We start from the raw sequence: 140,474 nt of genomic DNA on the forward strand, positions 1-140,474 counted from the left end.
AGGGGGGCTTCTGGAACCAGGTGGCCTTTGCCAAGCCCATCTGCACCGCCTGTCCAGGCTCCCAGGCAGCATCAGGGCCTGTCTGGCCCGAGGGGAGGTGGAGTGCCCAGGACCTCCATACATGGGCAGGTGAGGGCTGAAATGTGTGGACTACAAGCCAGGCCCATCTTTCTGGGGAGAGCAGAGAGAGTGGCCCTGCACCCACCTGGGTGGTGGCCCGTCTGCACAAGCCGTGTCAGAAGAGGCATGGCTCCACCCCCAGCCTCTGCGATTAAGAACCCAGATGAACTAAGCTGTGCAGCGTCAGGCACCCCTCAGCGGCTCAGGAACCTCAGGTCTGTCCAGCGTGCATTTTGTTCTTAATAAAATACGGTGGTTTTTAACCCCTTTGAGCCAGAGCTCGTCTGCTCGGGTGAGGTCCCACAGAACATTCTGTCTCCCGACTCCCCCATCAGGTGTTCGCCCTGAGGACCCCTGTCTATCCCAGGATCTCATGGAGGAGAATCCTGGGTTTAGAGTCTGTTGTTCAGATGAAGAAAATGACTCCAGATCATGAGGCCCAGCTGAGCAGCCATGAGCAGGTGGGTGGGCACAGAGCCACCGCCTGGTCTTCGCCCAGTTTGTCCTGAGGAGATCGTTTCCGGGGTGAGTGCAGAGTGGACAGCCCACCCTCTGCTCTTAGAGAAACAGCGGGGAGGAGAAGGCCACAGTCCAACCTCCATCCCCATTTCCTGAGTGTCAGCCAGCACGATGGACTCTGCGGTCATTTCCAGAAGAGCTTGTGCAAGCAGGAAGCAGCTGGACAGTGGTGGCCTCAGAAAACCCATCTCCATCTCCATTCTTTGGACTTGGTGGATAGAGAGTGTCAGAGTTGAGCCAACCCTGCCTCTCGCCCGCCTCTCTCAAGTTGCCCAGTGTGGTGGAGATAGGGGGTCTGGAGGGACTGGTGACACCGGTTCAGCAGGGCCAGCGGGTTGTCCCCTCATGGCGCTTGGTCCCAAAGGCTGAACTGTGTCTGCGAATTGCAGAGATCCTTACACAGCGAGAAGCTTTTATAAATGGGGGGTGCCTGCAGACCTGGCGACAGAGTGAGACTCTGTCTCAAAAAAAAAAGAAAAAAAAATCTAAAGCAACTGAACTTTTGCCAGGCGTAGTGGCTCACGCCTGTAATCCAAGCACTTTGGAGGCCAAGGCGGGCAGATCACCTGAGGCTGGGAGTTCAAGACCAGCCTGACCAACATGGTGAAACCCCGTCTTTAAAATAAAATTAAAAAAGAATACTTAAAAAAATTTTTTTTACTATGTAGAGATGTTAAGCTTCTGTAAATCAAAAAGCAGAGCCAGGCAGGATGGTTCGCGCCTGTGATCCCAGCACATTGGGAAGCCAACGTGGGCGGATCATCTGAGGTCAGGAGTTTGAGACCAGCCTGGCCAACATGGCGAAATCCTGTCTCTACTCAACACACAAAAATTAGCTGAGCACGGTGGCATGCGCCTGTAGTCCCAGCTGCTTAGGAGGCTGAAAGAGGAGAATTGCTTGAACTCAGGAGGCAGAGGTTGCAGCGAACCAAGACTGCGCCACCGCACTCCAGCCTGCACGACAGAGTGAGACTCTATCTCAAAAAAAAAAAAAATCAAAAAACAAATAAATGTAATAGCAAACTGGGTGAATGTTTGCAGCAAAATTGCAGAGAAAACACATCCCTCACAGAGGAAAAGCTCTTACCAATCAAGAAAACAGCACCATCATAAAGAGAAATGTAACCACAGGCGTTCAACATAGACACCAACCTCGTCCACGGCCGAAGAAAAACGCTGAAGCCATCATGAGACTTCATTTTTCAGTCTCCTGCAGTTTGGAAAGGCAACGAGTTTGCCCCTGTGTGGCTGGCGGGCACGTGAGCTGGCACCAGCTTTCTGGCACCTGCCCCTCTAAGAACAAAAGCAGCTCCATCCCTCTGTCCGGGAAGCTCGGCGATCAGTTAGAAATGTGCACAGGAACGTTACCTGCAATGGCAAACCCCAAACAGTGGGGAGGAAGTGGTGACACCCACGCGCCTACATTTGGACCCTGGAGCACCAGGCAAAAGTGTAAATTGCACTTTTAAAGAATATTTGAACATTGAGAAATAAGAATACAGTCCCAAGACCTCCAACTGACTAAACGAACCCCTCCTTGGCGAAGGGGACTCCAGAGAAAGCTTAAACACAGGGTTCCCAGCCACGACGGGGAGGGATGCCGGACAGGCCTCACGATGCCCCTCCCTCCCCAACCGCTGCCATTTTCTCTCCTCAGCATAAACAGAAAACAGCCCTTCTGAGAGATTTGCCAGACGCCCCGCCCCTCCTGCAGTTTTGACACGACCACAGACCCCAGCTGCGGGCTGGCTCTGGCTGGTCTAGAGGCTGCATACAGGAGTCTCTGCGCCCTTCATTCCACCTTTTGCCGTACCAACGCACTGAAAAGTTAAGTCACCGCCCCGAAGTGAACACGGGACACATGCAGCACACACGTGAGCTCACCATGCACGCGTGCCCCTCAGCCTCGCCGAGTGCTCACAGCGCCTCCTGCCGCCTCTCAGCCACCCTTCCCACCCCAAAAGGGCCTGCTCCTGACTTAGGGCGGAGGCCACGCCTCCCAGCCCGTGGACGGCTGCTTGCAGGCTGCGACCCTGCGAAGGAACAAACCTCTCCCTGCCACGTGTGTGAATCCCACGGATCTTCAGTTGACAACATGTAAGGAAATGAGCATGTCGTGACTTTCAGTAAAAGAAGTAGGAAACAAAACTGCAGATAATTAGGTGATTATCGTGGGAGACGGGAATCTGTAGGTGGGGGAGGGAATTTTTATTTTGCTCTTCGTATTTTTCCACATTTTCAAATTTGTTTTACAATGATCATACAGTACTTTCATAACAAGGAAAAAGAATAAACGTTTTATTTTACAAAACCACAATCTGGAAAGAGTAATTGTGATAAATGTGTATGAGTGAATTTTCCGCAGCAGTGAGAACGGATGAGGCGTCCACACAGCAGGTCTTCAGAACACCAGGCGCGGCTGCTGGTATCGGGCGGCTTTGGCTCCTCTCCCACTGGGCAGGGGTGGGAGAGGCATCAGACCCGGGAAGGGGCGCAGTCCATGGGCCCCACTGGATCGAGGCAGTGCCCTCCACTACATCGGGCCTGCTGGAGACGGCCGCACTGGCCCAGCTCTGCCCAAGCAAACGCACCCCAGTGTTGCCTCCAAGGCATCCGCCAGGTCCTCACCTCACCCCCTGCCCCAGTTACTTCTGGTCTTCTTATCAGAGAAACATTCAATATGGCCATATTTTTCAATAGCTGCTTGAGTCAGGCTCACTTGATTGTGATAGCTCAGAAGATGGGTGATCAGAGAGAGAGAAGAGGAAGTGGGGAGGGGAGAGGGAGCGAGGGGAGGGGGCTGTGGGAGGGCGTTTCCTGGCCCGGTTCCTGCTGGTTCAGACTCAGTCCGAGTTTCCTGAACCCATGTTCTGGAATGTCTGGTGCTGCCACAGGGTAAGGAGGCGGCTCCCAGCCACGTGGGTGAGGACATGAGTGCACTCTCTTCCTGGCTGAGCCGAGTTCCCACCAGGCCCAGGACTTGTTCACAGAAGCAGCTTCTCAGGCAAACCACACGGCACTCCCAACCCCTGCAGAAGTGCCTCCTCTCCAGCTCGACCACAGAGCCAGAGCTGTGGCGGCACCGGTGCTGTGGGAAGTGCCTTCAGTAGCTGCGGCCCTTCACCCATCCCTGTACCTGCCTGTGGCTTGGCAGGGAGTTTGCTGCTTGCATTTTGTGACCCTCGGGAACCAACTGTGCCTTCTAAACACACGGTGGAATCTGACACCAATGATGCATGGGAATGCTTTTTCCCCTGGAGACAGACTTTCCAAGTATCCTACATTGGTTCAGTGGGGCCTTCCAGCAGCTATCCCAACTCAGAGCCAGACCTGCAGGCCCAGGGGCCAAGACAGAGCCCTTCCCCAGCAGCCTTGAAGATGGATGGAGAGCACCATCCCTGTGTTTGCTGTGAGTGTGCAGGATGACGACGGATGTGTGGGCAGAGCCAGGACCGTACTGCCCAGGGAGGCGTCGACGCTTTACGGCATCCAGACAGTTTGCGAGGCCCGACAGGCTGCTCCCGTGGTGGGACAACCACCTCGTGCTGCAAATCCTCTGACAAATCACTAAGCCTTGAAGCGAGGAGTCTCTCTGGAGCGTGAGCCCATTCCCCCAGATGCTGACTCGGATAGCTGAGGACCCAGTCCTGCCTCAGCCATAGGCAGCCTCTTCCTTGGAATCCAAGCACATTGCTGCCACCTGTGCAGATGGTGGCAGAGACCTCAGGCCGCCTTGCAGGAATGCCTGGCCCCACTGCCCACGGTGGGGAGCTGGACGTCCAGGGCAGGGAGGTCTGGCTCTCACATTCTGCAGAAAAGACTCTGTGTCCACCTGGGGCCCTGTGTGGGCAGTGGGGTCAGGGACACCTCGCTGCAATTCATTGTTCTGGCAGTGGGGTGGGAAGAGCCTCTTTTAGTAACTCCCAAAACTGCCACTGGAGAGGGGATGCTGGACGTGGCCAGCAAAGAAACGATAATACAAGGACTGCTCAGGTGCCCTGCAAGCAACAGGCTTGGCCCAGCAGGCGCCATTCAGACACGCGAGCAGGCCCCATTGGAGAATCCCAGAGAGAGGGGTCCCTCCGGCGCCCAGCTATACCAGCTCCACTCCACAGCTCGCCCAAGATGGACATGGGGACTTCAAATCGTGGTGTCCAGTTTTAACTAAACGAACTCCCCAGAAACTGGACCCATGACTTTATAAGGCTTTTGCTCAGGAGCCCTGGGCTGCAAGGAACATTTACGGGGTAGGTGGGCCCAGGCAAGGAGGCAGATGGAGGCAGCCCCTTGTGGTCTGGGTCTGCGCTGGGAAATGGCCAGCAGGATTCTTCTTAGAGGCAAGCTGGAGGTTTTTATGTCCTGGCTTGGAGGGAGGACTATACAATCCCCCTCAGAGACCTGGGGATGGAGGGACTGGACCCTTCCAGCCACCTGTGCTGAGCCCATCTGATGCCTTGTAAGGGGCTCCTAAGGGGCAAGAGGTGGAAGTCTCCTGGGCCATGCCCTGAACAGACACCACCCTTTCTGCTCCTTTGCAAAGATGACTCTCAGGATCAAGGAGCTGGTGGCCTGGTCCCTGCAGGAGGGAAGGGAGGGCCAGCTTCCTTCCCTGAGAGCTGTGGGAAGATGTCCCCCAGCCCTGGCCTTGGGAGAAATTCCCTAATCCTCATGGTGAGTGCCGTGCCTGGTCCCCTCATCTCTCTGGGGAAGAGGTGATAAATGCTGCTGAATTTCCCTGACTCAGGCACAGTCACTTACACATCCTTGTCACAACCTGGGCTGCAAATGCTGCACCACGCGTTCTCAGCGTGAGTGAGCGCTGTCTGTCTGGGGGAGCCTGCCGCCTGTGGACGCCCGTCAGGATAGAACTCGCAATCTGCCCTCCACTGCCTACCATGTGGTCCTCAATGGCCCCAGGCCTCCTCCTGCCAAGTACCCGCGGGCTTCTGTGCCCACTGCAATCTCATCGTAGTAACATTCATGATGTGGTGAAGACTTGAAGAAAAAGATGTTAAATGAGGGGATCTTTCCTCAAAGGAGAAAGCCCCTTTTGTGGGCTGAGAATTGGAGACTGAGGACTGGCTTGTTCCCTGAGTCCACGCCCACTGCTGCAAGGAAGATCCGCATGTGTTCCCAACCCAATCTGCCTGGTATCTGCGCCTGGGCACTGGGCAGGGGAAGAAGTGGGTCCTTGTTGCCGGGACCCTAGGGAGTCAGGCCACAGAAAGGGCCTCCCCCACCACAAGAGCTGCACGACCTGTTAAAAGGGCCGAGGCCCTGACTTGGAGGTAATGACAAAAGAAAAGAAAAAAAAAACATAAAAAAAACGTGGAGGCCGAGGTCTCCATCTTAAAGATAACTGGCTTTAGGCCAGGCTCAGTGGCTCACGCCTGTAATCCCAGCACTTTGGGAGGCTGAGGCTGGCGGATCACTTGACGTCAGGAGTTCAAGACCAGCCTGGCCAACATGGTGAAACCCTGTCTCTACTAAAAAAAAAAATTGCCGGGTGTGGTGTTGCACACCTGTAATCCAAGCTATTCTAGTGGCTGAGGCAGGAGAATCGCAAAAACCCAGGAGGCAGAGGTTGCAGTGAGCCGAGAGCGCACCACTGCACTCCAGCCTGGGCGATAGAGTGCTCCAGCCGCCTGGGCAACAGAGAGAGACTCCATCTCAAAAAAAAAAAAAAAAAAAAAAAAAAGGTAAGTGAGATAAGCAGCTTTGTGAGCCCAGGGCTGGGGACTGTCCTGGGTGGCTATGACGCGGTAGGACCAGCTTACCTGCTGTCCCTGGAAACTTGGGACTCGGGCAGGTAACAGTAGCCGTGTCTCAGCACTGCCCCAGGAACTCGGGACCCTAGGTGGGGAGTGGACAAGGGCACCTTCCTTCCTTCTCGGGGCTGATGGGCACAATGAAGTGCCTTCTGCATGCACCCAGGGTGGGAGGCAGGGCACTCAGGGGCGGCAGCAGGTGTCCCAGCAGGAGGGAGGACGCACCGTGGTGAGAACCATCAGGAGAAAGTCTGGCATTGCATGACCAGGCTGGAGAGGGGGAAGCCCCGGGGCCAGGCCACAGAGAGGCATCTCGAGGCCCACCAGGTGGCGGGGACATCCCTCAGGGAGCATTCACTGCACACCCACTGACAACACACACAAAGACATGCGGATTCTTCTAGAAGCAGCTCAGAACCACACAGGGAAGATGGCAGTGCAGTGGAGAAGCAGGACCCAAGGCTGACCACACTGAGCTGAGGGGAGGACGAGACTGAGCCCCTTCACCTGGAAGTGAGAGCAGCAACTCACTGCTGATTCACTCTCATTTCCAACCGGGAGAGGCTTTCCTCCAAGCCAGAGCTGATAAGATACAAAGACTAAGACGAAAACCCCAGGTCGGCATAAGATAAATATCACTAAATTACAGCGAGTGTTTAGGTGGAGAGGACCTCAATGATCACAATTGACTCCCACACACGTTTCTCCGCAGCTGGGCTTCCTTCACTACTCACTCAGATTCCAGGGTTATTTTAAAAATCATGGCCAGGTGCAGTGGCTCACACCTGTAATCCCAGCACTTTGGGAGGCCGGGACAGGACGATCACTGGAGGTCAGGAGTTCGAGACTGGCCTGGCCAACACGGTGAAACCCATCTCTACTAAAAATACAAAAACTAGCCTGGCGTGGTGGTGCACACCTGTAATCCCAGCTACCCGGGAGGCTGAGGCAGGAGAATCACTTGAACCCGGGAAGCGGAGGCTGCAGTGAGTCAAGATCACACCACTGCACTCCGGCCTGGGTGACAGAGTGAGACTTTGTCTCAAAACAACAAGCAAATCGCACACACGGGACTCCAGGAAGGCGGCCTCTCACATCACTGCCATCTGCCCGGCTACAAGTGATGGCCGTGTTTCGCCTGTGCACGGGTGTGTACGCCCAGGTGAGCTTCTCTCCTGCCCATGAATTGTGCCTTCCACCTGCCCCCGCTGCCCGGCCTGCAAGGCCCTTTTACAGACCTTACTTTACTTCGACTGATAAAAACCAGAAAAACCCCAAAACAAATGCCTACAAAACTGGGTGGGTTTTTTTCCTTCTGGGTCTCTAATCACAAATTTGCATGAAAGATTTGCACAAATATTTACCTGAAACTGAAAGAGGTGTTTCCTCAACCGTAAATCGTGGCCAGTGTGGGTCTCTTTGAAGCAATTTCCCTTGAGAAGCGCGTGGTTATTAAATTTAATAGTCGATGCAGATGATTCATCTTTCGGACACAGTCAGAATGATGGCTGAAGATAAATACACAATTATCCTTCTAAGTATCCAGTGGTCTGGCAACCTTCCAGGTGTGCCAGGAAACAGGTGTGCCTGCTTCAGATTCACCTCCCTTTTAATAGTTTTAACAGCCAATGTACCAGAGGTGATATCACAACGACCCTGTGATTCAGAATTAGTGTCATGGCAACACCTGGGGAGTGCGGGCAGCAGCTGAAATGCCAGGCACTCGCGTGTGGCCGCCACATGAACTTCTTGTTCACGTCTTGGAAGGAAGTCCATAAATGCCAAAGCCTGTGAGTCTGCAGGGAAACCCGGTGCCCGTGGGAGGCGCAGCCAACGCCTCAGGGGTCAGCACTGCTGGGCGGAGGCAGCACAGCCAAAGAGAGCTGGACGCGAACCACGCGGTCGGTGTGCAGGTGACACCGAGTGCATCCTGTGCACTTAAAAACACAGTGATCTATCCGCAAGTTAAGAGCAGGCACAGACGCACACAAAGGGGAGCACACGTCAACCCGGGTGCCATCCTCCTGCGTGGGGCCGATCTGCCAGGGCCAACGCAGCATGGGCAGGGCTGGGAAACAACCCCGTCAAGCGCTGTGAGACTGCGCCACAGTAGCGTTCTGTCCCATGTCAGGCACGCAGAGACCAGCCCGAGTGTGAATGTCAGTCTTGCCGGCCACCTCAGGTCCCGAGGCTCACAGCTTTTCTCGCAAGATAGGGACAAAGCTGGGCAGCAAAGAGGTGTGCGGGCTCCTCATGTGCGCCCATTTCAGCTCCAGCCGCAGCCTCCGGCCAAGACAGCGTCTTCCAAAAAGCTCCCCATGCCAGGGCACAAGGGGGCCATGTGGGTAACCCCCCAGATAGGCACCGAGGAATGAGAGCTAAGCAGACCCTGGCACAGTTAGGGCTTGAGGAACATCTCACTTTATAGTGTTACTACTCAGCTATCTCCTTTTATATAATCCTTTACATAATCATGTATTAGTTTATAGAACTAGGGCTTGACGAATCCCTTTGTATAATCCTCTACATATAATCATATAACAGTTGATAGTATGAGTGCCTAAAGAATATTTCCCTACATATATACCTATAATTATACCTTAGTTCATAATCGGAGGAATGCCTAGAGCAGACACAGTGCAGAGCATGATTTAAGGGAAAACAGTTACACCAGGACAAGAACCCATGGCCCAGGTGGCAGCGTTCAGTATCGTAAAGACACCCGCTGTATGGCAGGCTTGGGGCGAGAGCCACTCCTCCCGATAAAGGAGTTGTAGGACCTTGCTCCAGTTCTTGTGGAAGGCTGCCCTCAGACCGGCAATCCACCTTGGTGACTGTGAACTTTATCAGCTCTTGCTACTGTGCTGCTTGAAAAGCATCTTCCCATAGAAGCCACTGGAAGCTGCCAGAAGGTGGCGGTAACCCTGACAGCTCTGTCACTGCTGTGTGACTTAAAGCATCCTCCTATAAATCTTCTTAGAAGTAGTTTCCCATAGACAGAAGTATTGCACACTGCACCCTCTTCACTGCGCACGGCCCACCTTCAAGCCTCGGTGACCTAATGGGGGTGGACCCCTTACTGCACACGGCCCTTGCCTTCATGGGAACCCACCCCTTGCTGTGCACTGTCCACCTCCTGGCCTAGGTGACCCAATGGGGGTGGACCCCATGTTTTATTGCTCACGACCCTATCACTATCGTTAAAGATGACTTCACTCACTGCCCTGCCCCCAACCTATACACAATAAATACTCACGTTTCTGGACATTCGGGGCCTCGCCTGACTCCGTTCATAGGTGGCGTGGCCCCCCCAAGCCCAGCTGCGTTTTCCTTGTACTTCTGTGTCCTGTCTCTTTATTTCTCGGATCCTGCGCCTCAGCGTAGCATAAGGCTCACCCCACAACCCTGTGGGGCCCTCAGCCTTACAGGTCACGCCAGGCCTTCCAGACATGCTGCACCGTGACATCACGCCATGGACACCCAGCAACAGAGGACACCCCTCACTCCACGGACACACCTCACACAGGGACGCCCCTCACTCTATGGACGCCCCTCACACAGGGACGCCCCTCACACAGGGACGCCCCTCACACAGGGACGCCCCTCACACAGGGACGCCCCTCACTCCACGGACACCCCTCACACAGGGACACCCCTCACACAGGGACGCCCCTCACACAGGGACACCCCTCACTCCACGGACACCCCTCACTCCACGGATGCCCCTCACACAGGGACACCCCTCAGGGACACCCCTCACTCCACGGACACCCCTCACTCCACGGACGCCCCTCACACAGGGACACCCCTCTCTCCACGGACGCCCCTCACACAGGGACACCCCTCACACAGGGACGCCCCCCACACAGGGACGCCCACAAAACCGGACGAACCCGGCTCTCAGGACGGTGGCGTCGCGGTGGGAGCGGGTGAGGCCGGTGAGACTCCCGAGTCCGTCCCACCCCGAGAGCGCGCGCCTGTTCGGAGCCCGGGGTCCCGGGATGCTCCCGGTGGGGACCCGGCGGCGCCCGCGGAGGACGAGGAGGAGGGGCCGCAGCGCCCGCGTCTCCACCACGCGCTCCTGAGCTGCGGGCCGGGGCAGGGCGGACTCCGGGCGGTTCTTGTGGGTCCCGCGGCTCCGCCTCCGCCCGGAGACCCGGCCCTGGGTGAGATGGAGAGGCCGCCGGGGAAAGCTCCTCTCCGGGCCGGCTTCGCCCCGCGCGGCCGGTTGGACGTGCTGGGAACGGATTGTATCAGCGGCGACACTGTCCTCGGGGCTCCGCGGCCCAGATCGGCGGGGCGGGGACGGCTGTGGCCCTGGTGGCCACCTGCACGCTCAGATCGGAGCCCCCACACTGGGCGGCGCGGGCCCCGGGGGTCCAGGCTGCTCCTGGAGCCCAAGCCGCGCGGCAGCCGCTGGGCAGCCCCGGGGGCCCCGTGTCCCTTGCTCCGGCGGCCGTGGGCGCCCGTGGGCTGTCCCCGCGTGCACTGGCCTGCCCCAGCAGCGGCGGCTCCCACCGGAGGGTCCCAGCCATCTCGGGCGCACGCAGAAAGAAAGGCGAGGCGGGCGGCCGTGGAACCCGGGGACCGGGCGAAGTCCCTGCAGGGCTTCTCGGCAGAGTCCCCATCCCCCGGAGGAGGCGGCAGGTGTCTGCCCCGCAGACGCCCCGGGAGAGGACACTCAAGCTGGCGTCCGCACTGGCCCCAAGGCCTCCAGGGAAAGTAGACGGGTGCTCACGGCAGCCACCACTGAGGCAGCACCAGGAAGGTGTGGGGGGTCCCCAGCGGGCCCGCAGAGGGCAAAGGCGTGGGCACGCCAGAAAGGAAGGCCAAGGGGAGCAGAGGGAAGCCCCTCTTCGTGGAATGGCGGAGGCGACCAGGCTGCCCAGTGACGCAGACATCTTAAGGGGCTAGGTGATTGTGAACTGGCCTGGGGGTGGGGTCTCCGGGCCTGGAGCTGGTGACCCCGGCTCTGGAGCGACCCCAGGCGGGCTGTGCCCCCCTCCCCAGAGATGGTACGGCATGGGGGGCGGGGAAGAGTACAGTGGGCGTTAGGGGCATAGGGGCCACTTAGGGTTGCCGTTTGAGCTGAAAGTGGGGTCCAGATTCAGCTCTGCAGTGCCCCCCAACCCCCACTGTGGGGTCCAGCAGGCGGGAACACCCTGAGGACACTCAGGAGGTGAGGGTCAGGTGTGTCCTGCCAGGTGGGAGCTCCGGACCGTCTGGGAAGGAATGGGTGAATCGGCTGCTCTTACTCCCCAGCTCCTGCCCAGAGGAGCCCTGGGGGATCCCATCCCTCCGCCTCAGACGACTCAGAGGACTCTCAAGACACCAAGCCCACGTAGAAGGAGGGCACACAGCCCTGATCTGCCAGCAAGGGGGCTGAGGGTCAAGCTGTGGGCCTCGTGTGCTGGCAGCGTCCTGGGTCAGACACGTGGAGACACTCTGTACTTTAATGGGTGAATTGTATCTCAGTGAAGCTGTTAAAGAGAAAATGTAAAATCTTTGCCTGGTAACCCGAGTTCACTGGAATGCACAGGAGCTTCTGCTGTTTGGACTCTGCCTGTGCCTGGTTCCAGCTGCCAAGGTGGGTGCGAGGGCACGGCCGTCAGTGCAGGCCCAGCCTCACGGGCTCCTCCAGCCCGGGTGCTCCGTGGCGTGTGGTGTTGGTGCCACGGGTGCCCCCGCTCCATCTGCCCTCTCAGGACACTTCCTCCCCAGTCCCCTTGACATCCGCATTTAACAAGGACTGGAGCTCAGGCAGCAGAGGAGTGAGGCACAATGGCCCTTCCCCGCCTGGCTGGGGCACCTCAGCCAGCCTCCCACAGTGGGGCCTCCCCAGGGTCTTGGGAGGAGGGCCCATGCGTGTGTGAGGCAAGGCTCCCAGCCACACAGGGGTCACGAGCCCACCAGCAGATCTTCACCCAGGGTGGCTCACCAGTCCTCAGGTCGGGGCGGGACCTAGACGGGTGGAAAGAGCCGCGATCCGCAGGCCGTGCTACTTGGCCTAACGTGTAGTTAACAGCACCGTCATTGCCACACACTCATAGGACCCTGAGACCACAGGAGATGATGGCGTTACTTTCTAAGTTGGGAGTTAAAGACCACATGGGGTAGTGCGAGGGACAGAGGGGAGAGAGGAGGGGCTGGCAGAGCCTGGGAGGGAGGCCCCAGCCCTGAAGCTGGACGCCCGGATGCTACACCCAAGGGCACTCCCAGCCCAGCCCAGGCAGGGCCTGGCCGGATGCAGCCTTCTTCCAAGGGCCAGAGCCGTCCGCCTGCAGGAAGCGGCCCCTCCACTGGGGCTCCTCAGGCAGGACCACTCCCAGCAGGGTCTGTGCACCCTTGTTCACGCGCTCACCTGCAGCTCAGGTCCCGCGGACAGCTGACACGGGGCTCTGCCAGGCTCGGGGCAGGCTTCTGCTTCAGCCACCTGAGCAGCCTAGGCCTCTGTAAAATGGAGTGATGGCGGCATCTGCCCCAAGAATGGGAGGCAGTGATTAGGGTGAAAGGGCTCGGCTGGAAGTCAGCTCCAGACGGGCAGGTCGGCACCGGGCGGCTGCGGGGCCGCACTGCTCAGTTGAGAGACCGGGTTCCAGCCAGGGGAGTAAGAACAGAGATACCGGGTGGGACCTGCGCCAGCTCAGCGTAGGCCTGGCAGGGCGGGATCTGGGCAGGTGAGAGGTCCCCCACCACCAGCCGCGGAGCTCCACCTCCAGGTTCAGGACCTGCCCTGGCATTAGGTGGGGTCACTCACTGAGGTTGGAGACGTGTTGTGGGGGGCGGGGATGCTGAGCTTGCTCTTGGAAGGCTGGGGAGAGAATGTATCAACGCGACAGGGCTTGGCAGGGAGGAGGTTCGGGGGAGGGAAGCCAGAAAAGTCCCAGAAACAGGAGCAAGCTGGGGTTCCAGGAGGAGGGGAGGGAAGTTGGTTCCTCTGAAGGTCAATAGGGAAGAGAGCCCTGGGTGCCTAGCCAGGGTAGGAGGCGGGGAGGGGGTCCACGGCAGGGTCCTAGGGGAGGGGTCTCCAGAGCCACCTGGAGGAGCTTGAGATGAGGCCAGGGTGGGAGCTCAGGCCACTGAGTTGGACACGTGGAGAAGGCAGCGCAGGTGGCCTGGCCGGAGGCTCCCACACCCTCAGGGCCCAGGTTGGCGGAGATCCTGCCCAAACCAAGGGCGAAGCAAGCGGGTGCAGGGCCCCTCCAGCTGCGGAGGAGCAACGATCGTTCTTCATCCATGTGGGGCGCCACGGGAGGGCGGGGATCTGGTCCTGCACGTAGACCCCGCCCTGGGCTGCCCACACCCCCACCCCCTCCCCCGCAGCCAAGGGAGGCGGGTCCTCCCCTTTAACGGGAGGGGCCCTCAGGCTCCTCTGGAACTGGGGATCCCTGACCCAGGACGGCCTGGGGAGGGGTCGGAGCTGACTCCCGCCAGGCTCCGCTGCAGCCCCTGACCGCCCTCACGGGTGGCTGGGCCGGGTCCTCGCCGCTCTGGGGACTCTGGGCCGGGGGCCGGGGGCGGGGCCGCTGCGCTGCGGGAAGCGGCCGCCGGGGGCGCTGCGGGAGCCGCGGTTAAAGCCCCGGAGCGGGCGCGCGCGCTCAGAGCGAGTCGGGCCGCCGCCCCCCGCGCCCCGCGCCCCGCGCCCCCAGCCTCCGCCCCGCGGCTGCACCTGGCGCGCCCCGGCCCCCGCGCGGCGCAGAGCCACATTCGCTCACCGCCGCCCGAACCCCAGCTTGCTCGCCGTGCACGCGGCCCCGGCTCCGGAACTCAGCGCTGCACCTGAGCGCGGGCCCGGCGGGGCGCGGGGGCCATGGGGAAGCTGCAGTCCAAGCACGGTGAGCCGCGGGCCGGGGGGCGGGGCGGGGGCGCGGGGCCGCCTCTCACCGTCGCTTCCTCTCCCCGCGCCGCAGCCGCCGCCGCCCGCAAGCGGAGGGAGAGCCCGGAAGGTGAGCGGGCGGGCGGGGGGCGGGGGCCGCGACCCGGGCCGGGACCCTCGGAGCCCGGAGTCCGCGCGCGTCCTGCCTGGAGCCCGCGGGGCTCACGGCGCGTCTCCTTCCCTCCTCCGTGCGGGTTTCCCGTGCGTCCGCCCCCGGCCCGCAGGGGACAGCTTCGTGGCGTCCGCGTCCGCGAGCGGCCGCAAAGGCGCGGAGGAAGCGGAGCGACGCGCGCGGGACAAGCAGGTAGGCGGCGGGGCGGCGGCTGGGGTCGCGCTGCGCACCTGCCCGGGGCAGAGAGTGATGTCGGAGCTGTTCCTCGAGTCACACGGGGACAGACGGGGCGTGGGCCGCCATGGCCGCACGAGTGACTTAGGGGCCAGGAGAGCTTGTCCCTCCCCGGCCTCCAGGACGTCTGGGGGTCCCATGGGGCGAGGCCTTGTGGGTGTCCCGTGCTGGGTGGTGGGTGGGGGAATAGGAATTCCTGGTCCTAGGCTGGAGGCGGGGTGGGGACTCCATGTTTCGGGCTGGAGGAGCTGGGGAAGCGCAAGGGGCTGGACCTAGACGTCCTGTATTGAGGGTCCTGGGGAGCACGACTGCAGCACCCCAGCGGGAGGAGCTGGGGGACGGGCATCGCTGGCCATCGCCTCCGTGCTCGCTCAGCAAACATGGCCAGAGTCCGAGGCGTGGTGCCTCCCATCTCTGGGAGGGGTGACCACAGGCGTGCCAGAGTCTCAGGAGACAGGGACATCTGCACAGCTGGCGCCACCTAGACTGCAGGGCTGGCTCAGGACCCAGGTGGCCCTGAGGGTGGGTGAGGAAAGCGCTATGTCTAGGAGCGGAGAATCGTCCAGGCCTGGGGCCCTGGAGGGACCTGGGGTGAGTGTTTGCTGAGGTGAGAAAGCTGACCTGAGACGTCATCGATGTCAATATGAACTGGATCTGTGTAGACAGCCCCACCAGGTGGCCAGGCCCCCACCTGCCCCCTGCTTCCTCTCCGCTGTCCCCAGAGGTCCCCAGACACAGAGCACGCCGGGTACGCAGTCAGCTTCCTTTCTGGAAGGTCATTGTTCTGTCAATTGGTCAAAAAAAGCGTTGTGTGTTCAGAGACATTTTCTCTAGCTCTGTCTAGAGAAGGGGCTTAGGTTTGCTTGGAAATTAACATGCGGTAGAGTTAGGATTGGTGCTTCCTGAGAGTGACCGTCTAACACCGGTGATGGTGGGATGCATGCTCTAAGGTACAGAGACTTGGCTGGTCCTGTGAGCCTTTGTCTGGGATTGGGAGACCAGGGTGAGGCCATCCAGGGAGCTGCCCTGCCCGTGGGTGATGAGGTCTGTGAAGCTCTGGAGAGCAGCCTGTGAGGGATCCGGAGTCCCTGGGGTCACGCGTGGTGAGGATGAGTGGTGCCATGGCCCCTGCGCACTTGTGTGGCTGTTTTTAAAGTGTTAGTGACTGTGGGGAGGATGGCTCCAGTCCTGAGCACAGGCTGCCGCGCACCCTCGCCCTCACCGCCTGGTCTGCGGGACCAGCTTTAATTTTCCTGGTGCTCCCTGAGGCTGACAGAAAACGGTTCTGAAGACGAGAGTCACTGTTAATTGGAATGTTGCTGTGAACAGAGCACGGACTTCCATTAAGCAGCCCCGAGGAGGATGCACAGAGGCTAACCCCAGAGGCAGCCTTGAAGCGGACACTCCTCACAGACCCACCTGTGCATCAGGGAGGCTGTGGCCCTGGAGGGCTCTTGCCCACGTCTGCAGGAGGCAGCGGGCACAGCTCTGATTGGCCCATCTATGGCAGGTCCGAGCTTCCAGGATGCACTCACAGGTCCCGCCCCCGTGCCACAACCGTTCTGAGTGTGCCCACATGGCGCCTGTCTCCCAGAAGGAGGCAGCCTCACAGGGAGCCGGGATGGCTGCAGCCGTAAGACCTGCTGGCTCGGGCCAGGGCCCAGGCCTTCACCTGCCCTGGCTTCCGGCAAACTCCCTGCCCTCAGCACGGCCTCGCTCACAGGAACCGGGAGCTCAGCCCCATCATGTGGCTTGGTGTCTTCTGACTGGAGCCAGCCACAGTGCCCCAGACGCTCACACGCCAGCAGCTGGCCCTCCCCCAGAGGCAGGGGTGGGGCTGCCCCTTCCCGGTCGCTGGGCACCCAGGAGCCACCGCCCACCTGTCCTCTGTGGGGCCAGAGGGCTGGATGTGCCAGTGGGAAGCCCAGGTCTCAGTCAATGGGAGCCGCTTCTTGTAGAAGATCCTGGGAAATTCTTTATGGCTTCATGGGCAGTGTGCACACCATGGCATCAACACAGAAGCGGGGTGGGGGCAAGATACACATTTGCAGGAGGGACTCGGGCCGGCGCACGTGGCACGTGGGACGAGAGACGAGGCAGCGTGGACCACACTCTGCTCGGTGCTCCACCACGTGCCACGCAGAAAGAGAGGCTGTCGGTGCCCCAGCCCAGCCAGCTCTGCATTTGGGGGTGCAAGCCACCCCAACATGTCCAGGAGAACGGCAGCCTCCAAAGGGAGCAGGGGCGCCTGGGGACGCCTCGGGCACAGACTCCGAGGGCCGACCTTCTGTCTTCTGTGACCCGCGTTCCAGGACCCTGTGGGCTCGTGGGGCTGAGGCCCACGTGGGGCCTTGTCAGAGCCGACGGCAGCTGCGGGGCATTGTACCCACCCTTTGCTTTCTCTTTGGTGCCCTCTGTGTGCCCGGCCCTTGGATACAGGCATTCGTGTTCCTACCCTGGTATGTGGCCGGGCTGTGCGGCGATGCTGGCACAGACATCCACAGAGGGTCCTGCACAGAGGAAGCGGAAGGACATTGCCAGGCTACCTGCCATCCGCCCCCCTGTTGTGGAAGGCGTCGAGGTCACCTCTGGGCACGCAGCCGATGGCACCTGATGCCCAGCACCTGAGAGTCATGGGATGGGCCAGACACCATGTGTGTAGTCTCGCCCCAGCCTGGCTTGGGGCCACCGAGGGCCATGTGTGCACCTGAGTTGTCCTTCACCAAGTACGGGCATTCTCCATCCCATAGCTAGGGCTCCGGGGTGGTGAGTGAAGAGGCTGCTGCCCATGCCCGGCCGTGAGGCTGGGGCAGTGGATCCGTGCTGGCCATGGTGGAGGCTGGAGGCTGGCCAGTGGCATGGTGCTGCCCGCTGGGTCACTGTGCCTGGAAGCGCAGGCGTGTGTTCTCACAGGCAGCCGCTTGGCTTCACGTTGGCCCCTGTGTCCTCGAAGTACGCTATGAGTGCATCCTGAGAAGCTCGCGTGTGGGCAAGGCAGGTGTCTGGATGGAGGCCCTGGAGCACAGAGCATCCCTGCCACGGGGCCTCGGGCTGGAGCTGGGGGTTTCACAGACGAAGTCAAAGAAAGAGCCCCCAAGACCACGAGTAGCTGTCACCTGGGGACTTCCAAAACAGCGTCCTCAGGCTAAACTGCCCATTTTGCTGCAGGATGAGCTGAAGTTTGAGATTTCCGGGGGTGAAAGGAGACGCGTGGCTGCGCCTTGCCCTCCTCACCGGCTGAGCCACCTCGGGACGCCTGTGCCACCCTCTCCTCCTTCCTTCCTACTGTGGCCGAGTCATTTGAATTCCTTGGAGGTTTTCATCTTGTTTTGGCTGAAGAGCTTACATCTTTCTGTTTCTTGAAAAACCCAGGCTGGTTTGCAATCCTCAGAAACCAGCCATCAGCCCTGCAGCTTCGGGCCGCCCTGCGCCTGCTTTAGGCGGGTGTGGGTCCATCAGACGCGTGGCATGTGCGACTCCTGAGAGCCGCGGGAGCTGCGGCTGGTGAGGGCTGAGGCGGTCGTGCCAGGAAGGGCAGGACTGTCTCGAGTGCCGTCCGCGAGTGCGCTTGTGCGCGTGTGTGCACTGGGCCCGCCTCACGCCTCCTGTGCGAGCAGCCAGGTGCTGGCGAGACTGGAAGTGAAGCTTCGTCTGCCTCATACGAGCGCCTGGCTCTCCTTTCCCCCCCGGGTGGCCACCGCTTGTTCAGAACCGGCTGGAGCAGGCAGCAAGTCCATGGCCGCCTCAGGTCCAGGCCCCGACGAGGTTGGGGGGAACGTGCACCGTGCCACTGTCCTCCTGCCTAGGCTGCGGTCGGGGGTTCGGCTGTTTCTGTTACTCAGGAAGCCAGGAGTCTGGGCCAAGGGCTCCTGCCCTCTACGCCTGCTGCGAGGCCAAGGGACACCCACCTGGTTGGCCTTGACCGAGGCAGTGAAGGAAGTCCTGGTCAAAGACCACAGTTGGGAGCCACCATGTGGCCGTTTTACATGTGACCCCCTCGCCAGCAGCAGGTCTCTGTCATCCCATCGTAAGCAGAGGCAGCTTGTGGGGTGGCTCCGCAGCCTCTGGACCCGGTGCCGCCACTCACAGCATGGCCACGGCCCTCATGTCTGGGCCTCCCCTTCTCCTGGAGGCACATGGGCTGCCTGCTTCCCCTTGTCCTTCGAAGAAAGACAAAAGGGACAGAAGGACCTGGGACGGTAGCTGGCACAGGACTGCTCCATGCTGCACAAGCCGGGCAGCAAGGGCCACCTGGAGAGCAGTCCCCTGCAGCCGGGCCCCTTACTGTGCCTTCCTGGGCTTTTGCCACACGTGCCGGGGTGCTCCAAGCCAGAGGGGTGCATCAGGCCGTGAGTTCGCACCAAGATGCCATGGGCCCGCCCCGTCCTACGCACCGGTCGGAGCTGTCGACGAGCTCTCACGGGTTGGCAGGGCCTGCAGCCTCCCGGTGTGGCTGGGTGTGGTGGGAGCAGAGGTCAGTGGGTGGGAGTGGGGTCACGCTCTCCTTGTAGAGAAGAAGCCTCTGGCCTCCCAGCTGCTGGTCTTGAGTTGGCAAAGGCACACTTTATGGAAGCAACAGTTCTCGGGGCCAGGCACACCTGGATTTGGAGGTGTCCAGCCTACCCCAGAATCTGGAAAGCTACCCGCCGAGTCACTGGGTCCCCGGAGTTCTGAAGGCTGAGCCCCGTAGCCTTCCTGCCAGGCTCTCAGACAGATGCCTGCATCAGAAAGTCCCTGGGTTATGACGAGAGGCCTGTGACACCCCAGGGTGTTGTTGGGGAGCCTGGGAGGCCCACAGCAGCCCCTGCGTGGGTGAGGTCAGCTATTTGGGGCGGCCCTGCCCGCTCATGCCGCTACAGGCACTTCAGGGTGGGCTGCTCCCAGCAGGACTGGTTCAGCCTGGAACCCGAAGGGCCTGTGTTTCGTCCTGGGGCACGCGTGCCCGGAGGGTTCCTGTGGCTCCGTCCTCTCATGGGTCTTACCAGCCGTGGCCCCTCTCCTGTTAGACTTGCCTTCCTGAACATGGGAAGGGGTCCCGAGCCCAGGATCCCTAATCGGTTCCCTGCCACCTCCTGAGCCATCGTCTGTCACAGATCATGAATGTCAGTCGTCCCTGCAGGTTCAGGAGGAGCCCTTCCCACGGGGCTGCTGGGTTAACGCTGGAACCGTGGGGAGCAGATGAGTGATGTGTGGGAGAGGTCGCCCAGGTAGCAGGATCCCCCACACGCCGGACACTCCCCAGTGTGCCGTGGCCTGCTGGGGCGGAGCTGGTGGAGCTGGTGGTGCTGGCCATGAGGGACACACAGCGCTGGCCTGGGTCAGCACCACGGCTCTGGCCACCGCCTCAAGGCTGCGAAGCCTGGACCTGCTGGGACCCTGATCCGCTCTCACGGTAAGCTGCACCCATGGAACGTTCATCAGCTTTCATCTTGGCAAATACTTGGCAGGGCACTGTCTGGCAGCCTTTCATGCCAGAGTTAAACAAATTGGATCTATTCGATCCCGTCCTCGCAGAGCTGATGGCCAGGCCTCGGCAGCTGGAGGGGGAGGATTTGGTTTCCTTTTGTTCTGCAGAGTCTTCCAAGGAAATTGTAAATAGTTTTGTGGTCTGAAATCAGAGAAGCTAAAAAGCATGAAGTACCGTAATAGAAAAATTCAAGGCGGAGATTATTGTAATGATAAGTGTCTTGCTGGATTCGGACTGAGAGCCTGGCCAGGGGCTGATGGGAATGGGGTCCCCGCCTTCTGTCTTCAGTGAGGTTCCAGAGCACTCACGTCGGTGGATGGCAGGACCCTCCATGGCTCCCACCTGCCCTTAAGACCATGGTTCTGCGTGGACGTACCTCCAGGATGAGGCCCCGCATCCGCTAAGGGGGAGGTGACAAGAGCTACAGCTGCTTTTGGATAACGGAGCCCACCCCATCCTCATTCCCACACAGGATAGCAGAGCCCACCCCATCCTCATTCCCACACAGGACGGCGGAGCCCACCCCATTCTCATTCCCACACAGGATAGGGGAGCGCACCCCATCCTCCTTCCCACACAGGATAGCAGAGCCCACCCCATCCTCCTTCCCACACAGGACGGCGGAGCCCACCCCATTCTCATTCCCACACAGGATAGGGGAGCCCACCCCATCCTCCTTCCCACACAGGATAGCAGAGCCCACCCCATCCTCCTTCCCACACAGGACGGCGGAGCCCACCCCATCCTCCTTCCCACACAGGATAGCAGAGCCCACCCCATCCTCCTTCGCACACAGGATACCGGAGCCCACCCCATCCTCATTCCCACACAGGATAATGGAGCCCACCCCATCCTCCTTCCCACACAGGATAGCAGAGCCCACCCCATCCTCCTTCCCACACAGGACGGCGGAGCCCACCCCATCCTCATTCCCACACAGGATAGCAGAGCCCACCCCATCCTCATTCCCACACAGGATGGCAGAGCCCACCCCATCCTCCTTCCCACACAGGATAATGGAGCCCACCCCATCCTCCTTCCCACACAGGACGGCGGAGCCCACCCCATCCTCATTCCCACACAGGATAGCAGAGCCCACCCCATCCTCATTCCCACACAGGATGGCAGAGCCCACCCCATCCTCATTCCCACACAGGATAATGGAGCCCACCCCATCCTCATTCCCACACAGGATAGGGGAGCCCACCCCATCCTCATTCCCACACAGGATAGGGGAGCCCACCCCATCCTCATTCCCACACAGGATAGCAGAGCCCACCCCATCCTCATTCCCACACAGGATAGGGGAGCCCACCCCATCCTCATTCCCACACAGGATAATGGAGCCCACCCCATCCTCCTTCCCACACAGGATAGCAGAGCCCACCCCATCCTCCTTCCCACACAGGACGGCGGATCCCACCCCATCCTCATTCCCACACAGGATAGCAGAGCCCACCCCATCCTTATTCCCACACAGGATAGCAGAGCCCACCCCATCCTCATTCCCACACAGGATAATGGAGCCCACCCCATCCTCATTCCCACACAGGATAGCAGAGCCCACCCCATCCTCATTCCCACACAGGATAATGGAGCCCACCCCATCCTCATTCCCACACAGGATAGGGGAGACCACCCCATCCTCATTCCCACACAGGATAGCAGAGCCCACCCCATCCTCATTCCCACACAGGATAGGGGAGCCCACCCCATCCTCATTCCCACACAGGATAGCAGAGCCCACCCCATCCTCATTCCCACACAGGATAGGGGAGCCCACCCCATCCTCATTCCCACACAGGATAGCAGAGCCCACCCCATCCTCATTCCCACACAGGATGGCAGAGCCCACGCCATCCTCATTCCCACACAGGATAATGGAGCCCACCCCATCCTCATTCCCACACAGGATAGGGGAGCCCACCCCATCCTCATTCCCACACAGGATAGGGGAGCCCACCCCATCCTCATTCCCACACAGGATAGCAGAGCCCACCCCATCCTCATTCCCACACAGGATAGGGGAGCCCACCCCATCCTCATTCCCACACAGGATAATGGAGCCCACCCCATCCTCCTTCCCACACAGGATAGCAGAGCCCACCCCATCCTCCTTCCCACACAGGACGGCGGATCCCACCCCATCCTCATTCCCACACAGGATAGCAGAGCCCACCCCATCCTCATTCCCACACAGGATAGCAGAGCCCACCCCATCCTCATTCCCACACAGGATAATGGAGCCCACCCCATCCTCATTCCCACACAGGATAGCAGAGCCCACCCCATCCTCATTCCCACACAGGATAATGGAGCCCACCCCATCCTCATTCCCACACAGGATAATGGAGCCCACCCCATCCTCATTCCCACACAGGATAGCAGAGCCCACCCCATCCTCATTCCCACACAGGATAATGGAGCCCACCCCATCCTCATTCCCACACAGGATAGGGGAGCCCACCCCATCCTCATTCCCACACAGGATAATGGAGCCCACCCCATCCTCATTCCCACACAGGATAATGGAGCCCACCCCATCCTCATTCCCACACAGGATAGGGGAGCCCACCCCATCCTCATTCCCACACAGGATAATGGAGCCCACCCCATCCTCATTCCCACACAGGATAATGGAGCCCACCCCATCCTCATTCCCACACAGGATAGCAGAGCCCACCCCATCCTCCTTCCCACACAGGACGGCGGATCCCACCCCATCCTCATTCCCACACAGGATAGCAGAGCCCACCCCATCCTCATTCCCACACAGGATAGCAGAGCCCACCCCATCCTCATTCCCACACAGGATAATGGAGCCCACCCCATCCTCATTCCCACACAGGATAGCAGAGCCCACCCCATCCTCATTCCCACACAGGATAATGGAGCCCACCCCATCCTCATTCCCACACAGGATAATGGAGCCCACCCCATCCTCATTCCCACACAGGATAGCAGAGCCCACCCCATCCTCATTCCCACACAGGATAGGGGAGCCCACCCCATCCTCATTCCCACACAGGATAACAGAGCCCACCCCATCCTCATTCCCACACAGGATAGGTGAGCCCACCCCATCCTCATTCCCACACAGGATAGCAGAGCCCACCCCATCCTCATTCCCACACAGGATAGGGGAGCCCACCCCATCCTCCTTCCCACACAGGATAGGGGAGCCCACCCCATCCTCATTCCCACACAGGATAGCAGAGCCCACCCCATCCTCATTCCCACACAGGATAGGGGAGCCCACCCCATCCTCATTCCCACACAGGATAGCAGAGCCCACCCCATCCTCATTCCCACACAGGATAGGGGAGCCCACCCCATCCTCATTCCCACACAGGATAACAGAGCCCACCCCATCCTCATTCCCACACAGGATAGGGGAGCCCACCCCATCCTCATTCCCACACAGGATAGGGGAGCCCACCCCATCCTCATTCCCACACAGGATAGCAGAGCCCACCCCATCCTCATTCCCACACAGGATAGGGGAGCCCACCCCATCCTCATTCCCACACAGGATAACAGAGCCCACCCCATCCTCATTCCCACACAGGATAGGGGAGCCCACCCCATCCTCATTCCCACACAGGATAGGGGAGCCCACCCCATCCTCATTCCCACACAGGATAGCGGAGCCCACCCCATCCTCATTCCCACACAGGATAGGGGAGCCCACCCCATCCTCATTCCCACACAGGATAGCAGAGCCCACCCCATCCTCATTCCCACACAGGATAGGGGAGCCCACCCCATCCTCATTCCCACACAGGATAGCAGAGCCCACCCCATCCTCATTCCCACACAGGATAGCAGAGCCCACCCCATCCTCATTCCCACACAGGATAATGGAGCCCACCCCATCCTCATTCCCACACAGGATAGGGGAGCCCACCCCATCCTCATTCCCACACAGGATAGGGGAGCCCACCCCATCCTCATTCCCACACAGGATAGCAGAGCCCACCCCATCCTCATTCCCACACAGGATAGGGGAGCCCACCCCATCCTCATTCCCACACAGGATAATGGAGCCCACCCCATCCTCCTTCCCACACAGGATAGGGGAGCCCACCCCATCCTCATTCCCACACAGGATAGGGGAGCCCACCCCATCCTCATTCCCACACAGGATAGCAGAGCCCACCCCATCCTCATTCCCACACAGGATAACGGAGCCCACCCCATCCTCATTCCCACACAGGATAGGTGAGCCCACCCCATCCTCATTCCCACACAGGATAGCAGAGCCCACCCCATCCTCATTCCCACACAGGATAACAGAGCCCACCCCATCCTCATTCCCACACAGGATAGGGGAGCCCACCCCATCCTCATTCCCACACAGGATAGCAGAGCCCACCCCATCCTCATTCCCACACAGGATAGGGGAGCCCACCCCATCCTCATTCCCACACAGGATAACAGAGCCCACCCCATCCTCATTCCCACACAGGATAGGTGAGCCCACCCCATCCTCATTCCCACACAGGATAGCAGAGCCCACCCCATCCTCATTCCCACACAGGATAGGGGAGCCCACCCCATCCTCATTCCCACACAGGATAGGGGAGCCCACCCCATCCTCATTCCCACACAGGATAGCAGAGCCCACCCCATCCTCATTCCCACACAGGATAGGGGAGCCCACCCCATCCTCATTCCCACACAGGATAACAGAGCCCACCCCATCCTCATTCCCACACAGGATAGGTGAGCCCACCCCATCCTCCTTCCCACACAGGATAGCAGAGCCCACCCCATCCTCATTCCCACACAGGATAATGGAGCCCACCCCATCCTCATTCCCACACAGGATAATGGAGCCCACCCCATCCTCCTTCCCACACAGGATAGCAGAGCCCACCCCATCCTCATTCCCACACAGGATAATGGAGCCCACCCCATCCTCATTCCCACACAGGATAGCAGAGCCCACCCCATCCTCATTCCCACACAGGATAACAGAGCCCACCCCATCCTCATTCCCACACAGGATAATGGAGCCCACCCCATCCTCCTTCCCACACAGGATAGCAGAGCCCACCCCATCCTCATTCCCACACAGGATAATGGAGCCCACCCCATCCTCATTCCCACACAGGATAGCAGAGCCCACCCCATCCTCATTCCCACACAGGATAGCAGAGCCCACCCCATCCTCATTCCCACACAGGATAGGGGAGCCCACCCCATCCTCCTTCCCACACAGGATAGCAGAGCCCACCCCATCCTCATTCCCACACAGGATAGCAGAGCCCACCCCATCCTCATTCCCACACAGGATAATGGAGCCCACCCCATCCTCATTCCCACACAGGATAGCAGAGCCCACCCCATCTTCCTTCCCACACAGGATAGCAGAGCCCACCCCATCCTCATTCCCACACAGGATAGGGGAGCCCACCCCATCCTCATTCCCACACAGGATAGGGGAGCCCACCCCATCCTCATTCCCACACAGGATAGCAGAGCCCACCCCATCCTCATTCCCACACAGGATAGGGGAGCCCACCCCATCCTCATTCCCACACAGGATAGCAGAGCCCACCCCATCCTCATTCCCACACAGGATAGGGGAGCCCACCCCATCCTCATTCCCACACAGGATAGGGGAGCCCACCCCATCCTCATTCCCACACAGGATAGGGGAGCCCACCCCATCCTCATTCCCACACAGGATAGCAGAGCCCACCCCATCCTCATTCCCACACAGGATAACAGAGCCCACCCCATCCTCATTCCCACACAGGATAGGGGAGCCCACCCCATCCTCATTCCCACACAGGATAGGGGAGCCCACCCCATCCTCATTCCCACACAGGATAGCAGAGCCCACCCCATCCTCATTCCCACACAGGATAGGGGAGCCCACCCCATCCTCATTCCCACACAGGATAATGGAGCCCACCCCATCCTCCTTCCCACACAGGATAGCAGAGCCCACCCCATCCTCCTTCCCACACAGGACGGCGGATCCCACCCCATCCTCATTCCCACACAGGATAGCAGAGCCCACCCCATCCTCCTTCCCACACAGGATAGCAGAGCCCACCCCATCCTCATTCCCACACAGGATAATGGAGCCCACCCCATCCTCCTTCCCACACAGGATAGCAGAGCCCACCCCATCCTCATTCCCACACAGGATAATGGAGCCCACCCCATCCTCATTCCCACACAGGATAGCGGAGCCCACCCCATCCTCATTCCCACACAGGATAGGGGAGCCCACCCCATCCTCATTCCCACACAGGATAATGGAGCCCACCCCATCCTCCTTCCCACACAGGATAATGGAGCCCACCCCATCCTCATTCCCACACAGGATAGCAGAGCCCACCCCATCCTCATTCCCACACAGGATAATGGAGCCCACCCCATCCTCATTCCCACACAGGATAGGGGAGCCCACCCCATCCTCATTCCCACACAGGATAACAGAGCCCACCCCATCCTCATTCCCACACAGGATAGGTGAGCCCACCCCATCCTCATTCCCACACAGGATAGCAGAGCCCACCCCATCCTCATTCCCACACAGGATAGCAGAGCCCACCCATCCTCATTCCCACACAGGATAATGGAGCCCACCCCATCCTCATTCCCACACAGGATAGCAGAGCCCACCCCATCCTCATTCCCACACAGGATAGCAGAGCCCACCCCATCCTCATTCCCACACAGGATAATGGAGCCCACCCCATCCTCCTTCCCACACAGGATAGCAGAGCCCACCCCATCCTCATTCCCACACAGGATAATGGAGCCCACCCCATCCTCATTCCCACACAGGATAGCAGAGCCCACCCCATCCTCCTTCCCACACAGGATAGCGGAGCCCACCCCATCCTCATTCCCACACAGGATAATGGAGCCCACCCCATCCTCATTCCCACACAGGATAGGGGAGCCCACCCCATCCTCCTTCCCACACAGGATAGCAGAGCCCACCCCATCCTCATTCCCACACAGGATAATGGAGCCCACCCCATCCTCATTCCCACACAGGATAGCAGAGCCCACCCCATCCTCATTCCCACACAGGATAGGGAGCCCACCCCATCCTCATTCCCACACAGGATAATGGAGCCCACCCCATCCTCATTCCCACACAGGATAGCAGAGCCCACCCCATCCTCATTCCCACACAGGATAATGGAGCCCACCCCATCCTCATTCCCACACAGGATAGGGGAGCCCACCCCATCCTCCTTCCCACACAGGATAGCAGAGCCCACCCCATCCTCCTTCCCACACAGGACGGCGGATCCCACCCCATCCTCATTCCCACACAGGATAGCAGAGCCCACCCCATCCTCATTCCCACACAGGATAGCAGAGCCCACCCCATCCTCATTCCCACACAGGATAATGGAGCCCACCCCATCCTCATTCCCACACAGGATAGCAGAGCCCACCCCATCCTCCTTCCCACACAGGACGGCGGATCCCACCCCATCCTCATTCCCACACAGGATAATGGAGCCCACCCCATCCTCATTCCCACACAGGATAGGGGAGCCCACCCCATCCTCCTTCCCACACAGGATAGCAGAGCCCACCCCATCCTCATTCCCACACAGGATAGGGGAGCCCACCCCATCCTCATTCCCACACAGGATAGCAGAGCCCACCCCATCCTCCTTCCCACACAGGACGGCGGATCCCACCCCATCCTCATTCCCACACAGGATAGCAGAGCCCACCCCATCCTCATTCCCACACAGGATAGCAGAGCCCACCCCATCCTCATTCCCACACAGGATAATGGAGCCCACCCCATCCTCATTCCCACACAGGATAGCAGAGCCCACCCCATCCTCCTTCCCACACAGGACGGCGGATCCCACCCCATCCTCATTCCCACACAGGATAATGGAGCCCACCCCATCCTCATTCCCACACAGGATAGGGGAGCCCACCCCATCCTCATTCCCACACAGGATAATGGAGCCCACCCCATCCTCATTCCCACACAGGATAGCAGAGCCCACCCCATCCTCATTCCCACACAGGATAGGGGAGCCCACCCCATCCTCCTTCCCACACAGGATAGCAGAGCCCACCCCATCCTCATTCCCACACAGGATAGCAGAGCCCACCCCATCCTCATTCCCACACAGGATAGGGGAGCCCACCCCATCCTCCTTCCCACACAGGATAGCAGAGCCCACCCCATCCTCCTTCCCACACAGGACGGCGGATCCCACCCCATCCTCATTCCCACACAGGATAGCAGAGCCCACCCCATCCTCCTTCCCACACAGGACGGCGGATCCCACCCCATCCTCATTCCCACACAGGATAATGGAGCCCACCCCATCCTCATTCCCACACAGGATAGCAGAGCCCACCCCATCCTCATTCCCACACAGGATAGCAGAGCCCACCCCATCCTCATTCCCACACAGGATAGTGGAGCCCACCCCATCCTCATTCCCACACAGGATAGCAGAGCCCACCCCATCCTCCTTCCCACACAGGACGGCGGATCCCACCCCATCCTCATTCCCACACAGGATAATGGAGCCCACCCCATCCTCATTCCCACACAGGATAGCAGAGCCCACCCCATCCTCCTTCCCACACAGGATAGGGGAGCCCACCCCATCCTCCTTCCCACACAGGATAGCAGAGCCCACCCCATCCTCCTTCCCACACAGGACGGCGGATCCCACCCCATCCTCATTCCCACACAGGATAGCAGAGCCCACCCCATCCTCATTCCCACACAGGATAGCAGAGCCCACCCCATCCTCATTCCCACACAGGACGGCGGATCCCACCCCATCCTCATTCCCACACAGGATAATGGAGCCCACCCCATCCTCATTCCCACACAGGATAGCAGAGCCCACCCCATCCTCCTTCCCACACAGGATAGGGGAGCCCACCCCATCCTCCTTCCCACACAGGATAGCAGAGCCCACCCCATCCTCCTTCCCACACAGGACGGCGGATCCCACCCCATCCTCATTCCCACACAGGATAGCAGAGCCCACCCCATCCTCATTCCCACACAGGATAGCAGAGCCCACCCCATCCTCATTCCCACACAGGATAATGGAGCCCACCCCATCCTCATTCCCACACAGGATAGCAGAGCCCACCCCATCCTCCTTCCCACACAGGACGGCGGATCCCACCCCATCCTCATTCCCACACAGGATAATGGAGCCCACCCCATCCTCATTCCCACACAGGATAGGGGAGCCCACCCCATCCTCATTCCCACACAGGATAATGGAGCCCACCCCATCCTCATTCCCACACAGGATAGCAGAGCCCACCCCATCCTCATTCCCACACAGGATAGGGGAGCCCACCCCATCCTCCTTCCCACACAGGATAGCAGAGCCCACCCCATCCTCATTCCCACACAGGATAGGGGAGCCCACCCCATCCTCATTCCCACACAGGATAGCAGAGCCCACCCCATCCTCATTCCCACACAGGATAATGGAGCCCACCCCATCCTCCTTCCCACACAGGATAGCAGAGCCCACCCCATCCTCATTCCCACACAGGATAATGGAGCCCACCCCATCCTCATTCCCACACAGGATAGCAGAGCCCACCCCATCCTCATTCCCACACAGGATAGGGGAGCCCACCCCATCCTCATTCCCACACAGGATAATGGAGCCCACCCCATCCTCCTTCCCACACAGGATAATGGAGCCCACCCCATCCTCATTCCCACACAGGATAGGGGAGCCCACCCCATCCTCATTCCCACACAGGATAGCAGAGCCCACCCCATCCTCATTCCCACACAGGATAGCAGAGCCCACCCCATCCTCATTCCCACACAGGATAGGGGAGCCCACCCCATCCTCATTCCCACACAGGATAACAGAGCCCACCCCATCCTCCTTCCCACACAGGATAGCAGAGCCCACCCCATCCTCATTCCCACACAGGATAGGGGAGCCCACCCCATCCTCATTCCCACACAGGATAGCGGATCCCACCCCATCCTCATTCCCACACAGGATAGGTGAGCCCACCCCATCCTCATTCCCACACAGGATAGCGGATCCCACCCCATCCTCATTCCCACACAGGATAGCAGAGCCCACCCCATCCTCCTTCCCACACAGGATAGCAGAGCCCACCCCATCCTCATTCCCACACAGGATAGCGGATCCCACCCCATCCTCATTCCCACACAGGATAGCAGAGCCCACCCCATCCTCATTCCCACACAGGATAGCGGATCCCACCCCATCCTCATTCCCACACAGGATAGCAGAGCCCACCCATCCTCATTCCCACACAGGATAGCAGAGCCCACCCCATCCTCATTCCCACACAGGATAGCAGAGCCCACCCCATCCTCATTCCCACACAGGATAGGTGAGCCCACCCCATCCTCATTCCCACACAGGATAGCAGAGCCCACCCCATCCTCATTCCCACACAGGATAATGGAGCCCACCCCATCCTCATTCCCACACAGGATAATGGAGTCGACCCTTTCCTGTTTCCCACACAGGACAAGGAAGCTGATTCTATCCTAGTTGTCACAAGGATCTACCTGGACTTGGTGCAAAACTGCCGCTCTTGGTGGCCTTCCTGCTGTCCTGGGGACCTGGGCGGCCTGGCACTGTGGCTGGCGTCTGGGCCTCAGCATGGCCCACGTCTCTCTACCCGTCATCACCGCCTACTCTCTGGGCTACTGGGTGAGCCCAGCTCAGCCGTCCCGATGACCGCACCAGGCTGATGACCAGGTCCATGTGCTCCACACCCTTCAGGGCAACCACTCACGCCTGAGACCAGCCAACCCCAGGCAGGACTGGAAGGGCCGTTTCAATGGCTCTGATTTCGCTCCTGAGGGCTGTGGTGTGGAAAGGACACTGCCCGTTTGGCTTCCGGCCATGGGAGTCCGGGGCTGACCTGGCCTTGTGCTGGTGGATGGAGCAGGATCTACCCCTCTGCTTGTCACAGACTGGTCCTGGGCACTGCCTCAAGAGGAGGAAACAAAGACACAGCAGGGCTGAGTCCCGGAGCCAGGACCCAACCCAGAAACCCCTCAGAGCCTGCACCCCCAACACCAGGCTGCCTTGCTGTCCCTCAGGCTGCTAGGAGAGCTGGACAGGGGACGTTGGAAGGAAGGCCTGCAGGGCCCGGGGTGCTGCGGTGCGGGAGAGGCCGGGCGGGGGTGCAGGGCCCGGGGTGCTGGGGTGCGTGAGAGGCCGGGCGGGGGTGCAGGACCCGGGGTGCTGGGGTTCGGGAGAGGCCGGGCGGGGGTGCAGGGCCCGGGGTGCTGGGGTGCGTGAGAGGCCGGGCGGGGGTGCAGGACCCGGGGTGCTGGGGTGCGGGAGAGGCCGGGCGGGGGTGCAGGGCCCGGGGTGCTGGGGTGCGGGAGAGGCCGGGCGGGGGTGCAGGGCCCGGGGTGCTGGGGTGCGGGAGAGGCCGGGCGGGGGTTCAGGGCTCGGGGTTCTGGGGTGCGGGAGAGGCTGGGTGGGGGTGCAGGTCCCGGGGTTCTGGGGTGCAGGAGAGGCTGGGCAGGGGTTGGCGCTGCTGCCCAGAGTGGGCGTCAGGGCAGTGCGTGGTGAGGACAGATAGAGGAAGCATGGCAACCCAGAGTCTTCCAGGCGTGGAGGTCAGTGCAAAGTCCCTGAGGCAGGAGTAGGCTGGAGGACGGGATGGTAGCGGGCAGGGCCTTCGGGAAACATGAGAGAGGAGGAAGAATGGCAGCCCGTACCCATCTCCCTCTGCCTAAAAGAAGCCATGGTCACAGCCTGCAGGTGTGCGCCAGCCTCTGTACTCTGGGAGGCCAGACCTGGTGTCTGTGAGGAGCCCTGCACCTGCGGACCTGCCAGACGGCCCTCGGGTGATGCTTCGGGGTGGAGAACCCCCACCCACCCCCGAGACCCATGGTCCCCAGGCTCCGAGGCCCATCCTCCCGGCGGTGGAGCAGTGTGGCCCTTCCTGTCCTCCCAGTCATTTGCTGAAAGCGATTTAGGTTTTCTGTGAAACAAAGGTGACATGGGCCTGTGAATGCACTTTTGGGCATTTTCTGGGCTTTCCCAGGCCTGAGACACATTTTAGGCGGCAGCTGGCTAATGTGTGTTGGGAGAGACTGGTCACAGTCTCAGCGACTCTGGGACTTGTGCTCAGATGGTGATGCCCTGCGCCTGGTCCCCAGGGCGGCAGGGGGAGGTGGCAAATTGGCAGCTGCCCCACAGGCTGAGCAGCGCCCAGCAGAAAGGCCCGAGGCTGGAGCACAGAGGCAGCCCGGATGCCGCTGGCCGGTGGTCAGGGCCCTGCTGGGCCTTGCTTGGAGGTGTCATGTCAGGTTCACCACCTCCTGGGAGAGGAGCCCCGTCCATGCCAACCACCTGGCTGTGCCCAGGGGAAGCCGTCCGGGAGGCCCATTCTTGGGGTCTGTGTGCCTGTTGTGGGGAGAGCATGGCACAAGCTGGGCCCACGGGAGGAAGGCCTTTGGCCTTCTAAGGGGCAGGGGGCACCATCCCTGCTTTGGGCCGTCTCGGGTAGCAGCAGGCAGTCTGGGAGCCTCAGAGCCCTGTGGGTGAGTCCTGGGTCAAAGGGCACAGTGACCAGGCCAGAGCCCACCTTCCGCTGTCCCCGTGGCAGGCGGCGATTGCCTCCAGCTCTAGCGACCGGGGAGGTGTCCCTGGCTGCCTGCACCTCCCATGCCAATCATGCCTCCCATCCCCGCCCCCTGTGCTGGCTCCTCCTCTTCCGAGTTTGGAGTGACCCCAAGATACTGCAAGGGTGGCTTTTTGTGCAGCTCAGAGCTCATCCCGTGCACCCTGCAGCCTCCAGGCCTTGGACCCGGCGCCCTTCCTGAAACAAGATCGTGTGTCTTGTAACAAAGGCGTCCGTGAGCCCTTCTCTCCCACGCGTGGGGTCTCACCGCACTCCTCTGAGAGTGGGCGGTGGCTCGTGGCTATGGCTCCCTCTGCGGCCTCATCCCATAGCAAAGCCACGGGTGGGCGGCGGCCTCCTTTCATCTCACAGAGGCCCTCGCCAGCCACAGCAGCGCGCCCGTGGAGGTGACGATGAGATTGCCGTGTGTGGGGCATGCAGCGTAGGTGCTTAAGAGGAAGAAAGGGCCTTTATTACTTTTTTGAGTAGCTCAGGCCTCAGGGTCTGGAGCTGTGATCAGATATCCCCTCAGCGAGCATGTCCTGCTCTTCTGTTTCGGGGAAGGACGTCGGCGCTGCACGTTCACATACGGTGTCTTCCAAATTAGAAAGAAGGAGACCCTAGAACGCAGCGGGTTCTTTCCAGCTTTGGAACTAGTTCCTTTGAAATTGGAAACATGAGGCTTTAATGTGAACGAAAACAAAAATGTCCGGTGGGTTTTTCCCGGGGAAGAATTCGGCGGATCCGGGCCTGCTCTCAAGGCCCGTGGAATTCAGCCTCTGAGTGGGGCGGTCGAGGATGCGGCAGTTCGGGGGTTCAGGCCTGAGTCGCGGTTTGGTTTTTTGTGTGCTCTGTGGCCTGGTGGTGAGCTGAGTGTGGAAGATCTGTCACCCTGGGCTTTCCTTTTTCTGTGACATTAGGGCTCATTAGCTCTGAAGACAAAAACAGTGGCCAGGTGGGATTAGGAGAAGAAAAATCGGTCTGCAGAGCAGCTGAGTCCAACATTTAGTGTCAGAATTTCAGGATGCTGGGAGCTGAAACCAGGGAATAAAGTCTCAGCAGAGTTTATGATCACGCCTCTATTTCTGGGCAAAAGCACACGCATATATGTGTGCGCACGTATGGTATGTTCACGTATGTATGTGTGGTGTGTTCACATATGAGTACACACGTGTATTCACACGTGCACACAGGTTACACACGTGTACATAGGTCTATATTTAATACCTGAGCTGAAAACATTTCAAGGCATCCGCTCTCCACCCCCAGCCCCCGGTCATCCTGCTCAGCCTCAGCCACACCTGGCTGAGGGGGAGACTCCGGCAGGGCTGTGGATTCCCACCCTTGAGCTGAGGTATGGGCTCAGCGGCACTCACGGCTTCCGCGTCCTGTCCCCGCCGGTGAATGTGGGTAAAGTGCCCTCGAGTCCCTCTCTCCACACGTGGCAGGGAGAGGGAAGCCCGGCCGCCTGGTTTTAAAGCTAGGTCTTGCTGACCACGTGTTGCTTGTCATGTTTTTTTCTGCATGGTTTTACGTTGGGGTTAATTTCATGGACAGGGCAGCCCTGGGCCTGTCCCTGTCACTCATCTGTTCACTTTCACTTGTAAGGATGCCCCATGGGCTGACGCTGGGCCTGGTGCCCCTTGACCCCTCGGCGTGGTCCATCGTCCCCTCAGGCTGAGCGTCCACCCTACTGGCAGCGGTGGGCCCTGCAGGGACCCTTCCTGAGCTCAGGGCGTTTATTGGGTAAGGGGACGGATGTCAACACAGAAGCCTGGTAGGCCAGGGGCGTGGGGAGTGTGGTGTCTCCATCTAAATGATGGAGACGATGAAGAGCTGCTGTGAGAGGCAGATGAAGAGGGAGATGGAAACATTTCTATTTTCTGGTCTTACAGGAAGTTAAGTCACAGCAGAACCCCGGCTTAGGAGGACATCTGAGTATTTTAGGAAACCTTTTGACCCCAAAGGTACTGCTTTTCTAGACATAAACTTCACATGCGGTTATTAAAAGCTTTCTCAAAACAGTCCTAACCCGGAAGAACCGATGGGCAAAATCCGCAGACGCCGCCCAGGTCTCGAGGTTGTGTGTGAACGTACCTGGGCTGCAGGGGAAGCCCGGCCCCACCGCCCCCCGCAGGGCCTTGGTCTCATCGTCCTTAAACCTTTCACGTCAGAACCGGAAGTTCAGAACAGCGAGAACAGCCTGCAGGAACCGGCCTGTGGTGTTGCCGTAACCTCTGTGGGTCCCAGCTGCACACGGGGCGGAATTATTAAGCCCGCAGAGCTACGTCGTCACAGCTGAAACTGTTTAGCCATTGAAACCAAAACTTCGACTTCAAAGCCGGCTGCGGCGTTTCCAGACAGGCGGCTGGTGGATCACCTTGAAGTCAAATTCCATCCCGTGGCGGCCGGCAGAAGTGGGCCCCCAGCACCTCCTTGTAAGAAAACAGTCCCTTCCGCAGACACCGGTGGCAGGCTCCCATCCCATAGTGACTTTCTGGAGAGGCCTCTTCGCATCTGAGCTCCCAGCAGGGAGGAAGCGGGTGGAGTGGGGGGGGGGTGTTCTTTGCATTTAAAGAGCCTCGGAAAAGACTGCCCACCCCCCTCAGGCCCCAAGCCCTCTCTCTGCTGCTCCGGCCCCTCCCCCAGGGCTGCCTGCAGCCCGCCGTGACCCAGCCCGCCTCCTTCCCCATTTCCTGCCGGCCTCTCCTTCCACCTGGTCTCATAAGGTGCCCCCACTGCCACCAGCCTAAACAGCAAGGCCCTGTCCCTCAGCCCCGGAGCCTGCACCCTTGACCTTGCTGGCCCCTCTTCACCTGTCACCAGTGACGCTGCCCCCGCTCTTCCACCCCCTGTGGGGTGTCCCAGCCCTTGGGGTTCCTTGGGATCCTGGCATCACCCTCTGCCTTTTCCCCAGAGGCCCCGTTCCGGCCTGTGTGCCATGTCCTGAGGCTCCCCTCTGTGAGTCCCCCGCTGGGCACCCACTTCAGCCCACCACGCCCGGCGTCCTTGCAGCCCCTGAGGCAGGAGGTCACTGCTGGTCTGGATGTGGCCTTGGTCCTGACACTCCGGATGCCTCCTGACTCCCCTGAGGTGGCCGTGGGTGCATCAGGAGCCTGACAAGCGCCCACCTCGCTCCTCACAACAGCTCTGTAATTCTGGCAGCCTCGGGCCTTTGCCGCCCAGCAAAAGGCAGCCCACAGTTTGCTGGATTAGCCCCGAGGAGCAGGGTGGCCAGGGGGTGGCAGCAGTGACCCCGCGACACGGGCCAGGTTGTCACCTCGCCCTTCCTCTCAGCTCCTGGAGGCCCGCTGGGCACAGCTCCAGAGCCACCGCTTGACCCACCGAGGGCGGGGAGATGCACTGAGGCCATTTCCCTGACGGTCAGAACTTCCAGCCAGGGGCTATGCCTGACAGGGGGGCCTGACCACAGTGGGGGGCGGCTGGGGTGCGGGGTGCAGCCGGGAAGGGTCTGTGGACCCCGGTGCATCGGGTGCTGCTGGCAGCGATGGAAGCTGTAGGAGACAGGCCTGTCCTGCGCAGGAGCGGCGCCTTCTGGACAACGCCCCAGACGTGGGGCTCCACACCAACTGCAGAGGGACCTGGGAGCCCCAAGTTTGGGAAAATGCTGCCCAACATACCCACGTGGTTCTCCGAAGCCCTTTCTAGGGCTCCCTGCCCCATGCTGTCTTCCTCTGCGTGAGGGCGTGGCTGCCCGCCTCTGTCCCTCACATCTCTCTCCTCCTCACTCCCTCTCCTCTGCCTGGGCTCCTGCCACCTGCACCCTCCCGACTCCTGCAGAGATGTTGGGCTCTGGGGGAGGCGCCCAGCCCGGCCTCCTGGACACGCCATGCTTTTGCCTGTTTATCAGGGCCGGTATTTCCAGAACCCTACAGTAGGGCTTAGTTTGTGACCCGGGAGCCATGTCTTCTCTGTGGGTCACCAAGTGCTTCCCACCGGGGGCTCCACCAGGGTGGGGACCAACACCTGCCCTCATGAGGCCCAGGAGGGGACAGTGCCTCCCTGCGTTTTCGAGATATTGGGAAAGGTGCCTGGCTGTGCTCACCTGCCCACTGGGAACAGGACAGGGCCAGCAGGATGACACCTGGGATTGGGCTGCCTGGCGCCCTGCAGGGGTTCCAGCAGACGGGTTGACTCTGGGGGGCAGTGGTGCTCCAGCTGCTGGGCACTGCCAAGTGCTGGCACGAGTGGGAACGTGCTCCTTTTGACTTTTCCAAGAAAGTCAGGAGTTGAGGTTTTGCAAGTCTCTCGGTGCCTGGCCGCCTGTGGAGGCTGTGGCTTACATCGCCCTCTCTGGGCTGGGGCTGGGAGGGGGGCTGGGTGCCTGTGGCAGGAGGCAGGTGTCCTCACCGTCGTGGCGGGACGTGGACAGTGGCCTCCCTGAGCGCCCCTGCAGGTGTGAGGTACTGCCACGGGGCTGTGGGACCTGAAGCAGAGGTGGCCTGCTGTTGATGCCGTGTGACAGACGCCTGCTGCTAGCTCTGGTCCTGGAGGCCTCTGTGGGGCTGGGGTCAGACCCTCCTCCCGAATCTGAGGTGACGCTGAGTGAGGGAGTGGGGCGGAGCTGCTCGGGCAGATGTGGCTGTTTTCCTTGCGGGACGAGGCCCCTCGGGTCAGGCCCGTGTTGCAGCTGTCTTCCCAGGGCCCGGGAGAGTGCCCAGCATCGCAGGAGGATGCTGTGGGCAGCAGGGCACAGCCGTGGCAGGAGGGGACAGTGGGCACAGGAAGGCCTGGAGGCCAGCCGTGGGGTCCCTGTGACATGGAGGGGTCTGGGGGGTGCAGGGCAGTGGGACAGGCTAGAGGAGGCACCCAGGCACCCCAAGCTGGAAGTACAGCCAGGACAGGAAGGGAGGATGGGGGCACAGGCTGGGGGGGGGGGTCACAGGAGGTGCTCACTGGGGCAGGGCCAGAGGGACTGATGGGGAGGGTGGGTCCTCGGGAGGGTGAGGTCAGGTGGGGACTGCATCTCAGGGAGGGGTGCCCACCATAGGAAGCTGAGGCTGGTGGGTGCCGGGGCGCGTTGGGCCAGGCCTCTGGGGCCCCGCGTGCGGACTGGGCAAATCAGGAAGTCTCCCCAGTGGGGAGGGGCTGCACATCTGGCCAGCGGCCCGGGGGCAGGTTTTATAAGTTGCAATTAAAGCTCTTGGCCTTCTAGTTAACCCAGCAGCATAGATTAAAGGGCAGTTTGATGTGACCAGGATGGATTTGACTGAAATCACCAGCCGCAGGGACCAGGGTGGCTTTGGCTACAGACGCTCGTTTTTTCCCGTTTGATCTCCGCATCTCAGAGGTAGTTGTGACTTGGCCCTTAGAAAACGCGCTGTACGTCGTAGGGCTGAGGTGCACGTGGGTATTTCTTTTTTTAACGGGCTTTTCGTCTGCGTTGGGAACTCAGTCCTGAGCGGCCGGCGCGGCCCTGGCTGGTCGGGGCAGCAGGCTAAGTGCCGCGCTTTGCTTGGTCATTACAGCTTCGGTGGTTTATCGTGGCTTGGCGGGTTGGAGTGCTGGAAGCATTTCCGGAAACCGAGCACGGGTCTGTGCGGATTCTTTCTGTCTGGGACGGCCGCGCCCCTTCTGCCACCCGTGCGTTTAGACTCCTGTCTGTGACCAGTGACGTCCCCCACGAGTGCTCTCAGAAGGTTTTACAAACACGCAGGGACAGCGCTTGCGTTTTCACTGTGGTGACTTCCTGCCTGGAGTGCGTGACGAGCATGGTTTCTCACTTCACATTTTCAGCAAATCATGGGGAACACTTAAAAATCCCTTAAAAAACACCCCACCCCGCCTGCCGCGCTGCCGGCTGCCTGTCCTCAGGAGCCGCTGCACCTCCGGCCCCTCTGGGTTCTGGCACGTTCCAGGAAGCTGCTGCTGCTGCTGTCATCTGGGTAGCGTTGTGGCCTCCATGAGACTTCGGTGAGGGCTCTTTAGCAAGGGGTGCTGTGCACGCCAGGCTCCAGGCCCCCGGGAACATCACTGCGGCTTGTGAGGAGGCTCGGAGCACCCCGCACTGTGCAGGAGGCCCCAGCTCTGCCCGCTGCCCTGACAGGAGGTGAACTGGGCGCCCGGGTCGGGGGGACCAAGAACCCTACCAGGCAGGTTCCCTGCACCCTCCCCAGATCCCAGGGGTCTGGGCTGGGGCTTCCAAGGGTGGACACGGAGGCCTTGGGCTGCCTGCCTCCCTCCCAGCCCCCACACGGACAGCGCCTGCATCCCTCAGCCTGGCGTCCGTGGCCTCGGCTGCCCTTATGACACCATTTCGGTCGGCAGCCAGCTCCTTGCACCTGGACGAGCCCCCCTGAGGCCCTTGAGCTTCCAGCACCCAGTCCTTCCCTCGAGGACGCTGTGTCCATGGGGGCGCACCTCTGGGGCTCTGGGTAGGGCTCACTGCTCCACAGAAGCTGGGACTGCAGCCTCAGCAATTATTCTGATTTTGAAAATAATAATAACAACCCCAGCCTGGTTTTTAGAGAGGATTTGGTTTTATGCTGGCGTCCACCTGGATAGAGCTGGCCCCTCCCAGCGGTGCCCCCCTGCTGCGTGGATTGTCAAGGGCCTCGCCAGGCCGTAGCGGTCAGTCCCGGAATGTCGGGACCGCAGCCTCCAGGAGACAGGCCTACTTTCTAATCATCAGCTGTTTTGTTTCTTATTAAAATGAGGGCAAGTCCTCCTGCCTCCCACTGGGCACCGCCCACCCTGCCTTGGCGCCTCCCCGGGCGGCTGGCAGGAGACCTCAGCTCCGGGAGGCGGGGGGTCCTCGGCTCAGCCACCAGGAGGGCGGGGTCCTGGGTCTGACTCAATGATAGCCTTGGCGGCAGCACCTCTGAACCCATGTGTGGATGGAGTCTGGCCCGGTCCCTCTCCCTGCCTGAGGCCTGGGGTGGCAGCCCGCCAGCCTGGGACCTTCCACCATACCCTGCTCTGACCGTGGCCAATGATCACGGTGGCAGGAGGTGCTTGGGGGGTCCAGGTGCCCTCTAGGGAGACCCTGCTCAGCCTCCTGCCTGGGCCAGGCTCCAGGGACCCCATGGGAGGTCAGAAGAGATGAAGGGCATATGACTCCCCTATCAGGAGCAAGGGATGAAGCCATGGGACCATGAGGGCCGTCCCAGCTGGGCAGCCCTGAGGTCCTGCGTCCACTCACAGAGACCAGCTCAGCCCCAAAGTCACCTCCAGGTTCAGGCCCTGGCTGCCCCAGTGGACAGGACTCAGCTCTGCGCTGTGTCTCCTCGAGGGCTCTCCACAGCTTTGCAGGTACCTGGAGTCAGAAACACAAACAGTTGCCCATCCCTCCAGCCCGCCCGCTTGGGAGCTGCCTGCTCTCAGGAGATGCTCCGGGGCCAGGGGTGCTGGGCTGAGGCTCTGCACCTCCCCCACTGCAAAGGGCCTCTGCCCCGACCACGGTCTGTCCCCTTTCTCCGTGTCCTATGGCTATAGATTATTCGTGAGGACCCACGTAAGTGTCCGCTCAGCTAACGCCACCGGGATGTTTGAGGGTTTTCCCCATCTTCCGTGACTGGTCTCCACCGGCAGCCCTAGGAGGGGCTCTGGGGTCCTGGGCAGCCGCAGGGGCAGTGGCTGCAGTCCTGTCATCAGGCTCCGGTGGACAGTGCTGGGAGCAGGCGCTGGAGCAAAGGGGCAAGCATGTCTCCTCTGGCATTTAGTGTGATCCAGCGGGGCCCCGGCCAGGGCGGTCCCCAGGACTGACTTTGAACGGATTGTTCAGGCAGCTGCGTCTTCCACCTGAAAAGGCTTTCGGGACCCGACAACATGGGAATGTCTGTGTGTTTTGCTTCCTAAAAATCTGAGGCTGAGTGGGGCGTGAAGGGTTGGTGTTTCTGGACCCAGAGACTGAGATGCCCCAGGAGGCCTGAGGCGAGTGTCCGGCTCTAGTCTGGCCGCCCAGGGCTCCTGCCCGCCTCCCCGACCTGCCCACTGAGTTGTACAGCCACTGACTGCCCCGTTCTTCCTGCAGGAGCTGCCCAACGGGGACCCCAAGGAGGGGCCTTTCCGGGAGGACCAGTGTCCGCTGGAGGGTAAGTGCAGCCTCCGCAGCCCTCCCTTCCCAAACCGTGAAGACTCCACCGTGTACCAAGACAATGCCAGCAAGCCACCCTTCAAACACCCGTGCGTGCGGAGTCAGAGGCCCTTCCCAGGCTTAGGCACACTTTATTCTTAACAAGTGCCTAGTAGCTCGACTCAGGGGCCCTCGCTGGACTGGCAGCTGGGATCTGGCAGTGGAGATGCAAAAGGCCCACCCGTGGCCAGAGCCCTAAGCGTGAGCTCTGTGAGCCTGTGTTCGCGGATGGGGTGACTCTGTACAAAGGTGACCTATGCATTCTCAAGTCAGTCCTGGGTCAGAGGCTATGTGAGATGCTGGCCTGGCCTGAGTCACTGCCATGCCTGTGTGCCTCAGTGGTGCCAGTCCCACTTGTGGCATGTGGCAGGTTGGCACTGGGCTTACCAGTGGGTCTGTGGGAGGCTGCTGGGAGGCCGGGCAGCAGGGCTGCCTTCAGACAGATCCTGAGACCGAGAGAGGCACCCAGACCCCCTTGGTGGGAAGGCAGGCCCAGAGCATCGTCCCAGCTCAGGCTTGGACCCAGAGCATCGTCCCAGCTCAGACTCCGAGGCTCACCTGTCTGCAGGTGCTGAGCCGGGACAGGCCCATGCTCCTATCCTGGGGACATGGGTTACAAGCACCAGAGAATGATGGAGTCACTGCGCCCCAGAAATGAGAGTGCTGCTCATCCATCCTGCCCAGAGGCTGGGGGGAGGGGCCGCTGTTGACACACTCAGTGCAAGGTGGCCTGCACGGCCTGTGGGCTCGGTGCCAGGGTTCTGGAGTGGAGACCGTGGGGACTGTCTCTGTGGGGAGGAAGGGAGGCCCCGGCCGTCTTCCCCCATCCCTGAGGCGGTCATCAGGGTCTGGAGCCACTGCAGCCTGGGGAGAAGAGAGCACACGTGGCTGTGACTGGCTGGGGTGGGACCTCCCTCCCCTCTGCAGGGGTCCCAAGATCGGGCTCTCAGCTCAGGCGTGTCTGGATGGGATCATGGTGCGGTGAGGGGAGGGCAGCGACGGCCGCCAGCGGGCCACGTCCTCCACGTCCCCTCTACTGGCCCCTTCACCGTCTCTTGTCCCCCTAGTGGCACTGCCCCCTGAGAAAGCTGAGGGCCGAGAGCTCATGGGGCAACTCCTCAGCGCGGATGACGGGGAGAGGGCAGCAAACCGAGAGGGCGCTCGAGGACCAGGCGGGCAGCGCCTCAACATTGACGTAGGTCTCTCTCCCGCCTTACTTGCGGGGACACGTCCCTGAGGTTGGGGGCACAGGGACAGATGTGTGCTGCCCTAAAATGGGCATCTGTGGACACTTGTAGTTCACTCAGTTTTTCCCCATGATTTACCCAGTTTAAGGCAAAACTTCAATATGCAGCCAAAGTCAGCAGGAGACAGCGGGTGCGGGAGCCGGAGGGCGCGGGAGCCGGGGGGCGGGGGGCGCGGGAGCGGGAGGGCGCGGGAGCCGGAGGGCGCGGGAGCCAGGAGGGCGCAGGAGCGGGGAGGGCGCGGGAGCCGGGGGGCGCGGGAGCCAGGAGGGCGCAGGAGCGGGGAGGGCGCGGGAGCCGGAGGGCGCGGGAGCCAGGAGGGCGCGGGAGCCGGAGGGGGCGCAGGAGCCGGAGGGTGCAGGATGTTGCTGTGAATTTGTCCAAAGCCCACTGATCTAGCTAGCATGGGATAACTTGAGCAGCGTTCCCAGCCTTGGTGCCCTTGGCACCACAGGAGTAATGCCAAGGCTCACTTTATGGACAGCCCGATTTCCCGCCTGCTGGAGGCAGAGCACGGGGGCTTCCGTGTCCCTGGGAGGGCTCAGGGAGGAATGGGGTCTCCGTGTTCAGTCAAGATTTCTGGAATTGACAACACTTGACTGTCAGCATGTCCTCTCCTGAGTAATGTGGGGTGCTTGCATGAGCTGAGACAGGTGTCACTGTGGGGAAACCGAGTCACGGGGCAGAAAGCTGGGTCCCCCCGAGGAGGGCTGGAGCTGGGCAAGAAAGGGTCTGCTGGTTCCAGGGCTTCGTCTCCAGCCACGCTGCCCTCTACTCCCCCTTTCCCAGCTGGCACGAGGGACCCCTGGGAAAGGCCCCAGAAGACCTGCCCCCTATAGAGTTGGGGGTCACTGGCATGTTGGTGTGGCTAGGAGGCGAGGTCCCAGCCCCCTGTGCCCCTGCAGGCACTGCAGTGCGATGTCTCGGTGGAGGAGGACGACCGCCAAGAGTGGACATTCACACTCTACGACTTTGACAACAGTGGGAAGGTCACCAGGGAGGTAGTGAGCTTCTATTTGCATCAGGTCTGCAGGAAGAGCGTTCGGGCCAGTAGTAGACAGCCGGGGGCGGGGGGACAGACGGACCGTGCCGGCCTTGAGGTATCTCGGGACAGGAGGGGACCGCCGGCCGAGAGGTCCTCAGGCCAGCTGGGCTGGCATCTCCCCGGGGCCCGGGGCTCGTGCATTGCCGGGCTGAGCCTCACCACCCATTTCTGCAGCCGTAGCTCCCATGCTGCGGGGTCACCCTCAGGGCACTGGAGGCACTTGCAGGGCACCCGGCCACGACCGAGGCTGCTCAGAGAAGATGCCTGTGTCAGTCCCAGAGGTTTGTTGGCAGCTGCGAGGATGGTGCAGGAAGGGGCAGGGCTGGGTGTGTCTTCTGGCGGAGAGGTGGGTGGCATCCCCTGCGGTCTGCTCTGTCAGTGACATCGATGCCCGGCCCCAGGACATGTCCAGCCTCATGCACACCATCTATGAGGTCGTGGGTGCCTCAGTCAACCACTCCTCGGGCAGCAGCAAGACCCTCCGTGTGAAGCTGACCGTCAGCCCGGAGCCCTCCAGCAAGAGGAAGGAGGGTCCTCCCGTTGGCCAGGGTGAGCAAGGCCTGGGCACACACAGAGGGACCTACTCCACACGGGCAGGGGCCTAAGCTGTGTGCTGGGGACAGGGAGGGACGAGTGAGTGGATGGAGGAGTGAGCAGGGGAATGAATGAGTGGACAAATGAGTGAGTGAGTGAGCGTGTGAGTGAATGAATGGATGAGTGAGTGAATTGAGTGGGTGACTGACGAGTGAGTGAATGGGTGAGTGAATGAATAAGCAGGTGAGTTAACGAATGAATGAGTGAGTGAATGAGGTAAGTGGGTGGGTAAGTGAGTGAGTGAGTGGATGAGTGAGTGAACTAATGAATGAGTGAGTGAGTGGGTGAGTGAGTGAGTGAGTGGATGAGTGAGTGATAAGTGTGTGAGTGAGGAGTGAATGGGTGAGTGAATGAATAAGCAGGTGAGTGAGTTAACGAGTGAATGAGTGAGTGAATGGATGGGTAAGTGGGTGGGTGAGTGAGTGAGTGAGTGGATGAGTGAGTGAACTAATGAATGAGTGAGTGAGTGGGTGAGTGAGTAAGTGAGTGGATGAGTGAGTGATAAGTGTGTGAGTGAGGAGTGAATGGGTGAGTGAATGAATAAGCAGATGAGTGAGTTAACGAGTGAATGAGTGAATGGATGGGTAACTGGGTGGGTGAGTGAATTGAGTGGGTGAGTGAGGAGTCAGTGAGTGAGTGAATAAGCAGGTGAGTTAATGAATGAGTGAGTGAATGGATGGGTAAGTGGTGGTGAGTGAGTGAATGAGTGAATGAGTAAGCAGATGAGTAAGTGAATTAATGAGTGAGTGAGTGAATGGGTGGGTGAGTGAATTGAGTGGGTGAGTGAGTGAATAAATGTGTAAGTGAGGAGTGAATGGGTGAGTGAAAAAGTAGATGAGTGAGTTCACGAATGAGTGGATGGGTGAGTGAATTGAGTGGGTGAGTGAATGTGAGTGAGGAGTGAGTGAATGGGTGAGTGAGTGAATAAGTGTGAGGAGTGAGTGTGTGAATGGGTGAGTGAATGAATAAGCAGACGAGTGAGTTAATGAATGAATGAGTGAATGGGAGGGTGAGTGAATGAGTGGGTGAGGAGTGAGTGAATGGGTGAGTGAATAAGTGTGAAGAGTGAGTGTGTGAATGGGTGAGTGAGTGAATAAGTGTGAGGAGTGAGTGTGTGAATGGGTGAGTGAATGAATAAGCAGACGAGTGAGTTAATGAATGAGTGAATGGAGGGTGAGTGTGAGTTGGTGAGGAGTGAGTGAATGGGTGAGTGAATAAGTGTGAAGAGTGAGTGTGTGAATGGGTGAGTGAGTGAATAAGTGTGAGGAGTGAGTGTGTGAATGGGTGAGTGAATGAATAAGCAGACAAATGAGTTAATGAATGAGTGAATGGGAGGGTGAGTGTGAGTTGGTGAGGAGTGAGTGAATGGGTGAGTGAATAAGTGTGAAGAGTGAGTGTGTGAATGGGTGAGTGAGTGAATAAGTGTGAGGAGTGAGTGTGTGAATGGGTGAGTGAATGAATAAGCAGACGAGTGAGTTAATGAATGAGTGAATGGGAGGGTGAGTGAATGAGTTGGTGAGGAGTGAGTGAATGGGTGAGTGAATAAGTGTGAAGAGTGAGTGTGTGAATGGGTGAGTGAATAAGTGTGAAGAGTGAGTGTGTGAATGGGTGAGTGAATGAATAAGCAGACGAGTGAGTTAATGAATGAGTGAATGGGAGGGTGAATGAATGAATTGGTGAGGAGTGTGTGAATGGGTGAGTGAATGAATAAGCAGGTGAGTGAGAATGAATGAATGCGTGAACGGGTGAGTGAATAAGTGTGTGTGTGTGAATGGGTGAGTGAATAAGCAGGTGAGTTAATGAATGAATGAGTGAATAAGTGTGAGGAGTGTGTGAATGGGTAAGTGAATAAGCAGGTGAGTGAGAATGAATGAGTGGGTGAGTGAATAAGTGTGAGGAGTGTGAATGGATGAGTGAATAAGCAGATGAGTTAACAAATGAGTGAATGGGTGAGTGAATAAGTGTGAGTGTGTGAATGGGTGAGTGAATAAGTGTGAGTGTGTGAATGGGTGAGTGAATAAGCAGGTGAGTGAATGTATGAATGAATGAGAGAATGAGTGAGTGCACGAATGAAGGAGGAAGTGAGTGGCAGCAGGACCCCCCTCTTTCAGACCAGATGCCCACCCACAGCAGGATGGAGGGCGAGCTGGTAGAGGAGCCAAGGGCGGCCGACAGAAGGTTGTCTGCACACATCAGGTGAGGGCTGGGGCACCAGGGTGGGGCTGTGCCTTAGGCAGGAGCACCCTGGCCACACCTCTGCTTCCCACACACCACAGGCCATGCACCATCCTCTAGGTCAGACCTGCTGGGGGCACCTGGGCTGGCAACTCTGTGGGGCACGGTCCCTTCCAGCATCCAGCACCCTGGCTGAGCTCGGCCTCCGAGTCTGTCGAAGCAGATGGCTTTGAGGGGCAGAGCCACGGCAGCCTCGACACCCTCAGTCTGGACTTGCCATGGCTCCCTGTGGCTCCACTCAATAGCTTTGGGTGCAACAGGGCTAGGGGTGGCTGGGACAGTGGCTGAGGGTGGCTGGGGCGGTTGCTGAGGGTGGCTGGGGCAGTGGCTGAGGGGGGCTGGGGTGGTGCCTGAGGGTGGCTGAAGGTAGCTGGGGCAGTGGCTGAGGGTGGTTGGGGTGGTGCCTGAGGGTGGCTGGGGCGGTGGCTTAGGGTGGCTGAAGGTGGTTGTGGCAGTGGCTGAGGGTGGTTGGGGTGGTGCCTGAGCGTGGCTGGGGTGGTGGCTTAGGGTGGCTGAAGGTGGTTGTGGCAGTGGCTGAGGGTGGTTGGGGTGGTGCCTGAGGGTGGCTGGGGCGGTGGCTCAGGGTGGCTGAAGGTGGTTGTGGCAGTGGCTGAGGGGGTCTGGGGAGGTGCCTGAGGGGGGCTGGGGTGGTGGCTGAGGGTGGCCGAAGGTAGCTGGGGCAGTAGCTGGGTCGGTGACTGATGGTGGCTGGGGCAGTGGCTGGGACAGTGGCTTAGGTGGCTGAGTGTGGCTGGGGCAGTGGCTGGGGGTGGCTTGGGCAGTAGCTGAGGTAATGACTGGGGGTGGCTGGGGCAGTGGCTGGCACAGTGGCTACAATGGTCCCAGTGTGGTCACCAGGGGCCACTACAGCGTGAGCAGCTCCCTAGAGCGCCTGCGGCTCTGGGGTATGCGACCTGGAACAGAGATTGCAGGGTTCTGGGGGGCGGTGTGACCTTCTCTGGATGGCACGTGGCTGTGTCTGTGCCGAGTCATCCACTCTCTTCTTCCTGCTCCTCGAGGATGCGGGTGCTGGTCAGGTGCACCCCGAACCCCTGCCGCCTGCTGCAGGCACCCCGTCATCGGGGGGTGCACCGCCCAGCCTGTGCGGGGGTCAGGCCCTTCTCTGTTCTCCACACAGGAGGCCCAGCGCCGACCCCAAGCCCTGCTCAGAGCAGGGACCCTACCGCGTGGACGAGAACACGGAGCGCAGGAACCACTACCTGGACCTCGCTGGGATCGAGAACTACACTTCCAGATTCGGCCCTGGTAGGTCCTGGAGGCCACTCTGGGTGCGAAGCCCAGGATGTGGGTGCCCTTGAAGGTCCTGGATTCCTGCAGCCCTGAGTTGGGGGGGCACCGTACCTGGCAGCTAGGTCCTTCCACAGCTACCTGTTGGTGCCGCCCAAAAGCCAGGCGGGTGCCCCTTCTAGGTGTGTGTGTGGCAGGGGGTACCTGGTACAAAGTGAGACGGAAGACGTCAGGTTTGCATTCAGGAAAATCCCCCCTTGGGGTGAGAAGTTGGTATTTTAGGGTAGAATCAGCGGCTCACTCAATAGAGGAGATCGTCTAGTAGTGTGGATGGCAGGCAGTGTGGACAGCAGGCAGGCAGTGTGGATGTCAGGCAGGCAGTGTAGACAACAGGTAGTGTAGACAGCAGGCAGACAATGTGGACAGCAGGCAGTGTGAATGGCAGGCAGGCACTGTGGACAACACATGGTGTGGACAGCAGGCAGTGTGGACAGCAGGCAGGCAGTGTGGACAACAGTCAATGTGGACAGCAGGCAGGCAGTGTGGATGTCAGGCAGGCAGTGTGGACAACACGTGGTGTGGACAACAGGCAGTGTAGATGGCAGGCAGGCAGTGTCGACGGCAGGCAGGCAGTGTGGACGGCAGGCAGGCAGTGTGGACAACAGGTGGTGTGGACAGCAGGCAGGCAGTGTGGACAACAGGCAGGCAGTGTGGACGTCAGGCAGGCAGTGTGGACAGCAGGCAGGCAGTGTGGACAGCAGGCGGTGTGGATGTCAGGCAGACAGTGTGGGTGACAGGCGGTGTGGATGGCAGGCAGGCAGTGTGGACAGCAGGCGGTGTGGACAACAGTCAATGTGGACAGCAGGCAGGCAGTGTGGACAACAGGTGGTGTGGACAGCAGGCGGTGTGGACAGCAGGTGACGTGGACAACAGTCAATGTGGACAGCAGGCAGGCAGTGTGGATGGCAGGCAGTGTGGACAACAGGTGGTGTGGACAGCAGGCGGTGTGGACAGCAGGTGGCATGGACAACAGTCAATGTAGACAGCAGGCAGGCAGTGTGGACGGCAGGCAGGCAGTGTAGACAACAGGCAGTGTAGACAGCAGGCAGGCAGTGTGGACGGCAGGCAGTGTGAATGGCAGGAAGGCAGCGTGGACAATAGGCGGTGTGGACAGCAGGCAGGCAGTGTGGACGACAGGCAGTGTGGACAGCAGGCAGTGTGGACAGCAGATGGTGTGGACAGCAGGCAGTGTGGACAGTGTGGACGACAGGCTGTGTGGATGACAGGCGGTGTGGACAGCAGGCAGGCAGTGTGGACAACAGGTGGTGTAGATGGCAGGCAGGCAGTGTGGATGGCAGGTAGGCAGTGTGGATGGCAGGCAGGCAGTGTAGACGGCAGGCAGGCAGTGTGGATGGCAGGCACTGTGGAGGAAAGCAGACAGTGTAGATGGCAGGCAGGCAGTGTGGACGGCAGGCAGCGTAGACGGTAGCAGCCTGCCCAGCACGTGCTCATTCCCGACCAGCAGCACCCCCGTGTGGCCTGCAGGAAGATTCCTGGACCAAAGCCCGGGCCACTCCCCAAGGGTTGGGGCCAAGTCCTTCTCATAACACCCACTCTAGGTGTCCACAGGGGCAGGAGGGGTGGCGCTGGATCTTGGGGTACCCAGGCCACTCCGAAGGGCTGGGGCCAAGTCCCTCTCATAATCCACACTTTAGGGGTCCACGTGGCAGGAGGGGCGGTGTCCCTCTCGTAACTCCCACCTTAGCAGTCAACAGGGCAGGAGGGGTGGCGCTGGATCGGGGCCACAGGTGCTCAGTGTGCCGTGTGCAGCCCCCGGACTCCTTGGCCGTGCTCTGCACAGGAGCTGCACACAGGGCTTATGCCACGCTCATGAAGGTGGCAGTCCGGGGTCCTTGTGGCATCTGTTGTGTGATGAGGGTTTAGGGGATGTGAATCCTGAGGTGGCCTCCCTGACGGGGGCTCAGCTGTATGAGGAGAGCAGCTTTGCTCCCAGAACACGCAGTGGGGGCGGGGTGGAGGAGTTGGCCTTCACAGGGAGCTGCAGAGCCAGGCAGCAGGTCACCCCTGGTGGCCAGCCCTTCCTCTCAGGACCCGTGGCCATCTGACTGCAGACCGGCTCACAGGCTGGCCTCAGATGGGACCCCCTGGCGCAGCTCTTCCAGCGGGCCCTGGGCAGTCGGCCGTCTCGGAGGAGATGGGAACCCAGCTATGTGCCCTGGCCTGTACTCCCAGTGCCTCACCCTCTGACCTGTGTCCACAGGGTCCCCTCCTGTGCAGGCCAAGCAGGAGCCCCAGGCCAGGGCCTCACACCTCCAGGGCCGGTCCCGCTCCCAGGAGCCGGACACACACACCGCGTACCATCGCAGGTCACAGGTGCTGGTGGAACCCGCCGTGCCAGCCTCGGAGCCTGCTGCCCGGGCCCTGGACGTGCAGCCCCGGCTGAAGGGGCCGGAGAAGCAGTTCCTCAAGTCCCCCAAGGGCTCTGGGAAGCCAGCCGGGGTGCCAGGCGGCAGCAAGTCCGGGAAAGCCTTTGGCTACTACCTGCCAGCTGTTCTGCCCCCCCCGGCCCCTCAGGACGGCCACCACCTCCCGCAGCCTCCCCCGCAGCCCCCACCGCAGCCCTGTGGCCACAAGCGGTCCCGGCAAAAGGGCAGGGAGGGCCACTCGCCACTCAAGACCCCACACGCCCAGCCCGCCGCGGTGGAGCACGAGGTGGTGCGAGACCTGCCGCCCATGCCAGCGGGAGAGGGCTTCGTGGTGCCAGTGATCCAGTGGCACGAGCACCACCACCACCACGAGCACCACCACCACCACCACTTCCACCCATCCTAGCGCCGCCGCTGGCACTCCTCACTCCCAGCGCAGCACGGCCCACACGCCCTTGGCGGGGAAGCAGAGCAGGTGCCCGCTGTGTGCCCGTGGGGAGCCTGGTACCCCCCACCTCTAACAGCAAACAGCATCCGACTGCAGGTGCCCACGTGGTGGAGGTGGCACAGCTTGGACACAGCCCAGGTGCCCTGTGCTCTCTTGCCCTCAATGCCGCATGGTGGCGAAAATGTCTGAGGCCACTGTGTTTCCCAGCTCTAAAGCTCATCTGTGTAACCCATAAAACCTGTACGTGAGCGTGGAAGACACACTCGTATTTACTTTCCTTTATGATTCCAAAGCGAGGCCCTGCAGGGCACGGGGCGTGCCGTGTTCCTCCCAGGCCTTGATGCTGTGGGTGCTGTTGGCGCTGTAGGCCATCCCAGTGCGAGGCCGGGAGCCACTGGGAAAGCCGAGGCTTTGCGTGGCTCACGTGTCATGAAGCCAGAGGGGCCAGGGTGGGGGGAAGCAGCTTGTGCATAGCAGGCAGCGTCCACAGCTCCCGCGGGAGGCCAAGCAGCAGGCGCGGCAAAGGCGGCAGCGCCGGAATGAGACGTGCTGGGCTGGGGCGGGGGAGCCCAGACCAGGGAGGACGGGCGCCTAGGGCGGCTCCCGGGGGCGGACGCAGCCCTGGTCCCAGAGCCGCGGCAGCTCAGGTGGACACCGGCAGCAGGACACGGGTCAGGGAGGGGCGAAGGCTCAGCGGAACACGGGGACCGGAACGTTCACGGTCCCGACACTCACGGGGTAGCTTCCGTGACACGTCAGCTTTGGAGAAAGGTGTGTCCCCCCGCAAGGGTCAGGAAAGGGCTGCAGGCCAGCAGGACGTGCCGGTGACGTTCCTGAGTCGCAGCCTGTGGGGACCCACATAGTCGCCCCCAACAGGAGCCGTGTGGTGCTTTCTGGGACCTGGGGGCCTGCCCGGCAGTTCTGCGTTCACCTTCCTTGTGTCGTTTTTAAGGATAAAGCAAACTGATGGCCAACCTGTGACAGGTGTTCCTCAGGTCTGGTAGGAATATCTGCGTTTTGTACAATGCCACACCCTGTATTAAAATAAGCTTTTCAAAGAGAGGTGGTCCGTACTGTTGTCGGCCAGTCCCCTCTGCCAGCCGGTGGCCAAAGGCGCGGAGAGCAGGCTGCCTGCGCGGGGCTGTGGGAGGCAGCGCGCCCGTCCTTGGCTCAGAGGGTGATGAAGGCGAACACGCCCCGTAACCACAGGTAGCCTTTTTTGTTTTTCCCATGTTACCGCTCTAAGAAAATCCCAAAATAAACCAAACCCAAAATTTGGTTCACGATAACAGGAACACGAGGCACCTCTGTCTTGCCTGCGTGACCCCAGCTTTATGGAGAGAAGCTGGGCTCTTTGTGAAGAGGAATCTGTGGAGAAGTCGCGTGGCGTTTGCTTATTTTCTGCCTCTCTGCTCCTGGGTGTTTAAAAACCCCTCGGGCCTTCCCAGTGGCGTCTCTCCTGTGACCACTGGAGAACGCTGTGTTCTCGGGGCTCCGGAGGCCAGGGCGCTCCACACTCCAGGCTCCTCCTGGAGGCACAGCCTTACCTTGAGGTGACTGCATTTCACTCGCATGACACCTGCTCTGGAAGCGACACACTAGGAAGGTTCATCTGGGGATGCAGTGATGTCACTCCCGGCCTCATGTTGAGAGGACCTCGTTTAGTCCCAGAGGACCTATCAGACCCCAAGTGACGTTGCCAACCAGAGACCCCGGCACACCCTCTGGGCCGGGCTCAGCCAACCGCCTGGCGAGGAGGGAGCTCTGCGGCCTTGGGCCTCCACCTGCTTGCCGCTAGGCCTCGGTGTTAAAAACGAAAACTAAGTGCGGGTGAGAGTCCAGCAAACACGAGGCAGGGGTGGAGGTACAGTGCTGAATGAGCCCCGGAAACAGAGGCGCTGCCACCGCTGCCCACCTCCAGCCAGGGCCTGCCTCGCACAGAGGGGCCCTTGATGCCCTGGGGTGACACACTTAAGCCTGAACGAGGCAAGGGGCGCGAACAGGGTTTGGAAGTTTGTCCCCTCCAAGTCTCGTGTGGAGATGTGAGCCACAGTGCTGGGTGGGGCCCGTGGGAGGGGTTTAAGCCATGGGGGGTGGACCCCTGGTGAATGGCTTCAAGCCCTCACTGTGGTGATGGGTGAGCTCTCATTCTGAGTTCTCGGGAGATCTGGTTATTTAGAGCAAGGGCCCTCAACCCCCAGGCTGTGGACTGGTCCCGGTCTGTGGCCTGTTGGGAACCGGGCCCACAGCAGGAGGTGAGCGAGCGTGACCCCTGAGCCCCACCGTTACATCCTCACAGGGGCTGGAGCCCTGCTGTGCACTGCACGTTTGAGGGTCTAGGCTGCACACTCATGAGAATCTAATGCCTGATGATCTGAGGTGGAACCACTTCATCCTGAAACCACCCGCCACCCACTTGTCTTCCATGAAACCAGTACCTAGTGCCATAAAGGTTGTGGGGCTGCTGCTTTAAAGCAGCTGGCACCGTTCCGTCTCCCCTGCTCTGACCATGTGACACGCCTGCCCCTCCTTCACCTTCTGCCTTGAGTGGAAGCTTCCTGAGGCCTCACCAGAAGCTGAGCAGATGCAGACACTGTGCTTCTACAGCCTGCAGAATGGAGAGCCCAATAACCCTCTTTTCTTTACAAACACCCCAGTGCCAGGTATTCCTTTACAGCAACAGAAAACAGAACTAACGCAAGAGTCCCGCTCCCCCGGCCAAAAAGAAACCCCACAAAAACCCCATGCATGAAAAGTGAGCCAGTGCTGACATGGTCTCATTCATCAAACACCCACAGGTAAAGACCGCTGTTTGGCCCGGGGCCAGGGCGAACTGTGTGTGTGAAGCTGCTGGGCACCATCTCCAGCAGCCCTGGCACTTGGCGGATGGGAAGGGACACAGCACAGGTTGGTGTCAGGTGCTGCTCTGGCTCTCGGGCCACACCTGTCAGGGGGACGTGGGTACCACCAGAAGGAAGGCCGTGCAGTGCTGCAGGTGAGATGGAGGCGGAAGCTCCTCGGAGGACCCTGGCAGGGGCACACAGCCTGCTCCTGGGGCAGCTCTGCCTGCCGTTTGGCCCGGTCATCCTGCCGTGCTGGTGCCAGGAAAGATTCACCGCACGAGACTGGGTGGTGAGGGGCACGCAAGGACAGAGGCCTGTGTCACAGAAACCAAAAGGCTTGGGCTTCCTGTGAGTGTAGACTGACCGCCAGATGATCTTGGAGCTGGACCAGCCTGTATCTGAATGAATGCGTGAGTGATTTGGTGTGAATTAGTGAGTGAATGGGTGGGTTAGTGTGGGAATGAGCAGGTGAGTGGGCGAGGGAACAGGTGAATAAATGAATGGATCAGTGAATGAATGAGAGCAACGAGTGAGGGGCTGAGTGGGTAAGTAGGTGAATGAATGAATGGGTGACTGAGGGGGTGAGCTGTGAATGAATGGTGCTTAGGAGAGAATGAACAGGCGAGTCCAGGAACAAGAGGATGATTAGGTAAGGGGAGTGGTGTGCAAATGACTGTGAACGAGCGCATCAGTGGGCCAGTGCGTGAATGGGTGAATGTGAGATGAGTAAGCAGATTGGTGTGCAAATGAGTGCGTGAACGAGTGCATCAGTGGGTCAGTGTGTGAATGGGTGAATGTGAGATGAGCAAGTGAATTGATGTGCAAATGAGTGCGTGAATGAGTGCATCAGTGGGTCAGTGTGTGAATGTGAGATGAGTAAGTGAATTAGTGTGCAAATGAGTGCATGAACGAGTGCATCAGTGGGTCAGTGTGTGAATGGGTGAATGTGAGATGAGCAAGTGAATTGATGTGCAAATGAGTGCGTGAATGAGTGCATCAGTGGGTCAGTGTGTGAATGTGAGATGAGTAAGTGAATTAGTGTGCAAATGAGTGCATGAACGAGTGCATCAGTGGGTCAGTGTGTGAATGGGTGAATGTGAGATGAGTAAGCGAATTGGTGTGCAAATGAAGGAATGTTAGTGTGTGAATGAAGGAATGAGTGGCTGAAGGACTGTCAGTGTGTGACTGAATGTCAGTGTGCAAATGAAGGAATGTCAGTGTGCGAATGAAGGAATGTTAGTGTGTGAATGAAGGAATGTCAGTGTGCGAATGAAGGAATGTTAGTGTGCGAATGAAGGAATGAATGAAGGAATGAGTGGGTGAATGAAGGAATGTCAGTGTGCGAATGAAGGAATGTCAGTGTGCGAATGAAGGAATGTTAGCGTGCGAATGAAGGAATGTTAGTGTGAAGGAATGAGTGGGTGAATGAAGGAATGTTACTGTGTGAATGAAGGAATGTCAGTGTGTGAAGAATGTCAGTGTGCGAATGAAGGAATGTCAGTGTGCGAATGAAGGAATGTTACTGTGTGAATGAAGGAATGTCAGTGTGCGAATGAAGGAATGTCAGCGTGCGAATGAAGGAATGTCAGTGTGCGAATGAAGCAATGTCTGTGTGAATGAAGGAATGTCAGTGTGTGAAGGAATGTCAGTGTGCGAATGAAGGAATGTCAGTGTGCAAATGAAGGAATGTCAGTGTGCGAATGAAGGAATGTTAGTGTCTGAATGAAGGAATGTCAGTGTGCGAATGAAGGAATGTCAGTGTGCGAATGAAGGAATGTTAGTGTCTGAATGAATGAGTGGGTGAATGAAGGAATGTCAGTGTGCGAATGAAGGAATGTCAGTGTGCGAATGAAGGAATGTTAGTGTGTGAATGAAGGAATGAGTGGGCGAATGAAGGAATGTCAGTGTGCGAATGAAGGAATGTTAGTGTGCAAATGAAGGAATGTTAGTGTCTGAATGAATGAGTGGGTGAATGAAGGAATGTCTGAATGAAGCAATGAGTGGGTGAATGAAGGAATGTCAGTGTGCGAATGGGTGAATGAGTAGGTGATGGCTCCATCCAAGTTCTTGCTCCTTGGGAAGCACCCACTAAGGCTAGGAGGAAGCCTGTTTTTTGAGGTCCCAGGGAAGGGGACACCCAGGGGTCTCTGGCTGGGCCCTGGTCCCAGATGTGTGGGTGTCAGCGGGTCCCCAAACCTCCCTGCTGGAACTGGTGAGCACATGGCCCTCCCTCAGGACACCAGGCGCCCCCAGCCAGCCACGGACGCCTGCATGCAGCCAACACTCACCCATCAGGTCCGAGGATGAGGCTGCCCTCAGGATCACTCTCCTGTGGCCCAAGAGCCAGCACAGGCCCTGACGCCCTCCTGTGCTGTCCCTTCCCATCTGCCATGCGCCAGGGTCGCTGGAGACGGCGCCCAGCAGCATCACATACAACTTCATCGTGCACGACGCCGTGTTCCAGCACGTAAGCTTTGCCACAACCATTTCAGAATGTTTTCACCCCGGAAAGAAACTCATGCCCCTCAGGCCGTCTCCCTCCACTCCGCCTGGCCCACCCTAGCACCCACCAGTGCACTCCTGGCCTCTGGGCCCGGCCCATTCTGGCATTTCGAGTAAGTGGCGTCCCACAGCGTGAGACCCCAGTGTCCGGCTTCCTCCCTTGAGCGTGAGGCTTCCAAGCCTGGCTCCTGGCTCTAGCTGGGTGAGGCCCCACAGCAGGCACGGCCATGTGGACTCGTCAGATTCTCAGACTGCGCCCACTCTGGCAGCCGTGAACCTGCGTGCACCCGTTCCTGATGCCGTGACACACACTGGGAGCGGACCTGCTGGGGAAGGGGCGGCTCTGTGTCTCACACTTTCGGGAACCACAGCCCCTCCCGCGCAGCTGCAACCCCGCAGGAGGGCTCCGATTGCACGTCGTCACCGCGATCTCCCCCCCACCATTCGGGCGGTGGCCATCGCAGGCGTCAGGTGGCATCTCATCGCGTGTCAGAGCATGCCAGCTCCGCTCATGGTGGACTCTGGTGCCTCCACCCTAATTATAGATAGAATGGCCGGGCACGGTGGCTCACGCCCATAATCACAGCACTTTAGAAGGCTGAGGTGGGCAAATGACTTGAGGCCACAAGTTCAAGACCAGCCTGGCCAACACGGTGGAACCCCACCTCTACTAAACTACAAAAATAAGCCAGGCGTGGTGCTGCATACCTGTGATCCCAGCTACTCAGGAGGCTGAGGCAGGAGAATCGCTTGAACCCGGAAGGTGGAAGTTGCACTGAGCTGAGATGGCACCATTGCACTCCAGCCTGGGCAACAGAGACTGTCGCAAAAATAAATTACAGATTGGGGCACGTCAACACACAGCACCAGGAAGTTTGATGTAAGGTCAGTTCCATGCTGGTGACGTGATTTGGAAGCTCTCTTGTCCAATTCACAGGGTCACTCTTCAGCCACCCGAGCTGGCTATGGCTCGTTGGCCCTGACGCTCCTGCTAAAGGGGCGGCCGGTACATTTTCTCCAGTCGTCTAATTTTTATGCTGAACGAGACTCCAGATTCTTCAACAGACTCAGATTTCATAGGATTTTATTTTTCTACTAACAAAATTGTACAAAGGAACCTACAAAAGGGACGTGGAATCAACTTTCAACGGCCGCAGTTACCAGTGACACGAGCTGACGGGACAGGCTGCCTGGCGTTGCCGCGCACAGAAGCTGCAGCCCAGGGCAGAGGCAGAGTGGAGCCCTCACGAGGCGTTTCGTGGGGAGGACCCAGTGGCCCTCAGAAGCGTCCCGCACGCAGGGTTTTCCAGCCACCAACCGAGGTTCAGAGGCCGCTGCGCCTCCCGCCCGCTCTCCTCCAGGTGCAGGGGACGCAGGACCTGCTGGCCCCACCCAGAGGCGGAGGGAACGCTGCGCCCTGCGGTGACGTCTGGGACACGCTCTGGGCAGCCGTGACTCTACAGCAATGCCAGCCCCAGCGCAGCGCCTCAGAAACGCCTGGAAGCACACGCGCAGCCTCTGCCCTGCTTTGAACCTCGGCGATGGGGCCGATTCCCTCGGGAGACCGGGCAAGCCGGACACAGCCCAGGGCCTGACCACCTGGGGCCTCTAGTATAGAAACAGCCTCTTGATGGACGGCCTCGTGACCACGAACTCCCTGGGTGTTTAAATAAATAAATAAGCCACACAGAAAGGGAGGCCCCAGCCAGTGCCACCGCCACAGCCTGCAGATGCAGCCACCACCTACAAAGCAGAAACTCACAGCGAAGTGAAAAGTGTGCTGGGACCTTGAAAGGGATCTCTTCTCAGTGCCACTGCCACCTCCACGAAAGGTACAGGCCACGGCAGGGGATGCCCGGGAGTCAGCCGGACGGACCTGACACCAGGCACCACTGCTGCCCAGGGACCTCCCACGCAGAGGCCGTGTCCCCCTTCTCTGGAGCGCCGGGGTGGGGATGCCACGTGTGAGCCAGCTCAGAGGCTGAACCGTGCGCCGTGCTCATGGGGTGGAGTCCCGGCTGTCGTGGGCTGCGGGGGGACTCGGCGTTCACTCCGCGTCACACCTGCGCCCCAGGTTTCAGTGCATTCGCCTGCACGAGGCTCTAACGGCACCAGTGCTGTGAGCTGGGCCCTATCAGTGCTCATGAATGAAGTGGCTGGTTTTCTAAAGGCGGATGGAGACTCAGATGGCAGCAGACACAGCCTGGCGTGGCAGAGACACAGCTGGGACTCCTTCCTGGAGCGTAAGCCCCGAGGGACACACCGTGTTCACCACACACCCGACAGGTGGTCCAGCGCATTCCAGAAAAACCGAGTTCCCTTTCCAGATGGCCCCGGCCACGCCGGCTGGTGAAGCGTGGACCTGCCGAGCCCAGAGGCTCCCACACGAGGGTGATGCAGGCGTGGACGGCGTCCTCCAGCTTTGCTGCCTTGAGGTGCAGAAATGCAAAAACAGTCAAGGAACAGAGTGACTCAGAGGCGATCAAGGCCCTGCAGGGAGCCGTGGCCGGGGCTGACATTTCACTTTTATCACCAGGGACAGCTTCAGCCCCGGTGCTCTTCCGAGAATGTTCTGGGTAGGGGAGAGATGCAACCTAACCACTGGGTAAGTCCAGCCAAGGAAAAGGACTTCCGGAAACCAAGTGTGGGCTCGCTGGCCCCTCGTGACCCGCGAGAAGATCCGGCCGCGTCCAGGTCCCTCCTGCGGTGGCATCTGCCCTCGGACTCAAGAAAACCCTCCGGTCGTGCCCTCGCTGGCCCAGCCTGGGGTTTAAGCCCTAGGTGGCGGTCCTAGAGACCTCAGAAGGAAGCCCCACGGCAGGCCAGGCGGCATCACTGGGGACAGGTGTGTCTGCCGTCTGTTTCCCTGGGCCGAGCCTGGGCGCAGGCTGCCCACGCCATCCTCCGTGCCCGCCCCAGCGTGCCGCGATGCTGCTGAGCATTAGGAGTAGATGGTGATCACCTCCCGGCCGCCGCCCCTGACCAAGAGGACTCTGTTCAGCCCCTCGGTCAAGACCTCAAGAAACTCCATGTCTGTGGTTAGCAGAGTTAAGGCCAGAGCTGATCTCACCTGGGCGTGTAGAGCTGGAACTGCGATGGGAGTGAGGTTTCACCCTCTTCCGGGTTAGCTAAGATTTGGTTTGAGAATGCCAGAGCCAAGGTGAGAAGTGGGTGGGGAGAAGGGAGGAAGGGGAGGAAGGGGCAGGGCAGGGGAGAGAGGGGCCCATGCTCAGGAAAGAGAGGGAGCTCCGTGGCCATAGAGAGGACCAGCAGAGACAGAGACGGAGCCCAGGGTGCAGACCCCACCTGACAGGGATCCCCAGCCAGGTGACTGGGTCCTGGCTGGCCTACAGGTGACCTGGGCCACAGCTTCTGACCAGGACACACGGAGGACACGCCCCCACTGACCCCGCACTCTGGGTGCCGCCCTGGCAGGGATGTGCCAGACGTTGCCCTGTCTGTGCCAATACACCCAGATACACCACGGAGTCCATTTTCCCAATAAAGCACAAATTCCCAAAGCTCTGGCCAACCGGGGCCTTAAAGCCGAGAGCTGGGCTCCCTGCCTCCCGCATGGCCTTCGGGGAACGGTGGGGCTGAGCCCCAGGGAAGGTCCCAGGATGCACAGTCGCTGTGGGGGTACATGACGGGGCGGGTCTCCCAGCCCCAGGGCAGCTCTGAACACCCGGGGATGGTGGGGGGGCTGGCACTGCAGGCGGGCCCTCCCTCCCCACACCAACGCCACCACTGGCCCCAGAGCCCCTCTGCATCCCGGTCGCAGCTCCCAGGGCCTGGGGCTGAAGGAAAGGCGTGAAGCCAGCCTGGCTCACAGCACCCACAACCCCAGGTCTTGGCGAGAAGCTGCCGGGGACGCCCACATGCCCGCAGGCACACCAGGGGAAAGGATACAGTTCTCGTCCCCCTGCCGGTTTTTTGGGGGGCCCGGCATGTTGAGAAGGACCAGCTGGGCGTCCTGGGACTTGCTGAGGACGACGCCGTTGAGCTTCACGGCCGTGTGCATCCGCCTGACGTTGGACTGGTCCCTGGAGGGGGTGGGGGTGGGCACGGTCAGCAGGAGGTGGGCACGCCCCACGCTCCAGACACGAGGCCGGGCCGAGCCCTGATGAGCCTGCGTTCACGTGTGAGTCAGGATCGGGCGGACTCTCCAACCCTGAAGGACGCAGAGGCGGCAGCTCCCAGCGAGAGGCGCTGATGGCAGCCAGGCGGTGCTCAGCAGCGGGAAGCTTTGGCCTCCGGGCCCCTGGAACTCAGCACACTGGGGCTGCCAAGCTTCTAAGGGCCGCGGAGTCACATGACACCAATTGCAAGTGCTTCCTGAACTACATCTACGTCTGCGAAGCTGGCGGAACGCAGTGGAAGCGACCTGGGTGTCCCGAGTGCCTGGCGCCTTTCAAGGCTGACACACTTCTCTTGACATCCATGGTGTTCCTCAAGCCCCACATTAGACGCTGCCAAGCACAAACCCATCAGGCTGAGCACACATGGTCTCCTCTCTGAGGGTCACACAGCTGGGTCCAAGGGGCCAGAAGCTCAGGGAGGAAAGGCCCACAGCTGCCCCCGGCCTGTGCAGCCATCGCTGCTGAAGCTCCCAGGCCTGTGACGGGCAAGGACTGCTGAGAACTCAGCTGGAGGCACAGGCGCTCACAGCGGCCACTACTGGGGTCTTCTCCCACGGCCCACCTTGCCCCTGCCTGGCCGAGGGCCAAAGGGAAAGCACTTGCACCACGTGGCCGTCCAGACCCCACCTTCCGTCCTCACTTCCACCGCGTGGCTGTCCAGACCCCGCCTTCCATCCTCACTTCCACCACGTGGCCGTCCAGACCCCGCCTTCCGTCCTCACTTCCACTGAGTGGCCGTCCAGACCCCGCCTTCCGTCCTCACTTCCACTGAGTGGCCGTCCAGACCCCGCCTTCCATCCTCACTTCCACCGCGTGGCCGTCCAGACCCCGCCTTCCGTCCTCACTTCCACTGAGTGGCCGTCCAGACCCCGCCTTCCATCCTCACTTCCACCGCGTGGCCGTCCAGACCCCACCTTCCGTCCTCACTTCCATGGTGTGACCCAGACCCTGCCTGCCATCCTCACTTCCATTGTGTGGCCATCTAGACCCCGCCTTCCAGCCTCACTTCCACCGCGTGGCCATCTAGACCCTGCCTTCTGTCTTCACTTCCACTGCGTGGCCGTCCAGACACTGCCTTCTGTCCTCACTTCCATGGTGTGGCCCAGACCCTGCCTGCCATGCTCACTTCCACCACGTGGCCATCTAGACCCCGCCTTCCTTCCTCACTTCCATTGTGTGGCCATCTAGACCCCGCCTTCCTTCCTCACTTCCATTGTGTGGCCATCTAGACCCGGCATTGCATCCTCACTTCCACCGCGTGGCCATCTAGACCCTGCCTTCCATCCTCACTTCCACCGCGTGGCCATCTAGACACTGCCTTCTGTCCTCACTTCCACAGTGTGGCCCAGACCCCACCTGCCATCCTCACTTCCACCGCATGGCCCACGGTGTGGCCCAGACCCCACTTTCCGTCCTCACTTCCACCACGTGGCCATCCAGACCCCACGTTCCGTCCTCACTTCCACCACGTGGCCCAGACCCCGCCTTCTGTCCTCATGACAACGGGGCCCTGCTCTGAAGTTGCCATGGGAGTCTACATCTCAAAGCGTCCCTGGTGGCCTGGGCCCGGCCACAGTCCCCTAGGAGGGTCCCCAGCCAAGGAGGTTTGGGGACACTGCAGACTCCCGCTGTGCAGGTGCTCAGGCCCTGCGGGACAGGGCTCATCTCCCTCCTCTATCCCACGGTCCCTCTGAGGCAGGCCCCTAAATGGCAGCAGAACTGGCATTCCAGGAAGCCCCCTCGGGAAATCCGGCAGAGACCAGCCCTGAGAACACTCGTGTTTCTGGTGGAAAAACCTGGCCCGTGGGTGGACCTGCAGGTCCCAGTGGGTCTCAGGCCAACTGTGGTCAGCACAGCCCTACACAGTCTTGACTGTGGCCCCCTGGGGAGGTCACCAGTGCCCCGGACACAGAGGGTGGGGCAGACAGACAGAGGCCGCCCATGCAGGGTCACAGAGAGGCCCCGAGGACGCCGTCGACGTGTCCAGGCTCACGCCCTTTGATCCACTTGACTCTTAAGCCAAATAAACCTGATCATAACCACCAATTTTCAGGAGGAACACAGGGAGACCTTTCATCTTCTCTCCAGCTTGATTTAATTACAGATGGGGTCTCTGTCCACCACACAGTCAAGGGGCTTTTCATACAGGAACTTGGAACTTTGGACTCAACTTCTGGGTAGACCACAATGACCAGTGTGTTTGTGGACAAAGAGCAACTCCAGGAAGTGAGGCCAGGCCAGGCCAGGAGCGTGGGGCGGGGCAGGGCAGGGTGGGCGGGGGGTGGGTGGCGGGGTGAGCGGCATGACCACGGCAGTGAGTGCTGGGGGGACAAGGGGGCCTTACCCCTGACTGCTGGGATGGTGTGCTGGCCACCATAGCGAGGAGGACCAGTGGAGACACATCTGTATATGCTGATGTGTATACGCACACATGCAGTCACACTAACGTGCACACAAGTTGTACAGACACACGTCAGACATGCACATGTGCACACGTACAGACACGTACACCCACGTGTGAGGACAGGTGTGTGTCCACCAGCAGGTGCACTGACAGGTACACACGAGCGAACACACAGACATCCCTAAGTGTGCTCCCGGGGATGCCACGGTGAGGCCTGCACACCTCATGCCTGCACTGCCCAGGAAAAGGTCAGGGCTTGACCTCCAGACATTCTGGGGGCTTCTCCCAGCCCAACCCCGAGGAGTTGCTGGACCAGGAGAGTCGGTCTTGTCCCAAACACACACCCCACGTTGACACAAAGCCCACACGTCATCCATTCCGGCCCACCTTCTCCTGACCCTACAGGCCGGTGCGGACCTGCCCCTGCCCCGGGCCTAGGTGGACGCACAGGGCCACTGCAGCTGCTTGAGTGTGCTCACATGTGTGGGGGCGTGGTCAAACCCTGCCCCGGGCCTAGATCGTCCTGCAGCTTTAATGAACACACTATTCTGAAGGCACGTTTAGATTTACAGGACACAGCAGGAAGTACTGGGGCTCCCTGCCCGCCTCCCACACAGGTGCACGGTTTCTGGTGTCTGATTAATTCAGGTTTCAGGGTTAAAGATAAAAAAGGAGGTGTGGCCACTCAGCTGGCGCGTTCCTCACTCAGGCCCCAGGCACCGCCTGCCCATGATGAAAACACGGCCCAGGCAGCTGATCGTGGGGGCAGGCAGGGGACAGAGCCGAGGACTCCCAGGGACCGAGCTTGGGGGTCCATCCAGGGCTCTCCCTCCCACCTGCCCCAGAGCTCAGACACAGGCAGCTCCCACCCCAGGGCCTGACCACACAGAGAACTGCTCCACACCCCTCTCCACCTGGAGACGGAAGGGTAACGCCCAGGGTGGACGGCGTTAACGTGGAAACCATTCTGGGTGGGGACGCAACTCAGCCAGTGCCCGACCCAGAAGGACGTGGACAGACTCACTGACGGGTCCTGCCAGCACACACCTCCCCTCCATGCAGGAGTGGCTCAGCCACCTCCCAGGTCTCAGTTTCTGGGCCTCGCTGAGGAAGAGGCTTCGGGTGTGTGCCGGAGCCACCGTGAAGAGAGGCGAGCAAAGGCAACAGGAAACGGACGTGGGAGCCGAGGCAGCACTGGGTAAGCTCCAGCTGCACACGGATGCACGCGGGTGACGCCACGCAGGCATGCAGGGAAACCGAGGCCTAGAACACGCACACACTGGCATGCAGGGCCACCGGGAGGCCCGGAACACACACGCGGGCCACACCACACAGGCCACGCCACGCAGGCATGCAGGGCCACCGGGAGGCCCGGAACACACACGCGGGCCACGCCACACAGGCCACGCCACGCAGGCATGCAGGGCCACCGGGAGGCCCGGAACACACACGCGGGCCACACCACACAGGCCACGCCACGCAGGCATGCAGGGCCACCAGGAGGCGACCTGGTTGCAGCGAGTGGACTTACAGGTTTCCCCATTCTCTATGCAGGAGAGAAAAACAAGAGCGTGTTATTGACCTCAGGAGTGAGCACTGGGCCGTTCCAGGCATCACAGCTGCCCGAGAGAATGCTGCCTCGGCCCACCCCACAGGGCCCGGGAGCCCCCAGGCCTTCCTGAGAACCGGGCTTGAGGCTCTGCCTTCGACCCCAGGTGAGAGGTGTCTCTGGCGCTCTCACCCTGGGACTCCGGCTGCGTCTGCAGAACCAGACCCATGCCCCTGAGGACCTCAGCCAGCCCTGGCGGGCAGCTCTCTGTTCTCTAACGGGCCCGCTGGCCTTTGGGGTTTCCGTGAAGCTCTTCAGTGGTCAGGGAAGAGACTCCATCCTCACCACCAGATCTGCCACCCCACCCCGGCCAGCCGCAGGCGCGGACACTCACGGCTTCATGCTGAAGAGGTCTCTGAACCCGGACAGGCTGGCGTCTTTGTGCCTGTGCTTCTCGGCGATCAGCTTCTCCCTGGTCCAGGTCATCTGCACCTTGTCTGGCGTGGGCGGCGCCTGGGTCCTGGCCACCGCTGTGGTGTGGGATGCGGTGTTCCTGTCGTGGATCAGCTGGGCCTGGCAGGCCCGGGACTCGGTGAGACCAGATGGTCTCAAAACTCCCCTGGGCAAGAATGACCCGGGACACCAGGCCAGAGGCAAGGCCGGCTCACACCACAGAACCAAAAGGGCCATGCGCGCCTGACCCTGGACCAGTCTGGCCTCCTACAAGGTCCCGAGCCCCACCCCCGAGGCTGCCTCCCTCCTCCAGGCTTCCAGACCAAACGTTCACTTCCTCTCCCCATCTCCGCCCCTCACCTTCCCACCCTGGCCCTGAACTGGAGAAAGAGGCCCCACGACCCGTGCTGACGTGAGCGGACGTGTGCTGAGAGAGTCTCCTTGCTTGACGGGGCTCTGTGCACGCTGTGTTCACCCCAGACCACCCACTCACCCACATGACCAGCACGCAGGTGTGCCTGCCTCACGGAGGCTCGGGGCAGGTGGGGGCCGTGCTGGGATCCAAGCCCTATCCCTGGGAAGCAGGCTGTGTCTGATCAGCCAGGGACACTCAGGGCCCGGCCAGGCTGACAGGGGGTCTGTGGGGTACCGCTGGGGCACTGTTGGGGCAACGATGGGGCCAATAGGGCTGGTCCCCTGTGGGTCACTTCTGACAACATGAGGAAAATGAAAGCATCGTCTGGCAGCACTGTCCACACCCCTTAGCTGTGGGTGCCAAAGGGCAAGTGGGCAGTCACCTGATGTCGCAGCCACTGCTGGTTCACGACCTTTCCTCCCTGTCACCGCCAGGTCGCAAGAACAGTGCAGCCCTGCTGGTTATAGACCCTCCCCGCGGCCTCCTCCCTCCCCGCGGCCTCCTCCCTCCCCGCAGCCTTCACACCCTCTGTGCTGCTGTGCCCAGCCTGAAGGGTAGGGCCGATGGGAGCTTGCAGATATGGGTGCCACCTTGGAAGTGATATTTACGCGGGGCCTAAATGGCCGCCTCTCCCACTGTGGCTGGAGCCCTACCCGAGCTGGACGCAGCCCAGCAAGCCGCTCATCCCAGGGGCATCAGGAGTCTGGGAGCCCCGGGATGATTTAAAAAAGCCGAAGGCCCACGGTGATTTCACCAGACCAGGATCTTCCTCCCCCAGATGAAAATGTTTAAAGTGGGTGTCGGCCCTTCCCAAAAGGGAGACTGGCAGGGGTGGGGGAGGGGCTGGGGCTGCCTCCGTCTCGGGACGCGGACAGTGGCCCCGGGCCTCTACTCACCGTGGCTGGCCCTGCAGTCGCCTCACAGCCTGGCCTGGCCTAAATTTCCCATGGCCGCGAATGAAAACCCAGAGCCAAGGGGCCACCTGCTCTCCGCAGACCCAGCGCTGCCCACCTGCCCTGAGGGCCACCGTGTGAGGCACTGGAGGGGCCCACCCGGCACCTGCACAGCAGCTCGGCCAAACCCCGCCCTGGCCCAGGAGGGGCCCTTCACATCAGGGCTGCCGTCCCGCTCCCAGGCCCGCCCCAGTCCGCAGTTCCAGACTCTCCACACTGAACTTCCCATCAAGCCGGGGGTGGATTCCTGCTCCTGGCTGGACCCAGGCTGAACCCGTGCTAAGCCAAGGCGACCTTGCCGGCCCTCAGGGACTCGGCCTGGACAGAAACAGAGTACGTGGGTCCTCCCAGACACTCCTGTGGAAGGGGTGTGGAAGGAGTGTCCGGGCCCCTGTGGAAGGAATCTGTCTGCAGACACGCTGATAATCCCCCTGGGTCCTGCGTCTGTGCCCGCCCTGACCTGCCCGGGGTCTGAGAGCTGGCAGGGCTGGGGCTCCACGAGCCTTTCTCTGTTGGGGGCAGGCGGTGGTCGCCACTTAGTGATTCTGGCTGTCAGCGCACGTGGCCCCACACGCAGACCTGTGTACCGCAGGTTCTGGGTGAGGCCGAGGCCCCAGGGCAGGTGAATGCTCCGTCCCTGCTGCCGCCACTGTCACTGTAGTCTCAGAAAACCATCACCTCACCTGGTCTGCAGTCACAGACCTGTGTGTGCCGCCAGCCTGGTGGGACCCACGAGAGCCCATGAGGTCGTGACCTCACAGAGCTGAGAGTCCTGCCACAGGCGACCCGCACCTTCCTCGGCCATGAAGTGACCACAAAAGCACCCGCCCTCGGGTCTCAGGGTGGCTGAGGGGCCCAGGCCGGTGTAACTCAGGTGGATACGCCTGTACATCCTCAGCAACGGACAGTTACCCACGGAGCCACAGCTGCCGCAGCTGGGCGGGCAGCTTCCACGGGCGGAGGTTACGTGGGACTGCGTGGGGGGCCGGAGGCACCTCCCCTCCAGCTCGCTTCCCTCCCTCCCAGCGTTCACTCTCCGCTCCCACTGGGTTTTGGACAGCACAGAATTTGCGTGCTGCGGGGCTCACGGGTTTCAGGCTGTGAGACAAAGCAGCCATGGTAAGAAACCTTGGCTCAGGAGTTGCGGACCCCGCCAAGGGGCACCGCCCTGGGGAGAAGCCTGGGGAGTGCCCGGCCCCCTCCCGTCTCCCGCCTGTATCGCTGCACGTTTGGAAAAGCTACATTCAAAGGTCCCAGCCTCGTCACTTCCTGCACGTGAGCGTGCATCTGCCAGGCTGCCATTCCGCTAACTGGGCACCTGCACGCCCAGGCTCCCACGAGCTCTGGCTCTGACGCCACTCCCGTCCTCCTGCACGGCCTCTGCCACCCACACTCAGGCCGGGGCTGAGTCCACGACGCAGCATGCTCTCCGGAGGACCCTCCCGGCTGCAGCCTAGGAAAGGCTCGACGAGGCCAGCCGTGCGTCTCTGAAGGCCTCATCTCGGCCACGGCGCCCACGCACCTCTCGCTCCTGCTCGTTCTTGGACAGCTGCATCTGCTTCAGCATCTGCGACCTCTGCTCCATCATCAGCGTCCTCTCGTAGGTGAAGGCAGAAATGTCGTTTTCAACCTAGAAAGTTCCCGAGTAGGCAGTAAGCCTGGCGTGCACAGAATCGTGGGTCGCCTTCACCACCGCCCCGGCTTTCAGAGGCTGAGCCGCCCCGAGCAGCGGGAGAGGCCAGGCATCCCGGGCCCTGCAGGCCCCCGTGGGTCTCAGGGCCCCGCCCCGTGGCTGGGAAGGTGTGAGCTCACGATGGGCAGTGACACCACACAGATGCTCCGCTCACATCTCTCCCCGGGACCCTCCAGCCGGGCACAGGGGCAGGGTAGAGGACAAGACCACAGCCACAAACCAACCCAGTGCACGCGACTCTGGGTAAGGGACTGCCCCGTGGGACCGCAGGGTCCACGCTCACAGGTGTCACTATCTGTGCTCAGTAGGGCTTGTCACCACAGGAAACCCGCCCAGGACACACAGAAAAGCCACGGCACAACCTCAGCGCCTGCCGTGCGGGACCCCCAGGTCTCACCCACTGCACCCAGCTCATGGAAATTTGGAGCCACTGTGCCTGTTAAGCACAAGCGTTTAAAATGGCACAGCAGATCCAGTGCAGCGGCTCACGCCTGTCATCTCGACACTTTGGGAGGCCAAGGCGGGCGAACCACTTGAGGTCAGAAGTTTGAGACCAGCCTGGCCATCATGGTGAAACCCCGTCTCTACTAAAAATACAAAAAAAAAAAGAAAAAAAAATTAGCCCACATGGTGACACGCACCTGTAGTCTCTCAGCTACTTGGGAGGCTGAGGCAGGAGAATTGCCTGAACCCAGGAGGTGGAGGTTGCAGTGAGCTGAGATGGCACCACTGCACTTCAGCCTGGGGGACAGAGTGAGACTCCGTCTCAAAAATTAAAAAAAAAAATAAAACAGCATGCCAGACTGCCCATGGGCCCCTCTCCAGCCAGGTGACACTTGTCCCTGGTGGCAGGGCCATGGAGAGCCCCAACCCTGCCAGGAGACATGGCCAGGAGCGTCGGGGCACTGGGAGCTCCAGGAGCATGGAGGCACTGGGTCAGTGCTAGTGACCCCTGCTCAGCAGCTGGCGAGCTACTTCTGGCACCACGGGGGTGCTGGGGGTGCTGGAGCCACAGGCTCACTTTGCCCACTTCCTCTGGCCCCCATGGCCGCCCACCTGTCCTCCGGGCAGGGCTGTTCTCCCAGGCAGCATTTTATTACTATTTCACTAGCAGTGTCATGACTTGGAAATAACATTATTCATACAACTATTAGAACCAATAATAACTCTACAGCCTTGAAACCACAAAGCCTCGTCCAAAGAAGAGAAGCTGCAGCCATCGTCCCCGAAGACATGGCCGTGTGGAAACAAAGGCCAGCGTAGAAAACCAGGGAGAAAAAGACCCAGCGCAATGCATGCCTGCGCCCTCGGCCTAGGAAAGGTCCCACAGGGCGAGAGGAAGAGCAGCCCACAGGACAACCGCGCTCCACGGGAGCTGACGCAGAAACACAGATGCAGCCGCACCGGGCCTCACTCACGGCCAGATACAAACCAGGAGCAGGTGCTCGGGGCCTCCGCCACGCCCAGGGCTGAGGGGCCAGGGAGCCTGCACTGCCCAGGCTGCTGCAGGGGCACGGGTAGCTTCCTGGGGGACAGCGTGACCGTCTCTGTCCAGCTTTATTCTTCCCAGCACCCCACCTCCACGAGTCCAGGCCACCGAGGGCCAGCAAAACTGTGCGCCGGGGTCACAGGAGCCATGAGAAACCGGGACTTGGCAGAATCTGACCTCATGGCCAGTGCTGTCGGTGTGACCCACGAGGTCAGAACCCACAAAGTCCCGGGACCACCGGCAGGACTGGAGCGGAAGGCACAGCCGCGGATTGGGGTGGGCTGGCAGGGAGCACGTACGGTTCTACCCAGCACGAGCGGTCAACCTGACCCCCAGGTTCCAGAGCCCCAGGCTTGGGGGCTGGGAGCCAGCGCTCCGACCGTCAACCCCGTCCTCCCCAGGTGTGAAGGATGGGACAAGTCTCTGTCCAGGCCCTGCCTGCAGCTGACCGAAGGCCTGTCCATCCCACACGATGGCCGCACCCCGGCCTCACTCCGACCAGTGCCCTTCTCCCCCGGTCCCAACTGCTGACGTGTGATTTCCAGCTGTGGGACCACGAGCCTATCTGGGGAGAGCACCCAAGACGGGAGGTGCTCCGACGTGCACCCACCATGGTGAACGCCACCGAGACGTGAGGTCAGGTACAGAACCCGGTCCTGGATGGGGACCCAGGCCAAGGAGGACATGGAGAGGCGGACGCCGGTTCCAGGGCAGCACCCACACCCAGGCTACTCGAGATGTCACCAAGGGACGTGCAGGGCTCTGTGCTTCCTGCTACAGCCTCGAATTCCCAAGACCAAGCCTCCTCCACCACTACAAGGCCTGGCAGCCCGTGCCACAGTCGCCACCACCTTCTCCTCCCCCACCTCCCCCCCCTCCACCTCACGAACCCCAGAGCCCTCCCCACCTCCCCCTCCCCCTCCTCCTCCACCTCTCGAGGCCCACGGCCCTCCCCACCTCCCCCCTTCCCCCACCTCACGAGTCCCATGGCCCTCCCTACCTCCCCCTCCCCCCACCTCACGAGGCCCACGGCCCTCCCCACCTCCCCCCTCCCCCCAGCTCCCCCTCCATCTCCTGCTCTCAAGCCCTCAGGCCTCACCATCTCCACCACCTCCACCTCGGCGCTGATGCGCAGGTGGTACAGGAACATCTGCAGGTCCTTCTTCATCTGGATGCTGTTGTCGTCCACCTGGGCCACCGTGAAGATGCGCATCCGGCACTTCCTCCACACCTGGAGACGGAGCGGGCATGGCTGCGGGGCCCGGGAGGAGCCCCTGCCCGCCCCGGCCCACGGCGCGTCCCCGTCCCCGCGCCCGCGGCGCGCCCCACCTTGTGCTGGCGCAGCAGGAAGGGCAGCAGCATGAGCATGCCGCCGTCGTGCACGATCCACCACACGTCGATGTGGCCCCCGCCGAAGCGCTCCTGGTTGTGCGGGAATGCGTCGATGTTCTTGGCCACCAGCAAAGCCTGGTGCGCGGCGGTGGTGTCGCGGACAGTGTCTGCGGAGAGAGGCGGCCGCCGGCAGCTCATCCGAGGCCAGGGCAAGGGAGAGGCCTCGGGGGAACCGTGCGGCCTCCCCCTTGACTCCCAGCTGGCGCTGACGCCCTCGTGGCGAGGTGGGCGGGGTCCCCACAGAGCCCCACCCTCCCTCCATCAGCTCCTCCGAAGCCCAGGCATAGACCACCGCCCAGGACACCCCAGCCCCAGTAGGGCTCCAGGAGAAGGGGAGGGAGGGCCTGGACACCTTCAGATAGCGGCTCCCAGGGCTAAGAGCACACACCCTCAGGCTCATCAGGACCCGACAGCACACAGGCCTGGGGCCGCCGGCCACACCTACCCACGAAGTTCTTCCAGGAGAAGGGGCTGTCCTCCCGCTTCCAGGACGCAGGCCAGGCCATGAGCACCGTGTTGTGCTTGAGACCGCCCAGGCCGGCTGACTGGATGAGGTGGGACATGCCGTCCCGCAGGCTGAGCGAGACCACCAGCTGGCAGAAGCCCTTGGTCTTCTCAGTGCTCATCAGGGACCGGATGTTCTGCGGGACACAGGACAGGTCAGTGCCAGGGCCTCCAAGAAGCAGCAACAGGGCGCGTGGACCCACACCCACCGTGGGCCCAGCAGGAGGGAGGGCCCGAAGGCTCCACGGTGCGCCACAGTGCTCTGGGCTGCTGCACACGTGTGCGTGTGTCCACACACCACAGAAAAAGAGCAGGTGTGCTTCACGCCACATGCAGGTGATGCAGAGACTGCTCTGGGCACATAGCAGCAGGCAGCTCTTTGGGGGACCCATGGCATGCCAGCCACACCTGCTACTTTACTTGGACGCTCTGGGCCACGTTTATACCCCTGGTGAGTCAGAAACACCCGAGAATGGATCAAATTAGCAACTCTTCAAAGGGAGACCGCGGGGTTCAGGATGAAGCGCTGTACGAGCAGCACGGGGCCAGGGGTCACTGGCACGTGCAGTCTCCTCCCAGGGGCGTCTGACGAGGCCACAGCATGGAGCGGCTGGACTCCATGGGGCCTGTGAGGACTAAAGCCAAGCGCATGTGGACACAGGCCTCCCGCCCCCGACCTTCGGGTGACCTCAGGCCCGGGAACCGCAGCCCGGCCTGGTGGGTCTCAGCCTTGTGAGGTACCGGAGGCCCTTCCTGCCTGATTCTCCCTCTCAGAGCGAACGTGCCTCTCCCGGCGGTCCTCCGCTGCGTTTTGGGATAAGCGGTTCCTCACTTGCACACATGTACAGACAGGGCACCTTTGTCCACGACGGACCAGACCCCACGTTGTGCTGCCTTCTGGTTGGATGCTTAGAGGATGATTTGGGAGCTCCGAGCGGCGAGATTTATGTGAGACTTGGGACTCACTCGGAGTGAGTCTGTGCAGGGCTGAGACTCCAGGGGACGCTGCGCTGGGGTGCACATGCTGTACCCAAGCGGCAGGTAGGAATTTCTCGGCCCAGAGCACAATCTCAGTGGGGCGCATGGTGGCCCCCAAAAAAAGGACACCCACATCCCGGCCCCGGGAACCTCAGAATGTGACCTTATTTGGGAAAACTCTCTGTGGATGTATTTTAGAATCTTGTAATGAAGCTATGATCTTGAGAGAGCATCCTGGGTCACAGTGGGCCTGACGCCCATCACAAGCGGCCTCACAGTATGAAGGCAGAAGGAGCCTTGAACGGAGGAGAGGAGGCTGCGTGGAGGCAGGGGCAGAGCGACTGACGCCCAGGGTCACCTGGGGCCCCAGGGGCTGGAGGAGGTGGGAGAATCCTCCCGGGAGATACGGAGGCAGCACGGCCTGCCGTCTCCAGCTCGGACTCATGGGCTCCAGAACTGGAGAGCAGATGCTCTTTGCTGTGAGCTGTGAGGTCTGCATCCCGTCACAGCAGCCCAGACCACTCAGGGAGCAGAGCCACGGCCCTGCCTCCTTTGCCGAGATTCCAGCGGCCCCTACGTCAGCCTGGCTGGTGTCCTCACCCTGTACCCCAGCTCACCCTGGGGCTCCCCTAGCCCTTCACACACAAAAGAAAACAACGCCTGATGTTCTCCCACAGCCCCGCTCCTCCTCGGGCACCCCCACCCTCACCCCTCTCTCTGGACACCTCCACCTTCTGCCCAGCCACCTGGGGCCAGATGGGACAGGGTGCAGGGCTGGCAGATATGCTACTTTTAAGACTTCTGCTCAGGTCAGAAAAGGCGTGAATATGCTACCCCCAAAGGGGCACCAGCCAGCGAGCAGAGGCGGGGGCCACAGAGAGGCAGAGACCCCAGACAGGCGGGGGCCCCAGAGAGGCAGAGACCCCAGAGAGGCGGGGGCCCCAGAGAGGCAAAGACCCCAGAAAGGCGGGGGCCACAGAGAGGCAGAGACCCCAGAGGCGGGGGCCACAGAGAGGCAGAGACCCCAGAGAGGCAAAGACCCCAGAGAGGCAGGGGCCACAGAGAGGCAGAGACCCCAGAGGCGGGGGCCCCAGAGAGGCAGAGACCCCAGAGAGGCAAAGACCCCAGAGAGGCAGGGGCCACAGAGCGGCAAAGACCCCAGAAAGGCGGGGGCCACAGAGAGGCAGAGACCCCAGAGGCGGGGGCCCCAGAGAGGCAGAGACCCCAGAGAGGCGGGGGCCACAGAGAGGCAGAGACCCCAGAGGCGCGGGCCCCAGAGAGGCAAAGACCCCAGAGAGGCGGGGGCCACAGAGAGGCAGAGATCAGCTGGAAGCAGAGGCTTGGGGTGGACACAGCAAGCCTGGGCAGGAAGGAGCAGGGAAGCGCCCGTGTCAGGGGTCACATGGGAAGAAGGCAGGAAGCGCGGTTGTCTCAGCAAAGGCCACACAGCGGCCCCTTTACGTGGCTGCTTCTCATCCCCGTGAGACCCTCTGCAGGGCAATCCCAGCTTTCTGTTCCTATGCCCCCAACTGGCCGGAGACCAGGGCCCAGGGAAATGGCTGTTGAGGATCAGCGGAGTTTGGACGCACCCACTCGAGGGGCCCTGAGGGTCTCAAGGTGCTAGTGACACGTCATGGGGGCCACTTCCCACATGGCCGGTTGCTGCGCTCCCCCTACATGCTGGCTCCAAGGAGTCAGAGCTGGGGAACTCTCCTATCCTCGGGCCTCTTCCCTGGGAAAACCACCTTGCAGGATTGCAGGGCTTCAGGAGGACGCGGCACTGCCCTGGCAGGAACTCAGTGCTGTGCTGGGAGACCCTGTGACCATGCTTAGTCCCCACATGAGCCAGGCACAGAAGCCAGAGGGCTTCCACGCAGACAGATCTCAGCCTGGAGGACAATGGGCCCTTTACGAGACGGGGAGGCAAGGCTGTCAGTGGCTTTGGACCCCTTTCCACACCCCTCAGTGCCACACAGAACAGAGCAGGGAGGGCATGTGCGCCTCCCTGGCAACTGGATGAGTCACGAAGCTGTGTGCTTTTAGAGAAATTTCTACGCTTTAAAAAGCCTTGCCCGGGCCGGGCGCAGTGACTCACTGACCAGTAATCCTAGCACTTTGGGAGACCGAAACAGACGGATCACTTGAGCTCAGGAGTTCAAAACCAGCCTGACCAATGTGGCGAAACCCTGTCTCTATTAAAAGTACAAAAATTAGCCGGATGTGGTGGCAGGCACCTGTAGTCCCAGCTACTCAGGAGGCTGAGGCAGGAGAATCGCTTGAACCCAGTAAGCCAAGGTTGCGGTGAGCCGAGATCATGCCACTGCACTCCGGCCTGAGCAACAGAGCAAGACTCCATTTCAAAACATAAATAAAAATTTTAAAAATTAAAAATAAATTAATAAAAAAAGACTTGCCCAGATTTCTCTAATTTTACACTAACCTAGCCAGGATGGACATGAGCACAGCTCCCCAGGGCAGCGCAGCCCCAGACGTAGCCCAGGGAAGGCGGAGCCTGCGGCTGCCTCCAGCCCTCAACAATGCAGCTGAGTCACAGCCAAAGGCTCCCTGAGAGCAGCGGGGGCAGCGGGGGCAGCAAGGGCTCAGTCTCCCATCCTCGAGAGCGGGCTCCTGACTGAGGCTGCCCCAGGACACCCAGCTGAAGGGCTCTGGGACGGAGATGACCTGGCTGTGAGCTGCGTTAGGAGTGGAGAGTGAGGGTGGCCTTTCCCATGGCAGAGGGTCCCGCCGTCCCCCCAGCTACCACAGTCAGTGCCTGCCCTGCCCCTCATATGCACAAACACGCCCTCACATGCTGCCAAGGAGACCAGATGGTGCCAGGACTCTTAGAACCCACACCTACTCCGGGATTCCTCCTAAGGGGACCCCAGCATGGGATAAGATACACAGAAAGGGACATATGAGTGCCAGGACTGCGAACATCCTCCTGAAAACCAAGATGCCTAAATCTACGGGTTCACAGTCAGTAGCAGCCAATGCCTGAACCCGTGGTGAGGCAGGATGCCGCCGTCAGGGAAAGAAGAGGCCCAGTGGATCTCCGCTCTTCCCTGGAGAAGCTAACCTGTGGAGCAGCCCAGAGAGAGCTTGGCCGTCCACGTGGCCCAGGCTGCGGGAGGCAGGGGCAGGCCGCCATTTCCCACCTCTGTGGGATCCTGGCCCCAGGCCACTGCCATCTGACGCTGCTACCATCCCACATGCCCACAGCCCCTCAAGTGGCACTCCCACCCCCACAGCTGAGCGGCCCGGATCTGAAGGACCTGAGTGTGGCTGTGGCTGTGCAAAGAAACAGACAGTAGGGCCGGCCAGAGCTACCTGGATGCACCCACAGGCCCCAAGGGCAGAGGGCACCCGCGCGGGAGGTACCTCGACCCCCACACACGAGGGGGAAGAGCGGCACTCCCCCGTCCCTCCCCACAGAGTTCTGAGTGGGCAGAAATTCGGCGGCACACGGGCGTCAGGGTCACGCGGCCCCCAGCGAGCTTCAGCAGTGGAACCATCCACCATTCCTGCGGCTCTGGACCGGACTGGGCTCGCCCGTGCGGGGAGCAGGCAGTTCCAGGGTTCACGCCTGGAAAGCTAACGACACTCAGCGCCCCCTCCCAAGCTTTCCGCGCCGCGGCTGGCGCTCCTAGGCTTCAGTGCACTGCCCGCCCTCACTCCTCAGGTCTGCACGCCTGCTCACTGTGAGCTCAAGGCCACCGCCATGGCTGAGACAAGGGCTCAGCCCCCAGTCTCCGCCCCGCCCACCTCCTCCCACCCTCAGCCCGCCCCACCCTCAGCCCGCCCCACCGCGGCCACGCCCACGCCCACCCTCAGCCCGCCCCACCGCGGCCACGCCCACGCCCACCCTCAGCCCGCCCCACCGCGGCCACGCCCACCTTAGCCCGCCCAGCCCCGGCCACGCCCACTCCTTCAGCCTGCCCCCCTACGGCCCCGCCCACCTCCTTCAGCCCGCCCCGCCGCGGCCACGCCCACGCCCACTCAGCCCGCCCAGCCCCGGCCACGCCCACTCCTTCAGCTTGCCCCGCCACGGCCCCGCCCACCCCAGCCCACCCCGCAGCCCGCCCAGTCGCGGCCACGCCCACCCCCTCAGCCCGCCCTCCGTGGCCCCGCCCACCCCGTCAGCCCGCCCCGCCCCACCGCGGTCCCTCCCACCTCCTCCGCCTGCTCAGCCTCCAAGTGCTTGTCCAGGTATGTCCCCTCCAGCACCGAGCCCACAATGGTCAGGCCCTTGCCAGCCTTCAGCTGTGACGTGAAGGACAGGAGGCGAGGGTGCTTCACAGCCTGCTCAGCGTCCAGGTTCAGCATCACCAGCACTTGGGGCCTGCAGCGGGGGTGGGGCAGCTGTTACCACGGAGACGCTCACTGGCGCATGGCCCATCGACAGGCGGGGCAAGACAGGTAACACAGGCAGGACGGGTGACACAGGACAGGTGACCGAGGCAGGACGGGGGAAACAGGCGACAGGTGGGACAGGTGACAGGACAGGTGACAGGTGGGATAGGTGACACAGGACAGGTGACCGAGGCAGGACAGGGGGAAACAGGAGAGACAGGTGGGATGGGGGAAACGGCAGGTGAGACAGGCGGGGTGAGTGACAGCTGAGACAGGCGGGACGGGTGACAGGACAGGTGAGACAGGCAGGGCGGGTGACACGACGTGAGAGGTGACAGAAGGGACATGTGACAGGACGGGTGACAGAACAGGTGAGACAGGCTGGATGGGAGAGAGATGTGACACAGGATAAGCTGAACAGGTGAGACAGGCAGGGCAGATGGGGCAGGTGGCACCAGCCAGGCAGGACAGGTGAACAGGTAGGTTAGGCAGGTGGGACAGGAGACATGCTAGGCAGGTCAGACAATGGCCACGGGCACTGTGGAGACCCTCAGAGACTGCCTCCCTGAGGGGCAGAGCCTGGCAGACACTTCCCACAGATGGCCCCGATTCCACAGCAGCCTCTCCTCCCACCCCAAGCCCCAGGGCTGTGCCAGCAGACGGGCTGGCTCCCCATGCCCCTACCCACAGCAGGAACACCCCCACCCTACAGCAGGACACCCCCGCTGCTCCAAGGCCCCCAGCTGTGCAATTTGCTCTGCACTGGGCAGTGTTCACACTCCAGACCTTGACCGAGCAAAGGCGAGGCTGGAGACTCAAAGGTCCCCACTCAAAGGCCGACCTCAGAAACGGCTCTCCTGTGCCTGTGAGGGACACGGGCCAAGGGTGGTGCTCACCTCCAGTTCTTGGTGTGGGGGGGACCATGCTCCACGCGCAGTAGCGCGTAGCGGGCAGCATTCAGGGACAGGCCGCGGATGCCATCACCCCACTCCTTCTCAGCCCTGTGGGGAAGAAGTGGGGGCTTGTCCAGCCACATGCCTGGGAATGAGGGGACTTCTGAGGGCAGAGGAGTCAGGGGCAAATAGCACCCCCAGAAAAAGCCCCTGGATGAGGACTGAGGCCTCCGTGCCCACCCCTGCCCTCAAGCAAGCCCATCCCAGGAGCCACCGGGTCAAAGAGGGCACCATGGCTTTGGAGGGAAGGTCTACTGCAGACCAGCGTGTGTGAGGTGTCTTCCTTGCAGGGTGGGGGGCAGGAGGCCCGTGACAGGGAAGTGGCTGGACCCCGGGAATGAGGCTGGTGCAGGTGGAGACAGGGCGGGCGCCAGGGCACAAGGAAGGGTGCCCATGGCTGCCGAGTGGGTACAGACACAACCTGGGGACACTATGAGAGACCCGTGGCGGGAACAGTCAGCCGTGGGCTCACCGCCTGCTGAGGACGGCACGAGGCAGAGCTCCAAGCCGGAGACCCCGTCCACGAGTGCAGGCGCCTCGGCCTGGCTGGAGGCAGGAGGGAGACCTGGGCTTTCACGGCACAGCCCACCTGGATATGCCCCCGGCTGTCCCCGGGAGGGCACATGACGCTCAGACCCCAGGGAGTACCCTCCATGGAACTGCCCCGGGAGTAGTGTGAGGGTCAGTGAGGGGCTGGCGGCACTTACCCACGGCACGGCCCACCTGGATATGACCCTGGCTGTGCCGGCGTAGTGAGGGCGGGTGGGGGCTGGGGCTGCCCCGGCGTAGTGAGGGCGGGTGGGGGCTGGGACTGCCCGGCGTAGTGAGGGCGGGTGGGGGCTGGGACTGCCCGGCGTAGTGAGGGTGGGTGGGGGCTGGGGCTGCCCCGGCGTAGTGAGGGTGGGTGAGGACAACTTACCCACGGTACTCGATGTACTTGTAGATGCAGCTGGCGACGAGCATGGCAGAGAGCGCGTAGTACCAGGAACAGATGAACATCAGCGCCAGGCACAGGCTCATGCCCAGGAAGGACAGGGTCCTGGGGGGCAGGCGGTTCAGGGGAGCCTGACGCCACTCGGCGCCCACTCCCCAGCCACCACCACACAGACTCTGCCCCTCCCTCAGTGAAAAGCTCTTTCCGTCAGCGCAAGGAAAACGGTCGCTGACGCCTGACGACCCGGCCTGCACCCAACCACCTCGGAGGGGTGGCTCGGCTCTCTGGGCCCCTGCAGGAGCTGCCGCTGCAGGACGTGGTGGACGCTGCTCCCGCTCCCAGCGTGCACGCAGCACCTGGGCTGTGCAGGCAACGCCATGGCTCCAGTCATCCAGCGCCTGGTTCCCGGGGAGGGGATTAAGGAGCCCCACGGCCCTGACGGGCTACACCCTGCGCCTGGGACGACCAGGCTGACCAAGGCCGGTACAAGGCGCACACGGACACCTGGGCATCCACGTGATCAAAGGCCTTTGTCAGGTGCAGAGGCAGACAGACCGCAGTCCCGTCGGCTGCACAGGGGTTCGCCCCGCAATGGAACAGTCAAGGACCCGCCTGGGGTCTTCAGGCCCAGGGCAGCTGGCCTTGCAGAGGCGCCAAATGTCCCGGCCTGCGGGGTCCCCGATACCCATGGCTGAGCAGCCTCACCAGTGGTAGTACTTGAAGCGGGGACGCCAGTTGGGGGTGCGCAGCAGCGTCTGCACGGCGCAGGCCAGGTTCACGAACAGGTAGCACATGAGGAAGAACCTGCGGGGGCGGCTGGCTGCTGACACAGGCCGCTGGGCCGCCCAAGCCCCGTCACGGCCGCCTGGGAGACCATCCTTGTCGCCATGGTCCCTCCCATCTGCACCCAGCCTGGCCCCTGTGGCTGTCTGTGCACATGAGCCAATTCCGACACGAATCCCACATAGCTCTATCCAGCGACCCCGTCGCCAGCTAACCCAGCAGGTGCCCGCCTGGAGGTGTGCACCTGTCTTCCCTGGCCTTGAACTCCTTTCCCGGCTGGAAGCGGACTGCCCACGGCCGGCCCTGCCTGTTCACTGCTTGTCCTGAGCAGGGCCTCCTGGCCACACTGCACCCCGCTCCAGGCCCGTACACCCATCCCCAGGTCCCTGTCCTGTGGGGACTCACATGGAGAGGATCGGGGCCACGCTGTCCAGGGAGGCGATGAGGATGCCAGTCTCGCAGATGAGGACCGTCAGCAGCAGCGCCCACGTGGGCTCCCCGTTGGCCTTCCCGTGGCCAAACACCTGCCGGGAGAAGGGCAGGAAGATGGGGTGGATGGGGCAGGAAACGCCACCCTTTTAGGAGAAAAGCTGCAGGCTGGTCGGGTCGAGCCCACGTGAGTCTTAAAGACACACCAGCAGAAACACCTTTCACAAGAGGTCCTGGGACATCACCCAGCCGGCCTGAGAAGAAGCCCTAACAAAGGCTGTGTCTACACCTGGCTGTGCTTGCAACCTGTGTGGCCCAGGCTGCCCCCACCTGCCTCAGTTTCCCCAACCACCAAGCCCTAGGCCCAGCTGGGACTGACAAGATGCAACCACACAAAAATGTTCTAGCACTTTCCAAACAGCTGACACCCTGCAGAGGTCACAGGCCAGCAACAAGTGGCGATGGCTCTGCAATCCATAACTTTTCCTACGGTGGGGACAGCTCTGCCATCCACAACCTTCCCTGAGGAGGTCACAGGCCAGCGACGGGCGGGGATGGCTCTGCCATCCACAACCTTCCCTGAGGAGGTCACAGGCCAGCGACGGGCGGGGATGGCTCTGCCATCCACAACCTTCCCTGAGGAGGTCACAGGCCAGCGACGGGCGGGGATGGCTCTGCCATCCACAACCTTCCCTGAGGCCCGGCTCTGCCACCCACAACCTTCCCTGAGGAGGTCACAGGCCAGCGACGGGCGGGGATGGCTCTGCCATCCACAACCTTCCCTGAGGAGGTCACAGGCCAGCGACGGGCGGGGATGGCTCTGCCACCTACAACCTTCCCTGAGGAGGTCACAGGCCAGCGACGGGCGGGGACGGCTCTGCCATCCACAACCTTCCCTGAGGCCCGGCTCTGCCACCCACAACCTTCCCTGAGGAGGTCACAGGCCAGCGACGGGCGGGGATGGCTCTGCCATCCACAACCTTCCCTGAGGCCCGGCTCTGCCACCCACAACCTTCCCTGAGGAGGTCACAGGCCAGCGACGGGCGGGGATGGCTCTGCCATCCACAACCTTCCCTGAGGAGGTCACAGGCCAGCGACGGGCGGGGATGGCTCTGCCACCTACAACCTTCCCTGAGGAGGTCACAGGCCAGCGACGGGCGGGGACGGCTCTGCCATCCACAACCTTCCCTGAGGCCCGGCTCTGCCACCCACAACCTTCCCTGAGGAGGTCACAGGCCAGTGACGGGCGGGGACGGCTCTGCCATCCACAACCTTCCCTGAGGCCCGGCTCTGCCACCCACAACCTTCCCTGAGGAGGTCACAGGCCAGCGACGGGCGGGGATGGCTCTGCCATCCACAACCTTCCCTGAGGAGGTCACAGGCCAGCGACGGGCGGGGATGGCTCTGCCACCTACAACCTTCCCTGAGGAGGTCACAGGCCAGCGACGGGCGGGGACGGCTCTGCCATCCACAACCTTCCCTGAGGCCCGGCTCTGCCATCCACAACCTTCCCTGAGGAGGTCACAGGCCAGCGACGGGCGGGGACGGCTCTGCCATCCACAACCTTCCCTGAGGAGGTCACAGGCCAGTGACGGGCGGGGACGGCTCTACCATCCACAACCTTCCCTGAGGAGGTCACAGGCCAGCGACGGGCGGGGATGGCTCTGCCACCTACAACCTTCCCTGAGGAGGTCACAGGCCAGTGACGGGCGGGGACGGCTCTGCCATCCACAACCTTCCCTGAGGCCCGGCTCTGCCATCCACAACCTTCCCTGAGGAGGTCACAGGCCAGCGACGGGCGGGGATGGCTCTGCCATCCACAACCTTCCCTGAGGAGGTCACAGGCCAGTGATGGATGGGGACGATGGCTTTGCCATCCACAATCTTCCCACAGTTGTCCTGGGCCCGAGTGGCAGGAGGAGCCACAGTCAGCAGCTCTGGACACACAGACAGGAGCCACGCAGGCGTCCCTGCAATCCTCAGAACAGCCACACACTGGGCCGCAGGCTGGTGACCCTGCCTCCCAGGAGCTGAAGAGCTCAGCCACACAGAGAAACGGGGAGGCAGGAACAGGCCTCTGGCCAGATAGCAGACCAGGCACCTCCAGACTCCAGGCTGTGATGCCTCATAGCCACTCCCGACACCCCTGGGGCTGCACTCAGAGGGAGCTGCAGGTAGGAGGGCTGGAGGTGCCTCTGCCCACTGCCCACATACGCCACCCACCGCCCACACCCGCCGCCCACTGCATGCCACTCGCCACCCACCGCCCACCACCCACACCCACCGCCCACTGCATGCCACTCGCCACCCACCACCCACACCCGCCACCCACACCCACCGCCCATACCCACCGCCCACTGCATGCCACTCGCCACCCGCCACCCACCGCCCACACCCGCCGTCCACTGCATGCCACTCGCCACCCACCACCCACACCCGCCACCCACTCCCACCGCCCACACCCACCGCCCACTGCATGCCACTCGCCACCCGCCACCCACCACCCACACCCGCCGCCCACTGCATGCCACTCGCCACCCCGCCACCCACCGCCACACCCGCCGCCCACCACCCGCCCCACTGCCCACCACCTGCTGCTTGCTGCTCACTGCTCGCCACTCACCACCCACTGGCCACCACCCACCACCCACCGCCTGCCCCTCACCACCTGCGCCCGCCGCCCACCACCCACATGCTCAGCACAGCAGCCAAGGGAAAAACAAGCGCCATGAGCTCCAAGCTGCAGGCGCGTCCCACACACGGTACTGTGAGCAGCCCGCAGGGGAGCAGAGCCCCTGATCTTCCGGGCTTGCGTCCCCCGGGGCACGGGGCTCACCTGCAGGAAGGGGATGATGCCATCTCGGGCAATGGCTTGCAGCAGGCGTGGTGCCCCCGTGAGGCTCTGCAAGCCGGCCCCGCAGGTGGAGAAGAAGGAGCCAATGACGATGACCCAGGGCGAGGGCCAGGCCAGCATGCCGATGACCAGGTTCCCCTGCAGGGCCTCCCCGAACCTGCGGGTGGGCGGGTGGGTGGCTTTCAGAAATGAGCCCAAGTCAGACAAAAATGTCTTCCCCACTCAGAGCACGAGGCCCAGCATGGGGGTGGTGACTCCTTGGAAAGCTGAGGCCCGGCCTCCAACCCCATTGGCCGACACCCCAACCAGGCTCTGCCCGGCATGGCCAGAATGCCCTGGAGAGTCTTCAGCAGCGGAGGGTCCAGCTCCCCTCGGGGTTGATCTCGGGAGCAGGGAAGACCCAGGGCTGCCAGACAGCACACCCCACAAGGATGCAGGCTTAGCGAGGACCTGCCTGGGGACCCCACTACTTCTCCACTTGGCAGCCAGGCTGGGGGGTCTCCCAGGGCCAAGCCTCACCCGTCCACACCCGTGGCCCCAGGAAGGGCCTGCACCCCCAGCTGCATCAGGCGTAGAGTTTGCTCTAAGGGTTCCCCAGTCCGTGGCTCCAGTGGAAGAAACGACACGTTAGCGCCTCAGACAGACCGAGGGGAGCCCGACCCTGGGACCAGGATGGCTTCAGGTCTGTACATGGGTGTGAATTCCCAGGGCGATGTGATTTCAAAGCCAAAATCATCCTTGGGAAAACCCATGAAGACTGCAGACTCTGCAGGGACACCGCAGAGGGAAACGTACTTATCTCGTAGGACCACGCCTTCGATGCAGGCCCCAAAGAGCACGATGCAGGAGAGATCTATGGCTCTCGTCAAGGAAGGAAGGGTCCGTGGTGCGGGGTCCTTGGGTATGGGAAGCAGCCAGCCGGGAGCCTCAGTAGGGCACGGAGGTGGGGAGACGTGCTGGCCGGCGGGCCCCAGGCTCCAGGTGCGGGGGACCACCCTGCACCCTGTCCCGTCCCATCCTGGGCACAGCCTGTCCCCACGTCCTCAGCGCACCCTCCCCGGGCTCTGTCCAATGTCACAGAACGGGGCCCTGGGGTGCTGCAGACACATGTGGCCTGTGCTTGACTGTCAGGGATGGGCAGGGGACCTTGCTGAGGGAACAAAGCTTGATTGGAAAGAGGCGGCCTCGGGATTGAGAAGCCAGAGCCCAGATCGGGCCCAGCCTGCTGGCAGCACACACCATACCACGGCTGGGCATCACTGTGGCACACGCAGCAGGGTGACTACTTCTGTTTTATCTACGATCACATCCCACGGTGGCGAAGAAGCTGGGGTGCTGACGGCAGCCCCAGTCCCATTTCTCAGGAAGGATGACGTCAGAGCCCAGCCTAATGCGGGCAGTCACACGCCGGTGGCTAAGGGCACAGTGCTGAGCCCGGAGGGCATGGGGGCCTCTCCCCAGGCAGAGGCTAGAACCCATGCCTCCCTCACCTGCACCCCTCCAAGGATACAGATGAAAGACGTGGTCACTATGGCCAGGATGGTCCCCGTGGGGATGGACTTCTGCGCATCCTTGAGGTCCCCGGACCGGTTGGAACCCGCCATGATACCTGCGGACATGGAAAACGCTGCCAGGACCCATCTGAGGAGTCGGCAGTACGTGACGGCGGCCCCGGCCCAGCGAGCCAGACAGGCGGTCTCTGGGGAGACCTCGAGGGTGAGCCGTGCCCAGGACTGCAGTCCAAGCCCCGCCAGCCCCTGCTGAAGGACTGCGGCTGGGGGACGCAGGCCAAGGCACGCAGACGAGCCCCACGTTTACTGCTGCACCTGCACGGAGTCTCGGGTAAACCAGATGATTCCTCGATCCCAAGACAAGGCCCAGCCCCGACACTGACCCCCATGGCCCCCACGCCCAGGGATCCTCTGGGGCCTGCGTCGATCCCACTGCCAAGGGTCAGCCCAGGATGGTGCTGAGCAATGACTCGCAGGCCCTCCGGGACCCAAGACTTTCCGAACGCAACCCTAGGACGGCTCAGAGCCGGGCCAGCCGGGCCGACGGACGCCTCAGAGCCGGGCCAGCCGGGCCGACGGACGCTTCAGAGCCGGGCCAGCCAGGCCGACGGACGTCGTGGCCCCTCCTGCTACAGCTCTGCGTGGACATCACCTCGCTCTAGGGAGCCCCGGTCGGGTGTGGTTCCGTACAGTCGGCTCCCGCAGAGCTCAGGGAAGCCGGGTCAGAGGGGGCCGTTGACACCTGGCTCAGTCCCATCTAAGGTGCGACCTGAAGCACCTGTGCTCGGGGTGGCCCTGGAGGCGCAGAGCACACAGCCCCAGTGCCCCAGACCACAGACCACAGACCCGGAGCCACACAGAGGCCCTGCCCCCCGTCCCTCCACCCACGGTGCTCAGCACAAGCAGACGGACAGGGGAGGCTGGAGCGGAGGCACGAGGAAAGGACCCCGGACCGATCGCCCCCTCCCTAGCAAGATGGGCCCACCTTCAGGGGAGGTGAGGGAAAGGAGATGCCAGCCATGGCCAGGCCCTGCGGCTCACCCTGGGCTCCAGGGCTTTGGGATGCGCTGAGATAAAGTCCAGGAGCAGACGTGGGAGGGACCGGAAGGGCAGCTGCAGGCCACATGGGCAGCCAGCAGGGTCAGGGGAGTCCCGATAGGAAGGCCAAGTGCAGGGGGCGTGTGTGTGCGCGTGTGCGTGTGCGTGTGCGCCTGGGAGTGCAAGGGCCTGGCATGAACCAAGGGCCCCACCCCCCTCGGGAACAGGACCGCTGTTTGATGAGGACACGGGGGACCGAGGTCCCCGGCCTCTGACCTCACTGAGGCCACTCCTGGGCATCTCCTAACAGTGCGCCAGGTATTCTTAGCCACCCTAGAACAGCTTCTCGCAACACAGGCCTGCCCGGGACACAGCGGACAGGATTCTCACAAATCAACCAGAACACAGGGCAGAGACCTCAGCCGCTCCCCTGAGCCAAAGAGGTAAGAAAAGCAGAGGCAGGAAGGCGCTGGAGAAAGGAGAGAGAAATGGGGGGGAGGGGGGAGAGAGGAGAGAAATGGGGGGGAGGGGGGAGGGAGGAGAGAGAAATGGGGGGGAGGGGGGAGAGAGTAGAGAGAAATGGGGGGGAGAGAGGAGAGAAATGGGGGGAGGGGGGAGGGAGGAGAGAGAAATGGGGGGGAGAGGAGAGAAATTGGGGGGGAGAGAGGAGAGAAATGGGGGAGGGGGAGAGAGGAGAGAAATGGGGGGAGGGGGGAGGGAGGAGAGAGAAATGGGGGGGAGGGGGGAGGGAGGAGAGAGAAATGGGGGGGAGAGAGGAGAGAAATTGGGGGGGAGAGAGGAGAGAAATGGGGGAGGGGGAGAGAGGAGAGAAATGGGGGGAGAGGAGAGAGGAGAGAAATGGGGGGAGGGGGGAGAGAGAAATGGGGGGGAGGGGGGAGGGAGGAGAGAGAAATGGGGGGGAGGGGGGAGAGAGGAGAGAAATGGGGGGGAGGGGGGAGGGAGGAGAGAGAAATGGGGGGAGGGGGGAGAGAGGAGAGAGAAATGGGGGGAGGGGGAGAGAGGAGAGAGAAATGGGGGGAGGGGGGAGAGAGGAGAGAGAAATGGGGGAGAGAGGAGAGAGAAATGGGGGGAGGGGGAGGGAGGAGACAGAAATAGCGGGGAGGTGGGGAGAGACAGAGTGCAGGGGGAGAGAATGACAGAGACAGAGAGATGGACAGAGAGTCAGAGGAAGAGAAAGACGGAGAGAGGCCGGGCCAGGTGGCTCAAGACACCTGTAATCCCAGGACTTTGAGAGGCTAAGGATCGCTTGAGCTCAGGAGTGAGACCAGCCAGAGCACGCAGGGAGACCCCCCAACCAAAAATACGGACATTAGCCGGGCATGGTGTCATGCGCCTGGAGTCCCAGCTGCTTGGGAGACTCAGGTGGGAGGGTTGTTTGTGTCTAGGAGGTCAAGGCTGCAGTGAGCCGTGGTCCAGCCTGGGTGACAGAACGAGATCTTGTCTCAAAAACAGAGAGAGAGGAGACGGAGTGTGCGGCGGGCTCACCGGTCACGGAGGGGAAGTAGATGCCGACCAGCAGGGTGAAGGAGGCCGCGATGTCCGTGAGCACGTAGGGCAGGGCGCCAGCGCGGCTCTCCTCTGCCACGGGCACCGAGGGCACGCCTTCCTTCTCCACAAACGCCCCTGCCTGCGCGTACGCACTCCACAGGTTCTCTGCCGGGCAAGGAAGATCCGTGGGTGTCTGGCACCTTCCATCAGGGCCGCCACCTTAGGGCCACCCACTCGCTGGCAGGTGCCACAGGTGGCTGGAGGGAAGGCTCAGAACTTGCACCCTCCAAGCAGGCTCCGAGTCAAACAAGGACCCCAGTGTCTGAGACGCTGCCTCTGGGAAAGCTACCTGAGTCTATGCTGGGAACGTCAGCACTAAAGAGAAGCCTCACGTGCAGAACACCGTATTCCCGGAAAGCCCAGGCTTCCTGTCTCGGGTTCCGGAGCAGGTCCCGTGGACCCTGCCAGAGGTCCTTTTCCCCAAACCCCTGGGGCAGGTCCAAGGCAGCCTCCTCATCAGGGAAGACGCAGAGGGGACGTTACCACCCATCACCACTCCCTTATTAACAAGGCAAGCTCCCCACACGCTGCCAGGAGGCCATGAAAACAACCCACGGCTTTAAGAGCAGCGTGCTGGCCATGACGGAGGCCGCCTCCCCGACACACCATGTTTGACTTCTGTGGCCTGCAAGGGGTGTACACGGGACCCCCAGGCTCATCAGCAGCAGCTGAGCGGGGGCTTGGCTAGGAGGAGGAACTGGGGCCCTGGGAGTGACCCTAAGGCAACAGTGCCCACCACAGCCAGTGCCCACCGCCCCCGCCGCCCCCCCAGCCCCCAATCCCCCCAGCCCCCACTGCCGCCCTGTGGGCCTCACCCAGGAAGACGCCGCTGGCCGCACCGGGGATGCCCTGGATTTCGGTGACATTGTTCTGGGCGAAGTACTCGTCACAAGTGGCGCTGGGCTGGGAGCCGTTGCAGAAGAGGCCCCAGAGTGCAGAGGTGGCCGAGCTGTTCTGGACGACGCGGGCCTTGATGCAGTCGTCGAAGCTGCGTCGTGACAGCGTGCGGTTCCCCAGGAGGCAGACCCTGGGGCGGACAGTGAGGCACGGACGGTGCTGCTGCCAAGGTGGCTTGTACTGCCTCACCCAGTCCCCCCAACGGGCGTCCACGGCATCGCCCGTGAGCGGCTCCTGGCACCCTGCACCTCCCAAGACAGCAACGGCCGCAGGTCACGCCGGGGACCGGGGCCGGGGCCAGGCTGCAGCAGGAATGCCGCACGGTGCAGCCGTCCCCTGCATCCAGGGTTCGGCCAGCCACAGGGTCCAAACGTGCTAAATGAAACGTTCTAGACACAAGCAATTCACACGGTTTCCACCGTGCGGGTCTCAGTAGTCAGGTGGAACCGGGAGAAACCACCCCCGCCCTCCACGCTGCCATCGCTCCCCATCTGATGCTCTCGGCAGTGTCCTGGCCCACTGGCCAAGCTCACTGCTTGTGTTCAAGCCACCTCGTACCCCTTCCCTACGGCCCAGAGCACAGGAGCATCGCACCCGACGTGTAAACCAGTCCTGCATGTAGAAAACAGTCTACACAGGGCCGGTGCGGCCGTGGGTTCAGGCATCGGCAGGGGGTCAGGAGAGGCTCAGAATGGGTCCCCGAGAAGAAGGGCAGCTCCACGTCCCTGAACAGGCTCGTGCGGTTGAGGCTGTTCTGCCTCCCTCTGTTTTGAGGTCTCTGTGAGGTCGTTCCCACAGGGGCTCCCTCCACGCAGAGATGGCAAAACCCAGGATCCTCGAGGGGCCTGGCTGCCCAGACCCTTCTGGACCTGCTCCCTGGGGGTTCTGGTGGCCAATCCCACGTTCCAGGACCCTGGGCCACCTCCCAGCCCCCCAGCTCCTCTTCCAAGAGGACAAGAAAAGAGCCCCTCCAGCGCCTCTGGGAGGGAGAAGGGAGCCGGGCCCAGGCAGTGACTGGGGTCACCCCCATGACGCTCAGGGCCGCCTGACCGTGCTCAGGGCCGCCGGCCACCCCTGAAACCTGCCAGGCCCCTCACTCACCCGCCTACCACTTAGGAGAGTCTTCGAGCTCAGACCCAGCCACAAGGGTGCCTCAGCTCGACACACGGTTGGGTTTCCCATAATCCCCAGAACGAGCCCACGGGGGTTCCTGCCACGCTCACGCCCAGTCCCGCTCCTCTCGGGGAGCTCGGCATCAGGGAAGATGGACGAGAGGCGGGCAGAGCCCACGGGACCTGGCCCGAGCCCCACACATCACCCACGGCTCAGAGGGCCCCAGACTCACGGGATGTCCGGGGGATCGAAGGCGGACTTGATGACGCCAGCATAGATGGCCAGGATGGACAGCACCACGCAGGCCAGGAAGACCAGCGCCAGCTTGTTGACATACTTGACGCCCACGAAGACCACCAGGGCCATGAGCACCAGCGTGCACGTGCCATACACCCGCATGTTGTGCAGCATGGCGGCCGCCTCGCCACCCACGGCCTCCGCCTGGAAGATGGTCGCGCCCGGAGAGATGTATGTCTGCAGGGACAAGGCGGGTCGGGAGGCCGTCCCCGGCCACAGCATCCCAACACACCTCCCTCCTGCAAGCCCCCAGCACCACACAGGGGCCTCCTCCCAACAGGCGCTGGGGCCGTCGGGACGCATCCCTGCCAGACGGAGCCCACGGGGGTCGGCGCATGGGCAATGGACGGCCAGGGCCTGTATGATTCCCAGGAGCCACCCAGGTGCCTTCCAGTAAAGCAGCTTCAGGACCCGGGGCGTCCGAATGTCCACACTCCGAAGAAACAACTTCTGCTGAGAGGAACGTGACTGTCGCCCAGGGAGGGTGGCCAGCCCGGCTGGACGTCCTGGACAAACACGGGGTCTGACCACCCCGGCTGTGGGCAGCCTGTGTCCTGCCTGGACTCAAGGCATGGAGATGTGGGACAGTACTGCTCAGCTCCCACCAGACCAGGACAGGACTGGGGTGCAGCAGGCGTGAGGGACATGGCACCCAGCCCCACCAGAGGGGATCCTGAGAGTGCAGCAGCAATGGTGTCTTGGCAGCCATGGCTCCCGGGGCAGGCGGAAAGACTGAGGGACAGGGCCAGGGGACTCGGGTGGGAAGGGTGTGGACGCGACCCCACTGAAAGGTTTCAGAACCTTCTCGGGCCACGTGGCTGCCTCCATGAGCCCAGGAGGCTGGGAACCAGGTTTGGCAGGGGAGGGGGTAGGTAGAAAGACTGGGGACGGCGGCTCAGGTGGGCGTCCTGAGGCCCTGCAGGCATGGCGGGTTTCAGAACCTCAGCAGGAAGGACAGCGCCTGTCACAGCGGGCCGAGAACGGCGGGTCCCTGTCCCCACGAGGACCAAGGAACTCGTGCCACAGCCTGCGCTGTGCTCAGGCACTTTGAGCCTGTTGTGGAAAGCAATGACATCCCCAGGTTGCACGTTGCTGGGCTCCGTGACCCTTGGCCAGGTGCCAAAATCAATCCGGCAGGGAAGAGGCTGGGATCCTGGTGAGGGGTTCTTCTAAGCTGAGTCCCAGCCCTGCCCCTAAAACGGCTCAGACTCGCACCCACACCGGGCTCGGATCTACAGCCCAGACGTCTGGCCAGCTCATGCCAGGCACCCATCACGGAGGGCAGCAATGGTGGCCGAGGGGGAAGCACACGACGGCTTCCCCGTGGCCAGAGCTCAAGAGAGTCCGCAGGGCGCCCAGGGCAGCAGGGTCAGGATGGCTCAGGGTGCTGTGTGCGCCACCGCAAGACAAGTCGGGGGGGCCCTTGGCATCCTGCCGCAGACTGTCGGGGGATCCCTTCCAAAGCAGCACACCTACCAGAAAAATCTCGATGGTCCCCAGAATATACATGGCCCCCGCGAACGTGGTGCCCAGGTAGAAGCAGAGGCCGACGGCGCCTCCGAACTCGGGTCCCAGCGAGCGTGATATCATGTAGTAGGAGCCGCCAGCTGCAGAGACAAGGTGGCGGCCGTGGGGCGGGGTGCGGTCCACGCTGCCCATGGCTGAGAGAGCCTGTCTCTGCCAAGGCAACGCGTGGGCCCTCGCTGCCCACAAAGCAGCACACGAAGACGTGTGGCCTCCATGGTAAACTCTCCCCACATGAGGCTCAGCACATGCTCCATGCCCACCACGCTCTTGTGGACATGAGGACCACGCTGAGGACCATGCGAGGTCAGGGCTAAGGCTCGCTGGGGAGGAGGCGGCCCCAGCAGCTCCTGGGAAAAGGCCTGCGTACGTCAGTGTCAGCCCAGCCCCCACCTCCACTAAGTGCTGTTCATAGGAGAGGCAGGAGGGAGACCAGGACACTCAGGAGTTGTCTGGTGTACCGTGACTCATGCACGCCATCACTGATGGAAAAGCCGGGCGCGACCCCAGGGCTGCCTGGTGAACGCGGCTCTCCCTGCTCTGAGCAGCGGGTGCGGACATGTGGAAGGGGCGCTAATGGATGCAGTCATCGTGAGGCAGAGACCGGTCCCCTGGCTGCTGAGGGAGACCCCCGTGATGGCCCTCGTGCTCTCCTGGGGCCGGCGAAGGCCACCGTGTACCGTGCATGCCCCGTGGGGATGGGGCGGCTGTGTGAGGACCTGGTGCTGAGCAAGCCTGGTCCTTAACATGCACGGGACACGTGGACTCGGGAGCAGACGCGGCATCATCTCAGTTCACTAATGATTACATATTGTAACTGATCTATCATTAACAAGGTCAGCGAGAGCGTTTTGTCTTCACCTTCCCTTGTGAGACAAAGGTTCCAGGAACTCGGCCTGTGGCACACACCAGGATCCCAGCGCCGCTGGACTCCCCCATGCCTCCCCTTCCCCAGCCTACTGCCCCGTGGGCACTGCCTACCCTGTCAAGAGATGGTCACCACAAAGCAAAATGGGGAAGAAAACCAAAGAGCCATGAACTCATGGCTCAAACGGCAGAGAAGCCGGTGGAGAACACGCAGAAGGCCCGGCCGAGACCCCAGGCAGCCCCAGCCAGGCCTTGGCGAGCGGCCTCCTCCTAGGTACCGTGCGGTAGAACAGACTCCTCTAACAGGACGCCCCTTACCTGGGACCACACCGTTGGTGGCGATCGCACTCATGGAAATGGCTGTCAGCATTGTCTGCAAAACAACAGGCGGCCATCTGAGGTTTCCCAAGAGCCTGCCGGCATCGAGACGCTCCCGAGGGAGGGTCCATGCCCTGGCTCCTGGCGAAAGCCAGTCTCCCACCCCAGGGCTCTCGATCTCAAGAGAATGGCTGGGAAACCAGGAATCCGAGGCTCCTGGGTGCTAGCGTGCCGTGTCCTGGTTCCCACCCCTTTCCCTGGACCTCTGAAAGTGCCCAAAGTCCTTCCAAACTGGAAGTGACCTTAAAACACAGGACGTCCTTCCCCTGGAAGCCTCAGCCCCCAATGCTGCCACGGGACACCCACCACCGGCCAAGAGGCCTTTCCGCAGACTCGGAAATGAGGTGCCAGTGCGCTGCTCAACATGGCAGCGCCAACCCGGCCGGTGCGGCATCTCGTCCCCGCAGCTGCCCCGGCTCTTGCGGAGGAGACGGGAAATCTACCCGGGCGGCTAGGGAGAACTCTACTGTCCGGCTGCCACCACCCCCGGCTGGAGGACACTCACGCAGGTGCAGCACATGGCCACGATGAGGAAGGACTCCAGGACGCCGGCCACCCCCACGATCCACGTCAGGCGCAGGAAGAGGATGACGCCCAGGATGTTCTGCAGGCACGGCAGGTAGACGCCGATGAAGGTGCCCATACGTGGAGCCTGCAGTGGAGCACAGCGTGTCCCAGGGGCTCCACCCCCACCGAAGGGAGCCCCCTCCCCGGCTGCACTCAGGCCCTGGGCAGGCAAAGCAACGTAGGGGCAGGAGGGAGGGGCAGTGGAGGACAGGAGGGGCCAGGAGCCTGTCCCAGAACAGATGGAGGCTCAGAGAGAGGCCCCGGGCGGGACCCCAACCATCCCGGGGCAGGGGCTCAGGGGAGGGGAGCAGAACCCAGATGCAGCTGCTCCGCTGTGCCTCCCACAGAGGGAGCCTGTTACGCTGGAAAAGTTATGGGAAAAACAAGGAGAGCAAGAGGGCCCCGGCTCCATTCCCTGGATGGCTCAGGGCCTCAGACTTGACACGGGAGAGCCTGAGGCTTCAGGCACAGAAGCGGAGCCGGAGAGGGATGAGGCGGCTGCTGCCCATAAAGCTAACAAGAAGCCACAGCTCAGCGTCCACCCTGGGCAGAAACTGACGACCTAGCACAGAGGTCACCGTGAGATGACAGCGGAGGTTCAGACACCTGCCCAGTGGGCCTCCCCGCCCACCCCCCACCCAGCACAGAGCGGGCAGCCCGCCTGACTTCAGACACCTGTGCCAGAGACAGAGCCACACCTCGTGGCCCAGAAGAAACCCGCGAGGGCGGCAGGTCAGCGGCACGGCCAGGAGCAGGCCAGTGCCTGCCGGGCGGTCCCCCACCCCGGCTCGGGACGGACCAGGCTGGGGCAGAAGTTTCAGCTCCGTCCCCACCGCCCGCTCAGCCCCACTCCGGCCATGAGCAGAGGCACGGGGTGTGGACCCGGAGGGCGGCTGGCACCAGCACAAGGTGACGTTTTAACAGGAAAACGTCTCAAGGTTAGGTCAATACGGAAAAGGGGGAAGGTTTTCTTTGAAGACATTTCCTGTGAGCAACGGTCACAGCGCAGATCAGAACAGGCCCCGTGCAGAGGCTGAGGACAGGGTTCGATCCTGGGGTTTGCATGGCCCAGCCCTGGGAAGGGGGCCAGCCACTGGAGGGAGGCTGGATGGGGTCAGGGGACTGGGCGAAGGGCAGCTCCCAGGGAGAACACACTCAGTGCCACACCACAAAAGCAAACAGGGTGGCTTCCGGGGTCACTGTGCAGGAACACCTGCCACAGACAGGCCGCAGCCAAGGCCAGGCAGGAATCTGGGGCTCCACTGGCTCTAGGACCCGGGGGAAAATCATTTCTTAGAGAGCAGCCGCGAAACAGCGTGAGAAGCCGCGCATCTGAGAGGCTGGCAGATTCACTGGGTTCCCTGAGCCCTGGGGGGAGCAACAGGGCAGCGACGGGGTCTGGGGAGGGGTCAAGAGGGTGATGGGGCCGGGGTCGCTGCTGGGCCCTCCCCCACTCACTAAATCTGCACCTTGTTCTTGGTGCAAACAAGAGAGAAATGGCAAGAGAGGGGCAGGAAGGTGGTGGAGAAGCGGCTTTGGGACATTTTCGTTGGATAAAACTGAGAGCTGAGGGCAGGGGTGACGGCGAGGCTTGGGGGACGCACACTGGCGTGACTTCATGACCAGGCTTCAGCCAACACACGAGACGATGCGCAGAGATCCAGGCAGAGCCGGGTACACACAGCGGCCTTGCCCACAGGGCTCAGCCTCAGATCCCACAGCCCCGTGACCGGCAAGTCAGAAGCTGGTTCTCTGCCAAAGGCCAGGGTCCTGGGTCCCCAAGAAAGGGCATGGCCAGCCTTGGTCTCTCAGTTTGCGCCTAAAAGGCAACTTTTAGGGCTCAACCCGACCCAGTTTCAGGTGCAGAAGGCTGGAGATGCCTGGGCCCTTGAAAAGGCTACTTCATAGGAGCAGGTCTGCTGGGGACGAGCCTCTGAGTCTGGCCAAAGAGGACAGCGAGGTCCCGCCTCAGGCTGAACAACAGTCCCTCAGGGAGGCAGTGTATTCACTGCAACCGAAACCTGCCACCGCCACACTGCAGGCCTGCTGGGGTCACAGACCCTGCTCCCACCACAACTGAAACGCAGGCTGCATCAGCCTGGGGCGCCCGAGGGACAGAGGCCTGAGAGCCACCGGCCTGGGGTGGGGTTGCGGGGAGGGCCGGGAGAACCTTGCAGGTGGGAACCTCCTGGGCTTTGGTCCATGGCGTGCCGGGAACAAACGCACCTGCCTGGACGTTTTGTGCACACCTCAGTGGCAAGTAGGGTGAGAGAAGCTGGGTGTGCTCTCTATGGACGTCTCCAAGACGGGCATGGCAGGCTGGGCTGTGCCAGGCTGAGGGGTCGGGGCTGGGTGGCCAGGCCGGTGGTGCTGGGGCCCAGCCGAGCCGGAGCGGAAGATGGTTCCCGGAGCCCTCGGACCGGGCCTGTGGGAAGGCCCCTGCTACCTGGAGAATGCTGACATCTCCCTGGGACACAAACTCCAGCACAGAAACGGAAGGCCTGGGCTCTGAGCTTCGGTGCCAGGGCACGAGCCGGAGCCCGTGAGGCCTCGAGGCTGCACCCAGCACATGAAACCCCAGATAGGTGCTGAGCGCTGAGCCTGGCACAGCAACACCTGATTCTGCAGCGTCCACGTGTGGCAACGATGACCCCGCCCCGAAGGCTGGCCGTGCTATGGACAGGTGGGGCGGCCACAGGCTCCCCTAGCCAGGAAGGGCCCCTCGGGGACTCGGAAAGAGGTCCAGAGACAGCTTCTGAAGAGGCCGCTGCCCTGTCCTGGGACGACAGCCAGGGCCGAGGGACCTCGTCAGGCCGGGCCCCACCCTGAGGTGGCTACGTGGACACATCCTTCACTCGTCTCTGGTTACTTCAACCACAAAGTGACGCGTCTCAAAAACAAAACCAAGCGTCTTCAAGTATTCTGGAAATGCAGTATTAATTCCACCGTGTTCACGGTAGAAGGAAGGAGAGACCTGGTGGGGAGCCTGACTTCCCGAGCGCTGTGTCTCAAAAACAAAACCAAGCGTCTTCAAGTATTCTGGAAATGCAGTATTAATTCCACCGTGTTCACGGTAGAAGGAAGGAGAGACCTGGTGGGGAGCCTGACTTCCCGAGCGCTGTGTGGGACTCAGGTCAGCCGGACACTGGACGCCGGCAGGAGGCACTCGGGGTGGCCCCGACGCAAAGCACTGGGCCCCAGGCCAGGTGGATGCAGCGGGGCAGGGGGCTGGCTGAGAGACTCCTGCTTGGTGGCAGTCACACACAGCGGGACCACCCTGATGACAGTCCAGCTTTAGCAGCAGGACTGGGGGGGAGGCCACCGTGAGAACCTCCCGGCTTCAGCGGCGGGACTGGGGGGAGGCCGCCCTGAGAACCTCCCGGCTTCAGCGGCGGGACTGGGGGGAGGCCGCCCTGAGAACCTCCCGGCTTCAGCGGCGGGACTGGGGGGAGGCCACCGTGAGAACCCACCGGCTTCAGCGGCGGGACTGGGGGGAGGCCGCCCTGAGAACCTCCCGGCTTCAGCGGCGGGACTGGGGGGAGGCCGCCCTGAGAACCTCCTGGCTTCAGCAGCGGGACTGTGCGGAGGCCGCCCTGAGAACCTCCCAGCTTCAGCGGCGGGGCCTACACAGCACGGTTTCCTTCGGTGCACGTTTTTATTCATTCGTATCTTAGGATTCTGAAACACTGCACACGTATTTGGAAGCCTCGGAAAGCAGAGAAAGTTGAGAAGAAACGAAGCCACCTGTGTGCCCCACGGTGAGGACAGCGCTTGCTTCACCTGCCCAGGGATTCTCTCCCCACACGGGCTGGGGTCCTTCTCGCCTGTGAGCATCATCTCGGGGCGTCAGGCCTCAGGGTGGCTCCCAGGTGAGTGGTCTGCACACGACGGCAGAACGCTCCCGGGGATGCCTGAGGGGTCTCCAGAGCTCGTCGCCTACAGAAACTGCCCACGGGAAATCTTTCCATGGAATCCCCACTGCACACCCCCTCATTTCCTAGAGTGGATTCCTGGAAACAAACCCTCGAGGAATAAACCTACAGGGAAAATGCCACCAGGCTAAGTGTCCTGGACAGAAAGGAAAAGGAGGGTGGCCCGAGGGAGTTCCAAGGCCACAGCACCCCGGGAGGGGCCCCGTCCCGGCCTCTTTACCGCAGGGGACGGGGCTGCTGCCATAGGACGAACAGAACACCCTGAGTTCACGTCTCGACAGGGAATCCAGCTGCCCAGACGCGTGGGGGAAGTCACGCTTCCCAGGACGGTGGAGAGGAAAGAGGCCTGGACCAGAGCTGTGGCAAGCGCCACCGAGACCTCCCAGGAAGACAGGGCTGGACGTGGTCCCAACACCCGAGCTCAGGGCAGCTCTTCTGATGAGCAGCTGCTTTGCCGGCACGGCCCTGACCCTGCCGGGACACCCGGGACGCCCGGGACGGGACTGGACGGGCGGCGGTACCTTGGCCTCGCGCCTCCGGCTCTCCTCATCCTCCTCGTGCTCCACCACGCCCTGGCTCAGGTTGGTGTAGTTGGCCAGCTTGTTCAGCAGCGAGGACACCATGGGGTTGCTGTCCATCTCCTCCTGCGCAGCGCGGGGACGGTCACGGGCGGCCCTCCCCTCGCTGTGGGCCCCAGGGCTCCCCCTCCATGTTTGGGGCTTGGCACTCAGGCTCCTATCCTGTCCTGAGCCCCCAGGTCTGAGGAGAGCCAGGCCCTGACGCCGGTGCGGCAGGTCTGAGTCCAAGGATGGGGCTCCAGGCCTCACTAGCGGGACCACTCACCCAGGGCGGGGACCCTGAGACGGCCAGCACTCAGCAGCTCCAAGGGGCTCCTGGGGGCCGCAGTGCCCTAGATCCAGGTAGGCCCCCAGAAGGTGCCGGCTGAGGACCACATCCCAGCTCAGGTGCAGGACAAGCCCCCTCTGTGGCCTTCGGGACAGGGAGGCCCCATGTTCCCCGCCATGGTGTCCGGTCCCATGGGAGGCCCCCTCCACTTTCCACATCAAAGCAACAGCCCTGGTATCTTCTTCTCAAAAAAAGTCAAGTTACCTCGAAAAGCGCCATGTTCTTCCCTTCCAAGAAGCTTTCCTGCTCCACCTCCACATTGTTGAGGAATGGACTGTTTTCTCTCGGATTTCCATCTCCTGCAGAGAGAAAAACAATTCAGGGTCAGCTTAGAAGAACTGAAAGAAAGCACAAAAGGACCACCACGGATCTCTCACAGAGGGCCCTGGTCTCCCCAGCTGTGCCCTCCAAACCTCGGCTAAGAGTGACAAATCACACACTCTCCATCCTTCAGCACATCTGTGCTCCAAAGAAACGTGCATTTCCCAGGATGCAGATGGCCCCAATGCACACACTATTTCCCAGGACACGCGCCAGCCCCAGGGCACACACGAATGTCAGGACACACGCCATCCCCAGGGCACACACTAACCTCAGGACACACGCTAGCCTGAATGCACACACTAACCCCATGGCACGCGCTAGTCAAAGGACACACGCCAGCCCCAGGACACACGCTATCCCCAGGACACACGCTATCCCCAAGACACACGCTAGCCCCAATGCACACACTAACCCCATGGCACGCGCTAGTCACAGGACACGCACTAGTCACAGGGCACACACCAGCCCCAGGACACATGCCAGCCCCGGGGCACACGCTATCCCCAGAACACAAGCCAGCCCCAGGGCACACACTAACCTCAGGACACATGCCAGCCCCAGGGCACACACTAACCTCAGGACACATGCCAGCCCCAGGGCACACACTAACCTCAGGACACATGCCAGCCCCAGGGCACACACTAACCTCAGGACACACGCCAGCCCCAGGACACACGCTATCCCCAGGGCACATGCTATCCCCAGGGCACACGCTATCCCCAGGGCACACACTAGTCACAGGACACACACTATCCCCAGGACACACGCCAGCCCCAGGGCACACGGCATTTCCCAGGATGCAGGCTAGCGTCCCCCGCCACCCTCAACACATTATCGTTTAAAACAAAGCCTCAGGAAGCCTCAGCAAGTGAACTGTTCAGCCCAGGGCAAGGGCGTCTACCTCTGGCATTGAAAATCTCTCACACAGCCAAACGGGGGCAAAACCGTCGCTTCCAAAAGTCAGGCCTGCACCTCCTAGCCCTGCTGCTGAATCCACCGCTTGCGAGGGAAACAGGATTTCCCGGCGGTCCATGTTGAGGACACCGCCCGCAGGCACCCAGGTCAGTGAGCTCCTCCTGCATCTTTCAAGAGGGCTGGGCCAGTGACCCCTCCGTGGGGCTGAGCCCAGCGGGTTCGGCGGGGGTCTGGATCCCAGCAGCTGCATGAGTGAGATGAGTGAGGGGGTTGTGGGGCGGGGAGACTTGAGGCTCCCTGGTGGGTTGAGACCTGCTGGCCCAGTGTTAGGAACCGGCAGGGAGACCCTAGCAGCTGCCCGAGGGCATGAGTGAGGGGGGCATGGGGGGGACCTGGGGCTCCCTGCCGGGTCTCAACACGATGGCCCAAGTGATGGTGTTAGGGGTTGGGGGCTGAAGCAGGTGGTGAGGCGTGAAGGGGACAGAAGTCCTCACACCCAGGCCTCAGCAGCAGAGCCGTCTCACCCTCCCCACTCCATGTGAGCACACGTCAGGGAGCCTTGGCCCTCACCAGACCCCACACCTGTCTCGGCCTTGGTCTGAGACTTTCAGCCCTGAGGACTCTGAGAAGTTTCTGTCTTCATGAAACACCCGGCCTCGGGGACTGTCACAGCAGCACGAGGAACTAGGCACAGGCCACTGCAGAGACCACGGCCTATCTGGGACCCTCGAGTCAGCAGCCCACGGCCACTGCAGACACCACAGCCTCACCCACAGGGACTGCAGCCTGCCTGGGACCCCCGAGCCAACCGCCCATGACCAGGAGAACAGGGTCTGCAAACACACACGTCCCAGCCAGGCACGGTGAGGAGCTGAAGGGCATCTGGGCAGCTCAAGCCCACACCCACCCACACCTCCGGGCCCTCTGTACCTTGTGCTGCAATACCAGCCCCCCAGACCAGGAACGGCCAGGCTGGGACCCTTCCTCAGGGTGCATGGCCCTGCAAAGAACTATGAGGGACCCTAAGGGTCCAGATGAAATGGCCAAGCAGGACACGAGGTGGCCAGAGGAGGGCAGGCCAGGACCTCATCACTGTGCCAAACAACCCAGGGTGGGAAGACGGGCATTTTCTACGGGACGCATTTCAGATGTGCCAGAGCCCACCGGCAACAGGCTCCAGCTACAGGAGTGGTGGGTGCCAGCCGTGCCAGCAAAGATGGCGTAGCCATCCTGGAGCAGGTGGGCAGCATGTGCCCTCAGAACGGTGTCTGGAGCGGAAAGCACAGCCCTCAGGATGTGCAGGTCCCCGAGAGTGACCATCAGCAACTGCAGACGTGCAGACCCAGATCAGGGGGTGCAGAGAGAGACCAGCTCCTCGGAGCAGCGGCCGCACCCCCCAAAATGTCCGGGAGACACACACAGAGGAAGCTCCGGATGAGAGGTGGCCGAGTGCATGCACAACCTCAGACTTCCTTTTTCCCACCAGCTGGTGAGATCTGAATGAGGTCTCCGTGTGCTATCATTAACCTCCTGATTCTGGCAACTACGCTGCAGAGATTCTGGAAGAAATGTGCTCGCTTTGAGGAAACATTCCTGTAAGGGGCACCACATCAGCTGCTTATTCCCAGCAGCGCAGAAACAAATGTGCAAGTGACAGACAGAGACCCGGGGCGGGTGGGGGCAGGGGGTAGGAGGGACACGGCCATAGCAGGGGTGACAGACAGAGACCCGGGGCGGGTGGGGGCAGGGGGCAGGAGGGACACGGCCATAGCAGGGGTGATAGACGGAGACCCAGGGCGAGGTGGGGGCAGGGGGCAGGAGGGACACGGCCATAGCAGGGGTGATAGACGGAGACCCAGGGCGGGTGGGGGCAGGGGGCAGGAGGGACACGGCCATAGCAGGGGTGATAGACGGAGACCCAGGGTGGGTGGGGGCAGGGGGTAGGAGGGACACGGCCATAGCAGGGGTGACAGACGGAGACCCGGGGCGGGTGGGGGCAGGGGGCAGGAGGGACACGGCCATAGCAGGGGTGACAGACGGAGACCCGGGGCGGGTGGGGGCAGGGGGCAGGAGGGACACGGCCATAGCAGGGGTGATAGACGGAGACCCAGGGTGGGTGGGGGCAGGGGGCAAGAGGGACACGGCCATAGCAGGGGTGACAGATGGAGACCCGGGGCGGGTGGGGGCAGGGGGCAGGAGGGACACGGCCATAGCAGGGGTGACAGACGGAGACCCGGGGCGGGTGGGGGCAGGAGGGACACGGCCATAGCAGGGGTGACAGACGGAGACCCGGGGCGGGTGGGGGCAGGAGGGACACAACATAGCGGGGGTGAAAGATGGGGAGCCGGGGTGAGGGGTGTCAGGGGGCAGGAGGGACACAGCCAACGTGGCAGAAGACTGGCATTTGGGCAGCGGAGGCCAGGGGCAGATGGGCCTTCTCCACACTGGCCTTGCAACCTTTCTGAAATCTGAAGTTACATCGAAATCAGGTTATAAGAAAAATGACAAATAAATTAAACTAAGAAAAAATGTCTGAAAGCCTTTGTAGGTCCTCTCCAAGGTGAGTCCGCCCCAGGGCCCTACCCGCTTCAGTGTTTTCAGGGGATTCCTGCTCAGGCCCTTTTCCCAGATGTGATGGCCAACTGTTCACAGACCAGACCAGCAGTGACTGGAGAGTCTTTCTGGAGTCAACGGTAGATGAAGGCCCAGGATTCTGATGCAGATGCTCTTGGAGGGAGGGAGGGAAGACGGGAGGGAGGGAAGGTGGGAGGGAGGGAGGGAGGGAGGGAAGGCGGGAGGGAGGGAGGGAGGGAGGGAGGGAAGGTGGGAGGGAAGGTGGAAACGAGGGAAGGTGGGAGGGAAGGCGGGAGGGAAGGCGGGAAGAAGGGCGGGAGGGAGGGAAGGCGGGAGGGAGGGAAGGTGGGAGGGAGGGCGGGAGGGAGGGAAGGTGGGAGGGAGGGCGGGGAGGGAGGGAAGGCGGGAGGGAGGGAAGGTGGGAGGGAGGGAGGGAGGGAGGGAAGGCGGGAGGGAGGGAGGGAGGGAGGGAGGGAAGGTGGGAGGGAAGGTGGAAACGAGGGAAGGTGGGAGGGAAGGCGGGAGGGAAGGCGGGAAGAAGGGCGGGAGGGAGGGAAGGCGGGAGGGAGGGAAGGTGGGAGGGAGGGCGGGAGGGAGGGAAGGTGGGAGGGAGGGCGGGAGGGAGGGAAGGCGGGAGGGAGGGAAGGTGGGAGGGAGGGCGGGAGGGAGGGAAGGTGGGAGGGAAGGCGGGAGGGAGGGCGGGAGGGAGGGAAGGCGGGAGGGAGGGAAGGTGGGAGGGAAGGTGGAAACGAGGGAAGGCGGGAGGGAAGGTGGGAAGGAGGGAGGGAGGGAGGGAGGGAAGGCGGGAGGGAGGGACCCTAGGGTTTCAGGTTCTCCTCCCATGCAGCCAAGCCCTGCTGACAATCTTGGATGAAGTCAGGGCTGCTTGGGCTCAAGTTTCTCTTCCCGGCAGGAAGGGCGCAAGGCGGCTCCCAAGGCTCAGCCCCGCCCTTCCCCACCAGGAGTGCAGCTTGAGGCTCCGCTGCCCGGCCCAAGTCCCTTCGGGAAACCACAGGTCTGCTGGTGGCTGGGGTCTTAGCATGTGACTAAGTTTACACTCAGCAAGCAGCCACAGTTTACCTGAGCTTCCACGAACCACGCAAGTACGGAACGTTCGCTCAAACCAGAGACCCAGGCCCTCCCGTTGCCTCCAACGCTCCCAGCGGGAACAACCCCTGCTGGTGGCGGCGTCTCCTCTCCACGGCCCACTTGGGAAGACAGCAGCGCCTATCAGGCCCCGAGGATGCCCCAAAAAGCATAAAGCACACAAACAAGCTCCCCACAGGCAACGTATGCAGCTGGAAAAGGGCACTAGAAACTTGCTCAGGTTGAACGAGTATTTATAAACCCATTAAACTGAGAAAAATGGCGACGTAGATGGTATGGAGTAACGCCCGGGATCGGTGAGTCCCACCGTGCGCAGGGCTGCGTGCCAGCGGCCTCACGAGAAAGCCCTCTGTGTGGGGCCAGCGAGGCATGAGTCTGTCCTCTTGCTGCTTATTAAGGTAACACAGATGGTGAGTCCAGAACACGAGGACACACAAAGAAAAGGGGGACGGAACACACCAGCAGGGTCTGGCTGGTCCTCCCAGCGTGGGGACTGCACTGAACACATGTGCGTTTACAACCAGCCACCAGTCTCTTCCTGTTACCAAGAAGCCTGAGACCAGGACGACAACCTTCAAGCCTTAGAGAGAACGCAACTCCCCTTACTCTGACACAGCAGGAAGCTCTCAGGAGGGTGGAAGTGCCCACTTGGGAGACACGCAACTGTTCCCATCTGGTTAAAACAGCCAGGTCAGACCTGAACCAACACTGTGTTCTGGGGATGCCATGGTGTCGATGCCACCCCAGTCAAGAGACTCTTCCTTAAAAATCCAATGTCCCTCTAACCCTCCACACACCCAGCCCCCTCTAACCCTCCACACACCCGGCCCCCCTCTAACCCTCCACACACCTAGCCCCCCTCGAACCCTCCACACCCAGCCCCCTCTAACCCTCCACACCCAGCCCCCTCTAACCCTCCACACACCCGACCCCCCTCTAACCCTCCACACCCAGCCCCCCTCTAACCCTTCACACCCAGCCCCCTCTAACCCTCCACACACCCGACCCCCCCAACCCTCCACACACCCGACCCCCCTCTAACCCTCCACACACCCGGCCCCCTCTAACCCTCCACACACCCGGCCCCCCCCAACCCTCCACACACCCAACCTTGTGTCCCTGGAACTCTCCTGGCTGGACTTGGATGTCACCTGGTTGCTGTGAAGGGCACTGAGCTCTCCCCTGGCCAAGCCCCTCCTGTGTTTTGGGAATGGCACCTCCTCCCTTGTCATTCTGCACGTGCAGGGCGACTGGAAGGATCAGAGAACAATGGACATGGGGAAGCCTGGGCGTTCGGGGCAGGAAGGGTAGATGTGCTGAGTCCTCACCGGGCGGCCCACCGTGTCTAGTCCTCAGGGAAGGCCCCGGCGATGCCTCTGCCCTGGCGCCATGCACAGGTGGCCTCTGCCAGGCTGGGTGAAGGGATGAAGTGTCCCCAGCCAAACCCCACCCCGTGGGCCAGAGAGCAGTGCCCAGAAACTTTGTGCCCGGCGGGAGTGGGGCACAGACAGCAACGCAGCCCCAACCTGGCCCATCTCCTCTGTAGGACGGCAGGACCCGACCTGGTCCATCCACTCCGGGGGGACATCCTCCACGGACGATCCCGGTTCCAGCCAGGACATGGAATGAGCCACGTACTGACTCCCACAAAACTCGCCTCCCCTTCCGTCCTCCCATTTCTGGCTTGTCTCCACATTTAAGGACTGAAAATGCTCAGCACACGTCACCCACAGAAACCCCTGGAAGGCCAGTTCTGTCTACATTTCACGTCACAGGCAGCGCCCGTCCACAAGACAGCTCAGAATGCCGACTCGGGAACCTCACTTCGTGCCAAGCTGTGGTCCCCCTAAAACCAAGTGCAGCAAAACTCGGGACACCTTAAAACCATGCGGCCAAACAGCCGGGAGCAATGGAAACGGCCCCTTCACAAAGACCACGGTCCCCTCCGGTGGGCGTGTGGGCAGGAGTGCAGAGCGGGCAGCGTGGGGTCCCCGAGGCGTGGGCCGCTCCACTTCACATCGTGACGACGCGTGACGGTTCCTATGATCACTGAGAAACGTGACCAATAAGGCCTTAAAAGAAGACTCCTCCAGCCAGTCACATCCAGGAGGCTATGAAGAAGGCATGGAATTTCAACCCTCTCCTCCCACCCAGAGGAGGTCGCCGGCCGGCCGGGCTCCCACACCCCTCAGAAGAAAGAGCGCGGCAGCGGCTCAGGAATTTCCCCTGAAAGGAGACTGGGGCGGGCATCTGCAAATAGCTCTCGAAGCCATGAATCATCCACGAATGTCCCTCACCCTCGGCAGCGTGGAGCGTCCACCCTGCCTGATGAGGCTCCCACGGGTGCTTCATTCTGCAGACATGGCCGTCGGAGTTAAAAACCCACAGGACCCGGCCAGAGTCACAGGGAAAGAAGCCCTTGTAAAGGCCGCCTGGACCCTGGGCCGCCCACAGCCGCCTCCTGTCATCTCTCCACGGCCTTTCAAAGGCTGTGATCTCACAGCAGCTCCCAAACCCCCTGGGCTACTCCAAGGCACAGCAGGTCCCAAAGAAAAGCCCATCAGCGATCCAACAGTGGGAACCGGACTGGACCCCAAACCCCGAACAAGGAGGGCCCAGAAGCCTGGCTGGGGTGGCAGGAAGGTGAGCTGTGCTCGTGGGTAACGGAAGAAGAGATGGTTCCCAGGGGACATCTCGCCAAGTCCTGCTGACGTTCGTGCAAGGACACTGAGTGCAGGGAGGGCGCCTGTCCTCTGCGGCCTTCCTCCCCGAAATACCCCGCCCCAGACTAACATTGAGAGAAAACACCAGACACCTCCCAACTGAGGAGTGTTCCTTAAAACTGACCAGGACTCCCCAAAACTGCCATGGTCATCAAAAAAAGTCCGAGAAACCGCCATGGCCAGCAGGAGCCCAGGGAGGCGTGAGGACTCAGTCTGTCGGGCGGGATGCTAGACGTGTCCTGGGACAGGAAAGGACACGAACACCTGAGCCGCGTGGCCCGTGGCGGCTCCCACAGCTGCGTGCCGCCCTCCCGCTCCATCCATCCCAGCGTCTTCCCAGCTCTGCGAGCGGCCCCGGCCTCAACCCGCCTTGAGCCTGCGAACAGCCTGTTTCAATGCCCTCTCCCCGGAGGCCCCTCACTCACCTGCCCCGAGCGGCCCCAGGCAGCTGGCAGTGGGTGGACTGCCTTGCTCACCTGCACTGGGACAGGGCCTCGGCCACTGCCACCAGCTCCCGGCTCCCATCCCTCCAGGTTTAAGGCAGTTCCAGCAGCAGCTCTGCTCACAGCTTGTCTGGTGCCTGCATGAACCCCATGCACCAGGCTGACCTATCCCCAGAGGCCAGGGTCTCAATGGGATGTGCCCCCAGCGGACGTGCCCGGCACCGACAGCGTCTGGCCAGCAAGCCCGGCTTGGGTCCAGACCCCAGAATTACAGTCTCTCGCGGGCCCGAGACCTCGGAGGGGCCCTTCCAATAGCCAGTGAAGGCGCTGGTGGAGAACCGGAGGCCCCACGCTGACCAACGCCACGCTCCTCCTCAACCGTGAAGACGGCGAGGTCAAGCCCTGGCCTGGAGAACCGGCCACAGGCGGGCAGCCTCGGCTTGTTTTTCCTGCGTCTTCATTATGAAAACGACCCCAAGTAAGCAAGTGGGCAAACATCCTGTGCACCCCGGGGTGCTGGCTGTGCACACACAGATCCGCCCCCCGAAGCCCAGGTCTGACGTCAAGGCTCACAGCAGCCCCCCGCCCCCACCCACTCCCCAACACTGAGCAGCCTGGTGGCCCTCCAGGGCCGCTGTGCTGGGTTTTCTCTGGCTGCGGCTGCCTGGGCGAGGCCTGAAGCTGCTCACCCGACAAGAGCCTCCCACCACTTCCCCAGCTCCCTCCCTACCAAGGCCCCAGCCAGAGGCAACCTCTGGTCTTTCACTCCAGTTTTTCTGGCCCCTTCTCGTGCCCGTGAATGCAGACCCTTGGTCAGCAAGCAGACCCTGACGGGTGGGCTTCGGGAGCAGCCTCCTGGGCTCATCCAACCCGGGAGGGGAGGAGGTGGCCGCAGGTGAAGGCCCAAGACCAGAACCAGCAAGCGTCCTGGCCGGAGCACGGACGGCCCCTCCAGCCAGAGAGGCGCGAGAGCCTGCGTGTCAGACCCGACTCATCCCGATCCAAGCTGGGCAGTGCCCTGGTGGGTAGTTTCTGCAGGGAAAAGCTGGCTCACCTCCCTAAGCGGCCTTAGTCCCCTCTCAGATGGCAATGCCGCCATGAGCTTCCCTATCTCCAGGCACAACCTCCTCCCTTCTTTCTGAGGGGCTCATCCCCGCACCATCTCCCTTCTGGAGGCCTGCCTTTGGGATTTTACAGCCATTCTCTGTAAAGGGCTCTTCTTAGACTCAGCCGGAAGCAGCTGACAGGCGGGCGGGGCCGTGAGGCCGGGGCCAGGTCCGGCAGCCTCCGCCCCTTCCTGCCCTCCAGTGTGGGTGGTCTGGACAGCTCCCCAGCCCTGCAGACCAGCAGCGGGCGGCATGGGGCCTGTGCACACAGCAAGGCGCCAGGCCTGGGGCAGGGGACAAGCAGAGGTCCAGGCCCCGGAGCTCCCTGCATCGGGCAGATACCCAGGCCTGGGTCTGTGTGTCCCCTGGGTCCAGGAGTCTGTCCTCCCCCTGGAGCCACAGGGGCACCTGCAGCAGAATGAGTCCCACCTGGTGTCAGCCCACGTGGCCTCTGGGGTGTCAGCCTGTGGTGTCAGCCCACGTGGCCTCTGGGGATAGCCCAAGACTCAATGGACCTAGGAGCACCCCCCCATGCCACCAGGCTCCCCGTGAAGGGGTGGACCCTGGAGCACTCCCCCACCCGTGCCACTGTCTGGAGGCCAGGCTCCTCGTGAAGATGGGGACCCAGGAGCAGCCCCCCAACACCACTGTCTGGAGGCCAGGCTCCCTGTGAAGATGGGGACACAGGAGCAGCCCCCCAACACCCCTGTCTGGAGGCCAGGCTCCCCGTGAAGATGGGGACCCAGGAGCAGCCCCCCAACACCCCTGTCTGGAGGCCGGACTCCCCGTGAAGCCGCTGAGCAATCTGCCCCTCACAGTTTGTGCTGCGTGGGCCCTAAAATCCAGTGACTGAAGCTCCGGGGACACAGAGTGAGGACAGCAGCCCAGTGTGCAGGCTGGAACACTGGGGCCTCCAGGCGAGTGCTTAGGTTTCACGGCGTTTCCAGCTAAGCCAGTGCCGCCTTCAGAGACAAAAGCAGGCCCTTCATCACCCGTTCCCGAAGGGTCCTCGTCCCAACAATCTGTGCAGACACCACCGCCAGGATCCCGTGAACCAGGAGAGTGCCGGGAGATCCCAGCTCAGCTTCAGAGGCACGGGGAGCAAGGAAGCGTGGCTGGAAGGTCCTGGCAAGCTGTGGCCAGACACGTGTGAACACACCCCACACAAAACAGACACTCGCAGAGACATGCGTGCATACACATGCAGATACGCACTCCACATGCACACACGGCAACAGGCTTACACACGGGACACTCTCCATACAGACACACATGCACACACGCCAACACGCTCACACACGGGACACTCTCCGTACACAGACACACGTGCACACACGCCAACACGCTCACACACGGGACACTCTCCATACAGACACACATGCACACACGCCAACACGCTCACACACGGGACACTCTGTACACGGACACACGTGCGGACACGCCAACAGGCTCACACACGGGACACTCTCCATACAGACACGTGCACACACACCAACACGCTCACACACAGGACACTCTGTACACTGACACACATGCACACACGCCAACACGCTCACACAGGGGACACTCCATACGTGGACACACGTGCACACACGCTTCCCCACTATCCATGCGCACTCATCTCGTACACCTGTGCACACACCTGTACTCACGTGTGGACATCCATACCCACTCCCACAGTCTCTCACACACACACACTCAGACACACACCAACACCCGCACATACACCACACACACCTGCAGAAAGTCCCAGGGGCTACAGACTGCATGACCCTGCAGGTCGGGGTGCCAGGACACAGACACGCACTGCACTACAGCCCTTTGGGTTTCATGGGCACAGTGTGGTTCTGGGACTTTCCACCTAAAGGACACGCCTGCTCAAGGGAAGGCGGCCTCGGGTGAACTCACTTCCTGCACCCTGTCACGTGGCTGTTTGCTGGTCCTGGTCCAGCCTCCTCCCTCAGCAGCCAGAGTGACGCTTGAGCCATGGAGGGGCCGTGGTGTCCCCAAGTGCCCGAGGCTTGGGGCCCAGGCAGCCCGCAGGGGCACAGATGAAGGAAGGTGGGGCAGGCAGCGCCCCCAGTGCACCTGCCAGGCCCTCCCAGGGCAGCTCCTGTTACAGGCTCCATCTGGGCTGCGGTCAGGACCCTTGGTGGCATGGAGGGGACCTAGGAGGGGCTGGCCTGGCTCGCTTCCCTCCTCTGATTTCCACTCCACTCAATCTCTCCCCAGTGACTGCCCAGGGCGTCTCTGAACCTCCCTGAAAGCCCAGGCCCGACCTGCTGGCGCCAGAGGTCTGCAGACAGAGCCAAGGAGATGAGAGGTCACGGCCACCCTCGTGACAGGCTGGCTCCCAAGGGAAACTGAGGCACCGGGCAAATGTTCTGGGATCACCTTAACATCCTCCCGGCTGCACGTCTTCGAGGCAGGTGACCCCTGAACGTGGAGCTTAGACAGAAACGCTGGTACGGCCACCAATGTCCCACAGGGCTCCCCCGCTACAAGGACAGCTCCAGGCCATGGCAGGCACATCAACCAGACACGCCAACCCGGCCCATGGGCGTGCTGCGTGCGGCTGTCCGTGGCCAGCCTTGGGCTCAGGCCCCAGCCCCCTAACTTCCCAGAGCCGCTGTAACCAGCACAGTCCATGGTAATCCTGACGCCGGGGTCAACACAGGCCTGGGCGGGGCCGCTCTCATCCCAGACCCCGAGGACCATGCCCTGCAGTGCCAAGGCCCACCAGTGGGTGTGTGTGGGGTGCTGCCCAAGAACGCCCCCAGAACGCAAGAAACAAACCACCCCAGGACCACACGTGATTCACAGACAACTCCCCTCCCACAACTGTTTGATTCGCAAACAACTCTCCTCCCACAACTGTTTCCTCAAAAAGAAGCCGCACAAGGAAGGAGCGGAAACAGGCAGAGGACGCCAGGATGACGGCCCCCCCCCCCACCACCCCGCTTCAAGGCCCGGGGCCACAAGCACCGCTCGGATCCCAGGCCCCAAAGCAGCAGCACACGCCCCTCCCCGCAGGGATGAGTCCCACAGTCGCCCACCAGCCAAAGCGGGCCCTGCACGGGCCTGTTCCCCAGCACTCCCGGCCGGAGGCTCCGGGACCCTTAGGGAATCGGCAGCCAGGAACAGGGGCAGAGGCAGGGCCTGGACGGCACGGCCAGCCTCATCGTTCAGGCTGCTGTGCTGCAGCCAGAGGTTTATCTGCACAGAGCAGGCCTCTACCCCCAAAAGGGAGTTTCCCTCTTCTTCATAAAGGAGAGGTATTAACCCTTTGTGCTCTGCCTGTCCCTGGGTGGCACTTTCCCAGCATCTGAGAAGGAAGACCACAGGAGGCCAGGCCCCCCATGTCAGTTACCAGGAGGGCCCCAGCCAGCTGTTCACCAGGGCCCAGATGCCCCCAGCCGGTCCACTCCTGAGTGCCGTCCACACCCAGCCCCGCTGTCCTCCACTGGATTCCCACACCCCACAGGCGGAGGTCTGCCCCTCAACGCCCCTGGTGGGCCTCATGCTCCCTAGCACCCAGGGACTCCTGCCCCACCCACCACGCAGCTGTCACAAAATGACTCTGCGAGCCACCCCTAGAAACACTCAGCTGATAGAGCCAGTTGAAGTCAAAAGTGCCCAGCCAGGAACTGTGGTTAATACTTATCACCAAACAGCAAACTTTGCCCTCCAGTCCTTGATCTAAGGCACAGCTTAGAAAATTCATATACTGGCCAAGTGGCCCATTCCTGTAATCCCAGCACTTTGGGAGGCTGAAGCGGGCAGACCACTAGAGGCCAGGAGTTCAAGACCAGCCTGGCCAACATGGCAAAACCCATCTCTACTAAAAATACAAAAATTAGCCAGATGTGGTGGCGGGTGCCTGTGGTCCCAGCTACTTGGGAGGCTGAGGCAGAAGAATCACTTGAACCTGGGAGGTGGAGGTTGTAGTGAGGTGAGCTTACACCACTGCACTCCAGCCTGGCGACAGAGCAAGATTATCTCAAAAAACAAACACAAAACAAAAAAGAAACCTCATATTCTAACAGGATGGTAACTGGAGACCCCTCTGGGCAGCCGGCCGGCCAGCTCTCAAAGGCGATCGATCACGGGGTGGCTGGGGCAGCGGTGCCCTTCACGGCCGGGGTGTCACCCTGGGCTGACCGCCAATCCCAGTGCTGCGCCAGCGGTGCCAGTCGGGATCTGTCTGCAGTGCCCGAGGCAGCAGCCCAGGGAAGGCTCCCAGGTCCAAGGTGTGAAGGGAAAACAGGACCTCAGGACCCAAACTCAGTAAGCCACGGCAGGAGTCGGGCTGGAAACGGGCCACGCACCCTGCCCTCCATTCTGTCCCTGTGTAGAAAGCTGCACACTTCCTTCACACTTCGGGTCACAAGGATCGTGCCCGAAAGCAGCTGCGATGAAATTCACCCTGACCGTGAAACGACAGCTTGTCCTCACTCACCGGCGCGGGGCAAGCACAGAACCGGAGGCACGGCTCTGCTCACCGCCGGCAAAGGCACACCCGACGGCTTCGCCGCCCTGCGCTGACGGTGTCGTGTGTAAATGGGCGGATCCAGCGAGCGTGAGGCCTGAGGGTTCTTCCTCTGCCACCACGTGCAACGCTGCCTGCCTCTTATCTGCCCTCCCTCTTCTTTCTTCCCCTAACACGCCCTATTTATCCTTTAAATATTTAAGTTTCTAGCCTTCTTTCGGAAGAAAAGCCGGGACTACAGAGGTTTCCCGTAACCTCGGCAAATAAACCGCTCAAGTGACTGAGACCTGAGTCGCTGTCTATGACTTACAAAGGTCACCCGTCCCCCACGCGGGAGCCGGGGCTGTCGGAGAATCCCTGGGTCAGGTCCAGGGAGCTGCGCAAGACATGGCCCCAACAGGCAGAGGACAGAGGTGGCCCACTCAGCGCCACGCATGAGGGAAGGACCCTCCACAGGGCACTCAGCACCACGCATGGGGGGAGGACCCTCCACAGTGCGCTCAGCACCAGGCATGGGGGGAGGACCGTTCCCACTCACCCTCCACAGTGCACTCAGCACCAGACATGGGGGGAGGACCCTCCACAGTGCGCTCAGCACCAGGCATGGGGAGAGGACCCTCCACAGTGCGCTCAGCACCAGGCATGGGAGGACCCCCCCCCCCACTCACCCTCAGGGTCCCTCAGGTGTCTCTGCCCAACTCCAGCCAACACCTGGTGAGGCCTCCGACATTCACAGATCCCCAGCAAACCTGTGTGGATTCAGCCACGACCAGCCCCGCACCCAGGCCTGAGCACCTGGCCCTCCCCTTGGCACTGCCTTCCTGATGCCCGTCCAGACCACAGGAGAGGCAGAAGAAAGCCTCACACTCTGAGCAGGGGTATCCAGCCTCGCCCACCCCAAGAGGCCTGGGAGCTTTGTAGGAGAGGCAACCACGAACCCAAGGTCCACGAGGCAAAGGCCTCCTCACACCAGAGGCCCACAAGCCAGGAGCAGGTTCAGACCTGAACACGAGGCCATGCCAGGAGGGGGAGGCCCTGGCCACCCACTGGACAGGCCTAGCCCAGTGGGAAGGAACGGACTTCTCACACCCAGTGCTGCCCCCACCTCTGCTGCAGAGGAAGCCCCAGCCCTCTCTAACTGCCACAGCATGCAAACACACACACGTGCACACACACACAAGCATGCCTATAGATGTGCAGGAGCAGTGTACACATGTATGCACACACGTATACACCATACAACACCCATGTGCAGACACGTGCCAGCACACACACACAGCTCACACACACAGTATACACCTGCAGGCACACACGTGCCTGCACACCTGCGCCCAGCCAGCTGACCTAAAGCTCCAGGCTTTATCACGGGACTGCTAAGGACGGCCTCGGCCTGGAGACAGCCTGGGAGCCCGGCCGGCGTGGGAGGAAGCGCCGGCCCGGCCTGGATGCCCAGCAGCCACCGCGCTCCTGTATCTTTTGTTTCCTTTGATTTTAAAAAGGGAAGTTCATACACAAAATGCGCGTCCTGCAGCCTCCCTGCCCGCCCACCACCTATCCCTGCCCGCCCACCACCTACCCCTGCCCGCCCACCACCTATCCCTGCCCGCCGACACCCGCAGGGCGGTGCCCGACTGCTGCACGGGCTCCCGGGCCCTGTCGCAGGGTCAACGCCCCCCACAGTCCCTCCTGCTCCGACTGCCTCCGTGCAGTGTTGGGGCACCCTCCCGAAATCCGGGGACAGTGAGAGCTGCCACTTCCAGGGCAGAGCCTGGATGCCCTCTCTAATGCACGATCCCCGAGTCCCCACATCCAAAAGGGGCCCCAGATCAGCGTGGCCACCGTGCACTGCCTTGCTGTCCCCGAGGGCAGCACAGAGCAGGGCACCCAGCACCCGACAGGCAAGGGTGGCCCAGCACGGCTTCCAAGTAGGGACGGGAAGTGGCAGCTCTCATTGTCCCCAGATTTTGGGAGGGCGCTCCCAACACAGGCAAGGGAGGCAGCTGGAGCAAGAGGAACAGGCAGTCGCAGACCCCACGGCCAGGTCTCCGGCAGCAGCCACGAGCAGGAGGAGGCAAAACCACCGCTGGACAACCAACCCGAGCTCAGCCACAGCGGAAAATCTCAGAAACAGAGCCCAAAGGGGAACGGCGCCCGAGCCAGGAAGAAGCTCCCTACAAACCCGGGAGAGCCCCAGCTGAGGGTGGGAATCCGGAAGCCCTGGAAGAGTGGAAGTCCCTCCTAGAGAGTGGGTGGCCACGGCCTGTGGGGTCTTGCCGGAGCCTCTGCACACCCCACCTTCCAGACAGGCCGGGACACCGGCCAGCTCACCCTCCCTGTCCCTCCCCACCCCTCCCGGGGTCTGCTGTGTCCCAAGGCCCCTGGACACCCCCGGACGACCTGGGAAGGACTGAGTCTACCCTGACATGGTCACGGAGGAAGGGTGGGCTCCCCCAAGTCAGTTATACAACCCACCCTACCCTGAAGTCAGACAGGACTCGGCCTGGCCCCAGCAGTGTCCTCCCACCTCCTACTCACTAAAAACCCACCCCACTGAGAAAGTCACATGTCCTTCTCACTTCAAGACGAGGTATTTCACATAAAAGTAAAATCAGGAATGAAAGCTCCATCCGAAGAAGTCCTGAGGGACAGTGCCCATCAGGAAGCCTCCCGCAGAGGCTCCGACAGAGGCAGGGGGAAGCTGTATGGGTCTGGGACAGGGGGTCCATGGCCAGGCTGGGCACACCCAGCCTTGCCAGACTCTGGGTGGAGCCAGAGCCCCTCCTACCCCAGGACCCCCCAACCTGGGCTCAGGACATGGAGTCCCCTGCTCCTCAAGCCAGGTGGCTCAGGATGCCCTCTCCACACCCACCTGGCACTGCCAGGAGCAGCCCACCAGGCCCCTAAACTCGCTTCGCTGTCACCCACGTGTCAGCCCAGAAACCCAGTGACTCCACGGACTGTTCAGGGGACCTGCAGTGGAGTGAGGAAGAGCTCTGGTGCTGGCAACTCCTGTGCCTGCGACCTCGTGGCGGGGACCCCGTGCAGCAGGCCTGCGGAGGGGCTCTGGCTTCTGCAGGACCCACCCCCACAACCAGCAAAAAGTAGAGCCTGCACCTCTTTCTCCAGGCCCGGCCCAGCTGAGGCTGGAGCCCAGTGCCCGTCACGGGACTCCTCGGCCCACCTATGGGCTGAAGATCAGGACTCGATCGAGTGGATTCCGAAGGGCAGCCGCATGCCCCTCACAGTCGGACAGTGGCTGAGAGCCGGGCTCCCTCCGTGGAAGCAGCAAGTGTGTCCAGCACAAAAGCCCCAGGTGCAAGTTCTCTGCCAGGTCAGCTCACGCCACAGGGGCATCGTAGAGTGTGCAGAAGCCACATCCGGCCCATGCCCTCTAGGTCCCGATTTCACGAAGGCCAGGGAGCCTCCTGACACGCCCGTAGCAGGACCCGAGTGCTCGGGCGGCAAGATGGGCAGCTCAGCAGGGCAGACAGGCCCAGGGCGCCGCTCCACAGCCCTCGAGAGTCGGACAAGAAAACCGGCCAGCACAAAGTTACCTCTGGCTTAGAAGCAACTGGCGCTTAGTCTAGAGAGAGGAGCAAAAGTGGTCAGCCTTGAAGAGGGGCCGCCCGGGCGTGAAGACGCTCCTTCTGGGTGAGTTCTCGCTGCTACGCGGCTCACCTCGCAAGACCCCGCCAGGGCCCACCCTCCGTGAGCTTCCTGCCTCAGGTGGTCACCGGAGAGAAGGGGCTGGACTCACGGACCCTGCTGAGCACGTCACCTGCTGTTGAGCCTGGCCTCTGTGCAGAGGAAGCTGAGACCACCGGTCACTCACTGTGGGAACTCCGATGACGCACCCTAGGCCAGTGCCCTCACAGTGGGACCAGACCCATGTCCCTGGGCTTCGAAACTGACGGGAGGGGACTTTCCAGCTGGGGATGGTGGGTTACCAAGGATCTGGGGTCTGGCACAGAACCTGTCCCTGGACTGACCTCACCTCCTTCCTTCCAATGCCAGGGAGAAGGAGGCTGCCATCACAGCCTCAGACCGGGGCACACGCGGGCACGGCCAGCACGGGGGTGGGGTCTAGACTGAGTCCCGCCACCTTCGAAGAGACACCAGTTTCTGGAGTGGGCCGAGACCCCGGGAGTAACTGAGATTGGAACCAGGATGGAGGGGACAGGGCTGGGGGGATTCCCTCCTCAGCCCCGTCCCCACCCCCAGAGAAAGTGAAAGTGCTAGAAACCTCCAGATTCCGGGGGGAGGGGACACAGAGGACGCAGCCAGAGCGAGGCCCCGGCGGCCGCCCCCTCCCCAGCCGCCAGGCCCAGTCCTTCCTGTTCTGGCCCTGGGGGGCGGGGGGCTCCTCCAGGGTCAGGCGGGGGCAGGACGGGCCGGCCCGGGCTAGTCTGACCGGACGCAGGGGAAGGGCGAGCGCGGGGGGCGCAGGACGCCCCGGTTCCCGACCCGCCCGGGTCTCCACCGCCGCCCCGGCCCCACCGGGGACCACCCAGGGGCCCCGGCTCCTCCCCGTCTCCATGGCTACCGGCAGCGGCGTCCACCCTCCGCCCCCCGTCCCACCCGAGCTGCGGGCCGGTACCGGGAGCCCGGGCAGGGCCCCTCGCCCCCAGCCGTGCCACGAGCCGGGGTGGGGGGCCGAGAAGAGCCGGCGTTAGGGGCGCGGGGAGGGGCGCGTCCTGTACCCCCGCCGCGCCGCCCGCCTCGCTCCCCTCCCCGCCGCAGGGCCCGGACCCGCGCTCGGGGCGCTCGGCCTTTGTCCGGGCAGGTGGGGCCGCGCTCACCAGGGCTGGGGCGCTCGGGCTCGGGGCCCTCGGGGGTGCCCGGCGCCTCCGTCCGCTCGGCCGCCTCGTCCCCGCCGCCGTCGGCGCGCGCCTCCACGGGCACCACGGTGAAGTTGGTGGGCATGGCCGCCGCCGAACGCACTCCCCGCCCGGCCCGGGCCGCGCTGCGCCGCTCCCGCCGACGCCGCGGGACTTGGGCGCAGGGGCGGGGTCCGCCGGGTCCGCCCCGCCCGCCCCGCCCCGCCCGGCCACGTGACCTCACCTGCTCGCCTCCGACCCCAGGAAAAGCTGGCCCGCAGCGGGGCCAGGCGGGTTCCTGCAGCGACCCCCAACCCAGGTTGCGCCCGCCCGACTGCCCCCACCGGGGACGCGGGACCTTCGCTGCCTGCGCCCCGAACCTCCGCAGAGCTCGCGCATCCCCGCGCCGTCTCCTGCAGCCCTTCCTGCTCCGGCCCCCGGCGCCTCCTGCTGGACCCCCCCCCCGCACCCCGCCACACTGGCTCCTGCTCCAACCCCCTGCTTCTCCACCCCTCCAGTTGGGCCTCCTGCCTTTCCTGCACCCCTCCTGCTGGTCCACCCCACCCTTCCTGCACACCCTCCTGCTGCCCCCCCCCACCCCTTCTGACCCTCTTCCTCTCCCGTCCCTCCTGCTGGGCTCCCACCTCCAGCGCCCCCTCCTGCTCGGCCCCCTGCCCCCCCTACTGCTCCAGGCTCCGGCCCCTCCTGCTTCCCTCTCCTGCCCCACCCCCATCCTCCAGCACCCACCTCCCACACAGTCCACCCACCCACTCTGGGCTGTCAACACCGGCTCAGACCCTGAGCTCCCGGCCTGGCTCCTGGCTCGCCCGGCCTGGCTGCTAAGGCATCTCAGGTGGAAGAAGCCTTGGATAGCCTGGGGGTGGGGTCCTCTAGAGCTTGGTCCAGCTCCAGGTTAGGGACCTAACCCAGTAGAGGGAGTCCCCACCCAAGACAGATGCTACCCACAAAGACCGCAGTCTCCTCCACACCTGCCCCGGAGTGCCCCTCGGCCCCTACCCTGGAACCCTCCCTTCCCTCTTTGGGAAATGTTCCAGCAGCGCACAGGGTGGGGGAGGGAAGGTGGAGTTCCAGAACCCGAGGGCATGTACCAGGATACCACCGGCCTAGTGCCCGCCAGCACCTGGCACATTTCTCAACAAATGACTCGTGAAAAATGGAACAATCAGAAGTCCGTCAGTGGGGAGTTAGGCTAAATGCTACAGCACACAGGTGCAGTGAGTCAGCGTGTATTCAGAATCACCGCAAGCTGCTTTGCAACGAAGCAGAAACACAGGTGGTGTGGGCGAAGACGGCCACAGCCTCCCGTCACGTGGAAAACGAGCATGGCCTGGCCATGTTTTAGCAGCGTGCCGGTCTAATCCTAAAAGGCAGCTAGAGGGGATGAGGCCTGTGGGCTGTGGGATCATGGGGCTCTGTGGGGTCAAAGAAGGCAAGCCTAACCTCTCCAGCCATTTCCAGGAAAGGCAGGCGTGCCCTGGGTGGCCCAGGGTTCTACCCCTATGCCATGGGCTCTTCCGGGCAGAAGCTGGAGGCCTGGGCCCCTCATGGAATGCCCCTCATCCAGCACCAGCCCTCTGCAGAGGTGGGGGGGCCTCTGGCCTGGGGGCCACCAAAGGGAGTTCAGGGCTGTGGATGGTGCTGGGTCAGCTGCCTCCCTGGGTCAGCTGGACAGAAAGTGGGAAACCGCCATCTCCCCAGAAGATAAATGGTTCCCAGGCATCCTTATGAGGAGGACTGGCTTTGCTGAAAAGACCGGGGGGCGGGGAGGGGTGGGAACAGAAGTGCCCAAGGGGGTCGATTATAGGGTTCACACTTAGGGTGCTGAGTAAACCCGCTCCTCAGTCACCCCGACAGGGGCTTCTGCACATTCAGCCCTGGTTGCCACCCAGCACCATTGCCAGGGTTGGACAGAGCTCAGGGTGGGCACGGGCCCCCCCCAGGTGATGCCAAGCTGGCTGCAGACCCTCAGAGGGGCTGGTTTGGAGGGTCTGTGGGCAGGGCCGGCTCCCAGACTCAGGATCCGTCAGCTTCGTTTTACAGAGGAGGAAGCCGAGCTGGGGAGTTTACGGTCCTGTGGCATCTCCAGCGTTGTCTTCTCAGTGATGAGAAAATCTGGGGTAGGACCTAGGGTGGCGGCCGAAGCTCCCTCTGGATTCAATCTTAGATCCTACTTAAGGGAGGCCTGGGGTGGGGTCGAGGTCTGCCTTGCACATTTTAATTAGGTGAGTCATGACAGGGTCGGCACCCTGTAAGCACCCGCAGGTCAAGACAGAGAACCTTGCCAGAGCCCAGATGCTGCTGCAAGCCCCTCCCATCCGTCAGGAACCCATCCCTGGGGGCCTGGTCGCTTCCTCCCTTTGCTCTGTGGGTGTCCCCGCCTGGGTACGTCCTCCCACACGGCAGCCTGGGGTTAAATGTGCCTGCGTGACTCAGTGCCGTCTTCCTGCCCACCTCTAGCCCTCAGTCCTTTCTGCACACGGCACCTGTGGTAGGAACCCGCCCTCGGACACGTGGAGGTGCCTGAGGCCTGGGTCGGGGTTGCATGTTTCCGTGCGCCATCCGGCTCTCAGGCCCCTGTGTCTCCTAGAAGTGGCCTCTGGGGGCCAGGTGCCTGCTGGGATCCAGGTCCAGTCCCCTGGCAAGGCTGGGGCTTGCTCTCAGAGGGAGCCTTGCGCTGCCTGGCGGGATACCCCTGTCAGCAGTTATCGGTGCCTGATGTCTGAAGCGACAGATCCACAGAGCTTGCAAAATAGAGATTTTCCAGTGCATCGTGGGTTGTCATGAATTCACCGGAGGCAGAGGCTCATCCTGTCCACCTGGCCGTCCGGTAATGGCGCCCACAGGAAAGGCAGGGCAAGGGTGCCTCTCCCTCACTCGTCCGTTTTCACGATGGTGACTTGGTTCCCGACGATCTCCGGTGTATTTACACATCACTGATGAAACAGGTTGGTGGGTCTCCGTCGATCACCACTAGTGTCCTTTCCAAACACCGGTGTCCAGCTTCGCCCAGCACACCATCTTCAATTGCAGCCTCCCATCCTTCGACGTGAGCCTGGTCGGCTGCCGTGGCCTCTCGGCCGTGTGCAGGGCACAGCTGGGGAACCCTGGAAGTTAGTGCAGAACCGTGGCCAACGGTGGTTACATTCCATGTGTAGATTCTCAGAACACTTCCTGCCACCCTTCGGTGGAGTTTCTAATTGATTAGATCAGACACTCGTGCCCACGGCTTGGAATAGAATAGGGGTTGTGGCCTGGGAGGGCTCTCACCACCACCAGGCGCAGGCTGCCTCCCAGAGTCTGTGTGCCTCTGACACGCAGCGTCTCCCCAGGTCCGCGGGTCCCCCCAGTCCACTCTGCTTTCCTGTTAGGGCGAGGGCTCGTCTCCTGCTGCCCTGTCAGGCTGGGAAACTGCTGTTGGGCACCAGGCCAGGTGCACCTCCAGGGCTGGAGGAGCATGTGGGGCCGGCGGGCCGAGAGTCAGTGGAGAGCTCTGTGTCCAGGGAAGGGGACGTCTGGAGGAGACTAGCCCGCGAGGCCCAACACTCCTTCTCACCAGAAAGCCGCCCACCTTCTGCCTGGGAGGGCTGGGCACGCACCCAGGTGCTTGCCTGTTGGCCTGGCATGGTGGGTGGGGGTTGAGAGGGACTAGGGCAGAGGAGAGGAGCAGGGGAAGGAGGGAGGCAAAGAAAATGGGTGGGTAGAAGGGGAGGGGAGGGGAAGCGGGCAGGGGAGGGGGAAGGGAGACCCCAGTTATCCAAGGCTAAAGTTATTTTTAAAAAACAGCTTTTTTTTCTTAAGCGTGGTGAGGCGGCAGGGTGGGGTGTGTGGACACCAGCGGGAGAAGCAGTGGCTCCGACTGCCTGTGGCACCTGCACGCTCCCTGCCCTTGAGTCCCACCAGGGCCAAGCATTCTGCCCATGGCCAGGATGGCCCTAAAGCCCCACATGTGCGACCACCTGCGGGCACCTGAAGGGAGCTGCGGCAGGCAGGGATGACAGCAGACCCCAGCCCCTGCCCCCGCCTACCGCGTCTCCCCAGAAGGTTTCTGCACACAATGCCTGGCCCTTCCCAGGCAGGCTCTGGTGGGTGCCCCCACCCTCTGCACCCCGACTCGCTCGGGGGGTCTGTCTGCACGGTGACCCCGTACACGGGCCCTGCGTGGGTTCTGGGCCTCCTGGGTCCTTCGTTCAGGCCTCTTCTGGGAGATTCCGTGGACGAGGCCGACAAGCTCTGCCCCCTCACCACGCAGGCGGCTCCAGGGTTTTTAGACCACATGTGCGATTTTCCTTCTCTCAAGGTGCTGCTCTCATAATGCTATTCACATAGCGTTAATTTCACACGGACGCCTGAGAACTGTGGACACAGCGAAGGCTCTCATCTCCTCCGAAGGCCGTGCCGCCCAGAAGCCCATCCACCCAGCTCGCGTTCCCGCTGCATGGGTGACTCCTGTCCATGAACCTTAGGAAAATGTTTGCTGTTGGCTCAGGGGGAAAGGCCATGCCAGGGTCCTGATGGCCTTGGAACCTCCAGCCTGGCAGACACACAGCCTTTCAGAAACGGAAACAGGGCCCGGCACACGGCGTGGCCGATCCCGTCTCAGACGCCATAAAGAGCCGGGGTCGGAGGACTAGGCCCACCCTGCCCCATCCCGGCAACACCGTGAGATCAGGGGAGCACTGGCTCCGTCCCAGGGCCGCGGAGGGACCTGCTCAAACCCTGGAGCCACAGGGATGGGCCGGGGGCCGTTGGGGGTGTGCTTCGAGGGGCCGCTGGGCGGGCTGGGGTGAGCTGGGCCCGGTCTGCGGGGGTGGGGCCGCAGCCTTCGCGGGGGAGGCAGCCAGGGAAGGGGTTCCTGCCAGCCTGAGGTGGAGCAACGAGTGAAACTGAGTTTGCAAAATGATCCCAGACGGTGGAAGGGATCTGACCTAACTGACTCCATCTTGGTTCTAACCTCCAGGGTGTCCTTGTTCCTTCCTGGCCTCAGCTGAATTAACCTTGGGAGGAACTTAGTTTATAGTAAAAACAAACCTCCTTCTTGCCTGGGGACTAGATGGCCTTTTAGAACTAACATTAGTCACAGGTTTAGAAATGATGGTTTAGGAGTCACACAGCTGGAGGCTACAGGATTCTGACCCTCCCTAAACTGCTCCTAAGATCAGGGCTTGAGATGTTTTGCAGACCCTGCGCTGGATGGGTCAGATCGATGGACTGGCTCGTCTGACCTCGACCCTGCCAGGAACTGACTCAGCGCAAGAGGGAGCTTCAGCTCCCTGCAGTTTCATCCCTGACCTGGCCGGTCCGCACTCCGGGCTCACTGGCTTCCCCCACCCACTAAGCTGTCCTTACAAACTGATTCCGAATGCTTGGGGAGACTGACTTGAGTGATAATAAAACTCCAGAGTAAATTACTTTCTCTATTGCAGTTCCCCTGTCTTGATGAATCAGCTCTGTCTAGGCAGTGGGCATGGTGAACCCAGGGGGCCATTACCTGAGGGGAGTCCGTGGGCCTCAGCCCCTTGAACAGACAGGTAAGAAAACCCCGGCCAGGCACCGTGGCTCACGCCAGTAATCCCAGCACTTTGGGATTTGAGGCCAGTGGATCACCTGAGGTCAGAAGTTGGAGACCAGCCTGGCCAACATGGCGAAATCCCATCTCTACTAAAAACACAAAAATTAGCCGGGCATGGTGGCACGCTACCTAGCTACTTCGTAATCCTAGCTACTCTGGAGGCCAGGGCAAGAGAATTGTTTGAACCTGGGGGTGGAGGTTGCAGTGAGCCCAGATAGCGCCATTGCACTCCAGCCTGGGCAAAAGAGCAACTTTGCCTCAAAAAAAAAAAGAGAAGATGGCACGCTGAGAAGGTTTCAGTGCAATCTGAGGACGTCGTGGACGGGCCTTGCAGCCGTGCCAGATCCAGGAATTCACCAAAACCGGGTGTGACCCGGACCCAGAGGAGCATTGGCCAGATGCGAAGGCAGACGCAGCGGTCCTTGGGCGTGAAAGGTCTTGGGAAGTTTCCTCTCTCTAGACCGGGGGAAGCCTCCTGCCAGGGAATCTGAATGAGTCCAGGAGGAAGGTGAGGACCTGGACCTGACAGCCCGCAGAGGGCGTGGTCTCACCCATTCCTAATGGACGGACTCGGACAACAGGAAACAACTGTGCCCATAATCACCGGCGCCACAGCCGGGCAGGTACCGAGGCCATTTCTGGTGGCTTCTTCTTCCGGGGCTGTGGGAGGCATGGGGGTGGCCCGCTGAGCGTCTGGGCAGGCCGGCGGGAGAAGCAGAGCTGGCGCTGACATCAGCCTCCCAGAGGGACGGGCTCACAACCGCACTGAGCACCCGGAGCCTGGCGTGGCCCGTGGCCCCACACGCCCAGGGCCTCGGGGCAATCGCAGGCCCCGAGTGTTTGGATTTTTTGGAAGCGATAAGTGTCCTTCACAAGTGTCCGAGATAAGCACGCCAGACCTCCCCAGAGGAACATTCTGGGGAGAGGGAGGGGCACAGACTCTGCTCCCGGGAGGAGGGCCTACCCGCTTTTGTGGCCTCAGATCCCATGTGCACACCCCAGCCTGTGGCAGCTCAAAGCTGTCCTGATGAGCCAAGAAAGGCAGGGGCCAGAGACGCTTTTGCAGAGCGGGAAGGTGAGTTCTGTCGTCGCTTGTGTTTAAAGCTTCCTGGCGCCTGCAACCTCCCCGCATTTTTCAAACGTGCAACCGGCAGCCTGGAATTCAAAGCCCGGCCTCAGTTGCCGCCACGTTTTCCCAGGTCCCTTCTGGGGTGAGTTTTCTGCACCTGGTCAGCGGGGCCAGCACTCAGTGAAGCTGGGGACCCCGTGGCCTCCCCCGCACAACAGCACAGGTTCCGCTTTGATCCCAGCTCCCAGGGACGCCACAGGAACACGCACATCCCTGCCTGGGTGACGCCGATGTGACACACGCCCTTCAGAAAAGCTGCGATGCTGTCTTCGCTGCACCATGACCGCTCCGTCTGTGCACGGCCAGCTTGCGCCCGTCGTGCCTTGGTCCTGGGTGGGCAGTCAGCCTCAGCCCTAAGCATCGGGCAGCAAACGTTTCAGGAAGCTCGAGAGCGGGTGGGCTTTGGGCCCCTTTCCTCTTCCCAGCGCCCTTCCACCCAACTCCCATGCTGGGCTCCCTACCCACACAGCCCCATCCCTGGCAGAATACACCCTATTTCCTCCCGGCAATGGACAAGTGGGGCCGGCCCGGTGCTGTCCTGTGATGGGCAGGCTGGCGGTAGTGGGGAACGTCCAGCTTTGGACTTTTTGGCCCTGGGCCTCCCCTCATGCCACCTGCTCCCCATGGCTGCTTCATCTCCCCCCAGAATCCAGCCCATGCAGGCTGAAGGCGCACAGGTGTCGCCATGGGCCAGGCAGCTGGGACCCCCACAGGTCTCCTGCCTGTCATTGGGGTCACTCGAGGGCCTTTCTGCCCAGCTGGCAGGGACTGACCAGGTTCCCTGAACTTCACTCCCAAAGTGCAGCGGATCCCCCTGGGGCTGAGGGGATCCCTTGGGGTGGCGCACGCTTAACAGGAGCACAGCCTGCAGCCCCTCCATCGCCCCAAAGCCACAGAGCACAGATTCGCACTCAGAATGACGGCTGCAGGCCCGCCACAGCCCCAAACGTGGTTTTCATAACAGAAAGGCTGACAAAGCGGTCTTCATGAAAATGACACACTTCTCTTCCTGAAACATGCTCTCAAGGGCGGGGGAGCAAGCCGGGTGCTGCTGGGTACCTGCCGTCACCCACAGCCCCTCCCCGTGCCCCCAGCAGTGTCCCGATCACACGAAGACGCCTACAGACCATCAAGGAAACGCTGAACCCAGAGGACAAGAGAGCAAAGACTTGGACTGACACAGACGAGCACGTGCGGATGCCACCGCACCCGGGCACTTCTGCCGTGGACAGTGTGTGAGGGACACCACGGTGTGCGTCCAGACGCTCACAGCCGCAAGCCCGGCCCGGTGAGGACAGGATAGTGGAAGCCGCTGCACCTCCCCACACACTGGAGACCTGTGGCACACGCAGCCACTGTGGACAGCCAGCAGTAACCTCGAAAACTGTGCAGACCCTGGTGCTGCCGAGTCGTGGGCAGGATCATCAGCCTCACGTTCCTCTCCTGGGAAACGCTGCTGGGAGGCGCTGTAAGGCGCATGGCCTCAAGTAATCGTGGGAAAAGGAGGCAGCGGCCATCGCTGGGCACAGGAAGGATCAATGCCGCTCTGTGGGACCCATCAGCCGGGAAGCACCCATGGGTCAGCCTCAGAGCTACACAGGCCCTCCCAGGAAGTGGTAGCTGTGCCTCAGCCTCAGAGGGGCCGTTCCCGAGTCCTGCAGGTCCTGGCGGCCACGGTTCCTGATGGGGCTGTGTCCATGAGAGGGGGATCCTTCGTCAGTGCAACCGTCCACCCAGGCCTGCTCCGTGCCAGGCACACACTACGCTGCACGCGCACACAAGAAGCAGGGAAGGGACCCCCGGGGAGGGCTCCTCCTACTCCTGGGCCCTGGTGGAGTCCCCGCCTCACAGCCCCTCTGCCTTGTGCCTAGGCCGTGGTGACGCAGCCCCCATTTCAGAAAGCAGGACCCTCCAGTGCTCGGGACAGCAGGGAAGGCAGGGACAGTGTGGGGGGACCCTGTCCTCGGGACGTTTCCCTGTCCCGCCGCCCGCCCCGCTCACGGCCTTTCCTAGAAACGTGAGTCGCCCAACCCTTGAGAAACCAGAACCCCCGGAAGGGCTGTGTGAGGCGGGCGGGATTTGGGGGTGTCAGACTGTCACAGCGTCCGGGCAGTGGGGGGAGGAGAATTCTGGCTGCCAGCCACGGCCCCGCCACTGCCCTTGGCACCTCGAGGGGCTTGGGTTCTCAGCAGCAGCTCCAGTAACTGGTAAAATTGTTGCTGAGTTCTAACTTTGCTTTTTCCTGTTTCTAAAAAACTCCATTTTCTTTAGTTGTGGTAAAACGATACATAAGCTCCCATTGAACCATCCTGAAGTGTTGGATGACCAAGCACAACCCCGTCTTGGTGCGTCTGCCCTCACCGGCCGTCTCCAGAGTCTTCCCATCCTCCCACGCGGAAGGAAGGGCTCTGCCCAGCCTGGCACCTGCCATTCTGCGTTTGGACTCTGCGGATATGAGGGCTCCAGGGACCTCCCAGGAGGGGACCCGACAGGGCCCGAGGCATAGCGTCCGCACGGCTCCCGGGTGGCGTAGCCCGTGCCAGCATCTCCTTCCTTTACGCGGCTGTCGAGTGTCCGCTGCACAAACGGGCCACATTCTCTTCACCCACTCGCACTGACGGGCATGAGGGCAGCTATTCCCCACGTGCAGGGCGATTGGTAACAACTTCAAAGGTATGTGTCTAAGCGCAGATGAAAATGTGTACAACGCATAAAGCCCCCCGCGTGCCACAGACGAGCCCTCTGGGAGGAGCTGGGGGCCGGCGCCGTGGCTTCCCCGGGAGCTCGGGGCTGACCTGCTGGCGACGCTGCTCTGTCCTGGTGCCTGCGGGGGCTGCACCGGCATCATCCGGCCAAAAATACCCCCTAATCGTTCCGGCTGAGCTGCTGCTGCTGCCCAAGATAAGCAGGGCACGCTCTGGCTCCCGGCAGTGATTTCCATCCTATTTTTATACTCGGTTCGGATAAGGTCTCTGGTGGCCTGTGCTCAAGGTCACCCTGTGGGGCCCCAGGGAGGCAGCGCCCGGCCCTGGGCTCACATTCCCTCTGGGGAAGTGGGTTCCAGGAGCCGAACAGAGAGGCATCCTGGGTGCACAGAGCAGGACTGGTTGCAGGGACCCCGGCTCTGAGGAGGAAGGGGGCCACTCCTGAGCCCTCCAACCCTTGGGTCCCAGCACCTGCCAGCACGGCCCTGCTGATAACACCACCAGCTCCTGCAGGCGCACGGGAGCCACATCTGGGGGTCCTGGCAAAAGATCCCCCAGATAAACGAGTTAAGCTGTCCAACCTCCCCCCTGCCAAAGACCCCCAGAAAATGAAGAAAGCTGCCCAGCCTGGCCCCCGGCCCTCTGAGGGGTAGCCGCTCAGCAAGGCAACGAGGCCGGCCAGAGGCTGCCACACAGGAGCGGATGTTCCCCGCAAAGGGGCTGGGCGCTGGATCGGCTCCTCTGAATGTCCTGGACTTGCGGACACACGTCCCGTGTGTAGGCCGAGGAGCGAGACTCGGGCATCCATCAAACAGGATTGCAGACTGGCAGAGCGTCTCCTCAAGCTTTAGGCTTCAACTTTTGCTTGGCAAACTGAACCCAAATCCACCTGTTTCTTCACTTTCTTCTTTTGTTTCATTAAGAAAAGAGAGAAGGGGAAATATATCTGATTAACAGTTTCTGAGATAACTCTCTTGGTCTAATTGCCTCATCGAAACCTTAAATATTTGGCTTGCATCATAAGAACAGTCGGGCTAATACGCTGCTAAATTCGCCGCTCTCGACGGAGAACGACTTCTCTGTGCAAATACAAGTCATTAATTTCTATTTTCTCAGGGCGATAAGTTTAAAGTACATTTAAAAAATAAGCTTCAATTGCTATTGAAGGACAGTGACCTCCATGGACCTCGCAAGGCAAAACCCACAGCTGACACCAGGTCAACCTGCCCCAACAACTAGCAACAGCTAGGTCCGTCCTGAGGGGCACGCGTCGCAGGCCAGAGTTCCTCGGCGTGGCGCTCAGCGCCCACAAGGCGGGAGGAAGGTCTTTGAAAGACCACCTAATTGCTCACTCTGTTTTCCAGGAGAAAACAAGTGCACATTTAAAAACCAGAAAACATAAAGATGTGTAGCTCCAGCTCCTGGCCGTGACGGAGGAGCTGCCCGCGGTGGCCAGAGAAACACAGAGGGCGAAGGCCGTGGGAGGCGCCTGCAAGGACGAAGACCGCCTCCGAGACGTTGCCAGACAAACGAAACCTGCGGGGATCGATCCCAAGCGGAAGGAAAATGGTTCCTGGTGGAAGCACCGGAACGCACGGCTCAGAGGACACCGACCGGCGGGGCAGGCGGCAGAGGCTGGTGCAGGGCAGACGCTGGGGTGACGGCCCTGAGAACAGCAGAACACACAGCCAGCAAGCTAACACAGGAAGAAATGGAGTAATAATAATAAAACAATTAATGCAAAATAAGAAGAAAAGAAAAAGACACGCGTGGTTGCACTAACCGGAGGACCGTGGCGGCAGACCAGGCCTCGAAACCCACGCCCTGATGATGGCCCCACTGCACCAACAACCCCAGAACTGGGGAGAAGACTACTCCAGGGAACAGCTGGAGATTTCCAGACGCCTCGCCCCGTAACTGGTGAATCACATCACTAGAGATAAAGAAGATTTGAACAACACGTGAGCAAGACTGAGCTAATGGTCAGCTATGTGGAAATGCACCCAGCCACTGCCCAGCCCGACTCCGCGCCACAAGGCCCAGAGAGGAGCTCTGACAGCTGGAAATGAAGCGGAGAGCAGCCACGGAGAGCAGCCACAGAGAGCAGCCACGGAGAGCAGCCACGGAGAGCAGCCACGGAGAGATGACGGAGAATCCCTGGGCCGGGGAAACCTCACAACACATCAAGAAACCCACGCGAAGAATGAGCCATGATCGGAGTGAGATAATGTTTCGAACTAGTGAGCATGTGTGTGTGCGTGCGTGTCTGTGTGTGTGTGTGTGCGTGTCTGTGCGTGTGTGTGTGTGTGCGTGTCTGTGCGTGTGTGTGTGTGCGCGTGTCTGTGTGTGTGTGTGAATTCTTTTTAATTCTATGACTTTTATATAGAAAAATCACTTCATGGGTTGTGGGAAGTAAAAAAGTTCCTCTTTAAAGTTTCCTGTCTTGTTAAAGAATAAAGCGTAAGTGTGCTGATAACTTTTTGCTAAGCCCCATGTTATGTAGCTGTTAGACACGCCGTGCTTACAGGCACGTAGTACATTCTATGTCCTTGTACTTTAACCAAGATGTCTGTCCTGGACGTGCCTGTGAGCATTGCCTTTACCTGTTTAGAAAAATTTTAAGTTGTTAGCCAATCGTTTAGTTTTAAATTTGTGAGGCCTGGCTCCAGCCAGCGGAGATCAGACACAGCAGTAAGGGTGACCCCAAATGCATAAGGGACAAATATGTCTGCTTTCCTTTGTTCATTGTACCCTCTTGGCAAGATGGCTAGCAAGGGTCCCCTTCCTGCAGTCCAGGAAGCAAAACTTGTGACGCTAAAAGATCCTTTGTGTCAGTGCTGATTTTTCTTTACGGCACCGAGCATCTGTTTCCAGCACGGGTAAAAACAAGTAAAGTCAAATGGCACACTTTTCAAGTTTATTTTAATATTTTCATGCTAAATGATACGTAATAATAGTATCTTAGTATTTTCACGGATCTGCAGTCATGTCACCATGTTAGAAATTGTCCTGCAGGAAATGCCCCTGCTCTCAGTGGTTTTGGAGAGGTCAGCTAGGGTAGGAGGCTCTTCTAATTTATTTATCACTTTGACTAATTGGATCCCAATTACTTTGGATAAATGGTAAAATATAAAATGTATCAAACATGGTTAAAACGTCTATATGGGCTGGGCATGGTGGCTCCCACCTGTAATCCCAGCTACTTCGTGGCTGAGAAAGGAGAATTGCTTGAACCCGGGAGGCGGGAGGTCGCAGTGAGCTGAGATCACATCACTGCACTCCAGCCTGGGCAACAGTGTAAGACTCCGTCTCAAAAAAAAAAAAAAAAATTTATCCACTTGCATCTTTTTTTTTTTTTTTTTTTTTTTTTTTTTTTTGAGACGGAGTTTCGCTCTTGTTACCCAGACTGGAGTGCAATGGCGCGATCTCGGCTCACCGCAACCTCCGCCTCCTGGGTTCAGGCAATTCTCCTGCCTCAGCCTCCTGAGTAGCTGGGATTACAGGCAAGCACCACCGTGCCCAGCTAATTTTTTGTACCTTTAGTAGAGACGGGGTTTCACCATGTTGACCAGGATGGTCTCGATCTCTTGACCTCGTGATCCACCCGCCTCGGCCTCCCAAAGTGCTGGGATTACAGGCGTGAGCCACCGCGCCCGGCCGCATCTTATATCTTTATTAATTTAATTGTTAATGTTTCCAAAAAGTTACCCATGTTATTAAGCTAATTCTTAGCAATATACACACAGTATATGAACACAATATTAACCCATGAATTCACCTATTCTTTTTATTTATTTTATTTTATTTTTTTGAGACAGAGTCTCACTCCATGCTGGAGTGTAGTGGTGTGATCTCGGCTCACTGCAGCCTCTACCTCCCAGGTTCAAGTGATTCTCCTGCCTCGGCCTCCCAAGTACCCGGGATTACAGGCATGTGCCACCATGCCCGGCTAATGTTTTGTGTTTTTAGTAGAGACAGGGTTTCACGGTGTTGGCCAGGATGGTCTCAATCTCCCAAACTCAGGTGATGTGTCTGCCTCGGCCTCCCAAAGTGCTGGGATTACAGATGTGAGCCACCGCGCCCGGCCCCTACCTATTCTTTTCAGTGTTTAATATAATTGAGATGTTACTCACTTTTTAAAACATTTTAAAGTGTTTAGTATTTGTCTTCTGGTTTGGTTTTGCTTTTTAACTTTTAAGCCCAGGGGTACATGTGCAGTGTTGTTATGCAGGTCTGTGTCATGGGGTTTGTGGTACAGATGATTTCATCATCCGGGTATTAAACCCAGTACCCTCGTGTGTCCGGGTTTAGTGTCAGCACCCATCCGTCATCTTTCCTGCTCCTCTCCCTCCCCCCGCCCTCCACCCTCAGGTGGTCCCAGGGTGTGTGGCTCCCCTCTATGTGTCCACAGGTTCTCATCATTTAGCTCCCACTCGTGAGAACATGTGGAATTTGGTTTTCTTTTGGACCAAATTATAATGAAAATATAACCTATCAAAACCCTAAGACGCAGCTGAAACTGTGCTTGAGGGAAGTCACCACTGTAGATCCTGCAAATGTACAGCGATTGTGCAGGGGTTGAACTGGGGTCCCCACGAGGAAAGCTGACGTCCTGACACGGGTGTCTGTGAATGGCCCTGGCCGGGTAGCAGATGAGGTCACCCTGGAGGGGGGTGGGCTCTCACTCCGGTGACTGATGTCCTTATATGGAGAAAAGGGCAAGGGCCACAGACACAGGCAGAGGTTGGGGCCGTGTGACCACAGACCCAGGACGCTGGCAGCGGCAGGAGCCTCCGGGGGCGTGCAGCCCTGCCCACACCTGGACTTCGGGTTCCCTTTCTCCGCCGCTGAGGGAGAAGGCATAGCTGTGAAGCCACATTCTCTGGGAAACAAAGCCTATCAAAATCCATACAGAAAGAAACAAGCCCTGAATGGCTCTGTGTCTCATGAAGAAATTAAATCCTCGATTTAACCTTGCGCTCCCCCACATAAAACCTTCCAGGCCAGACGGACTCACTGGTAAGTTTTCAAAACCTGAGGGAAGGAATACCAGCAGTTACCCTGAAGAAGTAAGCTTGCACAACTCCTGTTGTCAAATTAGCACTGTTGTCAAGGACCGGAGGAGAAAGCCCGGCCAAGCTGCACCGCACCCCACACAAGTGCCCAAGCGCAGCTCAGATTCTTCACGGCTGCGACGTCCTGTTTCTCATCTGGGGGTGGTGACGCGCGTGACCTCTGGCTGTTCCAGGCGCAGCGAATGTAGGATGTGTGTCATTTTAGCTTCTCACGCCATGCACTAGGGTAAGTTCACTTAGGAAAGGGATCCTGTCCTTCAGGAAGGCCAGAAGTGGGCGTGGCTGGGAGGTGGGGGCCAGAGGAGCCACCCCACCCCATTCCCATTCCCGCCCCTCCCCTGCCCCTGCCCCGCCCCCACCCCTGCACCTGTGGTCTCAACCTGGCAGGAAGTCCACTCCAGCTCCTGTGGGATCAGGGTCGCTGGATGCCGGTTGCCAGATAAAGTCCTGCTGATTTGCAGCACAAGAACCAAACCCCAGGACTGGAGCTCTCACGGTCTAGTCAGGCCCTGTGGAAACCTGGTGTCCTCGCTGCAGGACATGAAGCCACATTCAGACAAACAGAAGCCAGGAGCAACTCACGGAGGCAGGGCGGGACATCTCACTCAGACCCAGGGACTCTGGAGCACGCCTCGGCACAGATGGAGCCCCCAGTAGGGGCTTTCCTTCCTCATCTGGTTGATGGAAGTTTCTAGAATTCACCTTCTCAGAGGGAGGAAAACTACTGCCCAGCCCCCAGCACACCGAGCCCACTGGGGCTCAGTCAATATTTGATGAACGGTAGGCTCGGCAGGAGCAGTGACCAATGAGACTACTGAGCAGGTGGGCCACGGGCCTTCGGGTCTGCCCTGTGCCCACCAGTCCTGACAGGCTTCAGAGGCTGCAGCAGAGAGTGTGTGTGTGTGTGCACGTGCACGCGTGTATGTGCATGTGTGCATGTGTGTGCATGTATGTGTGTGCGTATGTGTGTGAATTGTGTGTGCATCTGCATTGTGTGTGTGCATGCATGTGTGCACACACGTGTATGTGCATGTATGTGTGTGCATTATGTGCGTGCGTGCGTGTGTGAATCGTGTGTGCATGTGCATTGTGTGTGTGCATGTGTGTGCACACGTGTATGCATGTGTGCAAGTATGTGTGTGCATGTGTGAATTGCGTGTGCATCTGCATTGTGTGTGCATGCATGTGTATGTGCATGTGTGCATATATGTGTGTGCATTATGTGCGTGCATGTGTGTGTGAATTGTGCATGTGCATTATGTGTGTGCGCATGTGCGTGTGCACACGTGTATGCATGTGTGCAAGTATGTGTGTGAGTGTGTGCATGTGTGAATTGTGTGTGCATGTGCATTGCGTGTGCGTGCATGTGTGTGTGCACATGCATGTGCATTATGTGCATGCATGTGTGCATTGTGTATGTGTGCATGTATGTGTGTGCATGTGTGCATGTGTGTGTGCATGTCTGCATTTATGTATGTGCATGCATGTGTGTGTGTGGGCACACCAATGGGAGTGGCCACAAGTGCCTGCCTGGTGTGTCCACACGGCCCCCAGCCTTTTCCTAGAAGGAATCACATGTTGCATACACACGTATGTGCACACACATGCAGAAACCAGACCTACTTGCACTGTCCACCCACACAAGCTGGGCACTCAGTCACGTGCTCCTTCCGCGTGCTCCATCCCATGCCTGCCAAGCGCACCTTTGGCTGAGCTCAGCTTTCAGCTTCCCCGATGGCCAAGCACACCCTGCTGCCCCCTGCACAGCTCGGGGGGACTCCTGGGATCCCAAGTCTTATGGCCTCGAGAAGCCCATCTCCTCAAACCCCAGTCACAGCTACTGCCCAGGGTCTGTCTCTCCTAGACACACAAGGGCACCCCTCCGAGAGGCCTCCCTCAGCCGCCGGCCTCTGCTGCCGGCCCCTCTGTCCATTCCCAAAGGTTGAGCTGCTGCGGGGAGCAACGCCGGCTCCAAGTGCAAGCCGGGGGCAGGCAGGACATTCAGGCGACACCCCCACCAGAAGGCCCAGTCTCACAGAGCCTCAGCAGCCACCAAGGCAAGGAGGTGGCCACAGAGCCACCAGGAGTGCTACAGGGGACCCCAGGCCCACATGGGCCAGAGAAAGTTCCGGGCTTCCCCTGGTGTAAGGGACAGAACCAGGCGTCCTCCCCTCCCTGCCCCCTCAGCTTTCCTGGGACGGCAGGACCAGGACCAGGGAAGCCACAGTGTCCCAGGGGACAGGCTGGAGGGTGGCTCCAGGAGCCCGGCCAGGGCATCGGCTGACTCCTGAGAGATGAGCTCACTCAGGTGCCCCTGGCAGGGCTTCCAAAACCCTCACGTGGATGGACAGGACACCTGGGGCCACCCAGGTGTTTCACAGAGAAAGCTACCGTGGCCGCTCTGGTGGGACGTAGTTTCTGGACATGATTAAACCAGAAGAAAAGAAAAGAGCCTGGCTGAGATTACGCACAGAAGCACTTTGGAGCCAGCCTCTGGCACTGCTGCCCCAAAACCTGGTGATTCAAGAGGAAAAGAACGCCCTGCTGCCGTCCGAGCTGGAAGCCTCGCGGCCCACTGTGTGCTGAGCGAGACGCGGTCCCCGACTCCTGGGCAAGCAGTCTGTGGGTCAGGGGTCAGGGGTCAGAGCTCAAGGGACACCCTCTCCAGCTGGGGCAGCCGAAGCTACCTCTGCATTTTCCCCTGAAAGAGGAAGTTTAAAAACCCAAGAAGCTTTGATATCACCTCCGTGACTTTATTTCTGGATGTGGTTCAGAAAATCTGAGGAAAATCACCCAGGATCACACCTGTTTGGTTTACAGGAGTCTTAGCTGTAGGGCCCCTTTTCCACTGCCCCCATCAAGCGGCCTCCTGGGCAGCCCAGGACCCTCCAGAATCTTCCAGAAACCACCGCACTGCTTTAGTCGTGACCTGCCGGACCCCACTGGGTTGGGAGGAGGCAGTCTCAGGACACGGGACCTGGGCAGGCTCCTCCTGTCCCGTCCCGACGCCCCGTGAGGACGCGAAGACACAGGTGCGCCTGCATCTGCTTCTGGGCAGGGGAGCAAAGACGTTGCCTTCCCAGAGCTTGAGCTGTGGGAGGAAGAGGCTGAGCGGAAGCCCCTCCACCCTGGGAGAAGAGGATACTCGGGGCCGCCTGCCCGCGGCCACACGTGCCTATCCCTCTGGCCTCCTTAGCCAAGGCACGTGCAGCAGGGAGGGAGGGTGGCTGCACCCGTCCCTGGGCCTGCAGGTATATCTGTGCCTGCCCAGAGGGCGCCGCAGAAGCTTTCAGCAGACACACCTGGACAGGTGCACGGAGCCCCTGCAGGGGAAGCCCAGCACAAAAGCGGGGGGGCAGAGGGCAGGAGGGGGCCGGAAGCGGGCAGAGGAGGAGGCTGAGCTCAGCACGGCCCAGGCGGTCGGTCTCATTCCAGCCAAGAGGAGCGGCTAGGCCAGTCTGAAGGGGGAGATGGCCAGGGAAGGGAGGTGGGGGTCTAGGGATGGAGTGGAGCAGCCTGAGGGGCACCTGCCAGAACCTCACCTTGGAGGGTCACGGTCTGAGGGTCGCTAGGGGCCCACCTGGGAGGTGGGGTCACAGGACACAGGACAGGGAGGGGGTGGTGTTTCCAGGGTGAGGGCTGGGGGAGGGGAGCCAGGTCTGGACAGGTGGATGGAGACCTGAGTCAAACCGAAAGGGAGGCAGAGTCTCAGAGCTCAGCGCCTGCACTTGCAGGGACACTCAGGGACACACCGGGACACGTGGGGACGCGCAGGGATGCACTGGGATGCGTGGGGACGCGCAGGGACGCACTGGGACGCGTGGGGACGCGCAGGGACGCACTGGGACGCGTGGGGACGCGCAGGGACGCTGCCGTCCCAGCCATCCTGCTCCTCGCTGTAAGTCACCTGGAGGCCGGGGCCTGGCACCACCTTCAGACTGGGGGATTCCGGGGCCCCTCCTCCTTGTGGGGCCTCGGGGACCTCAGCAGCCGCTGAAAGGTGTCAGGGAGGGAGCCGCTGTTGGTGCAACAGGCAGAAGTTTCCAGAAACTCAAGATTCTACACAAAGCTGGCACCTAGGGCACACAGTCCTGCAGGACCACCGCACTGTCGGAAGCAGGCACCGGCCTGGTGGTCACCACAAGCCCTGGGACCCCTCAGAGGGCATGACCCAGGCAGCCTGGCCGTGGTCCCCTCTCCTGCCCCGTGCTGGGGCCTCACCTGACCTCTCTGGGTCCCTAACCAGGCACTGGGGCCACCTGCCTTGGGCCCCCCAGAGGCCACCCCGGAATGGCTGCTGGGACTGAGACCCTGAATCACGTCAACCCCAAGGCTTGTCTGGGGTGGGTTCCCAGACCCTCATCCAGGACTCGGGGAAGGGGCTCCCTTTGCGGCCTGTGCTCTGAAAGGGCTCACTGAGCAGCCTGATCCCTCCGGGAGGTGGGCAGTGCCCCCCAGGAGCAGATTCCCGTGGAGCCCGGCGCCCTGGCTGTGTACATGGCAAAGCTCACTGCGCCTGGTTCCATCAGCAGCAGAACCACGGGGCACCTGCACCACGGCGACTCCATGGTGAACAGGGCCTGAGTCAAATGAGGCTGACCTGCTGGGCCGCGCTGCCAGGAGCTCAGGCCTTCTGTCACAGGGCGAGACAGGAGGTCGGCACCAGAGGCAGGCCACGAAGACCTTACTGGTCAAACGGGCTGCGGTGAAGAAGCCATCCCATACCCACCAAAACCAGGCTGGCATGAGAGTGGCGTCTGGCAGTCCCCACTGCTCATTATACGCTGATTAGAAGGCATTAGCGTGCTCAGAGACACTCCCGCCAGCACCGTGGCCGTTCACAGAGGCCAAGGCCACGGCCGGAGGTTACCCTCTATGGTCTGAAAAGGGGACCCTCGGCTCTGGGAATCGAGCACCGCTTTACCGGAAAATTCATGGATAATCACCCGTTTAGCGTGTAACGGAGAAGTGACGGGAAGCGTCCTGGCTCGGACAGCTCAGGCCGCGCCCTGCCCTGGAGCGACACGCCCCTCCCCTCCCCTTCTTCACACGCCTGCTTTTGCGTTACCCCGGGCACTCGCCCCAATTCTTTCTTGCTCGAGATCCAAGACCCTTCTCTTGGGTCTGGACTGGGACCCCTTCTGGTAACTTCTTTTTTTCTTTTCTTTTTTGAACTAAAACCCAGGCTGTTCTCTGTCCCTTCCCTTCCCTTCCCTTCCAGGGGGCCTTCATGTGAGAGGAACGCTTGCCTGCCTTCTGGACCATTCCCGGGGCCAGCTCCCCCCATGGCTTCCTGAGACCACCCTAATGTCCCCAGAACATCCCCCTGGCGTGCTCCGGCCCCTCTAGGAGGCGTGTGCCAGGCTTGCCTCTTCCAGAGCCTCGGGCCAGCCTTACCCCCGACTGCACTACAGCGTCCAAGGCAAAGGGCCCGGGTCGGGGCTGCCGGATAAGACACGGCACTCAGCCCAGTGCAGATTTCAGATAAATGACGATGAATTTTATTTTGATGTGGTGTGGCCCAAATATTACTTCTGTTAAGATTTTTTTTTTTTTTGAGATAGAGTCTAGCTCCTGTCATGTAGGCTGGAGGGCAGTGGTGCGATCTCGGCTCACTGCAGTCTCTACCTCCCAGGTTCTAGCGATTCTCCTGCTTCAGCCTCCCGAGTAGCTGGGATTACTGGCATATGTCACCATGCCTGGCTAATTTTTGTATTTTTAATAGAGATGGGATCTCACCATGTTGCTCAGGCTGGTCTCGAACTCCTGACCTCAAGTGATCGCCAGCCTCGGCTTTCCAAAGTACTGAGATTACAGATGTGAGCCACCATGCCCGCTGCTTCTACTAAGAATTGCGTTAGTTTCAAACACATTTAACCAGGTGCCCTTCACTGGGCCCGTGGTTGCCCCCAGTCCCCCGACCTCAGGCTCTTCAGACCTGAGCTTGTGTCCCGTCAGCCCCACCTCCCCCAGGAGTGGGGGATTTTCAAATGCTCACACTCCCTGGGACCCTGCCCTGCAGGCCCCGGGGGAGAGGCTGGTCGAGGGTCACGGGAGCCATGAGGTGCCCGTCTTTCAGTCAACAGGACCTAAGGCAGGCAAAGGGGACCCCAACACAGCGCCATCTAGGGTCAACTAGAGAACAGTCCCAAACACTCGTCGGCCGCCGTGGCCGCTGCTGGTGGCCGCGTGCCGGTCAGTGTGCTTGCTGGACATCACCCAAAGCACTGTCGCAGACGGGAGTCTGGATGCACGCCCTCAGGGAGCCCCTCAGCTGCTTTACGTGAGGAGCGACAGCGTATATTCACACTGCTGCGACTCTCAGAGGCTGGGTTGGGGGCAGCTCAGGAACCCCTGGAGGTTCTCAGACCCCGGTCCAGCTCCCAACCCATACTTAACTTTCCGAGAAATCCCAGAAGAGCCCAGTTATCCCCCTGACCAACCGAGGCAGCAGACTGGACGGGGTTGCGGAGCTGCAGCTGGAGGTGGGGTGGGCTCTGGTTCTGACTGCTGTGCAGCCTCCCTGCTGACCTTCCGAGCCGTGCGCTGTGGAGAGAGGGGCTTGACTGTGCCCACAAGCCTGCCCCACCCAGCCAGACTCCCTGGCCCACCCCAGACCCACCCCAGACGGCCGGAGTCTAGAACAAGCCCAGCCTCCCCTCGAAAAGCCTCCTGGCCGAGTCTCATGCTGTGGAGAACTGGACAGCTCTCCCAGCCCCAGTTCTGCAATTGTGGGGCAGCTACATGTTTCTAGTAAGCTAAAAAACTTGGCGAGGCGAGGTGGCTCACGTCTGTAATCCCAGCACTTTGGGAGGCTGAGGGGTGGATCACCTGAGGTCAGGAGTTTGAGACCAGCCTCGCCAATATGGCAGAACCCCGTCTCTACTAAAAATACAAAAATTAACTGGGCATGGTGGCAAGCGCCAGTAATCCCAGATACTCGGGAGGCTGAGGCAGGAGAATCGCTTGAACCCGGGAAGCGGAGGTTGCAGTGAGCCGAGATGGCGCCATTGCACTCCAGCCTGGGCGACAAGAGCAAAACTCTGTTTAAAACAAACAAACAAATAAAAAGCAAACTTTAACACCCACGAAGATGGCTACTATCAAAGCAGGAGACAGTAAACGCTGTAAGGGTGTGGGAATATGGGGGCCTTGTCTTCTACTGGGGGGCGTGCACACGGGTACCGTCAATATGGAAAACACAGCGGCACTTCCTGAAAAAGTTAAGAATAGAATTGTCCTGTGACCCAGCAATGCCACTTCTGCATATGCGCTCAGAACTGAAAGCAGGGACTGGAATAGAGGCGTGCACACCCGTGATGACAGCCAGGCGGCGGGACCAGCCCGAGAGGCGGTGAGCAGGTAAACGTGGCCTGTCCACACAGCCAGATATCATTCAGCCTTAAAAGGAAGGGCATTCGGACACAAGTGGCAGCAGGGATGACAGCTGAGGACGTTGTGTTAAGTGGAATCAGCCAGTCACAAAAGGACAAAGACCACAGGACCCATGCCTAGGAGGTCCCTGGAGATGCCAGATCCACAGGGCGCGATGCAGACGGCAGCACGGGCTGGGGAGGGGAGGGGAGGGCAGAGGAGGGGCGAGGAAGGGAAGGGAGGGGAGGGGATGGGACGGGAGGGCAGGGGAGGGAAGGGGAGGGCAGTGGAAGGAGTGATGGGAACAGGGGTGTGTTGGGCGGATGGGAGGTGGACATGCTGAATGCCACAGAGTTGTCCACTTCAAAGTGGTAAAAATTGTAAATGTCGCAGAATGTGTATGTTTCCCACAATAAAGAGAGAGCTCAGCCAGGCGCAGTGGCTCATGCCTGTAATCTCAGCACTTTGGGAGGTCGAGACCAGCCTGACCAACATGGAGAAACCCCATCTCTACTAAAAATACAAAATCAGCCAGGCGTGGTGGGTTATGCCTGTAATCCTAGCTACTTGGGAGGCTGAGGCAGGAGAGTCGCTTGAACCTGGGAGGCAGAGGCTGCAGTGATGGCGCCATTGCACTCCAGCCTGGGCAACAGGAGCAAAACTCCATCTAAAAAAAGAAAACTTAAGCTCTATACTTGCACGACTGGGGCAGGAAGAGGTCAGGAGGGCGGCTGGCGGAGGGGTCCCTGGGACGCTCACAGGCAGCGTTGGCACCCACTCTCCCACGGGTGCACAGCCCTGAAGGTTTGTTAAGAGGCACGGACAGAGCTAACTTCAGCCCCCACCAGTGGGGTCACCAGAGCTCCCACCACAGCCTCGGCCCCCAGGCTTCAGCGCAGCCTCGGTCACCTCGGGGGAGGAAGGGCTGGCCCAGCAGCTCGCTGTGCACTGGGGGCTCCCTCCTGCCTAGGAAAGCTTCTGCTCCCCTTTGCTGATACTTGAGGCTCAAGTGCACCACGAGTGAGACTTCAGGACATCTGCTAACTTCAGCTCGGAGCCCTGACACCACGTGGCTACCTCAGTAAGACACTGACCTTCCTTGGCCAGGCGTGGTGGTTCACGCCTGTAATCCCAGCAGTTTGGGAGGCTGAGGCGGGCTGATCAATTGAGGTCAGGAGTTCGAGACCAGCCTGACCAACATGGTGAAACCCCATCTCTACTAAAAATACAAAAATTAGCTGAGTGTGAGGGGTGCCTGTAATCACACCTACTTGGGAGGCTGAGGCAGGAGAATCACTTGAACCTGGGAGGACGAGGTTGCAGTGAGCCGAGATCACTCCACTGTACTCCAGCCTGGGTAACGGCAAGACTCGGTCTCAAACAAACAAACGACAATGACCTTCCTAAGCCTCGGTTTGTTCATCTGCAAGATGGGGATGAGTAGATGGAAGATGAAAGGAGGAACACCTGGAGAGACTGCGGGGCCGGCCAGAACCTGACTAGTAAGGAAGCCGAAAAGGGGCATTTGCAGCCGTGTCTGTGAGATTGGCCGAGCAGGCAGAGGGAGTGCCGGGACCCAGGAAGTCAACCACACACAACCATCATGCCCTGTTCCCAGAGCCTTGGACACATGCCTCAACACTACACATTCCCGCTCCAGCCAGGTGCGCCCACCTGTGCGGGATGTGACCTGCGGCCCTATCCCCCAGCCCAGGGTGGCCACAGAGACACACGGCGCTAGTCCCGGGGTGGAGTGGCCACAGGGCACAGAGACAGAGAGCCCCAAAACAAGCGTAGGGGAGTGCTTCCTCCGCTCCGTCTCTGCAGAGTGATGCCACACGCAGCTTCAGGTGTCTGCACGACACATCACACGGGCTTCGGGCGTCTGCATGAGACACCTGAATTGACGGTGTAAGAATTTTCCTAGAAAGACAAACATCCCATTCAGGGTTTACCGAAGGTTCAGTTTAAGTCCCTCGCCCTGGGAAGGTCAGGAACATGCCAGGTGTCTTTCAGAGGAGTGCAGTCAGTTTCACAGCTGGCGGGTTTTCCAAAAATATTTTCATGAGTGACAAACAGAGCCAGCTTGGGCCGCACCGTCCCCACATCCAAGACTCACTCCCTGTTCCCCTCACCCTCCCTGCTCATCCTTCAAATTCCCCGCAGAACATGGCGGTGGCGTCTGCCCTGCAGGGTGTGGGGTAAGCAGGGCACTGTCTCCAGGCCTGGGTCGGGTCCAGAGGACACAGATGCACAGGCATAGCCCCTGATCCACACTGGGAATCCCATGTTCGAGCCAACAGCTGCTGATGAGAAGGTTCACAGCCCATGGAGCAGGAGCCTGAGGAGAGGCCACGGGAGGAGGGAGAGTCGTGGCCGTCTCCCCTCCCGCAGGCGCTGCTGTGCGGTTTTGTACTCCCAAAGAACCATCTGCGCAATAGAGGGAAACACTCCATTGTCCCCCACGACCCAGCTCCGAGAAATCACAACTCCTTCTGTCACCCACCGAGACATGACTAACACACGCAGACATACGTGCTCACACAGACCAACACCAGGACACACAGACACATGTGAACAGACACCAACACCAGGACACACACACACGCATGTGCACACACACCCTAACACAAGAACACACACAGACACACATGTGCACACAAACACCCTAACACAAGAACACACACAGACACACATGTGCACACACACCAGGACATACATAGACACACATGTGCATACACACCAACACCAGGACATGCACATACACACATGTGCACATACCAACACCAGGACACACACACATGTGCACACACACCAACACAAGGACAAACACAAACACACATGTGCACACACACCAGGACACACACATGTGTACATGCACCAACACCAGGACACACACATACACATGTGCATATGCACCAACACCAGGACACACACGTGCACACACACCAACACCAGGACACACAGACACACATGTGCACATATAACCACCAGGACACACACATACACACATGTGCGCATACACTAACACTAGGACACACATGTGCACATACATCACCAGGACACACACACGTGCACACACAGCATCCCCAGGACACAGACATGTGTGCACACACACCAACACCAGGACACAGACACACGTGCACATACAACATGAGGACACACACACACATGTGCACACAAACACTAGGATACAGACATAAATGTGCGCACACACACCAACACCAGGACACACACACGTGCACACACACCATCACCATGACACACAGACACACATGCACACACACCACCAGGACACACAGAGACACACGTGCAGACACATCAGGAAACACACATGTGCACACACCAACACCAGGACACACACACATGTGCACACACACCATCACCAGGACACACAGACACACATGCACACACACCACCAGGACACACAGAGACACATGTGCACAGACACATCAGGAAACACATGTGCACACACCAACACCAGGACACACACACACATGTGCACACACACACCACCAGGAAACACACATATGTACACACAACAGCAGGACACAGACACACATGTGTGCACACACACTAACATCAGGTTACACACATGAAGACACACACCTGTCTACAGCGCGTGTTTCCTGCCCAGAGCCACAGCCTGCCAGCAGCCCTTTCCCAGCCACAGGGAGGCTGCCAACGCCCCGGGTTCTCACCCCTCAAGCTCACTCTGCCCCTACTGCAAGGATTCATACCCCAATCACAGGTGGGGCCCTCTTCCCAGAGTACTCAAGGCCAGGGGCCATCCGGAGCC

General features: G+C 61.1%; 2 protein-coding genes across 6 annotated transcripts; one reads left to right on the forward strand and one right to left on the reverse strand.

Moving 5' to 3' along the window:
- Positions 1–14,217: 14,217 nt before the first annotated feature.
- Positions 14,218–50,469, forward strand: NKD2 (NKD inhibitor of WNT signaling pathway 2). Its single transcript, XM_064375830.1, has 10 exons — positions 14,218–14,242; positions 14,318–14,353; positions 14,508–14,587; positions 40,723–40,783; positions 41,892–42,019; positions 42,974–43,069; positions 43,515–43,662; positions 45,819–45,903; positions 47,081–47,208; positions 49,472–50,469. The coding sequence occupies exons 1-10, from the start codon at positions 14,218–14,220 to the stop codon at positions 50,041–50,043; spliced, it is 1,359 nt and encodes a 452-aa protein (XP_064231900.1). The 3' UTR covers positions 50,044–50,469.
- Positions 50,470–56,497: 6,028 nt separating this feature from the next.
- On the reverse strand, positions 56,498–114,978 carry SLC12A7 (solute carrier family 12 member 7). 5 transcript variants are annotated; one of them, XM_064375831.1, is made up of 25 exons: positions 114,785–114,908; positions 96,509–96,603; positions 95,920–96,042; positions 91,405–91,551; positions 90,840–90,894; positions 89,607–89,737; positions 88,066–88,307; positions 86,639–86,850; positions 85,761–85,928; positions 83,216–83,314; positions 82,501–82,558; positions 81,688–81,862; positions 78,828–78,946; positions 78,345–78,443; positions 77,625–77,744; positions 76,649–76,753; positions 75,573–75,741; positions 70,363–70,558; positions 69,855–70,024; positions 69,625–69,756; positions 66,866–66,973; positions 63,917–64,095; positions 63,505–63,519; positions 59,340–59,473; positions 56,498–57,859 (listed from the first exon to the last, which is right to left on the reverse strand). In XM_064375831.1, the coding sequence occupies exons 1-25, from the start codon at positions 114,906–114,908 to the stop codon at positions 57,699–57,701; spliced, it is 3,336 nt and encodes a 1,111-aa protein (XP_064231901.1). In that variant the 3' UTR covers positions 56,498–57,698. The 5 variants fall into 5 exon arrangements, with proteins under 5 accessions (XP_064231901.1, XP_064231906.1, XP_064231904.1 ...); XM_064375836.1 differs by lacking the exon at positions 114,785–114,908 and adding an exon at positions 105,445–105,589; XM_064375833.1 differs by lacking the exon at positions 56,498–57,859 and adding an exon at positions 58,233–58,463.
- Between the last annotated feature and the right edge of the window lie 25,496 nt (positions 114,979–140,474).

Source organism: Aotus nancymaae, unplaced genomic scaffold, assembly GCF_030222135.1.
Source record: "Aotus nancymaae isolate 86718 unplaced genomic scaffold, 86718_ANA_hifiasm-v0.15.2.pri h1tg000014l, whole genome shotgun sequence".
Lineage (NCBI taxonomy): Eukaryota > Metazoa > Chordata > Mammalia > Primates > Aotidae > Aotus > Aotus nancymaae.

What these genes read in the sequence shown, in the direction of transcription:
- NKD2 (XM_064375830.1), top strand. Translation starts at nt 14,218, where the DNA reads ATGGGGAAGCTGCAGTCCAAGCACG. An exon ending in GGACCAGTGTCCGCTGGAGG is followed by an intron (nt 40,784 to 41,891) that starts GTAAGTGCAGCC and finishes TTGTCCCCCTAG; the next exon opens with TGGCACTGCCCCCTGAGAAA. An exon ending in GGGTCCTCCCGTTGGCCAGG is followed by an intron (nt 43,663 to 45,818) that starts GTGAGCAAGGCC and finishes CCCCTCTTTCAG; the next exon opens with ACCAGATGCCCACCCACAGC.
- SLC12A7 (XM_064375831.1), bottom strand. Translation starts at nt 114,908, where the DNA reads ATGCCCACCAACTTCACCGTGGTGCCCGTGGAGGCGCGCGCCGACGGC. An exon ending in AGGTGGAGGTGGTGGAGATG is followed by an intron (nt 66,974 to 69,624) that starts GTGAGGCCTGAG and finishes GGAACTTTCTAG; the next exon opens with GTTGAAAACGACATTTCTGC. An exon ending in CCGGCAGGGGGACGAGAACT is followed by an intron (nt 57,860 to 59,339) that starts GTATCCTTTCCC and finishes CTGCACCTCAAG; the next exon opens with GCAGCAAAGCTGGAGGACGC.